The sequence below is a fragment of the Tauraco erythrolophus genome, chromosome 15 (genome assembly GCF_009769465.1).
Source record: "Tauraco erythrolophus isolate bTauEry1 chromosome 15, bTauEry1.pri, whole genome shotgun sequence".
Lineage (NCBI taxonomy): Eukaryota > Metazoa > Chordata > Aves > Musophagiformes > Musophagidae > Tauraco > Tauraco erythrolophus.
In genome coordinates this window covers 9542064-9684803 of record NC_141479.1, presented here as the reverse complement: position 1 = coordinate 9684803, position 142740 = coordinate 9542064, and the positions used below count along the sequence as shown (strand labels likewise).

General features: G+C 44.1%; 5 protein-coding genes across 6 annotated transcripts; 3 read left to right on the top strand and 2 right to left on the bottom strand.

Moving 5' to 3' along the window:
• Positions 1-30753: 30753 nt before the first annotated feature.
• CCNE1 (cyclin E1) lies at positions 30754-41956 on the bottom strand. Its single transcript, XM_086620882.1, has 11 exons — positions 41943-41956; positions 41735-41825; positions 41430-41498; positions 34839-34981; positions 34623-34758; positions 33674-33820; positions 32744-32839; positions 32237-32371; positions 32035-32146; positions 31792-31949; positions 30754-30959 (listed from the first exon to the last, which is right to left on the bottom strand). The coding sequence occupies exons 1-11, from the start codon at positions 41954-41956 to the stop codon at positions 30837-30839; spliced, it is 1224 nt and encodes a 407-aa protein (XP_086477008.1). The 3' UTR covers positions 30754-30836.
• An 872-nt stretch (positions 41957-42828) lies between these two features.
• LOC104378808 (uncharacterized protein F13E9.13, mitochondrial) lies at positions 42829-71949 on the top strand. Of its 2 annotated transcripts, XM_086621121.1 has the most exons (7): positions 42829-42901; positions 44092-44174; positions 51875-52055; positions 58508-58658; positions 60854-60981; positions 69160-69381; positions 69881-71949. In XM_086621121.1, the coding sequence occupies exons 1-6, from the start codon at positions 42829-42831 to the stop codon at positions 69348-69350; spliced, it is 807 nt and encodes a 268-aa protein (XP_086477247.1). In that variant the 3' UTR covers positions 69351-69381; positions 69881-71949. The 2 variants fall into 2 exon arrangements, with proteins under 2 accessions (XP_086477247.1, XP_086477246.1); XM_086621120.1 differs by having other exon boundaries at positions 69160-71949.
• LOC104380638 (protein C19orf12-like) lies at positions 69965-89027 on the top strand. Its single transcript, XM_009988167.2, has 3 exons — positions 69965-69997; positions 86909-87124; positions 88634-89027. Exons 2-3 carry the CDS (start codon positions 86926-86928, stop codon positions 88900-88902), a joined length of 468 nt encoding a protein of 155 aa, XP_009986469.2. The 5' UTR covers positions 69965-69997; positions 86909-86925; the 3' UTR covers positions 88903-89027.
• A 19368-nt stretch (positions 89028-108395) lies between these two features.
• LOC104379992 (protein C19orf12-like) lies at positions 108396-112088 on the top strand. The gene is made up of 2 exons (XM_009987396.2): positions 108396-108555; positions 111676-112088. Exons 1-2 carry the CDS (start codon positions 108396-108398, stop codon positions 111939-111941), a joined length of 426 nt encoding a protein of 141 aa, XP_009985698.2. The 3' UTR covers positions 111942-112088.
• Positions 112089-128172: 16084 nt separating this feature from the next.
• Positions 128173-128994, bottom strand: PLEKHF1 (pleckstrin homology and FYVE domain containing 1). Its single transcript, XM_009978616.1, has one exon. The coding sequence runs from the start codon at positions 128992-128994 to the stop codon at positions 128173-128175; it is 822 nt and encodes a 273-aa protein (XP_009976918.1).
• Between the last annotated feature and the right edge of the window lie 13746 nt (positions 128995-142740).

The window sequence follows — 142740 nt, the reverse complement described above, 5'->3', positions numbered from 1 at the left end:
TTTCATAGGGGTCAAATGCTGGCTGGGTGCTTACAGGTGCTTCCAGTTGGAGAAGAGGCAGCTCCTGGGCATGCCACGCCAGGGAGGGTACCAATGCAGCACCCAGCTCTACTTGCCCAGGGGAACCACCTCGACAATCCCTTTCCATCCCCATCGTGGGGTTGGAGACACAAAACATTCCATTGCCCAAGCCTCTGCAGGTAAGGGGGGGTCTCCGGGGCTGGATGTCCAGAGACTCGCTCCCCTCCCACCCACGAGCCTGTCACACCGTGCATTTTGAAGCCACCGCTGTTCCTCAGTGGTAAGGTAGAAATAAAAGACTTGAGACAAATCTGACATTTTATAACTGCATTTGCACTAACAAATGTAGATGACACATTTATTGACATTGTAACAACTCCTCCAGGACAACAACATTTTTAAAAAAATAGAAGAGTAAAGATAAATCTCCCATAGATATTGCAATGAATCTTACACTGACATCCTAACAGCTCTGATTCAATCCTTGAATAGGGAAGAGCTCGTTAAAAATATCTTCCCCAGTTGCTGCATGGGGCCAATGGCTCCTCCAGCCCAGCCCCAGCGACTCCCGCGTGCAGCTGGTGATGCCAGACAGGAACAATTTATGGTTTCATGAATTTGATGAAGTGACATATACACTCAGATTAGTATGTTCCTAAGAATTGTAAAGGTTTCAGGCCCAGATTTTGTGAACTACAAGTTTAATTGGCCCGCGATTACTATGACTGCATATGCAAATTAGATCAGAGCAATTTCTCATGTAAATGGCCATAAATCGGGCACGCCAAGCCTGCTGCAAGCTCACTGCCGCTCTGCCCGTGTGGCACACGAGCCAGCCCCCGAACCCTCCACACCTGCACCTGGCTGGTGCTGCCCTCGGGATCCCATCTACGCAACTGCTTCACGTCGCGATCGATAGCACAGACCATTGTAAAAGCTTCTGCAATGGGCTGGGGAAAGCTCAGAGTGACATACGGCCAAGAAAGGGGAGGCGAGAGGAAAGGGTTGCAATCCAAAGGGTGAGCCAGCACCTCTCCTTTCCGGAGGCTGCTTCTCTCACTGCCTGAAATCCTAACACAGGCCCCTGCCAAGGGCTCGCCTGTGCTGGTAACTCACCAGCAACCAGAAGTGAACTTTATCCTAAAGTTTTTCATACAGACTTGGCTGCTCTTCAGAATTTTCACAAGTTTTCCAGACTTGAGCTCCTTTCCCCCAGGACGGTCTCTGCCTCCTGGGTCTTTCTTGGAGGCAAGAAGTTCCCACAGTTAATGGGAACCCCAAGCCATAGGAATGGAAGTTCAGACTAAGCCCTCAGGACAAAATGATTCAGTAGATTTTAACCTAGACTGGTGCCTTTCCATTCAGGGCCTAGAGGAGATGAGAGAGGAGTTTAGGTCTTGGCACATGCATTCCTGTCCAGGCAGGAGGCACCCACCAAGCTCTGCTTACACCATTAGCACAGGCTTTTTCTTGTGTATAGGACAAAACTACCCAAGGAAGAACGCCATCGATCACTATTGCGCATCCAACCATGTAATTCAGACAAAAACCCCTTTTCTGTGGATTCGAACTGTAGGTGTGGTGGCAGAGGAGAGCAGCTGGGACAGGGATGCGCTGCAGGGCAGCACCGCACCGCGGAGCCGAACGCCTGCCCGGGAGTGCCCAGCCTCAGGGCCGAGGGGGAGATGCTGCTCCAGCAGCAGTGCCTGGGGACTGCAGAAGAGCCACCCCGGAGCTGCTGCCTCCAGACACAGCAGCTCCTGCTCCATTTCCCTAAATACCTCATTTGCACACTGTATTTGTTGTGCTTCTTTTTAATGAAGAAAGACTTCAGATCTTCAGCTGTGGACTTGGAGCTCTTCAAAAAAAAAAATGGAAAGGATAAAAGCCTAATATTAATGAAGAAAAACAGAGCTATGCAAGCCTGAGACAACTAATAACCTATGCAGAGCTATACACTGATAAAGATTTGCTGGTCTCTAGCAGAAGTGAAGCACTAAGAGTTTTTATATAATACACTCTTATGGAAGACTTCAGCATTCAGTCTATCCGAACAACATGCTTTAGGCTTAGTTTCCTGAAGACTTTTGTGCCATTTATGGACCATTTCTGCATGTAAAACAGGAAATTAGTGCACTAAAAATGGCTTATACACCAAATTAGTCTGTTTTCATACCCACAAAATCCCAAAGCAGCTGTATTTAACTCTGACCCAAGTATTCACCTCAGGGGTGAATTACCTAGAGAAGCTGGAGTCAGATGGAAAAGCATTTGCAGCTTTAGGAAGCTTATTTTACGTATTCACCAATAACTTAAGTTCATGGAACAAGTGCAGATTCGGTGCACGTTGTGGCATGACCCAGAACGGCAGAAGCCATTCCCAGAGCACCAGACTCCCACAGTGCTGCTCTGCCTGACCATTTCTGTTATTCTCTTGTTTTTCCATTTTAGGTGCATCCTAAAAATGTATTGCAACTTAAAAAATAAATCCAGGGTACCCAACCTCAATAAGCCACACATGTAACAGCACCATGCTTCCCATGCTCTGCTGCTGCTGGAGTGCAAATCTCACCCAGGAATGGGCACATGGGTCTGAGATCCCACACGAGTCTCCTTCAACATCATCTCATGCCTGACAGTAGGGGCTGAAGGGCACTTGGGAAGCAAAACTAAACCTGGACCATGTTGTACAGCAGCCTCACAGACTGTGGAACCTTTTCCCACCCATTTTCTGGGCATTTTCCAGAAACATAGAGGTCCTCTCAGTTTCAGCAGGAGGCACCGCTCAAAACTTTTCTATAACTGTTGCTCAGCCTCTGGGCATGTGTTTGCCTTGGGGAGGTCAGAAGCGAGAGCTGGAATAGGAATTTGCTTCTTTTGCTCCCTTTAACTCAATGCAATCTCCTCTGTTTACTTCTACAAGCTAGACTCAGCAAAAACACCCTGCACAGATGAACTCTACAAGTACATAATAAATAAATAATAACAATAACAGTTTGTGTTAATATAGCACCTCTAATCCAATTATCTGAAAGCTCTTTGTAAATACTAATTAATTAAGTCTTGCAACACCCCTGTGACGTAGGTTATTATTATCCCTGTTTTACACATGATAAACGGGAGTCACCAGGATGCTGCTTCCCTCGGGCGCACAGTTAGCGGCACGGCCGAAGCAAGCCTCGGCTGGGCAGAGCCCACAGCCTGTGCTCCAGCACCCGCTCCGCTTTGCGTATACGTAGCATCACTTCGAAAAAAAATCTTTTGGGGAAAGACTGTCACACCACGACAGCAGAAGGGTGGGTAACTTCCCAGCCCTGGCAATGTACCACCAGACCCAGCCCTCACACACAGTGAGCACCAGGCTCCCACTTGCTGCTTTCCTGCCCCAGAGGACCCCCACTAGACCACAGATCCACATGGAAGAAAGATGAGGTCATGCCTTACCTCTCCAGCTGCCAGCACAGCATGAAGCAATAATTGTTTGCCTTGGGTCTATTCCAAGGCAGGGTTTGGAAAACAAATAGGTGTGGGGCAAGAGCTCAAGCCCCAAAAGCACTCACGAGAGGACAGGACTCTTTTATGGGCAGCTTTGTTTCCTCCAGGTGCCATGAATTTAAGCAACCCCAGAAAAATTTGTAGTTGATGACAGGTGGAGCCATTTCTGTTTAGCCGGGAAATGGCCCATTCCGAAAGGGCAGGTGGATGGAGGCTGGAAGGGAGCGAGTGTCTCCAAAGAGCTCCTGCACTGCCCACAGCAGCCAGGGAGGATCAGATTCAGCACCAGCACCCACACAAATAATCTGTGCCAATGTCTCTTATGTGTCGCGGCAATTTCAATATTCACTTTATTCATCAATCCTTTAAAAGAGATTCTAACAACATCAAGAAAGCAAATCATTTTTTAACTTGCATTTTATGAAAAATTCGTTGTGAAAAACACAGGCAGTTGCTGCTCACTTTCTGCTGAAAGCAGGTTGGGTTACTTCCCAGGTCGGGAAAGTCAAGGCAAAATACCTCTGAAAATGACCCTTTTCTGCTCTCTCCTGACAGGGAAACACATTTGAAGGGCTTTGCATTTGTTACAATCATTTAACACCCACACTGTTTTTAATTAACTGCTGCTGGCTAGAAGAGCTGCCACAGCTCCCTGGACCAGCCATCCAAGTCAGGGATGCTTTGGGCAGGAGCATGGGTGGGGCCATCCCTTACCTCATTTCAACTTACCCCAATGCCAAAGAAATTATGCAAAAAAGGAAATATTTTACCTTCCTGTTGTACCTTTTCAGGAATACTCTGGTTTTCACCCCAGAAGAGCATTGCTGTCAAACCCATCCCCACTGCACTGAGCATGGGCTGCTCGGTAGTGATGGGGGAAAATACCCTTTTGTCTGCAATGAAATCCATCCTCCCCGTTTTTAACATCCAAGTAATAAAATTCGCACAGCTAAATGAAAGATGTTGTTAATTATTTTACGGACTCGTTGCCAATTCATTCTCTCCCATGTTATACTGAGGTCAGTTAAGTGCTGCAGCTAGTCCCATGCTTCTCCAGCAGCATCGTGTGTGCAACGCACAGAAAAACGGGTGAGACGGTGTATTGCTTTAAGTCAAACAAGATAAGGCGTGTTTGCCAGTTGATTACTAAACCTAGGAAAGATCAAACGGCTCCAGTGGAGGAGAACTGGGTACAGCAGCTTGTAGCAAGTGCTGTGGCTAATTCCAGACCAAAGGGGACGCAGGATAAGAGGAAATTTATGAGTAAGCTCTTGAAGTAATGAAACGAAAGTAATGCTGATTGGCCTCATTTGCAGCAGTTCAAAAGCTGATCGGCATCGCTGAAGTAGTGAAGGATCAACTGACAATCATTTCCACGGTGAGGAGCGGAGCTGACCCACAGGACACAGCGTGGGAGGTGCAGGCACAGGGGGCCACAGCCACCAGCCTTCATGTCCCCTCCCAGCATCGCCCGGAGGTCCTGCTGGCCCTGCTGGGGCACCAGACCAGCTTCCTTGGGAAATGGGATACGCAGTGCTGAGCGATGACCAGAGCGGCTCACTGGCTCGAGTTTTTGCCTCTGTAAAATGGGGGGCAAGGCCAGAGAGTGAGTGAATGCCCCAAAGACACCTGCCACGAGATGAGCATCGTGCATGGAAAATGCTGCTCTGGTTGCAAAGAGGAGCCCATGGCTGGCCGGGCTTCACAGAAGCAGGACATTGGCTGAGGTCCCACCAAGAGCTCACCCTGTCCATGGAGCTCACAGGGCTGCCCAGGGCTGCTGCGGGTCCTCCCTGCTCGCCCGGCGTGGTCGGGGCTGTGCTCAATCACAGCAGATGGTAATGGACACATCAAAATAAAAGCCAGTGGATCTTCCATTATTCTGGAGCCTGTTTTTAGAATTCAGGAGGTTTCTCTCCAACAGTTTGTAGTGTGCTTACCCAGAAATGGGGCAGGGAGAAAGAGCGGCACATTTGTTACTAATATACCTCCGCTTCAAGACTGAGATTGACCCGTGTCTGGGTCAGAGTTGTATGGGAATACATTATTTGTGAACATGGAGCCATCTGGAAAACATGCGATTCCGCTGAATTTGGACAAAACCATCTGCCCATAGGTTGCACTGACGTGCTGATGGAACATGCAGTTTATGGAAACGTTTGTCTCTTTCTGGCTGATGTACTGTGTTATGACTAATTTTTGTAGGCCACATTGCATTAAGTCAGGATGTGCAGTGAAAACAACACGCCTGATAAAATCTTATGTGAGACAATGAAATGTAACATATACATTTTGAAACCGTGGAGAGAAAAGTGGCCTTTTCCACCTACGCACTGATTCAAGTCCGTATGTAAGCACAAAATACCTGTCCATAATCCTATATGGCTGAACCCAGTGTTTCCAGTAGCATTTCACATACCTGGAGGAAAAAAAAAAAAAAACAAGGAAAAAAAAAACCACCACGAAAACATGAACCCCAAACGACTGAAGTGTTTCTAAGCTTTGTATTTGGATACTATACGCAGCGAGCTGGTTTAGTTTAGCCTCTGTAATGTGGAGAATCCTAACCCACAGCTGCACCAGCTGTTTTACAGGACACAGTGGTTGTGCCTCTCTGAGTCGCTCCCGTTCCGTGGGGATCGAAACCCAAACTTTACTCGCGTGGAAAACAGAATCCCATGAGATGACCAGGAGTTTCCCGGTGTCCATCCGTCGCCCAGCGGCACTGGGTGGCTTGGTGAGAGGAGGAGAGACCGCTCAGCCAGGAGTCACCTGCAAGGGAAGGAAACGTGTCGTTTCCGGGCTGGCGGGGATGCAGCGCCGCGGCTGCAGCCGTGGGGGTGCCGGGGCGGCGCGGAAGGTGCGGGAGCGGTGGCGGCGCGGGCGGGGCGGTCCCCCCGCGGCGGGGCTCGGCGGGGCCGGGCGCGGCGCGGCCCACGAGGTGGCAGCAGACCCTCGGCAATGCGGCGGCCGGGCCGGGCCGGGGGCCGTGCCGGGACAGCCCGGCCCCGCGCTGCGCCCTTCCCGCCGGCGGAGGGATGAAGCGCCTTCGGATGGGTTTTCCGCCGCCGCAGGACCGGCCCGCCGCGGAAAGGGCTCCTGGCAGGGCCGGGGCGATGGGGGAGTGTTCCCAGGCGGCAGCTCGGGGCCCGCCGAGGTGCGGGGTGCTCAGCCGGAGAAAGCGCTGCCCTGTCCCGAGGCGACCCCCGCCATCCCCCCGTACCGCGCTCTCAGCTGCCGTGCTGCTGGTGCGGTGGGAAACTTGGCGTCGGTTGAGGTCTTTTAAGCTTAACAACAGGAGGAAATTGTATCTCGAGTATCGCAGATTCCCAGGAGCGGATCCTCCGAGGGAGGCAGGGCGAGTAGGAGCCACCCGCGAAGGCGAAGCGCTGCTGGGGCAGTGACACTGCTGGAGCACGGCAGGTCCCTCGCCCATCTCCCGTGCCACGGGCAGAAAGAGGTTCTTCACCTGCTAAGGGAATATTAAGGCATTTCCCATGAGGTGTGTATGGGGACCAAGGATGAGTCCTGCATTGGCCACCCTTCTCCAGGAACCGCAGCCACAGGCACCGCAGCGTTGGAGCAATGTGGGGCCGTGGCCGGAGCGGGCAGGAGGCCCTGGAGCAGGGTGGGACAGGTGGGGCAGGTTTTAGCTACAGCTACAAGGTCCAATTGGCAATGCAGACCCAGACAGGACACCGTCAAAATTTAGCAGCTGGTAACCGTATCTGGGGACCTGCGGGGTGGTGGCAGATGGACTTTTGCTTTATAAACTGAAAAGGCAAACGCGGAATCGCTTGCCACACGGATTTTTCCCCCCAAAGAGCTCACACGCTAATGGAGACTGCTACACATCTCCTCAATTAAGCAGTCAAGATGTGCTGAATAATAAATGAGCACAGAAAGGCCTCGGCTGCAGCTGGGACCGAGTCTCAGGGTAACTGTGACGAGGGCAGCGGTTGTGCACACCGTGCCAGCAAAGCGCTCCCAGCCCCCGACTTTGCCAGGGAAACTCCGCTCTGAAGACTCCAGCTTTCTCAATGAAGCCAGTGCCTTCTCTCTGACCTGTCTCACCCAGCCTCTGGGAGACTACGGGCACAGGCAGCAAAAACGAAGCCTAAAGACTCGAGCATCCCATCATCCTCATACTTCACCTCTCTGCTCCTGGCTGACGGTTCCCTGCCACCTTTGCATCTCCAATACATAGACCATTGCCTGCTTTAAATATTATGGGGGTTTATGTGTATGAGAATAAAGTAACAGTTAGTTAAAAGATATGCCCTACATCAAGCAAGATCATCAAGGGTCTGTTACAAGAAATGAGGCAGATGAGTCCTCCATCCTGCTCCATTTTAGCATTTATTTTTGGGCAAAGCGTGGGCACAATGGCATTTTACTCCCACCTTGGGTGGCAATATACCTTTGTTTAAAAAACTGTAAGGAGCAGAGAAGTGAAAGGAATTAATATAGTTTGAGGTTATTGCTTGGGTGGGCAGGAGAACATGAAAATTCAAAACATCCCAGCAGCCTATAGATGTAGGCAAACTCCCAGCCGTTCAGGCAACTGATTGTTCAATAAATGCGAATGGACAAAGCAAAGCATCACTGAACTTGAGAGATAAAGGTCCTAACAATAGAGGCTTTTAACAGTGTGAGTCCAATTTTTTTTTGCCTGTTTGTATAAGTAAAACCCAATTTGAGCAACTGGAGCATCAGCTTTTTACCGTGAAAGATAATTGGCTGGAGCAGCCGATAAGATCATGTAAGATCCTCTAAAGAAAGTCCAAAATATGTATCCTCATTTCATTAATAAATGGCTTGAATCCAAGCATAAAATGATGTGACTTTAATGGTTTCTTCAACTGGTAGCCACATTCCTTGTTAGCGAGAGATCCCATGTGGGAAGGTTAAAATAAGACATCCCCACACAGACGGGGAGTGATGAAACATGACCTAGCAGCTTCAGCACACATCAGAGGACGGAGTTTGGTAATAAAATATTCAAATAAGCAATTCAGCCCTAAATGTTTCTGTACCTGCTGGGTGTCCAGATTTTGAAACTGGGATTTAAAGATCTTTATATTTCTGAGTGCCAAGTTTCCATAAGTAAATAAGAAACCAAATGTCAAAAGCTGATAATTATGACCCAGGTTGTAGCTGGAAGTCTAACTGGATAATTTAAACCCTCTTTTTGACTTAGTCCAGGAAAACCAGCAAAATCTAGCATCTCTTTGTGAATAAATCTTCGTGAAGTCGGCATGCCACAGGTAGGAGAGGGACCACGTGACATGGTAGGTTCTCATTTTTTGCTTCAGTAGACTCATTTTTTATTGAATAGCAGAGTAAATATTTAAGCAAAACTAGTGTAAACTGCTGGCAGGTATGCCATGCTAAGTAGCAGTCATTTACTTTTAAATAATTAAAAGTCAATATACAAGCATAGCATTCTTGTTGCAGTGCGGCATATGGTACCACTGCTCTGCCTACGTGTCACTTCAAAGCCTGAGTTACTAACAAAACGTTTGGCTCAGCTCATTTTGAAAAAAACCCCAAACATTTCTTAAAACCCAGCCGTCTTCATTGTGTATGAATGCAGGTATTTTGGCTACACAGAACCCAGCTATTTCTGGGTAAGTCTACATCTGCATTACTTGTGGGGCTGATAAAGAAAGCCCTGATTTCCCTTGCATTATGCATAGTGGAAGTGTCAGGATGACTCTGATGGCGTTTAATTAAATATTTGGCAGTGTTTAATTAATTAAATATTTAAACATTAAATACTAAATAGGATGTGATATCTGCTTAGTGGACATTATGTCTCAATAGCCATTAGTCATTAAATAGGACTCAAATTGGCCCTAGAAGACTCCCCTTAGCTAAGCAAGGTCTTAAGTACATGCACTTTTGGATCTTCATTAATAAGTAATAGAGGCCAATTCAGATTATGTAGCAACACAGAGATCCCTATTAACGGAAATGTTAATGTCTCTGTTTGAGACCAAGCTCTCCAGTCCAGACAGCAGATGAGGTGCTCAGAGCGGAGGGGTGGGACGCAGCCCCTCGGGTGACGTATGGGGCAGCGACCAGGGCAAGCCCCACCACAGCCACAGGATGCCTGCCGGCACCTTTGCAGGGAAGGACAAAGGCACAGCGCGTAGATGCCTGTGGTCTACCAGACCCACCATGTCTATATGGGACTATTTTGGGTTAACTTCAGGGGATTTTAAATTAATTACATGGCTTAGCGTTCACACACACTTATGCTCGCTGCAAGAGCCCTGCTCACCCAGGGAGCCATGTACAGCCACCTCAGCGTAAATGAGAATCAGGCTCTGCACACCCACCCTCTGCCAGATTCCCACAAGCCAAACATTACCACATGCCAGCACTCTAAACCCGTGCTCTTCCCATAGCATCCGCAGAACGGCCCACACGCTGAAAACTAAGCACAGGCATAAATGCTCGGATGAGGCGAGGTCTATAAAAAAGAGGGGGACTGATGCTTTAAAGATTTTTCCGTAAGATATTTTTAGCAGGGAAACAACGTTTTACAGGCCCTTGTGGTTTTGAATTTGCCATTTCATTATTCTCTATTCCCTAGACGACTACTAGTGGCAAACACGTCATACTTTTCATCTCAGTGATCTTTTTGGTAAGATTTATCATTTTTACCATTAAATCTGAATACCGCACTCAAGTACGCGTTGGCAGCTCCTTTCAGCGCCGCGTTGCTCAGCAGCAGTTTTGCAGTCAGCACGTGTGGTGCCCAAGGGTCTCTGGCTGCCCAGGGAGGGCGAGTGATCCCAGCACCCACCCTGCCAGCGACTCGGAGCTTCTCAGAGGGTGATAAACTGGTAACTTAAAGCAACTCTGAGATCGTTTTAAATTATGCTAAAGCCAAATTAAAACCCAGCAAGGGGATCCCTAATCAACTCAAGATTCCTTTTCTTTGGGGATCTGGTGTAGCATGCCAAGTGCCATCAGCAGGAATTGTGGAGGGACAGGGGTGGCCAGCCAGCAGGACCACTGCATGGAGCTCAATATGCTCCTGCCCCGCACTTCTCCCCGGCTTCAGCGTTCATAGATCTTCCGCGCCTCCCAGGCTGCATACACGCCGATAATCAGATTGCGCTTCTCCCTAGTAGTTTTTACTTGAAATATCATTGAGTTAGCTCTTGAGGGATTTGTGTCTGGTGACATATATATTGGTATTGAAGTCAGAGGTCGCCTATTGCAAAGATCATCTTGATAGGATGATTATGAAAAAAGCCATGCTGATTAGAAGACCCTCTAACTAGATTTGGTCTTCTTCCTTCAGCCTCACATTAGCGACTCCTGGTTTCTCTCTCGGTTTTAGTGATCCAATCTTTCTTCTTCTGAACTTCTCCCTTGGGAGCTTTCTACACAGACATTTTAATATATCACCCTATTCTCTGCAGAAATCATTTGCTCAATAAAGAGACTGGATTTTTTTTAATTGTAACATTAGCAGTGTTCAGTAGCAGCCGTGACGCCCGCACTTACGCCTGCCAGAGGCTGGGCAGGGCTGGTCCTGGATCAAAGCCACCTTAGGAGTGAGACAGTCCCTCCACCTTCACGTTTCCACCACGCGCAGCTCCCGGGGCACCTGGGACCAGCTTTGGAGGGGACGCTGCGGCTGCTGGGAGCAGAGCTCTGCAGAAGCTCCTCCACCGTTTTGCTCCATGCAAACTCCAGCTGCTCCTTCTGTATGTTTTAAGAAATTGCCAGGGCTGGGATAGGCACTGTAAAGCACGTGCCTGATCAAACATTAGGCAGCAGAGTCAGTCACTGAATTACCAGCTAACTGCCAAACGCAGGCTTCTTTTTCAGTTTTAGTGCTTCTTGTTGCACAACATCAAGTTGTCAGAAGACACCATCTGCAGAACACAAAACAAGTATCAGTGCCACATCCCCTAATAACTCCGACAACCTGCTCAGCATCCTCTGCCCACCCCACCTTCCCGGGCAAAGCGAGGAGAGCCCACCCGGGCTGCTCTGTTCCCCGCGCTTGCTGCTCTCCCGGTTATTTCTCCTGGTAGCTTTGCATGCTTGTTGCGTGTTGTTAAAAGGCTTTTCATTTCCTGACAATTTATAAATATGTATTGGGCTTGAAGGATGAGGGTAAAGCAACTGCTGTTTCTTTTTTTAAAGAAAATTAAACATGACAAACTTAGTTATTCATGCAAACCATCCGCCTGTTATCTCTGATTATGCAGGATCCAAACGGTGAAGCTGAGTGAATGAGTGCATTCATCAAAGTAAACTGTCAGAGGCAGGAACACCAGTGTTAACCTACCCCTACCTATTCTCTTTTGTACTTACGTTTCATCATCTTCAGCAGGCAGTGCAGTTGCTTGGTACCAAGAGAACCTATTTCACTGCGTGCTCTCTCTATTTTAGGGGGATTAATTAGCCTCTAGAGAACAGAGAAGAAACCCTGCGCGTAGCACTCTCATCCTTTAAAACATCACTTCACTGAGATGTTTTAGGCTCGCAAGAACATACAGGTTTCAGGAGCAGAACCTGGAAGCACAGCACACATGTGGAAGAGGTGAAGTGTTCTGTTAAGCCTCAGTGAGCGCACATACATACGTATGCGTGGGAGAAATTAGCAGAAATAAACTTCACACACCAAAAAGTGACAGATTTCTTTTCACCTGTCCACCAACCTGCCCCATAGCAACAGTGAAGACCTGGGATATGTAAACTTGAGAAAACAAGCAAGATTGTATCATACTGCCTGAAATTTGTGGCAAGCACCACAGCTCACTTGTCTGTCCTAACCCAGAGGAGCTGCCTCGGATTTCAGTTCCTACATGCAGGAATAGCTTTGGCATATCTTCCGAGGAAGGTCCCTTTCACCTGGCCCAGGGAGGAGGCTCCCACGCTGGGACCGGGTCCCCTCCCAAGGTGGCGTTGACCTCCGCACTGGGGCTGCCTGCAGCACTGCCACGGTCATGGGCAGCACAGAGAGGGCTCTTCCCTCCAACAGCCACCACAGGGGACACGGAGAACCACCCCGCTGTCCCTCCAGGCATGGTGTCCTCCTTCGAACAGGCTGGTGTCATATCAGAACACTCCCCTCTTTCTTACCCATGTTAATCTGACTGTTCTGCAGCTGGCTGGCTGCTTTCACAGAAGGAGACTCAGGTGAAGATGAGTAAGTATTTAAAAGTAGCTGGCAGGTAAAGACAGCATTTAGGCAGCACATTGTAATGCTGCCTACAAGTGTGTGCCCTGTCGTCTCTGCCTGAACTGTAACAGCTCGCCACAGAAACCAGACCCCAGCACATGCTCTCCTTGAGATGCTCACACACAGCACCCCAGTGTGCACATGTAACTCTCAGTAATATTTTTTATACCTTTTTATTTATCTCAGAGCACACATACAGACTGGGAAGGGCCAATTACTGTTTAATGTGGTACGCTTGGATCACCTGTGTGAAATTTGCAGGTTAATTAATCAGTTACAAGTCATGTTTTCTTCTTGCCCCAAAACTGTTGACATAGTGTTGAAGGGTACCTCCTGCCTGGATGATGCTCAGGAGTCCATGGACCACTGATCCCACTCATGTTGGTACAAGCCAAGGACCAGAATTTTAAGCTTTTGGTGGCCCTGACAGCAACCACCAGCCCTGCGGTGCTGTGCCGTGCCAGGGGGGTCGAACAGGCTAGGGATTTTTAGGGTGGGCTGGAGGGCAAGGAGGACTTCTTGCAACTTGCAGTCAGACCTTTGGTGGTACACAATACAATGCTTTAGCACCAGCAAAAAGCCACAGCACTCTCCACTGTGATTTACACGCTCGTTGAGTCAGTGTGACAGCAAGACTACTTAACGCTACCCTCCGCCCCCACTGTTACAGAGTTATGACTTTAAACGTCAAATATGAATCAAGAATTTCCTTTCCATTCAAATCCTCCTTCTGCCCTTCTCAGCTGACTCATTTCCAAGCTGCCCACTGACCTTCATGCTAATTGATCATTACTAATAGATAAGGGTAATGCAGCTTTAGAATTGTACTTACTGCAAGCTCTATGCTTCTTGATTGGCACAGACTGCATTTTTTTGCCTGGACTAAGATCATCTGAAATTAAATCAGAAGGCAGTGGACAATACTTTGAGAATACCACTGCATGCTGGAATGAGCTGCCATGCTGCTACATGCATTACCTGAAACAACTGGAGAAGCCCAATTCCATCAGAGATGGGGATCTGCGGGAGGGTGGGAGAGGGGGGCTCTCCTCTAACACTCCCACGTAGCATCCTGGGTGTCACTGAGCTCTCTTCCTCACACCACCACCGCATCTCCCAGGAAAGTGCCTGGACTCACTGTTTAGAGCTTAAGCGCTTACCAGTTACGTTTCCCCAAAGGCTGAGGTGCTTCACAGGTGCTGGTGCGGGAAGCCATGCAGCACCCCATGCACCCGGCAAGCTGAGCAAGGTCCGCCTTTCGATACAGTGAACTGCAAAAAATTTAAGTGACTTGTCAGGAGTTATCAGGAGAGCCTGAGGCACAGCTCAGACACAGTTGCTGCCCATCGCCTCCACTGCAGCTATCAGATAATGCCAGCCCTCTGTGATGCACTAATACTGAAGAGCACATTTCATACACAAATGGATTATTACTGGAATCTTATAGATAAAGCCATTCATCTTCTGAGGCCCTTGGGAGTCTGAGTAGTTAATACGTATCACAGCGGAAAGCTATATAAAGCATGCAATACAAAGACACAGTGAGAAGCACGTAAAGAAGTGTTGAAAGGGAGAGAAGAACTGGAGCAGAAAAGCAAATCTGCATGAGATGCGCAGTTCAGCAGATGCGCATGCAAGTTGACCAGATAAACCGGATCTTTAGGCTCTTTCAGATGAGGTCTTCAAAAGTATCAACATGAGCTAAAAACTTCAAACTCCAATTGTTTGGCCATCAATTTTCTTAGCAACGCTGTCGAGGATACAGCAATGATCAGATTTGCACATGCATGGGTGCAGTCCCAGGTGGAAGTAGGTGCTGGTGACTCAGGACACCCAGCCTGCCTCGCCCAGGAGTTTGTACATCTGCCCCTTTATCCAACCACAGTGACACAAATGAGAGCAGAAGTCCTGATGCCCCATTTTCCCCAGCGCTTGTACTCTGGTGATGAGCACTCTAAGAACCCATTTCAGCCAGAATAGAAAATTAATGAGGGAATAAAAGAGGTTGAGTCACACATCTTACATCTCAAATATGCCTTGCACAAATCGGCCGTGATGAATTGTTGTATCAAGTCTGGGTAGCTCCTTGCTGGCCAGAATACAGATAAAGCACGTGTGAGCTTCTCACATATTAAACAGAGCTCGTTAAGGGAAAGACGCTGTTTATCCTTTTAATTCTGACCACATCATTCACTCGTCATCTTATTTAGACCCTATTTTTCCCCAGACTGGCAGGTGATATGATTGCATTGGCCTCGGTACAATCACAGCTCACGCTCTGCTCGACAATCCAGCAGCAGCGACTGGAGCTTTTGTGCCGGTGCAGCTGGGAGAGCCGAGTGCCTGTGCACGGAGATCCCATCCCGTCAATGCCGTGCGGCCGGCATAAAAACAAAACCAGGCAACTTTCAGTCCATGAATATACATCTCATTGAAAGCAAAAAGGAGGCTCTCCAGCAGCAATGCCAAACACACAGATTAATGACAATGCTCTGCCTGTGAAAATGGCCTTGCTGAGTCCAAACACGTTCTCCCGAGATGCCAGATTTTGTAAGTTAGCAAAACGTTGAGCTGTCTGTTTGCCTTAAACAATTATGTCAGCTCTGCACGTAAAATATGTTCCCTCGCCTGACCTCCCCATGCTGCTAGGTAGGGCAGCGTTTGGCTGTCTCTTGCTTTAACACAGACATCAGGGGACAGCTGGAGAGTTTCCTTGAGAAAAGCAGGGCACAGACAGCGAGGGGGGGAGGCGGCAGCAATGTGCATTGTCACCTGCAGCACCACTGCGAAGCCCTAATACTCCCAACTTAGGTCCAAGCCATGGTCAGGTGTGGGTTTAAGTCTTAAGTGCCAAGTAAAAACCGACCTGTTTTGGGAAAGTAGCCCTTTAAATAGAAGACATCTGGTGTCAACGCTTTATTAAAAACATAGCCCTAAAGCAGACAAGATGAAGGCGGCTATTATTGTTGCTCCCACTGCTCGCCCCTAAAGGGGAGCTGCTGCAGAAAGAGAGATTAAATGATTTATCCCAGGTCACAGTGGAAGTTTGTGGCTGAACTGGGAATTGCAGAGGCTCCCCTGGGTGCCTGCCCAGTACATTAAGCACAAACTGAACTTCCTTCTCCACAGCACCAGGTCAGAGGCCGAGTCAGGCAGCCTCCGCGCTGGAACAGCCTGTCAGAGCCTGGCACTGGGCTGCGGACCAGAAAAGTGTTCACTGTCAATTGTGAGGGCAGAGCAGCAATATTTATATCAGAGCTAATGGAGGCAAAAACCGATCACTTTCTTATGATTTACACTGAACACGCCATCGCCAAGCTCAGCCGGAGGAGCCAGACCCTCCGTCACCTCTCCAAAGGATGCTCGGCTGTGTCCAGCATCCTGTGCTGATGGGACTGGGCTAGAGACAGCCTGCCAGGATATTTTCTCATGTGAGCAAGTGCTTACTTGAATTTTTCCCCCATTCTGTAAAATGAATCACACAAACGTAGTTTACCATTGGGCTGATACTCAATGCGAGAGCACACGAGGCTGCCAGCCTGGAAGACACACAGGAGCATTGCTGGGACAAACCTGGGCTAGATGGTAACGGCCTGGAGTGAACTGCAGCGGAAGTAAAACTAGAGGGCATCCTAGTGCCAGTGCTAGCACGTACACGTATCCCAAATATTTCGTTGCCGCTATCTGCAGAGCCCATCTAGGCAGACTTCTGGCATGCAGAAGATCAGGTTTGGGAAAGCCAGAAGTGTACTGGGGGTTGTGCTGAAACAGCTGAGTACAGCACAAGTCGATTTTCAACAAAAAGGGGAAAAAAAGAAAAGAAAAGAAAAAAAAAGTAAGTTCTTCAGTTTTGCTGCTGCATTGGAGGGACTGTGGGATGGTCCATTTGGGAATCTCCAGGCCACGTGGCTCCTGGACACCCCAGTATCTCACAGCAGGAATGCTCAGCCGGCTCTGCAGGTCTCAGTTCACACAGAGCTGTCTGTCCCTGCACCTTTCAACTGCTAACCCATAAAAGCAGCTTCTCGGGACGCAACTGCAGATAAAGCCAAAAGCCATCTTGGCTCAAACACAGTGAAAAATCGTGTGCATGAGAATACACAGTGGTTATAGAAGGTATTTCCCATGCTCTAATTATGTGAAGAGAGAACATAGCTGTAACAAATTCAAAAGCTGTGACACTTGTCTCTGATGTTTCCACTTCCAAGCTAGCAGCAGGTGAAAGGACAGCACAGCTTGCTCTTTCCAATGTTCAGATACAGTTTAGCATAAAAAAATCTTTCAGAGTGATTACAATCCAGGACAATACATCTAATTTGCTCTAAAATAATTTGGAGCTTCACTGGGTAGAAAATTGCTATTTCTGCTCTAATGCCAGAGAATTCCATTTTTAATTATAGAAATTTCTGTTATGCACAATTATAATATTCTTTCATATTCTCTCTCACTCTTAGTTCAAACATACTCTTAGCTTTTTAAACTACTGCTATGCATGAGGCAGACACAGGTCACTCCTGCTGCAGAGGAATGCCAATGTTCATGCCTCTCGAATCAACTTAGACCAAGAAACAGAGGATGAAGCGTCTTTTTCGTATGTTCCAGGACAAATTATCCTATCAATGACTTTTTCAGTCTGAAGAAATTAGAACAGAAAAATGTTAAATACCTTCACCATAGCACGGATATATGGGCTGATAATGCCTTGTGGAGACACCGTGAGCTAAGGACCACATTCAGTGAGCAGGCTGAGAGAAAAGCCACCTGAGAATCCACAGCATAAGTCAGTGAAAAACAATAACCCTTTGCTACGGTCTGTGTTTGCAGGATCAGGAAATAAAGGGATAAATTCTCATGTCTCAAAACAACAAACGCAAATTATCTTCACACAATGATGAAGCAACCTGTAGAAATAATCAGCTGAACAAAAAAATCAACCTGTTTCTGAGGAGATAGATTACTATTCAAGGGCAACATTTGGGGATACACAGCTCAAATCTGTCCCAGTCGGACAAAATGAGAAGACTCCAAACACCCAGGAGTTGGTCCAGACCCACATCCTGAGGATTAGTGTTTGTAAAGGTACAAAGATGATAAATCAGTAGCTTTAATCCACGGCTGCATTAAACAGATTGTCTCCGTAAGTTTAGTACCTGCTTTTTCAGTTCCGACTGGAATTTAGTACCTCTGATGATCAGAATCGATAACTTTAATTGGTAGTTTAGAGTTAGGCACAAGATGCTCTGACACTAATGAAAATGAGTCGCTTAATTCGCCAGCCACGCAGGAGAGCGTGCCAGGGACGGCGGTGGGAAAGCAGAGGGAGGCTGCTGCTCTCTGCACCCCAGCCCTGGGCATGGAGGGACGGGACGGGGGCTGGTGCAGACGGGCAGCAGCAGGAGGGTGTGTGGGCAGCTGGCTGTGCATGACCAGAAGCGCAGGCAATGGCCACGTCCTGCAGGAGCAGGCACAAGGGCACAGAGAACCACCTGGAACAGGTCGCCCAGAGAAGTTGTGGATGCCCCACCCCTGGAGGTGTTCAAGGCCAGGTTGGATGAGGCTTTGAGCAACCTGGTGTAGTGGAAGGTGTCCCTGCCTATGGCAGGGGGTTTGGAACTAGATGATCTTTAAGATCCTTTCCAACCCAAACCATTCTATGATTCTATGGCTCTAAGTTACCTGTGTGCAAGTGCAGGGGCGAGATGTGTCCCTGCCTGTGGCCCGGGAAAGCCAGAACACATGGCACAGCCAGGCTGCTCTGTAACCATCCAGGCTGTAAATGCACCAAGCAGGTCTTCTGCTCCTCGAGAAGGAAAATTCCTCAGTAGGGATCAAACAGAAGCCACAGCTGTGGGCAGGAGAGGCTGCGGGGCTGCCCCTGCCTGCACCGGGGCAGCCTGGCAGCAAGCTTCCTGCTCCAGGACAGCTGCCCCGTCACACCAGAGACTACCTTTGGCCCCTGCTCTAAGGGCAGCCTCGGCTCGCCGAATTGAAGAGGCTGTATGCATCAAAACCCTCAGTATCTTCCAATTAAGCTCTTTGGTATGGATCAAAACTAAAACACAGTCACCAGGCAGGCACGTTTGAAGCCCTCGCTAGCCAGCAACTAAAGGGTCCAGGCTGGCCCTGTTTCCTTTGAAACATGCCTGCTGGCTGTAGGTTTCTATAGTGCACACTCGCAATTACAGATCTTTTCAACTTCTCTCTCTGTGTTTTTTTTTTTTTTTTTAATTTAAAGAGATTGAGAGGAATTAAAAAACCCTCATCAGTCAGATTTATCAAATAAAACTGTAGAGGTAGGGCCAGCTGCAGCTACACATGTCAAACTCAGCTGCAGATATGAAAGGAAAGGCTGTAATTCATAGTTAGGGTGCTCAGCTTTTTGAGGGTTTAGCAGTGAAGATAAACCCGCTGCTACATTCCTAAACCTACAGAGATGCCTGACCCTGAGCTAGGTGAGGGCACTCCAGAATCGGCCCCTGCGCATGTGGGTCGCTGTGTACACCCTGTGAAAGGGGGTATCTGTGCTGCGCTTGCCCCCTGGGCATGCGCCTTGGCACACTGCCACCATGTCCCTGTTCTCAGGGCTTACGAAGTATTTGGGAGTCATCTGGTTTCTTTCCTTCTCATCGTACAAGATGTGTCTGGGCAGCACAGATACATAATTTATCTAAGACAGCACGCACAGGTTACTCTGGTCATAAGAGTTCAAATGAAAGAAGATAATAATGGCAAAACTTCTCATTGATTTACACGGGCCAGTATTTTACCAGCCTTGTCAAGTTCTGGCTCACCAAGGTCTACTGCTGCTGAACGCCATTAGCTGAGTGACAACGCAGCCAAAAAAAAATTCAAAAGCCAGTAACATTTCCAGGTGCTCGCAGAAGGATCTTCAGGTGTGGACCAGAGGTGCCTCGCGGGCACAGGAGCTGAAAACGGTGATGAAGAATAGATGTCATGGGAACGGACAGTCAGAGGTGGAGCAGTCTTTCCTCTTCTGCCTATGATTGCCATTATTACGATGTAACCCCCCTCAAGGACCACAGTTCTGGGACAGAAGTGATGCCCGTGGTTCTCCTGCAGGCCCTGCTCGCTGCTGCCTCTTGCAAAGTCCCTGATCACGACCCTCCTTCGGCTCCAGCAAAGTGTCAGGGGAGGTCTCACACACCACAGGTATCCTCTCCCCTCCCTCTGCTTTGCCACGCTGCCATCCAAATGGCCAGCTCTGTGTGAAGAACATCCCAGTGATTGCTGACTCTTGCAGATATCAATCCTCTTCCTCTTAAAAACCCCAGGATATCTGAGGACAAAGACTTGTGTTTGCACAGAATGAGAGACCCTCAGGGATGCAAAAGTGTGGAGGTGCTTCACGATTTTCTTCATAATTATTTCAACAAAAAACTTGTAAAAACTAAGCAGAACAGGGCTAAGGGACTTTCCCACCCTCCGCTGTCCTCACAAGCCTCACCAGCTCTGCCCTGGCCTCTTCTGCACCCAAGCTTCCACAGGGATGCTCTCCGACATGAAACGTCACAGCCTGCCTTTAGACAGACATTATAGCACCGAGCAGAATCTTGTGTGCAAAGATAAGAGTACAACATCCGTTTTCCCTCAGCCTGCCCCAGCAGCTGTGCCATGCCGTGCGGCTGTGCTGCAGGTCTGCTCCCAGAGCCCTCCCGCACCCCACAGCCCCCTCTGCGCCCCAGCAGCCCAGTGGCACTTGCCCCAGGGCTGCGGCTTCCGCGGGGCTCTGCACGGCAGCCGTCGGAGCGCACCCACCGGCTCCCCGCTGGCCAGCCTCGCTCCTGTGCTCCCGTGCCGTTGGGTGCAAAGCTGCTGAGAAGCGCCGGGCAACTGCACTGAAACCGAAGCCCGCTGGTTTTTCTGCCATCCGGCAGAAAGCGGCAGTGAAGGTACGAGCCGTCTTTGACCGCTCCTGGCCAAATCCCTTCTACCAGGGGCACTGGATCCCGTAACCGACTCACCCAGGTTCCTGGCAAAGCTGCTTTCCACAACTGCGGATGGTTTTGCGTCAACCGACTTCTTTAGCAGAGTTTTCCAGACTGCATCTCTCACACAGTAGAGGTTCTCAGTCATCAGTCCCTTGCAGAATCGAGCTGGTTTCTTCGGCTACTGCTGGACCCTCGTGCCCGCCAACAGACTCCATCTGCTGGTTTTTTAGACAAGCGACTCCTGCAAGGACGAAACATATCGAGTTAAATAATATATACTTCATTTTTTGTTTCTCTCAGCAAAACTGTGCAATTTTGGAGATATTTTGTAAATTCAGATTTATGATGATTATTTTTCATGCTATGGCTACCGCAGTGACCATAGAGAATTTATTGAGGTAATAATGTATTTAAATAGCCAATTTTAAAAAAATGGAACCATTGCAATGGATTAACATTTGAAGCATTAATATTCAAACATATTAAGTCACTTAAAGGATTTTTGTGTGTGTACGCACATTTTGGGGTATATTCTCCTCATAATACGTGAAGAGAAGATATGCTTTACTGTTGACGTTTAGCACATTTTCTTTATTGGTTTTCATTTCATTATGAGTAAAAGTGTTATTTGTCCACCCAGCCTTCCCTAGGACGAATGCCATTATTTCTGTTTGCAGAGGCAACCAAAAATTAAAGGAAATATTTTAGATGTCAACATTAAATGTCAAAAACCAATTTTACGTAATTACTAATACCCTGGCACGTACGCATTTTATTCAGAAAATCTCTGTTAAAAATATTCATCTGGGGATATTCAAATTTATTATGTAGAACAACACAGCGTTAACGCGCTGGCTTCTATTTAATGCTTTGGTTCATAGCAACAAAGATACCAATGGGAAATCATTAAACAAATATGTGATTTTTGTAGCATAATAGGTCTATGTTTGGTATCATTTGCAAAAAAACTCACCGAGCTCAATCCAACAGAAAAAACCCGCAACGATCAGGCAAAGTACGGCAACATTATAAATGTTAACAGATTTCAGAAAGTGATTTTATGTTAATTCAAATGTTAATGCTGTCCAAGGCTGCTGAAAGGAGCACAGGGCTGTGGCAGGAGATAGAGGTTGCCAGCGGGGGAAAGCACAGGGAACACAAAGGGCCGCCTCTTGGTGTGGGTGGGGGAGTTTTATTAATTATATTTCCTTTAGAGCCCTAACAATAACATGTCAGTAATCTACACAGTCTGTACTTAATTGACGTTAATGATTCGGCCGGTTCCTGGCCATCACCAGCAAGCCTTCCCATGCCGTGAGAATCCTGGCTGCCCTGCCTTCCTCCCGCCCCACAACGCAGCCCCAATTAAGTCAATGAGCGCGGGGGCTGCTGAACTGCTCCCGCTATCTGCACGGCCCCTCTCCCAGTCACGTCCCCCGGACATCTTCCAGCTCACTCTCCACATCCCCAAAGGAGTACATGACCCCGGGTGCAGCCCAACACAAAGGGATGCGTTCATGCTCCCGCCGCACCCCGGGAAGATGAACACCCAGCACGCGTGGCTCCCCGGCCACAGCGGGCAGGGATGGAGGTGGAAGAGGTCCGTCTGGTTCCCCTGACACCAACAGCGGGTTGAGCATTGGGGATTCCTCTCCTGCACGTGAGCAGCAGGTGCCAGAACACACACAGCCACCCCAAAGCCAGCACCCGCCGTGCCCGCAGCTGCCCTCCAGGTGATGGCCTGTCCATGAGCATGCAGCAAAGTCAGATGCACAATTACAAGTGGTGAATCGATGCCTCTCAAAACTACCCACCTCCTGTGTTGCTCTGGTATCTGCCCTTGGTGCTGGCCAGCAACATGTCCCAGACCTCCATGATTTACCTTCTCCAGAGTCCAACCTTTCCGTTACGTCAGTGCCAGGAAGGGGGGTTCTGTTCAGGCAGGCTGCTGGGGAGCAAAGTCCACTTGGCAGCTGGAGGATCCAAAGGCACTGCAGCTGCCAGCACACCCCGGCCCTGTCGCCAGCAGCAGGCAGCCCTTGGAAGCCTGTGGTCTTACCCGAGTTCAAGAGCACGTGCAAGTTACAGCAATGACAAAACCGGGTTGTTCTGGGCAGACATACTATAGGTTCTTGGTACTTACAAGCAATGCATTTCTCATATCATCCCAGTGCGATGCTACAAACAGAAATGAAGCAAATTTCTCCGTAAGCACCAGACTAACAGACCTGCTCTTGTGCGTGGTGTTTCTTCCCTCCTTGGAGCTGCTCTCAGCCTCTACTCAGTCCCACTTCGGTGCCAGATGTACATCACAGCTGCCAATGCTACATCCCCCCGATTCCTTCTTCTCCTCTTCCCTCTTGGTTCCCACTTTTTGTCCTGCCAGCACAGAGTCCCCACTGTTGCTCTTCCAGAGCTCCAGCCAAGCACAGGGCACAATGGCCAAGCCTGTGCCTCTCCCTCACATGGAGGATCAGCAGCCCGTCTGACTCCTTTTTCTTCCTATCTATATTAACAGAAGTCAGATCTGCTTGAAATTGTCCAATGGAGGAAGCCAACAGGAAAACAGGAAAGAGCAGAGGGAAACCCATGAGTCCAGTTTTGATCAGAAATCAGGCTAAAAAATAAAAAATTAGCACACCATCACTGGAAGAAGATACAATCCTCTATTAGGTTTCAGGACCAGCCATCCCACAGGAGCACCTCTCCCACTCCCAACAGAACAAGGCGGCCCAGGCAGTGAAACATTCAAATTGTTTCGTTGCCACTTCTCAGGGGAAAACGTTTGCTTAAAAACAGTCAGACAAATTTGGAGTGATCTACAGGGCACTTTGTTATGTTAATGACTGTTACCAACTGTCTCTTCTTTATATTAAAGTGTTGACTCATTGTCAGCTGGGGCGAGACAAGACAGCTTGCTTGTGCCTTGCAGTCCTTTCGCACTCACCCAAACTACTCATGTGAAGACACTTTAATATGAAGAGACACTGTCTGTGGCCATTATTAATCTGCTGACTGAAGCCCGGAATACTAATAAACCCACGCAGGACCAGCTAACCTCTCGTCAGTGCATTCTTCATTCTGCAAGATTTCGGCCAAAATTAAAACATTTTTCTTTGATCTTGCGAGCCCCTAGCTGACAACCAGACTTCCCAAACCAAGATGTAAAAAGATTTTCACTTGTCCTCCACTGTGCCCAGATAACATCATCATTCTGGCACAGGTAAGAGGGGATGCCTTCTGTGAGCCCAGAGACATCAGCTTTACGAACACCAGAGAGCAATGTTTTGCAGATCTGGGCGAGACAAGAGCACAAGTTGTTTATACTCATACTGACCTTAAACTGAAGCGTAACAACCAAACCTCACTGTGAGCTGTATGGTCCAAATATTACATTGATGTCTGGTAAGAACTCGGAAGATGAATGTTGAGGTTGGGGGGCGGGGGGGAAGGTTTTCTTTCAATTCTTGTCATTGTCGATAATTCTTTAACATACAGAACAAATGGTCTGAGGGGCTGAGCTGCCGAGGCTGGCGTCTTGGTAGAGAACTCCTCTCAAAAATCGAAACACCTTACACGGAACTGTAAAATTAAGCACCGTATTACTCTTTTCTGTCTGATGTTGTTACTCTGGGATTCAATCCAAGAACACTGCAACCATTTATCCTAGTTACACGCAGGGCACGCAATAGGTAAAATCATGTAACTGGAGGCTGAACACGAAAACCTGGCAAGTCACAGCTGTCCCTACTTCTTCTTTTGCCTTGTGGTGGGGGGGAAACCTCAACTCTTTCCTACACAGCTTCATTACGCCCTCTCTGTCATTGCAGTGAGTGCCTAATTTCCAGCCAAGCCACTTATTTTTAGTTCTACATGAGGACTTTTCCACCTATATTTAAGAAAAAAAGCAACAATCTGAGATGCAGAGGGTAGCGGTGCGTTGCCAGCTCATGCTAACCCAGCAGCAGCCTCACCCTCTCAACTTCAGTGGATTTTGCATCCTTACACCATCAATGTCTGTGGTGGTTTCTTTCTGAAAGCTTTTCTCTGTACACAAGTTACTTTAGGCCTCTGACCCTAATGAAAAGACAAGAATCTGCCTCCAATGGAAGAAAATATGACACACCAAGATGAGCTTTTAGTACCAGGAAAATCATGTCTGTGGCATGGCCTTTAGCTGCATGATTTTCCAGAAAATGTTTAGGCTTGCTGCTTTTCTCTGTCAGGAAAATTGTTTAGCTCATGATTAAAACTAGTATCATTTCAGTTTCAAGGAACTTTGTTGCATATCATTTCTAAAATAACCAAACATTTGATCATTTGGTTTTGCCTTTATAGCTGAAGAGTCCTTTAACACCTGTGACTGAATGTTTGGTTTTGGTTTGGTTTGGTGTTTTTTGTTTTGTTTTGTTTTTTTTTTTTTAAAAAAAACACAACCCTGAAATATTGCCAGAAAGACACTAAGTGCATTTAGATTTACTCAACCATTTCCCCACTGCAGCCACTGTCCATAAACACACTAGCTCCTCTTCATCTTTCCAATGCTCATGGAAATTTAAGAAAGCAACTAAAGCTGATTTCTCTAGTCAAGCTCAAGTCAGAAATGTTACATTTGAGATTCATAATACATCACAGAAAACATGCTGATAGAGGAAGCACTCGCCTCTCAAACCAAGAGAGGGTCCTGTTGGACAACTGCAGGCTCTTCTCTATCCCAGGTGCAGGGGCTGGTACATGTGGCTTGGGGCACAGGCACCAGTCAGTAGAAGCAAGGCCTCAGTCTCATGCCAAGGATTAGGGGATTTTCACACCCCTTACGTGTCGGTGGCAGTCTTTTCCAAGATACTTCAATAAAATTCCTAGGAAGAAGATGAACAGGTCTACCCAGCCAGAGTTCACCAGCCAAAGGTTAGGGTGAGGCTCTGCGCATCATTTTTTCCTTGTATTCCAGGTGATCACATATCCTAAGCCAAACAGAAATAGATCTTCCATATTTTTCCTCCTTGAATATTATTGCAGCCTTGCTGAAACATCAGAAATCAGTACATTATAAAATATATTTACTTTCTTACTACACTTATTACACAGGAACATATTTAGCTCGATAAAACAAAACCAGTTTGCAAATAGATATGCACTTCCAACAGACCGTTTGCTCCTCTGAATTGCCAGCAGCTGTAGGACCAAAGCCCCTTCCTTGATAGCCATTTGATCTAGTTTGCCTTCAAACATGCATATCTGCAGAGTTTTGAAAATCTTGGGTTTATTCAGTCTGCAAAGAATACTTTGTTTCTTTTTATAATCTAAAATTCACCATAAACTGAAACAAAAAGCTTTGAATACAAATTAACCCTTTTGGGCTTAGCTTGAAAGGAGATCGGTTACATAGTATTACAATACTCTGCAGTTGCAATTAACTGTTTGATTAAGCATAAATTGTGTCAGTAGTGGACAATTCAAAACTTGAGAGAAACAGGTTTTGTACTTTGTAGGTAAGACATAACATGACTTGTTTGCAGGTAGCACAGCTGAAAAAGCCCATCACCAAAATCCTTAGTGTTCAATAACCCAAGCCAAGTGACTTTTTTTCACAGAACGCATAGAAGTTTCACAAATTGGTGAGAAGTCAAGTGCCATAACGGCAAGAAATGGACATTAAAGTCTTCTCCCTTTTTATACATTAGTCATCACCTCCTGCCATCTCACAGTCACAAGAAAAAAAAAAATTAAAAAAACCCCAACCCTCTCAGTTACTCCACCTTGGCTGCCCACCCCACCCCTGGCAGGTTTGCACCCTGCAGAACAGGCGATGCTGGCCAGGAGAGAGCAGGAGGAGAAGAGGAAGGAAAAGCCATGCTGCCTCCTACCACAGGCATCACACCACGGGGCTGCACCTCCTATTTACCTGCCAAGTATGAGCAGATCTCCAGAGAGATTACAAAAGCCCAGGTCAAACTGATCTCAACCTCGACAGCAAGGAGCTGTGCTTAATCCCCCACAAATCCAAAGCTGGACAAAGCCTGGGTTAACCCATGTTATTTCACAGTATATACACTAGCATCTCCCTTTTTTTGAGTGGAAAGGGTAGCAGGGGAGGATGGTTTTGAAGATGAGGGTATGAGTAATCTGACGCCTTAAATGTATGTTACCAAATATCTAGAGGAAGCACATTACCAAAATAAGAGAAGATTTACGCCAACAAACAAGATAAAGTGGGTCCATCCAATGCCAACCTGTGCATTTGCCAATTTCCCCGCCGCAGCACACATCGGCCCCCTGACCGTTTCCTTACGCACTTAACCTCACAGTGCCCTGTCTGGGTGTTACTCCCATTAAAGTCTAGAGGAAAGCCAGTCATGGCCTTTGGCAATTCCCAAGCTAGAGCTGGGGTGCCCCGATGGCAGTCCCCGAGGAGATGCTGCAGTAAGCCTCCTACGCTTGCACTGAGCTCCGACTCCACAGCCCAGTCGAAGGAAGAGCATTGTACCCAGCTGCCTGAATTCCGGCTGCCACTGCCGTGAGACAAGCCAGCTGCACTGTACGTGACAGAAACAGCACCCAGGAATTTGGAGAAGCTTGAGCCAGGCTACAAGAGCTCACAGGGCCCACAGCTCCCACGGGCTGAGCAGTGGTGAAGCACTCTGCTGAACTTGCACCAGCTGCCCCTCCCCGGCCTCATGCAAGCAGGGATGCAATGGAAGCCCTCGTGCCATAAGTCCTGAGAACCAAGGTGAGATGCTGACCTGAGCCCTGGAAACTGGTAGCTGTGGGCAGAGCATCCTGCCGCTTTATGAGAGACAAGTTATACAGAACTATTTCTATCAACTACTGTTGGGTAATTACAGTGTTTTTAACAGCATGCAGACTCACCGCGCAGACCTCCGCATCTTCATCCGTTCTGCTCACTTGCGTTCCTCCTTTCCAACCCCCACTCACAATTACAGCCTCAACTCACTCATTTGGGCCCATTTCCTTCAATATTGTCACAGCTACCATTAACTTTTGATTTTATAGTAGCAGCAATAGAAAATTAGAACTGGATTCATTTCTCTTCTTCAAAGTTTCTCCGATGCCCCCAGCTTTCAGATCAAGGTGAGGTTTTGATACATAGTTATGACAAACCTTTCAGGAGGAGGAAGATAATCATACGGCACCTGGGTTACTGCAGAATTCAATTTACTTTGCAGCATGCTTTATGCTGGTCTGTAGCCATTAAAGAGAGAGACAGTTTCCAGTGGAGGAGTGCGCAGCAACACACAGCTAAATTGCTTTTCCCAGCGCCTGCGAGCCCCCTGCACTGGGAACAGCAGCCATATGTGTTGCCCTGGGGCTGTCCTCCCCTGGAGCCCCCCTCCCTACCTCTCTAGGTAACACTTAAAGACAGAGAGAGCTTGCAGAAACATATTATTTGATTTTAGCTCATCATTGTTGCACAAACTTCAGTCCATTTGTAGACACACTAAATCTTTTTCTCTTAACTAGCCAGGCAGAGCTGCCCACTTGTTTCCCCTCTCCTGCAGTGAATTTTCCTCCAGATTGGTCCAGGACCAGAGAGAATTTAGGAGAACAGGATCTTCAGGTAAAGAAATATGGAAAGAACTCCTTCTTGGTTTTCTTTTTTTTTTGTTTGCTTGTTTGGTGTTTTTTTGTTTTGTTTTTGGTTGGTAGGTTGTGTTTGGATTTTTTTTTTCAATAGGGACAACTGTCTTCCTAAAATTAGCTGTACCATTCCTTCCTAAAATGGTTTTCAGCTTGTGGCAACCAGTGCATACATTTCCAAGCTATCCTAGAAAGACAGCACACTCAGACATAAGTATCCACACATGTTGCAAGATGACCAGAAACAAAGATTCTTAAAGCATGAGATAAAGATGACAAAGTAGGAAAACAGCTCTTAAGGTAAGTCACCTCTGCTGAAAAGTACCACATCTCTGGCCCGTGATTGCATTCCTACCTGGAAAGCTGCAAAGCCGTCGTCTCCGCCCTCTGAACAGACTGCTTCCCAGTGAAATAAAGCAGGTTGACCTTTCAGAAAGTGGGGGGAGGAAGCTATAAAATTAGCAGGATTATCATCTGAAGCAGAGATCCAATTTAGAAAGATGCCTGTTATCTGAACAGTTTCATTCATAGAAAAAAAAAATATATCTCAGGCAGAGGTTTCCCACATAGGCCAGGAAACACATGGAACATCTGCGTTCACTCTCAAATAGGTATTAACCAGAAAGTTATATTTAGCTTAAACTGAAAGTTAGAGCTCATCATATCTGTAATGTTATTACAGAATATTTACTTGAAGAGTTAAAAGTCATAAATGAGGATTACATTTTCTTTATAAGAAGCCAGTTACAATTTAAATATGATTTTAAAATTATTTTTAATATTTTTTGTTTAGAAACAGATGAAATGCATACTAAACACTAAAAAGTAAAAGCAAAAGGACTAGTACCAAAGCTTGGCTGGTGATTTAGGAATCAAGCCTAGAGACCACTTTTCAAGGGAGTTATTGTTTCCCACCTCCCTGGTTTTGTGTGCTGAATTTAAGGACAAAGTACCAAAATGTGTCTTGACAATTCCTCCAATGTTACAAACTTTTTCAATAATGGGCAAATATAACATTACTTTGTCTAGGATATACAGTTCGAGAAATTAAAGCCTCTCTGAACTGGCTCCAGCAAACTTGTTCAGCTAACATTTACACGTGTTTCGTTAGCATTGAACTTATAACCACTCATTGCAAGGGGGGGGAGGGAAAAAAAAAAAAGCCAGCAGCACCAAGCAATTTGCTTACTGTTAGTTACTGTAGGCATTTTTATTATATTAAAGCTTCAACATTTATCAGAATACTGGGTCAGGGAACAGCAAAAAGGAGAATAACTTAAAAAATAAAATAAAAGCAGCCTTGCTGGGAACTAATATTTAGAAAAAATGACCAACAGCAGAGTAGGAGCTTCCTGAAATATAAGTGTCGTAGCATTAAAGTTATTTACAGGAGGACACGATGAATCCTGGTAGTCTCACAGAAGTTTTCAGTGTTGTTGAACAGTCCTTCAAAGTGAACATCATGGAATAAACAAGCAACAATTTTTATATTTTTTCTCTATTTCCTTTTTCTCCAAAACCACAACTTTCCAGAAAACATCTTACTATGACTTCTCAGACCTTGCAAAGGTCAAGAACAACTCTTCCTGTAAAAAGGCACACACCATTCCAGAATTCAGTTTTGTACAATCAGTTGTCAAAGACTATGTCAAAAGCCCAACATTTAAATGATTAAGAAAAGGTAGGCTTTTCTTACTAATCACTTCTTACTGTTAAACATAACAATCCAGACAATCTGATGCAAGAATTTCCAATAGACTGATCATTAGAAAGTGTGTTGCGGAAGGATTCCCCATATACTTGTCACGTTTAGTATCCCCTCCCTAGCCACCTGCATCTGGCTAAGGGAAATCCAAGTAGCCCAACATGACAATTTTATCTTAGTATCCAAAAAGGAAGTTCTAATTGATAAGCCAGTAGTGGTAAATAAATAAAGCAATAGTTGCTACATTATTCATCCCCAGCTCCCACACTACTAGTGGTCACAGTCTGAAAAACCTTAGCTGACCATAATTAAAAGAAAAATAGGAATATACATAAAACCAGCTGTCTTAGACAGCATTTTTATTAAAAATGGATACACAGACATAGCAGCATTTACAATAAAGAGTTTTAAAAAAGGCATCAAGTTGTAAGCCAACCATTTGAAAAAGAGGCTTTGAAATGTTGTCTTCCACAGCACTTTTTGCCCATTTGTCACCAGTGGATAGTATGACTGCAGATTATCCAAAGGACGAACAGACACACTAACTAATCTAAACTTCAAGCCCTTTTTCTGAACAGTTGGTCACATCAAGCATCACCCTCTGTAGCAGCATTTGGAGCACTCTTCGGTGTTCTTTTAAGTGGCTGGTGTACTCGATCCATTTCTTTAAAATATTTTAATGTTCAATAAAAATATTTCAAATAGAAAAAATCTGTGACGAAAAAAGTAAGGTTTCCTTTTCAGATTCCATAAAAGCTTATGAACTTCACTGGCAGCATTTCCATAATGGAGCAGGAGTTAGAACCAGCAGAACAGGCACTTCAGCAAAATTGTCTGTCAACAGTTTCTACAGTCATATTGGCTTCAGTCCAGAAGGCTGTTTCTTACTACTTTGTGGTGGTGTAAGGACACCAGTGGGGAAAGGTGAAGTCCTATTTTGCTCAGCCAATGTGGCTTGTTTTGCTTGAGCTTTGTCCTGACAGAATAGGAAAAAGAGGGGGAAAAAAAAAAATCTTTACTTTGGTATATCTATGCAACAGATTAATATAATTCAGCGGTTTATAACTTGACAGGATTGTTAATCTGGAAATGCGTATCTGTAGCTAACTCCCCCTAACAGTAGCTGATAAAGCATGCAGTACACAATGGTTTATGAATACAAGCCCCAAGAGGTCAGTATTAGCTTTTGGAAATCTGATGATCAGCATTATGGTACTTCAAGAAATCAAAACTCAGAAGCAACTAACAGGAAGAGCTTTACCTTCTACTATAACTAAATCTCAGTAGAAAAAAAAACCACAAAAATAAAAAGCCAATGACAGCTTAGATTAACTACAATTTGTTAGATAAGATTGATCCTCTGCAAGCTTCTCATGCTAAAAACCACTCTTGCTCAACTTGTCAGCTATCACTGTCACATAACAGTCCCATAAGATCAGTCTCAAGTGAACAGTCTTTATCTTTTTCATCAGACAAGGTTGTATTACCTGTATTTCCTAGAGAGAGAGGTCTAACATACAATATTTGAAGCATCCCAAAGGGTAGAAATACATTTCTGATTTCTAAGTTAATTATTTGCCATTTGAGATGAGAAGCTTAAGTCACAATCACCTTTTTAAACTAAATACTGAACAAGTCAGGTCTCTGTCCCAAGAATTTTGCAACTGGAGTACAACCTTACACCTTTTATCATCTGCATACGCTCAATCTGATAATGCTTCACTTCAGTTTACTGTATGTTCTAATCAAAGAAGAAACAAGAGGTAGATTTTACAGGCAGCTTTTGTCTTCCTTATGCATATACATACCAGCAAATCCAAGCTGTTTATGTGCGTCTGTATATTGTGCAAGTCTTCAGGAGCTATACCTCTAAAGTGTTTAAGTTTGGAGCTTCCTACTTCCCTTATAGCCATCGCAAACGGAACCATCCATTTTACACATTCCTCTATCTCGCACCATTCATAACCTGGAAGACAAGACATATGGTTACCTGCTTGAATGAAGACTTAATGTTTGTAAACACATCAAACTTAGTGTATAAATGCCAGTACCTGAAACTTTCTGCATCAACTCAGATGAAGAGAAGTGATACAAAGCAGAAGCTGCAAGTACTCCATATGTATATTCCAAGCAGCCGATATCCAGCACACAGAGATCCAACAGCTACAAGACAACAGATGTTTAATAAGTCTATCACAAGAACACTTTTTTCCCCCAGGTGAAATAGCATTTGAAGGAAGAAATCAGTCTTACCTCTGCTATTTGTACAAATATTTGCTGTGGATATTGTGGCAGCAATACCTCATAAAGCTCATTTAAATACGCAACTTGCATGTAAATGTTTAGCCATGATACAACTGTCAGTGGATTTAAGTTCCAGTTAAGAGCCTGAAAGAACAGACACACACAAGACTCCTGTATTAATAAGAAGTTCCTAACTTGCTAACCATGCAACTTTACTCCAGATCAGAAGCTGGAGTAATTCCAGTTCACCAAGGCATCTTTGAAACACACAAATCTAATCCTCTCCTGTACCTCCTCCTGCTAATAGGGTGGGGGAAAAATTCATTTTGCTAATACACACATACTGGTGGATGCTTTAAATCGCTTGTTACCTAGAGAAGACTGTTTTCTAATTAGAAAGAGAAACTGTGCCTCTCAGCAGCATATAAGATTATCTGAGGCTCTCTGCTTTTAGTCTGATTATGCTATACGTTTGTAAAAACTAAAGTAGAACTAAATTCCACTTTGAAATATCACCTTCATAATGATCAATTCCATACTGAGGATTTCATCTTCTGTACAAGCTCCATCTGTAACATAGGCAAACTGATGCAACTTTGGTGGATAAATTTCCTGAAAGACAGATCAAGTATTAATTTGTGGAATAGGTTGTAACTAGTCTCATGTACTAAAAAAAAAAGAAAAGGAAAAAAACACAGAAAAAAACAAACAAAAAAAACAACCCACCACTGCTTCAGCGTTTCAAAATAGGGGTAAAAAACCCCAATTCCCCATCCTAACTCATGGTGTTCTACTCTGCCTTTAACATACACAGATTTCTTGTTCAACCTTCCTGCTCATAGCCTTCACCTTTCACTTTCCATTGATCAGTACAACATGTATTATGTTCTACTACAGCACCACTGAGACAGTATCATAATTGACATAAGATTTTTTTTTATACATTCTAAAGAAAAGGCCTTTTATTCCTTTCTTGAGAAAAACCGATTGAAGAATAATAGCCCTCTTAAAAGACAAACAGTAAGAACTTAAAAAGCATTATGTATTTTAATAGTTCAATTTGTTTCAGTAAATAAAGAACAGCTCAGACTATCACCAGGTACTCCACTGACAACAGAATTGCAACAAGTGGTCTCTATACAGCAGCCAGACAAAAACTCATTTAGCAACTGCAATTAAAAACTTTAGATTTATTCTAACGCTGAAAAGACTATCCTTTTAAGATTAAAAGGATACACTGTGATGTTAATGAGTCTTAATTTTAGCCAATTCTAAAAAAAATAGGAGGAATTTTGAAAAGAAAAAAAGAACCTTTTCTTTCTGTCTCCAAGCTGAAGAGTCACAGCAACAAACTCCACAAAGCCTGCCAAAATGCATCTACTGTACAATAAATGTGTTGTCTGTCCATTCACGTTTTTATGTTTAAGTAAAGCTGGAGATACTTACCTCAAGCTTTGCTGCTATGAATAAAGAAGAGATACCAATAAGCTGCAGTAGTGTTTTTACAACATTGTGTTGTGTTGCCATAAACCGATCAAAGAAATCTTGTGCTAAATAAAAAGTTTCTCTATGAAGCTTGTAGACTTCACAAACCTGGAGAGACATCAGAGATTACAAAGGTCAAGAACAGCGTTAGAAAGTCAAAAACAGATGCTACAGATGTATTAAAAAAAACACACAAAAGCAAGACATAAAACTCTTATTAAGCTTTCTGCTTCACTGCTATTGTGAAGTAGCATGTTAACTAAGAGCATGAGTTAAATAGTTTCCTTTGACATAAGATAACTGCCACTACAGTAACTCCCCCCCCAAAAAAAGAGATCAGAGTGAAAACCTTTTTAGGAAATGCAAGCACATGTTCTAACAACGTCAGAGCATCAGTTCCTTGTTTTTGCAAAGATGCATCACTCCAAGACCTCAAAAGAGAAAATTCTCACAAACACTTTAGCATCAAGAACAGAGACTATGCCACCAAGTCATCCAAACAGCAAAAGACTCACATACAGACAGAAGAGTTGTAGTACATGCTACATGCCAATAACAGATAGAGAGGTTGTGAGATGCATCGGGTCTCTAAGCCACCACACATTCCTTCTTACAGCGATTTTCATAATCAGTTGTGCAGCTTTGATCTGCAGCGTGACCTTAAAAGCTTACATCAAGGAGCTTTAGGTATAAATTTATTATTATCCACTATCAATCTAAAAGAATATCAGAGTATATGGTCAGTTTTTACACCATCAACTCAATCTATTATATACTGGTTTTGTAAGTTTGATGCTATTGAAAAACTTAAGATGAAGACAAGTGCCAAATGGGTTATGCAAAGATCACGAAATGTACTCATGACAGTTATTAGTACACTCGAAATACTCACAAGCACAGAAAAGCTTACCTCCATTAGCCAGTCTAGAAGGATTGTTCTCATTTTAGGTTGCAGGAGAGGGTGCCTTTGCATATAAAGTTTATCCCTCACATACATCTCTTCTTTGTTTATCATGTTTTTCCATACATCCTCTCTGTTTGCCCAGCTAAGACAGATCAATGTGTTTAGTCTCACATCATAAGACAAAAGGAAGGCAGACAAGCAGCAGCAAAAGGGCACACTTACCCTAGAACTGGTAATGGTGAAGCTCTAGTTGGAACAACACGTAGATGTATAAAGTGAGAGTAATCAACACCAACTGGATCATCATCCTTATCTGGAGTAGGAATCAGCATATGGGCATTTTTGTGAACATTATTCCAGGATGGCTGTTAAATGAAATACAAGACTTTATACTGCGTGTTTTTAAATAATCATTTTAGCTGTAAATAGAAGACAAGATATTGGCAAGAAACTATGACAGTAACTATGATTATCTCTTTAAACTGCACAGAATCATAGAATGGTCGAGATGGGAAAAGATCTCTGTGGGTCGTTTGGTCCAACCCTCCTGCTCGAGCAAGGCCACCTATAGCCAATGGCCCAGGACCATGTCCAGATGGCTTTGGAGCATCTCTTAAGGGTGGAGGCTCCACAACCTCTCTGGGCAACACATGCAAGTGCCTGGTCACTCTCAACACTAAAAAAAAGCATTCCTGATGTTCATAGGGAACCTCATGTGCTTCAGTTTGTGTATATATCCTCTTGTCCCACCACTGGGCATCACTGAAAAGAGCCTGGCTCCATCTTCTTTACGTCCTCCCTTCAAGTATTTATACACATTGATATGATCTCCTTGAGCCTTCTTTTCTCCAGCCTAAACAGTCCCAGCTCCCTCATCCTTTCCTTACAGGAGAGATGCTCTGGTCCCTTAACTATCTTAGTGGCCCTTTGCTGGACTCTTCTGCAGCGTGGTTAAGGCTCTCTTGTACTGGGGAGTCCAGAATGGGACACAGTACTCCAGGTGTGGCCTCACCAGTGCTGCGTAGAGGGGTGTTACTTATTTTCACAGTAGAGAAAGTTTGCAACTAAAGCTGAAGGATATTTACCCTGATCTCCTGTCGAAGGACCACAAATGTTGCATGAAAAAACATCCAAGTCAGTCTCTTATTGACATATTGCATTTTGTTTTCACCAAAAATCTTTTGCACAAAAGCAAGATGCTTGCCTTCAGGTAAACAATAAGGAGATGGAACTTTAAAACCCAAATTTGTGATTACAATTATACAAATACAAGGTCAGGATTTCTGGTAAGGAATACGTAGATAGAACGCCTGAAGTTGTAGTTCCATGCAAAGCAATCTTGACAATCAACACAACAAAATAGTAGTTTATAGAATTTTTCTTACTCATTCATCTCGCAGTGCTAAGATGAAAAAACAAAGCACTTATGATCCAAACATTTTCAGAATAAAGCAAGTACACATTAAGCAATTGCCACTAAAGTATCAAGTTCACGATTTCATATACAGAATCTTGCCAAGGCCTGCGAACATAAGACATCTGACCCTTCGCCTGTCATACACTTTTATTTGGACCAGACCTTAAGTTAGGTTTACTTTTCTCCTCTCTAACTCTGTTAAACAAGATCTTGGTATATGCTTCACACAGTTTCCCAGGAAAATGCTAATTTTATTTTGCAGTAGAATACAAACCCAGTCCCGTGTCATCAGGCCTAAACAAATTAAAATTTGGCATTTCTGTCTAACAGTGAATTCAACCATCTTGCTGCAAATTGATCTGTTCTGCAGCACTGAAAGAACAGAAGTCCCTAACATGACTCCTAACGTGCTTCGAGAAAAATCAAACCTTTTTAAAAAAAAAAACAGAAGAATCATTAGGTGCTAACGAATAAAATGCTCAACATTAAATTTTGCCTTTAGCAAAGAAGCTTCCACACCTGATTTTTTCCCTGTCCTTGCTACAAATGACATCACTTTCCAGTAAAATGGCTACCCTCTAGCACCAGCTTCAGAAACAGAAACCACTGACTTGATAAAACAAAAACCACATTTCACAGTTCACTCACAGCTAAGACTGCTTTGTACTTTGAGTTACTGCCACACAGATGGGTTGTTTCTCTTCTTGGAGCTCTACATGCAAATCTAGCACAGCTACATACTCAGCCATGCCACAATTTAATTTGGGTGGAGGAAAGCAAAACCAGAGAACAGTATCTTTATCTTAAAAATGACAGATTCCTTACAAACTGAAAGTTTGAAAAAAGCGTCACATCAGCATTGCTTTAAGCTAATTTTTGTCTTCCCTCAAAATTAGACTTTAGTCATGTTTTGTCCTCCAAACTGCACGGCAAGCCCAGCTGCCAACAGCCTTTGGAGAAGTGCTGCCTTATCAGTTAATCAGCAAACCAACAGAAAAGCAGTAGGTTATATAATATCTATTTAAAGGTGTTTATACACCAGCAGCTTCTGAAGGACAAGGGATTTGCTTGTTCTCAGCCCAAGTAGATACCTCACATACTACACCGCAACAACAATGACAACTGATTTAAGAGATTTTACCACTGCCAACACAAGGAAATACAAATCAAGGGTCAAGAGCCTCTTAGGTGTTTAGAGAAGATAAAACGTTTTTGACTATGTAATGTTGCTCATCAAGACAACTAGGGAAAAGATGCAAGCAACAGGAAAGGCATACAGCTTCACTAGAGACAAGAAGGGAACAAACACATAAGGCCCTGAAAAGCAGGAAGCTACCAGGAAGGGAGACAGGAGTATGAGTTGATCTAAGCGAAGGGAACACCATAGGTCTGGCATGGATTTTGGTTGAGAGAAGCAGCATATTCATCAAACTCTTGAGTCTTTAAAGCAGATTTGGCAATACATTCAACCAAAACTAAGAAACAATATCAAGAAACTGCATTACATCGCACTGTAAGGAAACAGGAGCCACCACTGAAAAAAGAAACAGTTTAAGGCGGGGAGGGTGTGATGAAACCATGAAGAGCTTCCTTTGGGCTTGCAAAGAGTCAATCCAAAAGCAAGAAGCTGCCAAGAAGTGACAGATGTTACAGAGAATCTGTGCAGCCTAATGGAGGAAATCCTACAGTCTTGGGTGTACTTCTGAAGCAAATGGGAGCTGAAGTAGGATGCAAGGCAAAAAGTGGTAGAGAAAACTGCCCCTTAAAATCTATATGGAGCCCAGCAAGAAAGCCTGGTGACATCCACAGTAATATTCCAGATACAGGAATAGGAACAACTGATCAGAGATACAGATCTGTATCTCAGATCTGAGAACTAGACACAGATTGGAGAAATTTAACTGAGGACACGAGAAGGTTTGTTAGGAGGAGCACCACCAAGAAGGGCAGAAAGTAGGTGACAGAAGAAGTCCATTAGAGCAGTCAAGCCCATACATCTCCAAAGAAAATCCAGGAGTTCAGAGCTGGCGTTTTGGTTTTTTTTTTTAAGCTCAGACATTCCCATGTCTCAGTTTTCTGCAGCATGGTTGAGGCTTTGAGCAACCTGATCTAGTGGAAAGTGTTCCCTGCCCACGGCAGGTAGGTTGGAACTAGATGATCTTTGAGATCCCTTCCAACCCAAATCATTCTATGATTCCATGATTCACTAATATATCAAACATTCATTTAAATGGATCTTTTGGACATCCTTCAGGCATATAGGCCAAACAAAAAGGAGCAGGTAGCAACCATTGGGGTTACTGGTTACAGGCAGAACCTTCAGCCACACCTAAGAACAAACTGCTGGCTCGCTTGTGCACCTTGACATGAGCTGGGAGCCACCAGAATAAGCTTCCACAGACCTAAAACAAGGAGGGGTGCAGGAAAGCAGAGGAAGAAGGTGACCTAGAACCGCATTCAAACAGCAAGGTCAGAGGATTTTCAGCCTTAGTTTGCCCATCAGAAATAGTAATACCTGTAATTCTAGCAATTTTTCACTCACAGGATGCATTAGTTTGAATTACAGGGGTTTTTCTTTGCCATCAGAAAGAGATTCCAGAATTAATAAATACAAGAAAAGCAACTCATGTTATTAAGTTGTTCCATCTCTTTCTGAATAGCATAGGAGCTTCTACTATTAGTTTTCTCAAGACCCTGAATATTGTCCTGCCACGTCAAGCTCTCAACCTAGATGTAGTCTACATTCTTTATCTGTTTGTTTGAAGACTTGTAAGTTGTGAGAACTGAGACTAGTCAAAGGAACTTAGTGGAGGATATTTTCAAACCAGTGAGGTGGAATATTTTCACAACAGTAATACCGGATTCTGGAAAAACGTCTAGTGAGAAATTGATCAAAATTGTTTCCTGAAAGTTTACTACATCTTTTCACCTGAAAACATTAGTTAGTTTCATCTAAAGAAACTAACTTCTAGATTCAATTCTCCACTCTAGGTGGAGGTGGCCATGTAATTTGTATCACAATTGCATGGCTGATTCTAATCTAGTTAGATTAATTTTGTTTTACACGGAGCCTTGGAAGTGTATCCGTCCATAGAAAGCAGCCAGAATTAATATGAGAATTGCTAGCAGAATAACAGCAGTGCCAGTTCTCTAAAATCAAACACAGAATTTATGCAATATTCTGCTGTCACAAACCTGATGATATAGCCACCCTTTCATCACATAAAGGGTAACGGCATCCTAATTAAGAACTCAAGCCTTATGTTCAACAGAAGCAAACTAATGAATTGACTATGAAGATGCCGTAAACTGGGATGTGACTATGGTATTTTGCCTTGTGTATAAACTTGTGTCAGTAAACAATTTATTTAATGCAGAAGTCATGTGGTACAGGCTGCAGTGGATTTATAGCTACTTGCATTTGAGAATTGTTGTGCCTCAACAGAATAACTATCTCACTGGCTATTATACAAGCCTGCTATACTGCTGCTGGAACCGTAAACATATTCTCATTAGTGGCCCATGGCAATTTATATCAGAGAATAGCTTGTGTCACACCATAGACTGAAGAGCTGCTGCTGTGCAGCCAAATGTTAGCTTTTTTAAACAGATCTGTAACAATCTGGCTACTTTGTCACAACGAAAAATCTTCTCTATGTAGAGACAGACACACAGGTATCTGTTTTATTTATGGTTTACAGAATCAAAGGGTCAAATCCCAGCAGTATCCTAAGCTTAACTTGACAAATTCTAAGTAAATATTTTGGATGCCTGCACCTAAATTATCTAAACTTCAATTTACCTATCATTCCTGAAGTAACATTGAATGGCTACCAGGTCAGGAACACAAACAAGAACAAAAAATTGGAAGTCTTTATCTGCTTCCAAAGTTGAAGGTCAATGTACGGAACACGTATTTCAAGTTCCTTTCCACTGTCCTTCTGGAAGAAGGTAAAACTGGGTCCCTGTTGAGGGTTTTTTAACAATACCTTACTATTATGCAATAAACATACCCAAGAAGCCCATGCTCAGCTCAAACGGAATGAATTTTTTGGTGAAGGAGAGCACCGTGGTGAAGGACAGGCAGCTCTTCCTTGTCAGAAGTGAGAAATTAGTTTAATATACTGCACAAAAGAAAGACAGAAGGGAAGGAGAGATGCCCTCATTAAATGCTCACCATTTGAGCCCTGCTTAATATGTTGACTGATAACTAGTATACGCAGTTGCAACAAGCAGAGGCCATTCCAAACAATGATGCCCATCTGTTATGGTAGCACTTTAGTCTTAGAACTTCCAGCTGCCACTTCTGGTTAGATGTACCACATTATGCATATCCTTGCGAACCAAATGAGTACGGTCTGTAGTCCCTGATCATGACTTTTGCAGCTTAAGTATCACCCTGCATGTGCATTAACAGGCTGAAGTCCTAGTGACAGTGACTGAGCAAGCATGTGTGTGTGCATGCAGGGGGGAAAAAAAAAGGAGAGGAATAAACCTATTTCAGAAGACAGGCTACTCTTATTTAGCGTGGGAATCTCGATGTAAAAAAGCATCATGCTTTCAATACCATATAGCAACATAGCATCCAATACAGATATCAACAGCATCTCAGGTTTAAAGATTGTAGGAGGGGCACTAAGGGAGCAGAAGTTAGTTCTGACTTCATAACTCAGATCATTCTGAATGCCTTACTGAGAAAACTAGCAAAGGTCACTACTAACCTCCACTGCAGGCCTGATTTCCACAGCTAAATGACTTTATAGAAATTATCCCTTTGTTCTGCACAGAAATGAAGCCTACTTTACTACTGCATTAGCATCTAGTATAAACTTCAAAGTTCTAATCGGGAACCTTGTTCTCCCTGTCAGTCTGATAATGACATTTGTCAATAGGAATGGAGCTGATGGTAGAAGTCGGATCTTTCCTCTCTCCCAAGTGATAGGTAAGTAGAGACATGACTGCAGAGAGAATCATCTTTTGAGATGATTCTATTCATATGTTTAAGTGTCTTGTGCTTTGACCTTAACAGAACAGCACGTAAGCACGACTGTACTCTTGGAACTCTCCAGAGAGGTCAATCCAGAGTCCATTCCGTGTAGGCCTAAATGCATATTAAGGCTTTGTAAGGTGCACCTTTGCAATCCCAGGACAAGTGGATATACTGAAGTATTAACGTTTTAGACCAACACAGGCCTTGTCTCTTGCAATTGCCAAAGCAATCTATATGACCTGAAGTGTTTTGCACTTTTCATCAGCCAGGGTTGAGAGTTCCCCTTGCCCACTGGTATGCAGCATGTGGTAGCTGTGTATCTGTTGCACCATGTTCGTAATAACGAGTTACTGCAAAATAATAATGGGGTTAAGTAAGCAGTATGTGCTAAAACGAAATCGGTTACCTGGTTTTCAAACTGCTTTTTTCTAGTCATCTCCATTTTGGCAATTTCTTCGTCAGGATCCTGCAGGAACTACAAAAAGGAATACATGACTTCAGGAGTACAAACCACAAGGACAAGCAGACGCACACCCGGTCCCTCAGGAGCCCAGTCCCACCGCAGACCACCGCCTGTCCAATGCCCAGACAGCCGCATGGCCCCCAGCCGCCCAACAAAAGGGGGCGAGGGCCCGGAGGCCGAGCCCGGCGGCGGGGCAGGCACCGGCCTGCGGACACCGGGGCGGGCCGCCGGGCCGGGCCCGCACTCACCGTGGCCACATCAGCTTTCCTCTTGCGGACTCGCATGGCGCACTCCGCACCCCCGTCCGCCTTGGCGGGAGCCTTCTCCTCCGCGCAGTCACTGCCAAGAGAGAAGAAGCTGAGGGAGCCCCGGCCGCGGGAGCCTCCTCGGGGGTGCCCAACGGAGGCCTCGGCCTACACGGCCCCGCGCGCGGCGGGGCGGGGCGGGCGGACTCACCTCTCCCGGCGCATAGTGCCCGCCTGGGCCGGCTCGGGGCGAGCGGAACACCGTGCGGGGAGCGACCGAGCAGGCCTGGGCCGCGGCCCCCACAAAGGGCCGCGGAGGCGCGGGCGCACGGCGCGGAAAGGGCGGCCGCAGCCCCGGGCCGGCCCCGCCGGCTCCCCCCGCCCCGCAGCCGGGCACCCCGGGAGGCTGCAGGGGCGCCCGCCGCCCCCTGCCCGCACACTCGCTCGCTCACTCACCGCCGGGCACGGCCGCCCCGGACCTCCCGGCCGAGAACGGTGGGTCGGTCGGTGGGTGCCCGCCCGGCGGCGGCGTTGGCGGGGCGCGGGGGCAGGGCGGGAGCGCGGCGCGGGCGGGCTCCGCTGGGCGCCTCCTGCCTCACGGCGCGGCCGCTCCCGTCCCTGCGCACAGCGCGGCCCGCGCCGAGCGGGACATTTAAACGCGCGGCGCGGGGCCGCCTCCCCGCCCGCCCGCCCGCCCGCACACGTGGCCCCGCGCGCAGCGCCGGGGGCCGGCGGCGCCCGGCCGGGGCGGGGTCTGCGGGGGGCGCGGCGGGGCGCCGCCGGCCGCCGGCGGGCCCGGGGGGAGCGGCGCGGGGCGCCGCGGGGCGCCGGATCCCGCGCCGGGGCCGGCGGGGCGGGGCCGGGGGCGGGGCCGGGGGCGGGGCCGGGGGCGCCGACGCGGAAGTGGCGGCGGTAGCAGCGCGCGCGGCCGCCGCAGGTGGACACCGCCGAGCTGGCGGCGGCGGGGGGAGGGGAGGGGAGCGAGCGGGAACGAACCCTCCTGCCCGCGGCGGGAGGCGGACGGCTGCCGGGGCCTGCCCGCCCGCCCGCCCCGCTGTCCGGCCCTGATCTCGTCCCTCCCGCCCTCCCCGCAGGGCATGCGGCCGCCCGGGCTCTTCGGGCGGCTGAAGGCGGCGGTCGTCGGGGTGGTGCACGCGGGAGCGCTGCCAGGTAAGCGGCGGCCGGGCGGCCCGCGGGCGCTGCGCCTGCCAGGCCCGGCCGGCCGGCGGGACCGTGCCCTGCCCCCTCCTCCTCGGCGTCGCCGCTAGCCCGGCTGCGGCCCGCGGGCAGAGCCCGCTCCCCCGGGAGCCCGTCGCTTCAGCCGCCGCGGCGGCTCTCGCGAGGCGCCACAGGTTTGAGCGTCTCTTTGCGGAGGCAAAAGAGGCAGGAGGCACTGCCAGGTCGGGAGCGAGACTGAGAAAGCAAGGGTTTGGGCTCGGTGAGCTCTCTGCTGCCGTGCTTTAGGAGGCGATGCTGGGGAAATTACACAAATGAGTGTCGGGACAGGATAGGTGTCGAATAAAGCTCTCGTGGGTCTCCGAAGGCAGCAGGAAGCTCAGACAACAGGCAGGGTTTGCTCCTCCTTGGCCTCACCCGCCTTTCCATGTGCTCAGGGTAAGCAGAGCTGATTACAGCAGCTGACCTGCCCCTTGGCAGGCTGGTGCCTGGAGCTCAGCGTGCTCCACGCTTTCCCAGAAGCAGCCTCCAGGCACTATAGCCGGCTTTCCCTGTGCTGTGAAATCAGGCCACGTAACAAAGTTGTCAGAGGGCTCTTCACAGTCGCTGTTTCAGACTCTCAGTGCCTGGCTTTAGGAACCCAAGTATCAGAAAAGACTTTGGAGTTGATCTTAAGGGAAATTCATTGAACTCCAACGAAATCCATGCATGTTCATTTCTGCCATGAAGCATGTGTCTGGACTTCAGCATACAATCAACCTTGCAGATTAGGGTTTAAGACAGCTTTAACTAAGTTTAAATTGACTAACGTTTAGCATAGGTGTTCTGCACACCTAGAGGTCAGTTTTGCCAAAGGTTGTATTGTGTGGAGCATCACTAATGAAGGATAAGCTATAATAAGTACAGGAATAACAAGCTAAGAGCAGACTTGGCGCAATAACAGATTCCTCAAGTTCATGAAACAGATTTAGGAGCTGAATGGTTATAGCAGATCTGTCAAGTTCAGCCAAGGACAGAAATGCCACTAAGGCATGCCTCTAGGAGATACAGCAGCCTTTTAACAAGTTTACTCTGTTTCTCCCTATTTCTGTATGCCAGTCTTTGTAGTTATCCTACCTGAAAGCTGTTACTGTATGTTGTTTTGGTTTGTGTGTGCCCTAGGCTAAACAGCATTATTTTTGCAGGGACACCAAGAAGTTCTCTCCCATTGACCCAGATCATTGATCAAGCTTGTCAAGAGGCAGAAGCTTATAAGGATGCTGGAGTCGTAAGTTTTGGTTTCCTTCGTTCCATGGCAGCATTGACACAAAGCTGCTTCTGTATAGCCAATATTTTAAATTGAGTCTGAGTGTACCTATAATCCATCAAAAGTATCTTAAACCACATGGTTTACGATGATGTTTAAATCCACATCTCTTATTTCAACAGAGTAAGTAGGCCTTCTAGATTACAAAACCTAAAGTAAGCATCACATGCACCCAAAACGGTTGAAAAAGCTTAGATTCAAACTGTACAATTCACGTTGCTTAAGTTGGATTACCATCAATTTCTAAGAATCAAGTCAATTAAAGAGGGAAAAAAAAGAACACGGATGGAAAGTTGACACGGATGGTTGCAGGCATTCTAGGTATCTGGCTGTAGGATGGTTCATCCTGTCTGACAAGCCACCGTATTTTTAGCTCTGTACAACACTTTGGTTTCATGAAGCCGTGGATGAATGCCATGTGCCCAGCATACCTCAGTCACTTGCCAACTGCAGGATCACCCCACGTTTGTGTTTGTACCAAAACAGTACAGATTATTCAGGGACTACAAAAACCTTAGGTCCCTTTGTGCCTTTTTTAATCCTTCTGTCTTAGCCCTCTGGCAGCAAGTATGCCTGCTGTGCTGTCATGGTTTAACCCCAGCCAGGAATTAACCACCACCCAGCCTCTCTTTCACTCCCCCGGTGGGATGGGAAAGAGAATCAGAAGGGTAAAAGTGAAAAAACTCACAGGTCGAGATGGAGACAGTTTAATAAGTAAAGCAAAAGCCACCCACACAAGCAAAGAGAAACAAGGAATTCATTCACTAATTCCGTTGGGCAGGCAGGTGTTCCGCCATCTCCAGGAAAGCAGGGCTTTGTCACACATAACGGTTACTTGAGAAGACAAATGCCACCACTCTGAACGTATGTCACCTCATCCACCTTCCTTCTTCCCCCAGCTTTATATGCTGAGTATGATGTCATATGGCATGGAATATCCCTTTGGTCAGTTGGGGTCAGCTGTTCCAGCTGTGTTCCCTCCTAACTTCTCGTGCACTCCCAACCTCCTTGCTGGTGGGGTGGGGGTGAGAAGCACAAAAGGCCTTGACTCTATGTAAGCGCTGCTCAACAATGACTAAAACATCCCTGTATTATCAGCACAAATCCAAAACATAGCCCTATAGTAGCGACTAGGAAGAATATAACTCCATCGCAGCCAGAACCAGCACATTTCCACATCTAGAAGAAAAGGCCCAAAAGGCCAGTCTCAGCCAGAGGCAAGAAGAGGCAGGTACTACTGACTGAATTGCTGTTGCACCTAAAGTGGTGTGGTAATCTTCATAGGTCAGTAGATTTTAACAGGGTGTATGTCCTTTTGAAAGGTCAGATATGTTTTAAACATTTCATTGCACCTTGTCTTCAGGTGTTGATGTGCTTTTCCTTTGACCTGCCAGAGTATTATGTACATTTACTGGCATGGTATGGCGGTGTCCTACTGTCCAAGGTTTGAAAATGTCTTAAGTGAACAAGCAGTCACTGCTCTGAGCTGCTGTTTTCTGCAAAACTTGAACAACAAGCCAGCTGAAACAATTTTAGTGGCATAAATTAGAATGATACTTTACAGACTGGACAAAATTGAGTATGAGAGCTTGGTCTAAGTTATAGAAGACCAAGGTCAAAATGCAAGACAAGCCACACAAAGTAGGTTATGGCCAGAGCACTAATAAGGCTAAATTAGGAAAGAGTCCTGAGAACTGGATTGTTGAAAGGATAAGCAGCAGTGCAGAAGAATGACGTTTACATAGGCAGGCCTATGAACCAGGTGGACATGGGCAAGATGTCCACCCACTTAGAATAATCTCTAACTGAAAGTTGTACAAAATGAGTAAGTTTTCTTCCTTTTCATGCCTATTGAAAGAACAGGTGTGCCGTAGCTCTGCATTCTATACTGTGACTTTATATTTTGTCTTCACAGTTACAGTATCAACATGAGGTATAATGTGATTCGATCTACATCAGAAGAGTGACAAATACTAGCCTCTGTCTTCCTGTGTTAGAGGAAGTGGTTACACAAGTGATCTGTAACAAAGCCATTGCCCCACATTACAGTGCTTGTTTACCCATTTCCTTTACACACCTATTACACACTGAAACATTTAGCAGCAGGGAAAAAACACCAAGTATACCTAAAGGTGAGGGAGGGTACAGAAGCAGTTACTTCATTTCCACTGCTGACATGCAGAAAGCTGGAACAGTTTTAAGACAAGCTTTAAAATCAATGCTAACAAAACTTTAATTTAGATTTTATATTTTATTGTCTTTTCAACAGTTGTAAAAATTCTGCTATTCCAGGTCTAACTGCAATGCAGTAGGAGAAAAGGTAAACCAGTCTCTGACCTTGAATATATTTTTAAACCTACCTCTCAGGTAGACAGATGAGGTGAATGCAGTCATTTCTCTACACATTTGGACAAATTCAGGGCTTAAAGTTACGTTTGGTCTATTTCCTGTAGAAGTCACAAGAATGTCAGTATACACTCCACACCAATCTTCATTCTAAAGGTCCATACGCAATAGTGTTACAGTAATATGACAAACAAATCCTCTATTAATGCCATAAAGGTCAGAGATAATCAGGAGAGCTTCCATAAGTATCAATATGGTTGCCTAACACTTTCTGCAATTCACTGGTTTAGTTTTTCCTGCTGCTTTGAGAAGTGCAAGTTTTCATGATAGATACTTCAGGAGCTTCCTGGCTTTTATGCAAAGATCACCACTCTTCCAAACTAGCTATCCTCCTTCTGTAATATTAATATATTTAAGTTTTTCCATCAATACTTTGAGTGATCTGTTAAGCTATCAGTTTTTCTTGTGGAAAAAGAGCTAGAAACTTCAAGGTTTTTTTCCATGGATGTTTCTGCTGGCAGTATTTTCAAATACTGCCTACAGTAGCCTTTAAGAAGATATGTAACCATCTTGCTGCTACTAGGTGTTTACATATTGTCTCAAGTCACTTGAATTGGTGTTAGCATTTAAAAATCAAGTATATGGTCTTGCTCACTCAATATGCATTGCACTTGGAAGTAAATCCTAGTGTACTCAGAAAAAGGTGACTTGTCTGGCACATTAGCAGCTTAACATAATAAATATGAAAGATTTGTGATATTAGAGCATAGTAATGAAAACAAGTGAATGTTCAGTTAGGAAGCCATCTGTGCTCAAAATGTATATGCTTTGTACTTGTGTGTTGCTAAACAATGAAGTTCCCTAGACAAGATTTTGTAAGCAGCAAGCTAAAAGGCATTATCATCCCTCCAATTTATACCTGCTTTTGTTTAAGAAAAATGTAAAATATATATTCAAGTTAACTTTTATTCATTCTGTTCAGCCTAGATGAAGCTTTATTTGTAGCCAGAGTAGAGCATGAGTTCCCTCCAGCTTCATTGATCACTTTACTACTAGTGTTATTTAACTGTAGCTACTTGAGTAGTTGATATTAAAGACAGTCAGAGATACATAAGTAAAACTATTTCTTTAAAAAAAAAAAATCCCAAAAGCATAAAGCTACATTGAGTTGCAAATATTATGATGCTTCTTACCACACAGAATTTTAGGTTTGCTTCTTTTACCAATGCTGTCTCTGGAGATGCGTTTATTGCTTTTCTCTGATTCTCCTAACCCTTCTTTTATCTCTGTACCTGGAAACGTAGTTGTTAGTACATGTTTTACATTGATGTTCTTAAAAAATGAAAAGTTTCAAGCCTATTACTCTAATAATTACAATGATAGTTGGAATTCAAATTACTTAGAGTTTAATAACAGTTGAGACAGAATAAAGTAGTATTTCTGTATAGAAACATAGGTAGTTATCATTTGAATTACAGAGGTTAATGTTTCAAATCTTAGCTATGTTACAGTAGAATAAAGTAGCAGACAAACCTCCCCACAACTACCTCCTATGGTATATGCAGGAGAACATAAGACATCTACTTACCTATACTAAGGTAGTAATCTCATACTCTGGATGTCGAGTTTTTAAAGGAATTGCTAGGAAGCTGTGCCTAGGCACAGCAAATAGATGGTCTACAAAGGCACCTGATTTCCTTTATAAGGGGCACATGACTGTGGTGGTAGGAAAGGCTGTTATTGTCTTGGTACACATCTGAGCCTATATAATAATGGGTATGGTGTAAAAGCCCTTTCTTTTCCTGTAGGAAGTTGTTTTAAGCCTGCAAAGGTTTGTATTAGTATGTCAGTGTTTGTAGGTAAAGCTTTTCTGTTAGGGGAAACCCTAGGTAAAAGTTACATTAGGTAGATACTGAGTTAAAGCTTGTATGATTGTTGCAGCTGTTGTGGTTTATAATGTTGTGACTATTTTTTGAGGCTTTTCTGTGGTGATACGTGTGCATGCAGCTGAGGTGTTTTAAGAGTTTGTTTCTATAAGTGGAATAAGGCTAAGGAAACTATTTTTCTATATAATCAGAGAGCAATTTAAATAACCTGTTTTCCAGTAGCTAACTGTGATACAAGAGGCACTTAGCATGTATGTGGCACTTCAGAAGTCATTCAAAGTAAAAAGGAAATACATTGTTTGAAAATTACTAAAAATAAAGCTGTTTTATATAAGGAACACTTAAATCATTTTAATATTCAATGGAAAAGAAATACAAAAGATATTTGCTAGAGTTTTATCTCGTACTATCCAAATAAATTCCACTTTGGAGCGTGTAATACAGTAGCTGTTCCCATAGACTTCTAAACTATAAGCTTAAGTTCCAAGAACTTTAATTCAGCATAACTGTTTTCTTTCCACCATTTTAATTAGCTGTTTGATAGTACTGAAGTCTGTTTTATATACATATCAATTCAGTAAACACAGAAATCTGTGGTGTTATATTTTTATATAAAAATATGAAAGAAGCTTCGAGTTAATGCATCTGTAATTCAGCTCTCTGTATTGCAGAACATATGTTGTTCTTTTTTAATTAAACAAAACATAATATGCAAAAGAACATAATCTATCTGATGGTACCAAAAGGATAACGCATTATTAAAGTAATACCAAAAATATTCACTGTAACTGTGGACCTTGAGGCCATAGGAAGAGACAACTGCTGAAATGTGAATATAGTAAGTTTAAGGCAGAAGAGAGAAATGCTGAAATCCTCCCATATGCCTGCATTTTGAACTAGAGTTCAATCAGATACTTTTTATGCACAGTAGTATGGCTAGGGTTTTTAATTAATTTTTAAATGAATTAATGTATTTAATGGAATAATTTGCTTCATGCAAATCCTGAGCTGTCAAAGTAGTAGCAACTCACGGAAAGCTTAGTTTCAGTGCAGTGCTCCTGTAGAATTCTGCCGGTCTGTTCTCCTGCTTTTTCAGCTACTAGCATGGCTCTTCAGGAGCTGAGCATCTGAAGCCCCATTCCTAGACACCTTTTTTCCTGTGTGTCCTATCGAGGCTGGTTCTTGACTGCCTGAAAACCTGGGGCTTCTGGTTTGCAGATCCTAGCTCCTTGCTCTTTTGGTAAGAGTTTCTTATGGTATGGAGTTTCCGAGATACCAAGTTTTGGTGAAGCCTGTCAAGTAGAGCATTCTTGAGCCAAGGACCAAGGGCTTCCAGGCGTTGTGGTCTCAAGGAATTACCTGGCTTTCAGGGCTCATCGTATTATTTGAGTTTGGTTTGTTTTGTTAAAATGTTGTAGTCCTATGTTAATCCTTTTGCCACATACTGCTGCTGACCATGTTTGCAGTCTCACATAGACTGCCCCAATATAGTTACGTGTACAGAAGGCAAAAGGCTAAGGGATTTCTCTTTCTGTTGGTACCACAAAGGATTCAGTAATTGTGCCTGAGGTAGAGGACCATTTGGTCAGTTCAGGTTTGTTGGAGCAGTCCTGACCTCATTTCAGAGAAACCAGCTAAAAGTTTGTGACTTTTTTGATTTCTGAAAATTCTATGGGTTTTCTGAGGATTGGTTGTCATCTTTGTCATATGGCTACCACCCATCACAGCTAGAGAAGTGTGGATGTAAAATTATACATTGGATTGGATGTAGAAACAAAATCAAGGACAGATGTTTTTGTTAGTTGTCATATCTGATTTTCTTTTGCTTAGTTGAGGTTTTCTTGGACTGGAATTCTGTAATTAAATATGCTGAAGAATGGCACCAAACAGTGTGTAGGTCTAATGTTGGGTGCTCATAATATTAGATCACTTTTTCTTTTAATAGGTTGTGTCCTTTTAGTTTTAAGCTGGCATGTATTTTGTGTATTTAAATGCCAGCTGCAAGTCATTTGGTAAAGGCAGCTGTACCCTGGTGCACTGATTGTGTGCGGGTCGTGTGCTTGGACTGACCATGTTGTTCCACTGAATTATTTCCATTCTCAGTTTTCCCCATCCTTCATGTTAGGTGTTCATTTATGATGTCTGTGGCTTAGCCTGTAATTCAGCCATTAAATGCTGACTGCATTTTATATACTGTCTTACCTTTTACTGCCAAAAGGGCTTCTACACTACAACAAAGATTAAAGAAGCGTTACGTATGAAAGTTTTTTCAAAAAGGATACCTTTTTTTCCCCTTCCTGATTCTCTACGTTATTATTAACCAAACTTCTTTGCTTAATCTCTAGTTGTATTTTTTTTTCTCCCAAGTGTTCTTCTTTCTATTCTGGTTCAATTAGAGTATCTTTGAAATGTAAAGCTCTCATTTTAAAGGGTGAAAATATGTGATAAAACTCCAGAGAGAGCAGAATGTATTTTCTATATACACAATTAATTTGTCTGTTAAACTTTTTGTATTTTTGGATTGAAGCAGGTGAGAAATTCTAGCTTCTTTTAACATTCTCACTGGAAATGCAAAACATCAGACTTGAATTGTGTTTCAAGTCTGAAAACTTTTACTTTCTTTTACTCTTGTTATTAGTCCTTGACAAAATTATATATGATCTGCAGTTGTTGAAAACTTTCTGGTGTCTACTATGCAATGACTGGAAAAGTGCAAGATACTAGACAATATACAAAGATTTTTCAATAGATCACATAAATTATATCAGCAGAGTATTTTATCATCACTCTGTTGTTTGCTGAAAGTATGTCTGTGTGGAGTGAAAGATATAGTAGATAATAAATAGCAATATCTTCTGTCAAGTGATTCTGAATCTGGAATGGGAGAATATCAATAAATAGTTAATACTACGGTATTAGGCACACTGCAAATAGGCACAATAATGGTCAAACAAAATATTCCCGTATTTATCCAATATAACACTTATTTTCTGACATTAATTGAACTGAAAATTGCCTTGATTATCTCTAAATCCTCCGTTATCCAAACATACTCAATATCCTATATTCCACTTGGATAGTTGAAGTTTGACTCTACATTATTTTTAATGAGGTATAAGGTTTAACACATTCACCTATAGTTCACGTTTTAGGATGGATCAAAGGAAACCTAATTGATGAATGTGTAATTAAAATCACATTTATTTCTCTTCATGGTTTCCCTGCAAATACCATGCTGTTGAGGAAAGCACTTTTATAAGTGGTTGTATGCATCAACACGATTTACTGTAGATAATCCTTCCTTCGAAGGAAAGCTTTTAAACTTGTGTGTCTTTTAATACAAAACAGCCTAATGGTAAACTAGCCATGTTTTTTAAGTTCCTTTTTTTTCCCCAGTTTAATCATATTTCTTTATAATAATCTCCACAGGACGGCTTGATAGTAGAAAACATGCATGATGTTCCTTACACGGTGTGTCCGGGGCCCGAAGTGACTGCAGCGATGACAGCCGTTAGCGCCGCGGTGAGACGAACCTGTCCCAGTCTCGCGCTGGGTGTCCAGATCCTGTGTGCTGCAAATCGACAGGCCATAGCGGTGGCTCTTGCTGCAGGTGACAGAAATGACTCATCAGTTATTAGTGTTGTTTGCCATGGCGTTTGCTCTCTGCAAATTGTGCATTGTACTAACATAGATACCATGAAAAATGAGACATGAAAAGCTCACTGTACCCTGAAAAAGCAGAAATTAGATTTTGAGAAAGATGCCTACTTGATTATAATAGATGATACTTGTACACTGCTTCAGTAGGAGGCAGCTAAAAATCCCAAGGCTGCTGCTGCAGCTTTCTTGGTGAAACCTGTCTAAATATAATGATTAGTTTAAACCTACTCATGTCTAAAAGCCACCTTTGGTGTAACTCTATTTACTTCTGTTAAATTATATTTGAGGATCAATTTAACCCACTGTGGTTAAGCATCCTGTTTCAGCATCTAATTATATGTTGTTGCTACTACTGTTATCCATTAAAACTAAGTTTTCATTGCCTCTTTTAATGAATGGAATGAAGCTTTTTATATAATAACAAAAAATTGAGTGTATAGCTAGCCAAACTACTTGAAATTAAATTGCGTTTGGGGAAATTAAATATAAATTAATCTATCTTTATTGCATGAATCCTAGACTTGCTAACCTTTCTGCTCCTACTGCTTGCTGAAGCAATTTTAGCTCTTCATATGTAGCATTCCATGATTTAAAGATGGAGGCTGGTTTAATGTGGAAGGCTTGTACTTCCTAAATACTTCATAAATTGAGGGTTAATACCTGTTTTTGCCCAAATTGTGTATGCAATTACAGTAAGATTGCACATTTTAGAATGTACAAATTTTATAAACAGGCAGAATTTTGTAAGAATGCAAAACTAAAAGATGCTGGGGTTAATTGGAAGCCATACTTCAGGTAAAATAATGTAGGCTAACTTATCTGCAGCGGCAGTTTTAATTATGTTGAATATGTTGTAAAAGTCTTAATCCTTTTTTCTTGGGGTAATTCTTGTTAGTAGGTGTGTTTTGAACTCAGATTTGTTTTAAGTGCTTTAAAATCAGAAGTTGGCACTTTCAAGGCATCTAGCTACTTGAGAAACTGACGAAAACCAACTTTTAATGCTGCAGTAGAACATATATGAAAACCTAAAATAAAAATGCAAGTAGAATCCAGTTTTAATTTAGGTTTCCAGTTTTAGGAACTGTATGCATGTAGGATACCTGAGTTACGCAAGCATTTCCAAAAATATTTGCACATATTCAAAAGCAATAGTCAAGTTAGTGAGCTATGCATTCTTTTCGGAGCAAAATTGATCTCTAAATAAGGGATATAGTGTGGGAACAATGTATTTCTCTTACTTCTCAGCAATTATTAATGAGGGAGAGAATTCCTGGAGTGGTTTGGGTTTTGCTTAGCTCTACTACCGTTTCTGCACTATTTGCTCTGTAACTGGAGAACAGCAGCTAGGAAAGGCCTGTGTTTAATGCATTTCATTGCACTTCCCTAAAAATAATTGCCTCAAGTTCACTGAACAGGAAAGCAAAAAGAAAAGAAAATCACTTTAAGCAAAGCCATAGTAAAGTGAGTGCTGCTCTGTAGGTAGCAAATCTTTGAGTAGTTTTTCTGTAGCAACTTAGTAGTGACTTTAATGTCAGTACAATTTTAGTAGGTGGCTATTAATAAAGCCAGCCCTGTATGCTTCCACTGCAAAAAATACCTGCTGAAGGCATTTAGCTAAAACTCATATGTAGCATCTCCTGCTACTATAAAGTCATTTCACTTTCCCTATGGACGCTCCTATCTTTGGTAGAAATAACCAGTTCTGAAGAGAACTGCATAGGGAAATCGTAAGTGGCCTCTAGGTGAAAGTAACAGTTTTGTTTTGTAAAGGGGGGAAGAAAGTCAGCAGGTTTACAGTGTGCCTAGGAAGAGCTCAACATCAGCAACGTGTGGTTATGCTAATAAACATGTTGTGGGTAGCCAAATAGTAACAGATGAAATTACTGAGTTTTCCTAGCGTATTGACAAGCTATTGGATAAATATGAAAATAACAGTAATAAATCAGGGGATGAGGCATCTGAGAAGGTTGAGAAATTTTTCTTCTATTATTTATTTTAGTTCTTTAGGAAACATTTCTTTAGGTGCCTAATTCAATAAATAAAGGAATGCCAGCAAAAACTTGTTCATGCTGGGTGCTTCAGCAAAGATATGGGGCAGTGGTAGGAAAATAGTGGAGGGTCATGAGGAAAAAGGGAACTGCTGTGTCTCCACTCTTCTGACAGAAACAAGCAGTTCCTCATGTTATCAGAAAACAACTGTTGAGCCAAAATAGTGGGTGCCAATGGCCTCCCAGCTCCAAAAGGTTATTGCAGACTGTTGCACCGGTGCTGAATGCTCTTGGTTCAGTGCATGGAGAGGTCCGCCTCAGGGGCTTGAGGAAGGCAGTTGCCCAAGAGCATCCATCCAGCAAGCCATGGCATCCTGCCCTCGGCCTTGCTGCAGGGCCTGTGTTCCCCCTGTCTGCCCTGCAAACCAGCCTCACTCCTCTGATCTTTTGCTTTCGCTTTTGACTTCAAGGGGTTCCACTGAAAGCTGCCAGATTTCCCGCTCTTCCTAAGGGCAGATATGGCAATGTTGGCCCACTCAAAAATTAGTGTCATTAAATACACGAATAGCGAGGGAGATTCATGTCACACCTTTTTTAATGTTAAAGTCCTCTGCTGCTCAATTTTCATACTCTTCTAATGTAGACATTTTAGTTTAAAATACAGTAATGTCCCCAAGGAACCGTAGACTGCAAAACACAGAGACAATACAGAATAGTACAGTTTTGTATTTATGTTTTTGACTGGAAGCCATCTTAATCTCAAATATTTATTCTCAGAAAAACACCCCTTCTTAATAGTTCATTTTAATGACATCCTCCAAAAACTGTATTATCTTCATCCTCCTTCTTTTCTAAAATGCTCTTTGTGGAGAAGCAAATCAGAATTTGTTTGCTAGGGTTACTTTTCAATTGGTTCATTATTAACAGGTGTACCATGTGTTTTCTAGAGGTGTGTAATTTCCTGTTTGTAGTTTCTGATTTAATTAACTACATCTGCTTGCGGTTGAAACAGAGTGATGTATATAAGCAGATTCTATGAGCATTTGTAGAGGAGATAAAAATACAAATGCTCCCTTACTTATCGTTGTTTAGCGAATATTACTGGTTATCATTTCTCAATGCTCAGGAATGTCCACAGTATGTTCACTAGGTCTGGGTCAGGAATTCTCTTGCTACAGCCCATGATGCTGTTTAAGGTGGGATAGAATCGGGCAGAACTGTGTACTGCTTTTTGTTTTTCTTGACTGCCACCATACTAATGTTGTGGCAGGGGAGAAGCAGCTGAGAACTGCATGCCTTGGGAGCATCTGCAGGTGCTGTGAGCTCTGCTGGAGATGCTTCTCCCAGGCCTGCAGGTCCTGCTGAGCGTGAAAGGGCCTGCTGCAAGACAACGTCCTGAGTAATAAAGGGTCTTCGCAGCACAGAGACTGTATGCCTCTAGCATCAACAGCAGGCAAAGTTGATACTCCTCTGAGTTTTTGTTTTCAGTACAAAATCAGTCTTTCAGATTCTTTTTGAATTAGGAAGGCAAGAAGAGCTGGGAGCCAGGATTTTCTGCGCATATAAAACAAGATAGCACCAGTAAAGTTACCTGCAGCATCTTGGCTTTGTGTAAAGGCAAAGATGTTTGCCTGAAGTCCAAAACTCAGCAACAACCAGGAGGTGCTGCCTTGAAAAGGCCAGATCCCACTTCTGTGAAAGCAGTAAAGCCTTGTTCCCAGCCTCTTTTGACTTTATAACTCAAGGAAGGAATATACCTGCAAAAGGGCTTGTCAATAGAGGCGTCTAGTTCCCTGCTTTGTGGTTTTAAAATGCAGTGATATGCACATTTGCAGCTTTTAAGGTAGATAAAGTAAAAGTACTATTTCCTCCATCAACTCAGTCTTGCAATATTTTCTCATTCAGCAAAAGAAGTGTCTGTCATTTTTTTCCTTTTGATCATAAATTTTCATGGGAAGGAAGGAAGAAAATAAAGCTTTTCTCTACAATTGGTAGACCTCCACAGATGTTTAAGTAAAGCTGTTTAAGTAGAATTAAAGTAAATGGAGTAACACTAATTTTTGAGAGACAAGTTCTAGTTCCTTGAACTGGCCCTGAAGCAGCTGATTACTTGTTTCGTGTTCTTAATATAATCTTGAAGTTCTGTTTATTAGGTTTCATTGAAGATTTCCTGTTCTTGTTTTCCAATGAGATTACAAAATTTTTTGTTCCCATATAAGTCAGACATGGGACTGCCTATTAGCTGTTCAATGGCTACTACTTTTCAACTTGCCAAATGTGAAAGTAAGCAGTAGTATCATTCTCACAGTTAGATGATCATAAAAATGAATTTATTACCAGAATCTGATTATGGCTTCATAAAACAGAAAGGTAATGATTTGATGCCTGCACCTATTACAGTTGGTTAAAATTTGTATTTTCATAGCCCCCCAAAACTCAGATAGAGAGTGCAGCCTTGTTAAACTAAGTACAATCCTAACGTTTAACAGAAAGTCTTAAAATAGTAAGTTAAGGAAACATAAACCAAGTATCAACAAACAACATGTAAGCAGTGACTTCAGTAAATGAAATTGCTCAATGAATAGCCTCAGTCCTGAGTTAGACAGCATGATTGCTGTGCAAATATAACATGTCTCTGGAGTCGTTGATAATCTTATGATTAGAGGAGAAGTAATTTCTCTTGTTGAACTCTGAATTGTACTTTAAACTTGGGTGATTCCAGTAGAACCTATAGCTTTTGTTCCTAGATGCAGAAATCTCAATGTAGCTATTTGCATTGTGTTTATTACCCAATGTCTACTAATGCCTGTAACTGTACTTGTGGCACACTCTTGTCTTTGGATCCTGAGAATACTCCATGCTTTTCACTCGCTAATCTCAAGGCACAGGACAGCTCGTATTTGATTTGGCATCCATCTGTGCTGTTTCTTGTTAGCTGGAGTCTGTGTTGCTAAGCAATACAGGCTCTTTTCTATCAGGCATAAGCTTCTGTTTCTGCAACTTCAGGGCTTTTGGAATGAAACTGAAATTTTAAAATAAACAGGCACCTTGTCATTTGGTAAATACATTTTAAAGATCGTTTATGTTTGTAGTGTATTAAGGTGAGGCCTCTGTTGCCTAAGCAGTTCTCTGGTGGGTGGGATTGCATCCTTGATGGCTGCTTTCATGTGCATTGGTTTCCTTGGTGTGATGTCAACTGGGATAAAATATGCAGCTGACTCAGAGGAGTTGCAGCAGAGCTTCAGAAGGGCCTAGAAGAGACCTCTAAAGCAAACTGGAAGAACAGCAAAAGCTGCACAAGATGAGTGCAGAGCTTATACATGTATGTTAAGTGACAGGTGAAATGAACTTTAAGGCTATGAAAGACTGGAAAGGAGAGGGGAATACAATAAAAGAGTCAGAATTCAAACCTGTGCCTCATGGCTGTGGAATTATTACACCATGGCCCAAGGCATCAGTATTTCAACACAGATATTTCAAGGCTGTGTTAGGGGGTCCCTGAGAGCAGATGAATGACCTGTGTGCAGCCATTGCTATTTGTAACCTTCCTCTTAAGTATCCATCCCACAAAACCTTCCTAGTGCAAAAAATGAATGAATATGGTGGAAACTGTTGCTAAGACATGGTAAAGTTGATGGTCCGAGTAAGTTCAGAGTAGAGTGGAAAATATTTCACTCTTCCCAAACTTTATCTTTTTCTACCTTTGGCACAGCTCTAGAAGTAATTTGTTGATATGGTGCTGTGTAGAAAACACAAGCTATGTTCAGATGAAGAGTCAAACAGGTTGTATATAATGTGTTGCAGGCTGTGTTTTCTTGCCTTATTTCTTAAAGAAAGAAGACTTAATGCTATTCCTCTTTCTGGCCATGTCCTTGATGCTTTTTGACCTGATGGCCAACTTCAGGCATGTTTGACAGGAGAATAGATGTTGGGAAAGAAGTAATACAATGAAAGAGTATCTGGAAAGAGGGGAGGGACGCAACTTAATGACCCTTTTTGGAGAGAAGACACATCATTAGGACAGAGGAGCTGTGTTTTGACCTACCTGCTCCTCTGGCACATGACCACTGGCGAGTTGTGGCAAGAGACAGGACAGGATGTGCAGCCACCTGCTCTGAGCCACAGAGGAACAAACTGATAGGGGCTGAGAAGAAGGGAACCATGGGGATAGGGAGAGAAGGGAGTTGAAGGTTGCAAGATAGAAAGAAGTTGTCAGAGAGAATATGGGTGAAAATAAAGAATGTAAAACTTAAATATGTGGAAAAGCAAGGTTGTCTGGTCCTAGACCATGTGAAACAACTTGTGTTGAAATCAAATAAGAGGGGCAGTAAAGTGGGGGTTTGTTTTGGTTTATTATTTCTGTTTTTCAGTCTTCAGTTTTAGCTAAGATATTGCTTTTTTTTTTTTTTTTCAGGTCTTGATTTTATCCGGGCTGAAGGGTTTGTGTTCTCTCATGTTGCTGATGAAGGGATTATAAATGCCTGTGCAGGTAACCTGCTACGATACAGAAAACAAGTTGGAGCAGAGAACATTCAGATTTTCGCTGATATTAAAAAGAAACATAGGTAAATATAAGCAATATTTTATGTAAATATGAATGAAATAATGATCTTACATTTTTGTCTGTTGTCTGATTTTTTTTTTTAATGCTTATGTAGTATCAGGAAAGTTAATGATATAGGGAGAAATTTATTGTTCAAGCAAGGTCTTGCAATGCTATTAGGGGATATGTTTAAAAATAAATTTGCACCTGTAAGCTGCAGGTTGCTGCACCTGTGAAGTTTGCAGTTGTTTAATCTTCAGTATTTATAAATGCAGACTGTAAAAGTTTTACATCTGGTATCAAGTGAGATTTTGATGCTTGTGCATATGCCTGTGATGTTTAAAGAAATTTTGTTTCTGGAGGCTAGGCATCCAATGTTATTTTTAGTTATGCAAGCGATTGCCATATAAAAGCATCCAAATCATAATATTTTGGCGTTTTAAAAAACTATTCTCTTTTTTTCTCTTTCCTGCCAATAATACTGGTTTCTTCTACTTAAATCAGTGCTGTCTATGTACGGATTATGTTCTGTGATTATCAAACAGAAGGGACTTATGACAGATGAATGCAGTTTCTTTTCTGCTGATACTTTATCATAACTGTCACATGATACTTTCAGCTATTTAGATATCACTCTTTGGTTTTTTTTCCACCTAGAAGAACTGCTGAAGTGTTATGTATTATACATGCTAAATAACCTAATTAAAATATTTGTGTGTAGTATGTGGGTAATCATGAGAATAACTAAGTCTGGAAGATTTTAAATACCTAAAAAACAGGTAATAAATTTCAAAATAGAAAGGAAACAGTGCAATGTGGTCAATTTAAGCTTTTAAGATCCTTTCAGAGTAATTTTTTTCTAATGATTTCTTTTTATATATGCATATACATATATGTATGCATATATAAATAAACAGAATACATTGCATTAGACTTTTTTGTAGAAAATTGCATCATGGGATCTTATTTTTTTTGTCTTGACAATTGATTAATTGATATTTGAATGACAGTTGGTGAGTTGGTACTTGATCAACAATTGCTGTTGTTCAAAGAGTTTGCTTTTTAAGAAAGAAGTTGTTTTTGTTTCAGGCAGATTCGTAAGCTCATAAGGAAATGTTAAAGGACTTGTTGGTTGAGTTTTTTAATGCAGAAAAATATACCTGCCACTGAGAGCTGCTAGCCTCCTGTTCTTCAAATGGAGAGAAACTATTTTGGTAGTCCACTTGCTGTGTTATGGCTACCCTCCACGTGCTGGTTTTAGTGCCTACTACTCTTAAGCCCTATTTCAACCTCATTGAATGTATTGGGTACTTAGACCTGCCTTCCTCCAGCTGCAGAAAGGAAGTTAGTGTACTTCTGTCTGCATCCATCGCCTTGAGTGGAATGCACTGCACACACATGCTGCCTCTGAGTATGTCCAGAGCATGCCCCCCACAAGAGTTGTCCATCCAGGCTGATCCAGGAAAGAGGCTGGCTCCATCACCACTCATCAGTGCAGCATGTTGGCCGTAGTCAATGTTTTCTACTTAAATGGAAACACAGAAAGAACAAAGTCAGGTGTTGAACCAGCAATGGCTGGAATTCTTTCAAAGTTCAGAACTGTTTAAGTTAAAAGCTGCTGTTGCTATAGGTTTCAGACAAAGCGCATCACCCTTATATCAAAGACTGCTGTTGAAAAGCTAGGTTGCAGGTAATTGATGTTTGTAACTGCTGTGTAAGATGATTCCTGTGATTATATCATAGGTAATAACTATACTTTCTGTTAGTTGGACTTTGTGAAATGAAGTGGAGGGTGTTAATTCTGTTCTAGGCAACAGCATCTGATTTATGAATGAGTGCACATTCACAACTCCCACTTGAAGTCAGAGAGCTATGTGTGCTCAACACTTCTGAAATACAGGTGCTCGACATGCAAGCAGCTGTCTCAATTGACACTTGGTAGCTCACACTTAGCAATCACTCTTTAGAAACAGGAGACCCAGAGCACTAGACCAGTAGGTTGTGCTTCCCTGATGGAAAAGGTTGGGTTATTCCTCTTGTTAGTGTTGCAATTTTACTTCCCGTTTTAAAACAGGGCACTTACCCTCTCTCACAAAGCCTGCCTCTGGTTTTTCTGATGGCAGGGAAGATGAAGAAATGCAGTCTAAACATTCAACAAGATGGATAACAAATGTATGTGCTGACAGTAACCACAGGGTACGTTCCTGCTGTTTCCAGTGCTCACGCTCTGACGGCAGATGTCAGCGTGGCCGAGACCGCGTCAGCTGCCGAGCTCTTCCTGGCTGATGGGGTTGTACTGACTGGCACGGCTACCGGATTGCCCGCGGATCCTCAGGAGCTGAAAGGTGAGAGCTGTCATAGGAAGGTCGGACAACAGGCAGTGAATCAGCTTCTGGATTAATGTAGAAAGAAATCTATGTATCTGCTGCTCCTTAAGGAAAAAAAAGAGGGAAGAAGATGAAACTCTCACTGTAGGGTTTGTTTTGATACTGCAGAACTAGTGTGATTGAGGTGCTATTCTGGTTGGCTGTTGTATGTTTCTAAACAATAATTTGGTGGGACAAAAATTAAAATTATTTCAGGCTGAATGGTGAATAACGTTGAATGATGCTGAGGCTTAAATGAAAAAAAGTGTAAAAATGTATGAAAAAATGTATGTAAAATATGGAAAAAAAATGACTGTTTCTAAAAAGTCTTAATATAAGAAAAAGCTGCTTTATAGCTTTATTAGAAAACTAACTAACTATAAATCTTTCCATTGAAGAGTTAAGCATTTTTATCTTTCACAAAGAAAAATGGAAGTCCTGCAAGCAAAGAGGTGTTTTGATAAGGCAACATTCCAAACAGGAATATCAGGGAAAATACTGCTTAGAAAATTTTCAGGAAAAATACAAGTTCATTGGTAGATAGAAAGATATTACATCAAAATAATTTTAAATGATGTAGACTTTTTGTCAAGGGAAAGTCATTTGACCTATGAGCTTTGACCTTTACAATAGTTTTATGATTCTTCATATTTTTATATTGGCATAAGTTTGGGCAGTCTTCATGAAAATGATTGCTCCCATGCTAGAATTAAAGTTCTATCATGGGGGCATTTGATTTTCGTCACTAATTTTAATTTATATTAATGGCTTGAATTTCATAGATTTCATAGATTTCTAGGTTGGAAAAGACCTTAGAGATCATCCAGTCCAACCGTCCCTAATCTCCCATTAAACCGTATCCTTAAGTAGTTCATCCACCCTTTTCTTAAACACATCCAGGGATGGGGACTCAACCACCTCCATGGGCAGCCTATTCCAGTGGCTGACAACCCTTTCAGAGAAGAAATACTTCCTAACATCCAACCCGAATCTGCCCTGACTAAGCTTATACCCATTTCCTGTTGTTCTATCACCCATGACTAATGTAAAGAGCCCTTCCCCCACCTCCCCACCATCTTTTCTCAAGTATTTATAGGCCGTAATCAGGTCTCCCCTCAGCCTCCTCTTCTCCAAGGCTAAACAGCCCCAACTCCCTCAGCCGCTCCCCATAAATTTTATTTTCCAGCCCCTTGACCAGTTTAGTCGCCCTTCTTTGGACTCGCTCCAGGAGCTCAATATCTCTCTTAAAGCGAGGGGCCCAAAACTGGACACAATATTCCAGGTGCGGCCTCACCAGTGCCAAGTACAGGGGCAGGATCACTTCCCTGCTCCTGCTGGTCACACTATTCTTGATACACGCCAGTATCCCATTGGCCTTCTTGGCCACCTGGGCACACTGCTGGCTCATATCAAGCTGGTAGTCAACCAACACCCCCAGGTCCTCCTCCGCCAGGCAGCTCTCCAGCCACTCCTCCCCGAGCCTATAGCGATGCTTGGGGTTTTTATACCCCAAGTGAAGGACCCTGCACTTGGCCTTATTAATGCTCATGCCATTGGCCTCAGCCCAACGATCCAGTCTGTTCAAATCCCTCTGAAGGGCCTCCCTACCCTCAAGCAGGTCGACACAGGAGGGTCTAACTACATAAAATAGACGTATATATAAAAATGTGTATTTTGTTAGGTTTTATTTTGGCTGGCATGCTTAAACTTAGCATGTTTTGAAGTTCCAGTGCAGAGTGAATTGTATTCAACTTATGTTAGCTGATGAGGGTGAAAACTATACTCTACTTGCCATACATATCTGGACCTCAAACATCTTTTGAAATAATATGAAATCATTCAGTGTTTTCAGGGTTTTGCCTGTATTGTACATGCTTAACAACATTCAAAATGAATATTGAACTTGTCAAAATGGGGTTTTATTTCTTACATACTCAACAAACTTTTTGCCAAATAGGTTATAAATTACTATGCTTCAATCACCAATGTTAAAAAGAAGATGATGGTTTGGTGTGAATATTCAACTCTTGAATTAGTTGGGTCTTTTGGTACAGTAAACTGGAAATTTTACAGGGAACAGGTGACCCTGAAAGTTGGGCATATTTTCAAGACTACAAAATTTTGTTTTAGGAGTCTAGAGCTCCATCTCTGCCTGCAATTAATGTCTCCACCACCCTTAATGCAGATTAAATAATAATAATAAAAAAAGATTTGCTAAGTCTTAGGGCAAAATCCTAGGTTAAATTCTGCTTTCACATGTACACATGCAACCTCCATTGATTTCCTGCATCAGAGAGCAAAACCTGACCTCTACACCCACAGGTTTATCACAGGACTCCAACCAGACAGCATCATGGCTTCTGCTTTTCTTTCATGGGAACAAACATGTCAGTCTCCGTCTTGTTCTCTTTCTGAGTCCAAAGAACAAAATGAATCAGAGTTGGCAGCTGTAATGATGTACACACATTAATTTTGTGTTTGGATTTTGCTATGAAAGCAAGAATCTGCAGATCATGGATTTATTTTACTTAAGTCACAGGATTTTGGATCTTAGCAGGCCCTCTTATAAGAAGGATGTTGGCTTAAGACAGTTAAGAGAAGAACTTAAAAATCAATATTTCACAGTATAAGGAAATGACAAATTAGGCATATCTATGTCAGCATATTCTTAAAAGGAATCAGATATACGGTCTACGAAGTTGGTGTTGATATGAGTGAAATTTTGCATTTCACGAATTTATGCAGCCTTGGCAGTGCTGTATTATGATGATACACACAATTGGGCACCTTTCATCACACTGCGAAGCATCTCTTGAAAGCAGAACCAAGAGACAGATGAGATTTTTTTGTCATGTCTTTTTTTCAGCTTTGTTGTGCAGTAATACAGAAGTGTTTTTGCCTTTGTGTCTCTGTGCTGAATTGACTGATTTGTGATGGGCTCTGGGAAATGAGTGTTTCCCTGTCAAGCCAGAGAACTGTGTTCAGTAGGGTTTTGTTTGTAGTTGGTGTCACAGCCTCCTCATAGGCAACCATCAGCCTTGCTCCCCGCAGCGCCTGGCAGGCTTTGCGCTGGGGCTCTCTGGGCGTTCCGGGCACCAGTGGTCAACTAAAAATCGGACTTCAGGTTATTAAGGAGCAGAAATTATAGCTCAGCATTTTGAATTACAATTCATTTTCTTAATAAGCCATGTTTTCATGTAAGAGGTTAGAAGTTTGTTTCAGTTTGCTACATTGTGAAACGTTCTGTGGTTGGAGAGTGGATCTATCAGGTTTCCTCTTTGGGTGTAGCTGCTGAAATACCCGATTCACATCCAGGCTGTGTTTTTAGTGATCAAAGCTTTGTATAATGACTGCTTAGTTATCTGTGTGAATAAAGCAAGTGGCCTCAGCTGTGACTAACCAGTGGAAGATTGAGTACATCATGAAACTCAATAGCTGGCTGTGACTGTCACCTCCTTAGTTATTGTTTATAAAAGGGGCATCAAGACTGATTCACCTTCTCACCTTTTGATGGTACATTTAGGTCAAAATAGAGGCTGCTGCCTTTGCAGTACCCTCTCAGAGATAAACTGGAGGTGTGAGTCTCTGATCTGTACTTTTTGTAAGCCCTAGATTTAATGACAGAGAAAAAGTCCTTTGAATTAAAAAACCTAAAATGTGTTACAGTGGAGCGTTCCCATAAACATAGTGTTGTGTACGGTACTGCACACTGCAGTGTGTCGTGGTTTTTTTTTTTTGGACTGAGGGTCGAGACAAGAACCGAAAAAAGGGAGCACCCACCAACATGGTCTCGGGCAAAACATGACTCGGGCTTTCTTCATAAAACAAAACAATTTATTAACAGTTACTTAACAGGAGACAAGGGAACGAAACCGGTTACTTGAGAGGAGAAAGAGAAAACAAGGCCCGATCTTAAAACAACACCTCCCCACCCCCTATTTTCCTTTCGTTCCTGGCTCTGCCTTCCCCCCAGCGGCGCAGGGAGACAGGGAATGGGGGAGTACAGGTCAGTTCATCCATGTTGTTCACTGCCGCTCCTTTCTTAAAGGAGGAGGAGTCTTTACACCATTTTTCCCTTGCTTCGGTGGATCCCCTACTCACAAAGAAAAAGTCCCCAAACTTTTCCAAAGTAAGTCCTGCCCGCAGGATTGCAATCCTCCCCATGGATCGCACCAGTTCGGGCTTTACCAGTCTCGGCCTCTTAGGGAGCTGCTGCCACTCGCGTCGGCGTGGGTCGTCCCACGGTCTCCAGATGCCTCCACGACCTCGTCGTGCATTCCATGCCCCATTATCAACAGTACCTGGTCGCGCATCCCCTGCTCCACGACCTCTCCTGGGCTCAGGCATCTCCTTCCCGACGTGGGTTTCTCCACAGGCCACGAGTGGGTCGCTGCTCCGCCGAGTACACCCTGGCTGCAGGGGGGCCGCCTGCCACCTCACACCGATTGCAAGGGAAGCCTCAGCTCCAGTACACCTCCTCCCGCTCCATCTTTGCTGACCCGGTCGTTGTGGTTGTCTTCTCTTAGATATTAATCCTCTCTGGGGGAGCTCGGCCCGGTGGGCACCCCGGAAGTGGGGCGCTTACCGAGTCCCCCATGCGGCTCCCCCGGCGCCATCTTGAGCACATGGCGCCGGCCCGGGCCCGAGCGGCCGCTCGGCCGGGAGCCGGGAGCGAGGGCAGCGCCCTCCTGCTCTCTCCTCGCTCCTGAGCAAAAAGCCCTTTCCCGCCCCTTTGTTCCAACTTAAATAGGGCAATTCGCAGAGGCGCCGCCTTGGCTCAACCTCCCCCGGGGGGGATGGGACTCAGATCTGGTGGCACAGGGAGCAAATCCCCTCCCCTGCCACCAGAACACCCCCCCCACACATCAAACTATCACACAGTGATTACTGCATATGAAAACTGTTAAAGAAGAGTAGTTGAGCAAGTTATTGGCACAGTGGTACTTATTTTTATGCTGCGCTTCACCATTGTTTTCAAGCTATGAGCATTTGGCCTTTATTTCACGTAACTTGTGCATACGATAGTTCAAATGCTTTCATTGTGCTTTGCAACCAAGTGCTATTTCGTTTGATTTTGTTAAAGACATGTCTGCAGATGTACTGTCACAAGAAAGAGCACAGTGCCCTCTAGTTACAGTTTATTGAAACAGAGAAATGTGCAAGTTGTGTAAACTTTAACATCTTGTTACTGTAACGTCACAAAATTGTCTGCTTTTCTCTTTGTGTCAAAACCCCATATAATCAGAAGAAGAAAGCTGAGAGGGATTTAAAGCAAAGCTCTGCATTTAGAGACATCTTGACAGTGACTGAACATTGCCATGCAAAAGCATATCTTGCTGCTCTTGCTTTATTTTCCTTTGCAAGTTAGAATGTGTATTAACACAGCCAATAGACAAATTACCTTCTACTAATCAACTTTAGGCCTTGGTGTGCTTGGAAATTACTTGAAAGTAGCATCTGTAGCATACTTACTTAGGTAACCCGGTCTCATTGCAGATCGAGCACCGCCATTGCCATTCTTCACGTCGTCAAATTAATAAATCTTCAGCACAGGAGATGTGGATTCCATGTGTCATGTACAGATCACAGCAGGAGTTGGATACCTTGCTACTTTGGAAAGCTTTGGGGTTTTTTATAGTTTCACAGCAGTCTCAAGTTTCACTGTTTTTTATGCTTTGCCTAGTAGGGCTAAGCTATTGTCTCACACCCAGATCATGCTCTGTTTAATTATTTGGCTCTTCATTTTTCCTGCTGGTGTGAAATAATTGTAAAACAACTACCTGCTAATGTGCCTTACTCACTTGTCATAAAAACAAATATTGACTTGGAATGCAGTTCCTCTGGGAATACAGCAAAGAGTCATTGCACAAATCTCTGGTCAGTTGTAGCACCTTAGTTATGCATTGGTATCTGTGTAAAGTGGATCTATTTCTAAGCATGTAGATACTATATAAATAAAATCCTGATTTTTCTAGAACATTATTTCAGTAATAACGCTATAAATAACTAAAAATTAATTATTTTGTTGCTGTAAGCAGGATGGACTATAAGAACACAAAATATGCCTAGAAATAACTATAGTTTTAAACATATATGCATGATCCATCTGATTTGTTCAAAATTTTCGGTAAGGACTGTGTGGAATGATTTTATTTTTGTGTTAAAATGTTTATAAGAAGGAGTTATTGTTCCTAGATGGAAAAATGGTAGGGCATGTGACCTAAAAAGAGATTTGAGAACGTTTTAATTGATCCCCTTTCTTCAGTGAAGTAGGAAGGTGATAAATAATTAGTCTTCCCTGAAACATAGTAAGTTGGGCTTCTGATGAAACTTCATTTAAACAGTGTTTTGAATCAGACTTTTGTTATGTATATACTTTCCCTAGTTCCCTCAAGCTCTAACCATCTTACATCAGCTTATCAACAATTAAAGCAATTTATATGTTTTTAAAGGTTAGAAATAATGCCTCACAACATTTCCCTATGTAAAGGATGGAGCTTCCAGTCCTGTGAGTAACTCTTAGGATGGTTGGTTTGAAATGAAAGCACGAGAAAGATGCTTAGTAATTCTTGAACTGAGATTTTTTAAATATTTTTTTCCCAGAGCTAGTACTGAGTCAAGTTCTGCAGAAAATGCTCTAATAACCTTTTTATCTGTGGGGAACCTTTCCATGGTCACAACAACCCTCTGCTTTGCTTTTGCTCTTAAAAATGCGAACTACGGTAACTGAGCCATAGACCAGTTTCTGCAGTGAAGTCTGGCAGAATTGAGTGCATTTCACAGTGAATGTGATCACCTGAACCATGGACTGAAATCCACCCCTGTGCCTGAGGGATTAAATGGATCTAGCATTTTGAGCCCTGTTTTGATATTTTCTGTATTTCTCCTTTTGGAACCAGGTAAAGGGTCAGATAATTAAGTAACATGTACTGTATAGAGAAAAAATAATTGGCTTTTTTGTTCCATTGACATTCATAGAAAGAGAAGAAGTAGTCTTTATCAGTACTATCTTTTGCTTTCTGGTAAACTAGCTGGAGCTATCAATGTAGTCTATGACCACTGCTTGCTTTCCTACTTCTGAGTCCCTGAAATTTATTATGAAGGAGAGAGCATATTCCTTTTCCATTCCCTGTGAATAAGGCCCTTCTCATTTCTTCACTGAAGATCTTCTACTAGTTGTCAACATAGCATAAATTCAGCAAGGAGACGTGGCAGAAATACACACCGCTCCAAGTACCATTATTGTGATTTAAACTGATGACTGAAGAATTGTAATGAGCACAGCTCTGCTGAATTGTTCTGCCACTGTAATGGTCTTACCAGACTTGCAAAAAAGAATCTGAGCTGATACAATGAATGGAACCAGGAATGGCATCTTATTCTTGTAGCTGTATTTTGATTACTTTGTGGAAAGATTGGGGGAGATGATTATTCACGTCTTGGGGTGAGGGAAATCGAGAATACAGTTAAGACTCCACATGGGGCATGGGAGCCCACATGGTCGCTCCAGCATCAGTAAATCCATTGTCAAGTCATTGGACCTGGTTTGTCTGGAATCTGTACTGCGTGCTACTGCAACACAGTAGTAAACAATAGCTTCTTTCCATGTATTTGTAGTACCTCAAGCACAACGGATCCTCTAAGCACGACAGTTAGAGTCACAGTAAGTGAAAGGCTCTGGTCCTGCTGTGCAAAAACTTCCTGCATCCAGCATCTCGTCTTACCAGAGATGTAAACTTATGACAGAATATAGTAAAATGCGGTACATTCTCTGCTAGTCAATTCAACTTAATCTTGCTTAAATCTTGTTGTTTGAGAATAAAGAGGGGTACAGGTAAAATATGAAGACCCAACTTTCATATCTTCCATAGCACTGAAACCTTCATCTTATATGTGGCCAGGAATGTTATTCTGCGATGCTTCATACAACAACAGAATACAAAATAAAATAAAAGTGAGATTTTTCTTAACAACTGTCTAGAACTAAAGGTGTGCTTTTTCTAGAGAAGTTGTTTCATTCTATAGTAGAAGTAAGAAATACTGTGATGATGAGTTTCTTGATGCTCCCCTTTATTGTTGAAAAACTAAGCAAATTAGAATCTTGATGGAGTTTCAAAGATGGGACTTAACCCTAATGTTTATTTTTCTTCTCTTCAGAGGTTCAACATGCTGTGAAGATTCCTGTGTTGATTGGGTCTGGAGTGACTTTGGAGAATGTGAGGAATTACTTGAATGCAAACGCCCTAATAATTGGTTCATATTTCAAGAAAGGAGGTTATTGGGCAAATGGTGTTGATCCTGACCGAGTAAAGAAGTTTATGGAACACATAAGTAAACTGAGAGAATGAGTTTGTCAGCAAACATTTATTTTTTGTGTGTGTAAGTGCAGTATGATACATCGTACAGAATTAATGCATGAATTTGTGCTTGAATTTGTAGTGAATATTCATCACAGGTGAGATGAGTTTTGTTTTGCTTGTGAGTACAACAAGATGCCCTAAGTTTACAGCTAAAAGTATTGTAAATTAGACAAGTTAATTAGCCTTTCAGTTTCCCCATCTGTAAAATTATGATAATAGTACCTACATCACACAGGGGTTGTAAGACGTAATAAACGAATGAATGTACAGCACTTTCATCTCATCAAACTTTTTTAAAGTTCAGGATCATTTGTTTTTTCATTGGAATTGTGCATTTATTACAAAAATGTCGTATTGTATACCATACAAAAATTTAAGATAATTGGGAAATTGATCTACCTACAATACTTATTAGAGAAAAAACGTAAATATTTGATTTCATTTTAAGTAGAGTTGGAATTTAGTCAAAATGTTTTTGCAAAAATTGGAAATTTTAAAAGTTTATTGTTATTTTTCAGCAAGCTCCTTCAATGTTGTACCTCTCCAGACTAGTATTAACGATGTTAAAAACTGCCAGGTTCCTCCCAATACTCAAGGTGTAATTGTGATGGAAACCTTTCTACCAAAACTGAGAGGTAAACAGATTTTCATTTTTCCTGTAAAATGTAGAGTTTCCTCTACGTATGACAGTCTTTCTGTGTATGTTGTAGGAGATTCCCCTTGAATTTGATCTTTTAGCTCTAAGGAAGTTTAAAATAACCCAAAGAATACCTGTTATGTCATGGCTGTAAAAAATGTGGGCATATGTTTTCATTCCTTGGGAGTGGGAGCTAAGTTTGTCCTCTGGGATCGATCTCTCTCTTTCCTTGATACCTATGTATCAGGCTTCTGCTTGATGCTAATCAAAGTCATTTTGTAGATATCAAAGCAAGTATACAAACACATTTTTTTGTGTCAGCTGGCAGAGTGCCCGTGCTTCTCTAAACAAAAGATACATCCTCTTTCTAAAGGCAAAGATTTTCAAGAAATGCATTTTCATTGACATAATGGTGATTGCAGATGATCACAATATGAGATTAAGTTTTCTTTTCAAGTTTCTTTTTCTAGACTAGTCTGTCTTCCATATGACTCCCAGCAAAACCAGTGAAATGTCTTTGGTGTGCTGACCTCCTGGAAAAGACATTCTTGAGACCCTATGACAACCTTGGCATTCTCCTGCCTTTTTCCCTTTTCTTCCTGAATACACTGACAAAGTTTCCTTCCATAGAAATCATTCCAGGTGCCTGTTTATTGTGGCCAGCACTACTTTGTCAAAGTCCACATTTACACAGGTGTTTTAACCTGCTGTGGATTTGGATTTGCATGAAAATCAACAGGTCCCTCCCGTCCCACCCACTTGTCCCCACTGTTTTTCTTGTGCCCACAGGGGCATTTATGTGGCCTCATAGGGATCAGAAAACTGATTATAGCAGAAAGCTAACCCAGTCTTGTACCAGCCCCACTTGGGGGGTGGGAAATGTAGGTCGTTCCTTGCATCTGCAGCTCTAACCAGCTTCTGGTATTGGCAGTGCAAAAATTATTTGAGGATCATGAAGATGCTTTCCAAATCTGTCTTCCACACAGGTTTATGGTTGGACTTGATGATCTTAAAGATCTATTCCAACCTAAACGATTCTATGATCTGGTTTAGTCTTTAATTTCTTAGCCTGAGTAATGAGTTCCGTCTTACATCCTCTTTATTGTGAAAAACACCACATTAAATAAAAAAAGAATTAATTTAGCTTTCAGTAATGTCAGTGTACTTAAACCAGTACATATTTTCCACCTTTGTGTCTTTAGGACTGTTTTTAGGTCTTTCACAAGTTGCATATATTTCCATACATTGTATCACAGAAGATTAATGATGATTGTCCCAACAGATATTTTCTGATACAATTGTTACCAACTTTGAAAGTTATTTTTCAGCAAACCTGTGAGCTAGAAAGGCTGACGTGTAAGCAAAGAGCACTAGCCAGTGCTCTAGTGCCATAAGAGTGTAGTAAACATCCTTAAGTAGTCAGTTGAAAACTACAACAGATACAATGATAAGGGTTGTTCAATGTTGACAATTATTTTTAAAGAAACTGATTACAGTTGCCAAATGTCACATTCATCACTGTGTGAAAATATAATGTGTTACCAGCATGTTTCTTGAATTGGTTTCTATTCTTTCACATTCCGAAAACACAGAAGTGACCGGAACTCAAATGGGCTTTCATCTGAATAAAAGAGGTGATAAGTGAGAACTACTTCAATGCTGTATGCGAGGTCTAAATGAAGTAATATCATACGCAGTAGTCTTTGTAAGACAAAAACACTAATGAGTTGGTGTAATACTCATAACATGCAACGAATACTGTAGACAACACTTTCACTGTCAGAATTTCATTTAACACACCACTGTAACACTTGTGGAAGGAACAGGCCATAATTTGGGTCTGTATTGTTACATATGAATGGTAAGTGCAGAATTTAGGGAACAGGAGTAAAGGAAAGCTGATTTTAAAGCTTAGAAATGTGACTGGTAGCCAAATCTTTATCATTCTTTGTGCTGAAAATATTTGTCTAGCAGCATTAAGCATCTGCTTGCCTGTTTCACACAGATGCCGCAAGTAGAATTTGACCTTTTGTTCAGAAAGTGTTTGAATATTTAATGTAAAAATATTAAGTTATCAGAAAGGCTGTCTCTTTTGGGAAGGCTGTTCAATTTTTATACAGCCCAAGTTGTTAAAGTACTTTGGAGCATGAACAACTTCAGAGCAGAACAAAGCAGGCAGTGCTAATGTGTAGAAACTCCAGAAGTAAATAACAGCTGTTCAAGAAGACTTCTATTAAATATGTATTAATTAAATTGAAGTGCATCACTTAAATATGTGAAGAGATTATCTTGTGTTAATTTACATTAAAACACACAGCACTTGTTAGCCTCATTACAGTATCCTAAGTATATCCTAAGCTATCACCTCATCCTACATTGAGCGTTTTGTTGGGTGTTGATTGCTTTCGATTTGCCCTTTTAAAATGTCAGATAGTGGCCTCCCTTTCTTGTTGGATCTCTTCTTTCTCTCAGATTTGCTCTTGCATAGTTACTGTACTTACTCGTGTCCGTCCTATGCTGAGCAGAAAAAAACTGAAAATAGATTGTGAAAGTATAACAGTAATTGCCCACCTGAACTTCACGTATGGTTCTCGCTGTTAACTTATGAACCACCAGAGAGAATGGAAGTGTCCATTTGTCTAGCAAAATTACTTCACATGAAGATTCAGTATCACTTTTAGTACAGGAAAGATACCTAGTAAAAAGGGGGTCTCTTTAAATAAAACTCACTAGTAATGATAGACTTTGTGGTCTAAATCCATGTATAAATCTTAATAAATGCTCATTCCATTTACAAAGCTTAAATATTTTTATCTGAACCTAATAAGACAATTTTTTTTACCTATCTCAATACTGAAAATATGTAATCTTGTAAGATTTACAGATAATTTTCAGAGATTTTCTTCCCTGTGTCATTTTGGCAGCTGATCCAGCTGCTAGGCTGTTCTTTCATCTCATTATTTTGACTCTGCAGCTTCCCTGATTACAAGCTGGTGTCCAGTTCTCCTTTCCTGCACCTATTCCAACAACCTCCTCACGGCAGGAAAACTGTGGAATATAAAGGACTTGGCAGGTCCTGACAGAGAAGAAAGGGGGAAGGAAGCCAAAATATTTGGCTTTAGCAAAATCTTGAGGTCCATGACGAATTGCTACATTGTGTGGTTCTCTTGAGAGAAGTGAATGGGGATGTTTGCTGTAGTTTCAGGTTGTTTGCAGCCTCTTCAGTTAAGACTTTGTGAGTTCACACCCAAGTTATGTTTCCAAGATCATCTCTGCTGTGCTTAGGGAGACATTTTTTCCTAAATGAAAGCTGAAGTTTTGCAGGATAATTATGGCAATAAGGGGTGATATCTGTAGCAAAATGCAGGCTTGGAATTCACAGCTCCTTGGTTTAAGAGCAGATTTAGATGTACGTATCTTGAAAAAAAAAATTAAAAAATTAAAGATTTGTGTTACAAAAGCTTCACTTGCTTCCTGCACCTGTGGCCTAACATCCAGTCAGTGTTTGCTGTGCTGAGGAATTTACAAGTTGAGTTTAAGGACAGAACTGTCTGTGGCTTTTTTCATGCACATTTGCAGCACTTACCCGTGCAACCTAAATGATATATTGTTTAAAAAGGGTGGAGAATTGGGCTGAGATACTCTTTTTGTGGGCTAACATGCCATGGTGCGTAGTAGAATTGACCCTCCCCTCTGCAGTCCCCACTGCAGAAATACCATCAGAGAGAGAGCGCTCGATTCCTGCCTTAGAGGTGTCAGGGAAACCTGCCCAATTGGCTCCTTGCTTTCATAAGAACCAGTGCTTGTACTGGGGCTTGCAAGAAATTGTTCATGTTGAGGCATTATGAAGCTTTTCTCAGTTTTTTTTCCCTACTCTTAACGATTGTTTCACTCTTAGTGGCAAGGATTATTTGATCCTTTGAACACTTGTTTTAGGGACAAAAAGCCCATTTCCCTTAGGATGTCTGTTAAAGACCTGTGTTAGGACTAATAACTTCAGTCACATTGTTCTCATGGAGACTGGTTAGGAATCCTCTATTGAAAAGTCCATATTTGGTCAATATTAAGTGGAAAATGTTGCATAGTTTCCTGACTGCATTCATATTCCTGACTTCATCTGTCAAAAAGACTTTGACACTCACTCACTCAGGTTACTACTTGCCTGTGCACTATCTCAGCCTGGTGCCTTTGGGGCACTGAAGAATTCCAGCCTTCATAGATGAGTTTCTTCGTCGCCTGCGCTTTGCTCAGACAGCGAACCATGGCGCCTTCCCGCCTGTCTCTGTAGGTCTGCAGCAAAGAGAGGAAGCAGAGGCAGCAGCCAAACTAAAAGTAAGGCCAGATGGTTTCTAGTGAATTATTGAGAGTTATAGATGCTTTTTCACCCTAATCTTTAAAAGCACAAATAATTTTAGGGGGAAAAAAGTCTTTCTGCAATGCAAATAGGAAAGCCTTTCACATGAGGCAAAAGGGTTGCAATTCACAACATAGGCTATTTCTTTGCTTACAGTTTGAAGCTTTAGAAGTACTAAAGGTAAGGAAAGCCTAAGATGTTTCTTGTTAAACACTTAAGGATAAGAAAAGATATGTGAGGGTAATTATCTTGATTAAAAATCTATTGATCTTATTAACAGGTAGTTTTTTTCCAAGATGTGAAAAAGAGATTTTGCTGATTTGGGCTGAAACTACTATGCTCTGTCTATGTTTAACTTCACTCTTTCCTGTCACTGTCAAATTTTCATTGTTTCACAAAGTAAATTCAGTGTCAGACATCAAGCGTTAGTGTTTCATAATTTCTTTTTCCAGAGGACATCACTCTCCTTGAAATAAATGGGACAGAGATGCTGTATGGTTGCGTGGAACGCCGAGTTACTGGGTGTTCCGCTGCTAATAGACCCATTCTGCTGTAGACATTTAATTGTTCTTGAAAACAACATCAATCCTTGTAGAAGCAGAATGAAGAACAGGTGAAAATTTTTTAAAAAGTTGTCAATGTCAAAGGAGCACATGGTCCATGTTCATTAAAACAAACAAGTTAGAATTCATGCTAGGTTAAGCAGAGGCAACACCTATTTTGCTTATTAATCTTAGTTCTTGAATGCTTGTCCATCTTTGATTTCCCTTTTGTATATTAAAATGCAATTTCGACATCATTCCTACTACCTGTGCGAAGGCAGATGGAATATCCACTGTAGAGTGTAGGAGCTGATGAATCAGTGGATATTTAGAACCTTTTTACTACTTAGAGAACAACATTAAGTGTAACAGTGTAAGCTAAGTGTACAGGGTATTTGAAATATATAAATTTGCCAAATCTGATATGAAATGAAGTATTCAAGATAGTAGTTAAACTCAGAATTGTTTGACTTTGTGCCGCAGTCACTGTATTAGCTGCGCCATGTCATACTGTTATCAGAATGAGGTCACAAAGCAGAGGACATTGAAATCACATTTCATACAAATGTAAGAGGAATCCCAAATGCAACAGTAAAGAAGGATGAAAAAGAAGGCAGTGCAGTAAAAGCAAGAAAAGATGCTCAAGTTTCCTGCAGTTCCTGCCTCATTGTTTATTTCAGCTTCCTGCTTTTTCAGTTTGCCTCTCAAGCCTTTCTTGTGCATATACATAGATTATAGTATGCAGAAGACTAAGAATAAGCTGAAGGCAGAAACCGACTTAATGAAGACATTCTTGTGATAGAGAAAAGATTTTGTTGTCCACAGATGCGCAAAGAAAAATAGAAAAGCAGCTGCCCTTAGAAATGGAGTAAAAGTAGAGATGAGCGCCACGTCATGATGCTTTAGTCAAAATCTGATGTGTTGAAATTCTTTGAGAGGATCTGTACTGTTGTATAGGGATATAACCAGGAGGAGAAACAATAAGCTTCTGCTGGAAAAATACTGCAAGTCTCATGTCTTAGATACTATCTGAATAGTGTTGACTTTTTGTCAACTTTCAGCTGGAGAATAAGGATAAAAGGAAATAGCTTTCAACTATTCTGTTATGGATGACAATATTAATAATTGGTTTTGTATCAAAACCTTTTGTTTCTTTAAGACCAAGCTGTAGAGGTATAGTCGTGTGCTGTAGTCTTCCAAAGGAAGATTCTGAAGGCCAGAGGTCCTCATCTCATTAGTTTCCATCTCTCCTATGTGCGTAGTTAGTTTGTCTTTTCTGAAAGCCTTTATAGGCAGAGACAGCATAAAAGTGATGGAAGAAATTTATGTGGCAAGTGGGCGAGTAAGTGAGATGAAGTGGAGCTGAGATACAGCAATCAAATTAAGGCTTCCTGGGTCACCTGGCCTGCAGAATTAAGGAACTAGGGATGTAGTTGGTCAGTAATGAGTTACTAAATTTACGGAGTATCTGTACTACACTCATGAGGTGGTGAGCACTGCAGTTTGAGTGAACTGGGATGGCTTATTTGACTCTTTGCACTCTCTGTTTAAAGTACCAGCTGAAGCATTCATGAGAGCAAATGCAGCTGGTGGCATTTGGGCTGTAGAAATTATAGTTTGTAATACTTTTCTAATAGTAATTTGAGAGGTTAAAGAATTATATGACTTATAAAGATACTTATATAAAGAATATAAATTCTTATATAAAGAATTCTATAACAATCGGGCACTGAAAACCTTCAAGTTTCAGGAAAGATTTTTTTTTTTACACCACCTTGATCAAAGAACCAAAAATATTATAGGATTCCTCTGAAGCACTAGCCATGGCTGCAGCAACATAACCAGTGAAATAGATCAGTGGTCCAATCTGCTTTGACAACTCCTATGTAACTAAAAATAGGAGAAATAGAAGAGAAAATTTGTAGGGCTGGTAGGGGCTTGTATTTTTCAATAATTTATCAAGATTCAAGAGCACAGATTTCCTTTGGGAAATATTAGTTCTTAGGTTTACAAAGTGCCTCAGTTGTAAATACCCATAAAAATGACAATTTGGTAGGTCGTATTTATTCTTAAGCGGGTCAAAGGACATTAGCGTATTCCTACTATATAAATCTGTCAAGTACAGAATTTCTTTATGCTCCCAAATCACAAAAACGCCTCTTACACTCAAGGAGAAAATGTCGCATTATTGCCAATCAAGGACAACAAGCAAGCATATCGATCTCTACCCAATAACTTTTGCCCTGCTCACTAAGTTTTTATCACTGAAACTGGACACATCAAGGGATTGGATTTAATATATACATATAGTGCTGATTTATTGCAGGAGGAGAAATACAGTCTGGCCTTACTTCTAGCTCCGTATTTCAATGCTTATTTTATTCCTTGCTTGGAAGCTTGCAATGACTTTTTCTGCAGACAAAAGTGTATAACTTTCAGATATCCCTGGATGTGCAAAAATCTTCAGCTTGCATAGGTGCATTGACTGTTATAGGTGTACATGCATCCTGCATTTGGTGGTCTTACAGTCTTGAGTCTTGATTTTAAGAGTTCTATATGTGGAAGTCTGTAGCAGGGTTGCTGTTTCAGAGAGGCATAACTAAAGATAAGCCTGAGGAGAAGGGATGGGAGATCGGAGGACGTATAGGCACAAAAGGTCTGGGTGCTGCTTGCTGAGCCTGAAGATGCTTTGGCTTTCATCTCATCTGTGGAACTGTGTATGTAAAGCTTTATGTATAAGGGCTGCTTACCAGTCAGAGATATTGGAGTGCAGCAGAGGGCTAGCATTTTCCTTCTTGGTCTCTTGTTGGCAAAACTTCATATTTTTTGTTGATAGTTTCAGATCACTGCAGAGGATTGGGTCCGCTCCACAAATGCGGCATCTTTGAACTCTGTATACAGTGATAACCGTGGCTTAGGGTAGAGATTTGATCAATTAATTACTTCTTGGAAGGCAAGTGCATCTACAAAGCTGAAGGGAAAGATATTCACCACAGAATTACAGAACAGTGGAGGTTGGAAGGAGCATAATCTAGTCCAACCCTCCAGCTCAAAGCACAGTCAACTAGAACAGGTTGCTCAGGATGTTGTCCAGAGAGATTTTGAATACCTGCACGGATGGAGTCTCCACAACCCTCTGGGTAACCTGTTCCAGTATTTCAGTGGTCAAGAATAAGCTACTGAGTTAAAAATACAGGCCATGTAAGTCAGCAGGAGCAGGTATCTGCTAACTTTGTTACAATAAATGTATTAAATGAGTATCCCAGAGAGCAGCCAGCTCTCTTTATTGTGGAATTATAAATCCTGCTGGCTTTTTTACCTATCTGGGCAAAAGACATGAGTTTTGATTGGCCTTTGGCCTCTTAAGAGCTGGGCAACCCTTCCATAGAAAAAAGGGTGCAGAAGTAGCTGATGGCTTTGCTGCTTATGTTCATAATGACATGGAGAGAGCTGGAGAGGCCATACTCTACTCTGCATTGTTTCCTGATAGAGATGGCACATGCGGAAGTTCTCCAGATGTGTCCTTTCTCAGACAAACGTTTTGTCAAGAGGTTATATTCAAGGATTATATATGTTTGTAAAGATTTCCAGATGTCTAGTAATCCCAGCCTTTTCTCGGCACGTGAGCAAACGCTTTCTACTGTGCACGTATAGCAAATCTGACACTCAGTGGAAGTGCCCACTGCACAAGGTGTCACGCTCGCAATAAATCTGATGTGGCTGGGGCTCTTGTGAATGTGCCCTCCTGTGGGTTTTCACAAGCACAACAAATTGGATGTGTCCCAAACATTTTGGATTAACTGTGCGTGTTCAGACCATCTGTGCAACACATGTACCACAGGTCTAGTGATGCTTTAAGGGTTGGACACAATGCCTACACTACACAGCTCCTGGTGATGCATTTCAGTATAGGAGGAGTTCAGAACAGGATCATGACACATTCAGAAATCATGCTTTTCACTGAGAACTTCTAGGAAGATTTCTGTCATAGGAAGAAGCTGATTTTTGGTTCTTCAGTCTCCTGACTTGTCACAGATAATTGTCCAGTAAGCCTTACCCTACCTTCAGTGTGCTTTCCTATTGCATAGATTTTGAAAGGATCTGAGAAGGAAGTGGTTTTGATTTTGGTGGGATGTGTGCCTTGACTGGAACATATTTTCTTCACCAATGTGAATTCAAGCCAGAAGAGGAGAGAAAAAGAGTCAACAACTTGGTGTTGAGAAGAAAATATGACCCAGGGTACGTATTATCCATTTCCAGTGTCAGGTGAAAATGTTGAGCTTTGCCAGCTGCCTTCAAATCCCTCCCAGAATCAAGCCCAGAACGATAAGGTTACAACTCCTTCCATGCCATTCTTACCTTTCCAGGTAAATACAGAAAGCTGTAGTTGCCAGAGCAGTGATGAATCATGACTTCCTCCCATCCAAGGAGCCTTGGGCTTTTTCTCCCTCCAAACATTTAACTTACTTGCAGGGCTGACAGAAAAGCGGTAGATTTTTTTTCCAAACATCCATTTGCCTTTCCATTTATCTACTTTGATCTAAAATATAGAACCTGATGGATGCCCTAGGTAAATCAAACATTTTCCATCTGCCAAAATGGTTTTGCAAATGCTTATTTCATGCCATTACCATTTTTCTGTTTCTAGCAGTAAATCAAAAAGTATCAGCTATTCATCCACTTTAAAAGTAATGCCTTTCCTTTGCATAATTACACATACCCAGTGGAGATCTGTATGCACAGTAAATCTATTCCTTTAAAAGGTTTCGCCTTAAGTACCGCAGTGACATAAATTGGTGTAGCACAAATTTATTTATTTAAAAGGTTTATTCTTTTAACTGGTTGGGTAACTCTTATACTTCCATTGTTTGATTTGGGTGGAGAGGGCTTTTATTCATGTATCAGATTTAATTCTGCAGCAGATGTTTATGTAGAAAGGTCTCACTCCTTACAGGACTTGTAGCAATTGATATGTGTGTGTAATTTATTCTCATTACAGGTTTATTCTTAACTGGTGTTCAGGGGGTCTTCACTGTATCTCCAGTAGATCCTTGAGAATTAAATAGTGTAACGAATGTAATGAGCAAACCTGAAAGAAGTACCCATAGAGGAGCACATGTATTTGGACATTACTTCTCTAAATTTGCCAATAACAAATACAGCATTAAAAGTGAGTGAGAAATTGCCAAAAATAAATGTTTTCCAGTAATAAGTGCCCCGGACAGTATTTTGGCAAAGTAAGATTAAAAAAATTGATCTCTTCATCATTCTCATGTAAACTTGCTCATCTTTGTAAGTTGTGCTTGTAGCTCTCGGGGTGTCAAACCTAAAGCAGACAAGTCCAGCTGGTGGAAATCTGGGAGTGAAATGACGAATTTCTTAGCAGATCCAAGTTTATTTTTAGGCTTTATAGAATTATCTTTCATTCCCACGTGAGTGAAATTGTAGGAAGTATCTTAAAAAAGCCTAAGTTAAGAAATATTACTTGAATGGCAAAAAGTAGCGAAACACTGGAACCTAACTACAGTTGAGCACGTAAACGTATCCCAATTGCGTTGGAAATTGTGGCTACAGTATAATCCTGCAAATATTTATATACATGTTCAGTTTAATACATATGAGAATTCTTGAGGCACACATGAAGTCTGAAGATTCAGCAGATGCATGTTAGGTTATGACATGAGCTGTGTCATGGAGAACTGAACAAAATTTCTAGTGTGAATGTGTTTTCTGTGGATATATTTTCCATGGTACTGGATGTGAAAGTGAAACTGAAGATGGCTGTATTTCATTAGGTTATGCAATAAAAAAAGTGCAGAAACATTTTAAGAAGAGGATGGTTCATAGGAAAGTATCGAGTCTTGAATCTCATTTGGTTAATGAAGTTAATTTCATTAACGCAATCAAAATATTCATCCCTATCATTTCACACTATCCATTTCAAAATGTTATCTTTTTTTGCTGGCATTACATAGCTGTCGACAATCACCTCTACAGCTGGAAACGAAAAACTGCTTTAGTATCCAAGGCAAACTTGGGAAAATGCCATGGGCCTGGGATGAGAAGATGAATATGATAATTACAGATCTAACAAGGGCTGTATATTGGAGGGAGGAAGTTTATTGCATCCTGTGTCCGTTGTTTAAAGTGGATCTGACTTTTTTGGGTTTTTTGTAATACATTAAGTAGATCAGAGGTTGCCAGCTGTCCTTTTTGATCAGAATTGATGGTGGTGGTGGCAATCGTACAGCTTCACAACAGTATTGAAGAGTAACAAATGCTGGGCAGAGGGGCTTGAGGAAGCAGGGGAAATACTCCATTGAGACATTAGGGAGCAGGTTTGGTACTGGTGTTGTGACTTCAGTTGATTTACATACTCTGAAAGTGACTTTGATTCTTGTTTTACATCAATTCTAGCTGTTCCATATCAGACTAATACTAATCTGTAGCAGTAAATAGCAGTCTTTCTTGAGTATTTAGTTTGATGCATAAAGATATACAGTATAATCCAACTGTTTGAGCCAATTTGAGTAACATTTCCAGAGATGTATGCCCTGAGTAGAAAGAAAAAGCACTTTTAACTGGTTTGTAGTGGTTCTTGGTAATTTTACAGGCAGGACTGTGTGATGTGGTTGCCTGTGATAGAGACTGCATTAGTAAGTGGCAAAGATGCCTCTTTGAATTCCATGTCCTAGAATGTGCTCATGGGAGCTGTTAGCTGGGAGCACTGGAGACTGCAGCCTTCCCTGCTGGAACAGCCTCCCCTCTGTTCTGCAGTTGGGAACCAGAGGAGCCACCTTAAAGGGTGAGAGAGTACCTCAGCTCCCAAACTGGCTCAATCTTTGTCTTCCCATGCTGTTTGCATCGATGCTAATCAATGTTAATTATGGCAGTGGGGCTTGTGATGTACTCATTATAAATGCCATCCTATTTTTCTGTGCTGGTACAGTCTGTAACACAATAGAGCCCTGATTGGGGTTCCCTAGATGCTACAAATAGTAATACAAATTGTTACAATAATGAATACGTGGTTCATGGTGTAAGACTACCAAACTCAGTTCATACAGCCTGCATAAGCATCACTTCATAATTCCATTTGCTGTTGCCACTTAACTATGGCATGTTGGATATGTCTTCAGCACAGTAAACCATTTAAGCTTTTGTTCCTGTTTAAATAGGTGCTTCTTTTTAAATTTGCATTTGAGACTGTGGTTGTTAGTGTGAATATATGCTTAAAGTTAAGCACAAAAACTCTTCTGATTCAGCATCCTTACTGTGCTGGGTTTGTTATTCCACCACGACTCCATGACTATACTGGGAGTTGATGGGCACTGAAGGACAGGCTGCCAAGATACATGTTTCTTTCCTAGGCTGAAGGTTATAGGTGCAAGAGTGCCAAGATGCTTCCTCCCAAGTGCTGGGCAGCTGGTTGGGTGTAGGTTGTAGCAAGGGTTCCCACCTCCTACAGGGGCTGGAAGTGGGCAGAAGCCCAGAGCTGGGAGCTGACGCTTTCCTTCCTCCAGACGCTGTGGTCCCCTCCCCGGTGTCACTCTGTGCTGGGCACCCTTGTGCTAAGAGCTGATATCTGACAGGTGCAGTCTCCTGTGATGAATTTGGTTCAGTTCTACTGATATCCTCACCGGGAATTTCAGCACCATTGTTTATATGCATTAATTGGTGTGAACAATTACTATTCAGCCCCTGACTCTGCATCCCCAGGCCTTACCCTTGTGAATTCCAGTGACTTAAATAGTGTTATAATTTTTTTTCAAAGAAAGTTTTCCATAAAGGGTCCCTTATTGCTTGTTACCTGGTTAGTTATGGATATTGGTTCTAGCCCCATTTTTTCAATTACCACCAGGCTGCATGCCTGAATTTTAGTTATCTATGTGCAGTTTAGGTATGTGATTATCTGCCCAACTCTAGTTAGTTTTCTGTTTTCTCTACCACACTGTGTTTACCAAGCCTGTGTAACAAAAATGTTTTATATTGTTTAGAGATTGTGTTACCTCTCTTGAGTATGTTGTTCTAAAAGGAATTTGAGTCAGTGTTGAGTTGCTTCTATGTTTGTAATTAATTTAAGATGTTTAGTATAGCAGCTAGATTTTTCCCTGTTAACTGTGCTTTACTGAAATTTCATGATCTACAGCACACCCTAGTGATATCTGGAAATCATGAAGTTAGACCCAGTCAATTTTACTTTCTTTGCGGTGAAGCAAAACTCAGGACTCCACTAAGCAAAGTCTAGGAAAGTAAATGCCTTTGTATCCAAGATAGGAAGCGAGTTGAATCCCTTAGTTTATAAAACAAAAATTAGCCTTAGAAATTGAGAATACAGGATATTCTTCTGTGAAAAGAACATCTGTATAATGAGTTCATCTGGTTTGCAATCTGTAATGTTGGACGTAGTTTACAACAGACCATGGGGAAAAGCAGACCAGGGTTGTGTGAGAAGAGAGGAGGGTATTTGTTGGGTTCCTTTTTAGACTGGAGAAAGCATGGAGAGAGCAACCAACCAACAAGCCTTGTGGAGGAAACCTGCAGGCAGTCTTTATAGGGTAAGAAGCCTGAATGGTCATTTAGTGTCTTACAGTCAGAATATCAAAATTTATGCTAGATACTCAATTCTTCCTTTTGCAGATTGTTAAGTCACTTGTTTTTTCAGGTGATGGTACCTATATTTAGTATTCAGTGGCCAACAGGCCCCATATGATCCTGCAGAGGGATGTGCACCTTCCCAACTTTTTAGGCTACCTTGCACTCACCTTTTTCTGGATTTCTGTATTTCAGTCATTTGATATCTTTATAATCATCTGAATGTACAGAATGTCAAGGGTTTCGAATTGGGTGCTGTTGACTCTCTGATGGGTTGAGAGGAGAAAGCAGATTTGAGAAGGACTCTGAGAAAGAAGTGGAATTAAATAGTCAATAAGGAAGGCAAATATTTATCAGAGGTGAAATCAAACTAGTGACGTTTTGGTAACACTGAATGGAAGTGCAAACAATATGAGCATCAGAGAAGAGTGTAGCTCTTGTAGTTACGGTTGTTGAAGTTAACCCTCACATGAGTTCTTCCGGAGAAACAAAGAATCTATCAGAGAAATGCGAGTTCCCAGTGGCCTAACCTCCCAGTGTGTGACAGCTGTACAGAGTACACTCGGGTGTCTTGTGCAAGTTCAGTATGCCTGTAGAGTTGTTGCTGTTTGCTGTGTGTGCTTAAGCTGCAACAACTAAGCTATCCCAGAAAAATAGGTTTGGCCACTAGACAAGCAGACCTGAGACTATTATTTTCTTGAAGGGTCATGAAACCCTGAAAAGTGCAAGGCAGCCTATACCAGTACCCTTGACCAGCTTGCAGCTCCAGCTTGGCTCAAATGGAAGAGCTGATCCTGTATCTCTGTTACATGTACAGAGCATTAACTGTCCATGCAAGGCAAAGCTAAAGGTGGGGTCCTGCTTTTTGGCTCACTTACGCATGAGAAATCTATGATATTTTGGGGAAAGACAAGTTTCCTCTCACACCTCTGCATTTCACTCTTGTCAGGTAATCCAAACAATAATGGAAATGAGCGTTTTGGTTTATGTAAATAAAAACAAAAAGTTTGCAATAATTTATGGTATTTATTTAAATGACATGCAAATTACTTTGTGAAACTTGGGGGGAAAGCAGCACAACAGAAACAGCACAATTGTTTCCAAGAACATTCATTTCAAATCCACATACAATATTTCATTCATGCTTAATTATTTCCCCAATGCTAGTCTAAGCATTACTAGTTTCCTTTGTCTTTTTGCTTTTGCATGCAGTGTGATTAGCAAAACTGCTTGTGCTCTACCAACTCCTGCACATATGGGGTTTAGCCTCATTGTTCAAGAGGTGGAGCAACATGCAATATGAACACTCATGCTGCCAACTTTGGCACACGTGAGCCCTCCAAAGTATACCGATATCTCCCGTTTCATTTAAATCCCTGTCCATATTTTGCATTGCTACCATAATGGCAACTTCATTGTCTGGGTGTATTATTTGAAGCAGCTTTTCTCCCATTGTTTGTGCACTGTAATCCTTGAGGTTTCTGTAGTCATCGTGAGCAGCTTACTGGAAAGAAATCACTTAGCTCTCACAGATCACTCTCTCTGAACCTGCTGGCAAACGAACAGGCCATGACTAAAGCATGAGACCTGTGATCTTTCTGAAGAAAATATCTTCAGTAGAGTTTATAATTTGTTGTTTTCATGGGGCTCTGTTCTCAGAGTTTGGGCTCAGTGTTATCTTTCGTCCCCCATGGATTTTTCTACAAGGCATGATGGGAATATAGGCTGGAGAAAAGAGTAACAGTGCTGGCTGTGGATGTGTACCCTGACAAAGTGTTACACGCGTTTCAAACACTGGCAAAGGGGGACATCTACTGTTTGACAGAAATTAAAGACAGTTGTTTATTTTAATTGCAGCAGAATCTTAGTCTTTTATTCTTCTGTGGTATAGAGATTGGCACATCCTGCTGTGAGTCTTTTTGGCAGACAGTTGGGAACTTAATGCTTATCTACTTAGGACAGAATGAAAGATCCCCTGGAACTTGTCACAGAGAAGGGGCTGCCTAGTTCTATCTCGTTCTAGCATTCGGTCATCTGCTTGGTCAGTGCCCTCTACTCCAGTTGCACTTGTCTCTCATGGCTGTGTATACACACACTGTTAACAGGTATTTAAAGCTATTTGGTATTAGCTGTTCTTTATAAATTATGCACGTTACCAATTTTGAATGCACATCATTTAATTCTTAATTTTACTGAGACAGTAATTTATGACATTTTCAAGGCAGTGGTTCCCAAATCAAAGTCTGTACAAAGCCAGCAAAGGGCCTCTTTGTGTAGTTTACAAAGAGTTTCCAGTTCTTTTTGTTTCCAAAGTCTAGATCATGTTGTCGGACAAATATAAATATGGTATAAACACTGCCCTGCTCTTCATTTAGTTTAACAATAGCTCTTTAGACAGTCCTGTTGCAGCCACATAGGCATCATGTGATCCCAAATGGTGACACCCTTCTGATTGCAAGTGAAGCAGAGGGGTGGCCTGGGAGGCAATATTACTTACTAACATCTTGCTAGCTATTTAATATTATCACTGGTCAGTTCTAGTTTTATATTATTCCGAGTCAAATCTGTTTTCGCAGTCAGTCTCTGTCACCGGCTATCTTCGAATCTGTATCCTGTCACGAGTATATGTAATAAAACTTGTTATATGTAAATATAAGTTTCCAGAAACTTCATGATTGCTACAAGGGATTTGGCTCATTGTGCTGCTGGCAGGGTCCCTGAACGGGTTAGGCAAACATCCTCCGACTTTGTGGGCTGCCCAGGGCGGGCAGGTGGGTCAGGTACAAGGGTCTCATCTTTTCTTGGGAAGCTGGTAGACTGGTCAAATTGCTCCCTGACCTCTATTGGTCTGACCTTGTGTCATAATATGACAGCAAGAATTAGGGCAAGGAGAAAACACCTGTCAAATTTATCAATTATAATCTGCTAGTTACGATAGAGTGAGGCTCTGCTTTGTCTTTTTCCCAGAGCTGTGCACGACGCTGAATGCACATGGCGAACGCTCGAGGCAAAGGCAATGAATTAGATAGAAAGTTTCTTAAGTCTTTCATTGCTGGTACTTGTCCTTGTTTGGACAAGTTTGAATTTGTCATAAAACCAGATTTTTTTTGGTCTACTGTGCCATTTCATTTGCGATGTCAGTAACCTTTAGCTGTTTGCAAATAGGTATTGTTTTTCCAGAAGTGAAAGAGAAAGCAAATTTGTTTTTTTTATTTACAATATTGCCTGTGCCTCTAAGTTTTTTTTTTCCAGAAGTGAAAGAGAAAGCAAATTTATTGTTTTATTTAGGGCATTGTCTGCTCCTCTGTCCTTTTAGTCTCTCAGACTCCTGAACTCCATTTTTTCCTAAAACTCGTTTAGGAGCAAAATTTATTCCCTGTTGCAGAAATCAAAAGATAACTTAAAACATCTTTTCCAGGATCTTAGCTCACCAAGATGCCCATCAGTGTTGATGATGTCATGCAACTGTTCTGCCACCTCTCTCAGAAGAAGAGGATGAAAGCTGCTGTCAAACACTCTGGTCAGGAGAAGGGGATGACAACTGCTATCAAACGCGCTGCTCTAGGAGCAGTGCTAGTAAGTGCAGGAGCAATTTGTGGAGGTCTGGTGGGAGGTCCGTCTGGAATTGCTTTAGGTAAGTGTGTTTTGCTTTAGGAACAAGAAGTGTGGTTAACTCCTTGAGTGAAGAAACTAGCAAGTCTGTGTAGTAGGTGTGGGTTGAAGGAAAGCGGCACACAGCACTGAGATTTCATGTTAACTGGGCTTTCACAAGATGCCATTTTGTATGTTGGCTTTTTGGAAACAAGATGTGCACCAGGAAGGCATGTGTCAGTGTTTCCTTCTAGGGTGATAGCGACCATGCTGACTTTGGCTCCTGTGCAGCAAACGGGAAGCCGTGCAGAGGGCTGAGGCTGAGAGAGTGGCACCTCTGAAACCTTTGGAACAAGCTGTTCAAAAGAAAGCAAACTGCCAGGCTCTGAGCTTGTTAGTGCGGGCTCTGCTCCAGCCCTGCGGTGGGGAATGAAGAGGAGAGGGGTGAGGTGGGGGAAAAGGAGCACGAGAGGCCATGGTAGCAGCGAGGGGGGATGTTGGTACCTGGTGGCACAGAGGAAAGGAAATTGGGGTGTAAAGCTAGGGTGGTCAAGTGTTCTTGGTCAGCCTTAGCAAGAGACAGGATCATCTTCCTAATGATCTTGTTTAAAATAATGTTCATTTCACTATTTTAAAAGTACCTGCTAGCCACTTCTTGATGAGCTTGGTTTTTGCCTCTGGAATTCGTAATTCCCTGTCACTTTGCCTTTTTTCCTTGTATGGAAAATTACAGAAAGGCCAGAGTCTAATATTAAAGAGTTGTCTCTCCTCTGTATCTCTTGGATTAAGAGTTGTCTAGTTTGAAAGCTTGTTTAAGTGTTTGTTTAAGCTTTCATAATGTTCTGTGTCTTACAGTCAAGCTCAGTGTTCTTCAGCCACTGATGAGAGAGGCACAAGTATACCTGGTACTGTGCACCAGAAGTATACAATAAGAAGTGTAATAAGTATATATGGTAAGAATAGTAAGTACTAAGTATACCAAAAGCTGTGTCCTGATTGCAGTGCAACTAAATCAGAAGACCCTAATTTAACTTTTAAAATTGCAAAGGTAATTGACCCTGGGTTGATGGGTTAGGCTGATGGGCTTGGTCTCTGAGCACCTTCTGAGGGGTGGACTTCATGAGGGTAGGAGGTTGCAGCATGTGGAAAGCTTGGATCCTTCTAGGAATCTCTAGTAAGAGATAATGTGTTAATGGCACTGGCAAGGCAGTTGTTGGTCTGGTGTTTTCCTTGGGCGTGGTTTTATTTACTGGTAGAGCTTATCCTAAAGAGACCAGTGCCATGAGGAGTGTTATTTTGTTTCTTATTTCTAGCTTGAAACTATTAGCTTTGATTGTCTAGATTTCCTTTGTGATTGCTGTGGATGTAAAAAGCTTTAAAAATCTGTATTGGTGCTTTGAACTCATGTATAAACCTAGTTAAAGTAGACATATAAGCAACTCTGCATTGATTTCTAATGAAAGTGGGAACATTGTTGATGAAGGCTGTGTATAGAATTTCAGGTGTTAACATTAACTGGCAAAGAGTAACAACATCTCTGTCTCTTTTCTAGGAGGAGCATTCGGTGGATTGCTTGGTGCCTGGGTGACTACTGCACCAAGTTTCAGGCCAGTCCCTCAGATTTTGTTGGAATTGCCTCCTGCCGAGCAGCAGAAACTCTATGATGAAGCCGTTGTTATTCTCAGAGGCTTAGACTGGACTGATATTGCTCAGTTGACTGCTCTTGTAATGGGAAATGCTAGTCTCCAGCAGAAGTTGGTAGGAGTGCTGATAAATTACCTCTCCAAAGAGCTAAGGGCAGAGATACAGTATGGAGAATAAACCTTTCCAGAGCAGGCTTTTTACAGTGTAATGAATTTTACTCTGACAATTGTGATGCTTCAACAGAGCAATTTTTAGTTATCAGTACTAATTATGAATATAGGCAGATCTAAGTATTATTTGGGGTTTGGGAGAGTGTTTTTTCATTTGTTTGTTTCTTTTGTAAGGATAGTATTGGATTACTGCATTATCCTGACACTGACTTGCAATGTAATTTTGAATTACTCTGCGCTAGGACTGAATTCAAAATCACTGAAGGGAATTACGCTTCTCTTGCACTAATGTATTGCTAGTTAAAATTTTCAAAGTCATCATGTTTTATTAGGAGATGTAATCCTGTTTGTGTAAGTGCTTTAACTTTTTTCTGTGAATGACATATAGGTGCCAAAGTATCTAGGGTACTTTGAAGAATTTTAGCTCCTGTCTGTTTTGGTCCTGCAAGAGAAAGTTATAGGAAAGTATGTTATTGTACTGTGAACTCAAAGATGACAATCCTTACTTTATTCTTTGTCGCATTTTTATTGTAATTCTTGAGTTAGTTATTCCTTTCTGTAAGAAGTAAAGCCAATGCCTGAACAAGATCTAAAATTGCAGGTAAACAAACTGCACAATTCATAGTTCCTGGTGTCCTAGAATGGGAAGGCATGGCAAGAATGCACTTCTAAAAATTAAAAAATGGGGAGCTGAATCTGCCAGTTTTTGTACTATCCCTAGGATTAGGGTTGTCATTTCAGCATTGGTTTCTTGACTGAATCTGAACAGCTGGTCCTCTGTTTTCATTAAAATATTCATAAGAAGCATCATAGTGGCCTGTGTTTTGTTTAAAAGTAAAGGAACTCCTTAAGAACTGGATATTGAAATTTGAGGGAGAAGGCAGCCTTGTACTGGTCAGCCAGCATTTGGCAGCAGCAGTGGTGGCAATATGAAAATGAAACATGCTAAACTGTGTAAGTCTGACAATCTCATTGTAACACATTTGAGAATTTGCAGTGACTTCTGGAAGTTTTGAATCTGGTCCATCATTGCAGAGAGTGATTCAAATTCACCTTCCCATCGTCTTGCCTCCAACCTGTGGGAGACTGAATTCCCCTGAGACTGTGGGACACAATAGAGATTCCCATGAGGTCATGGAAGACAAAAAATAGAAGTGCATGAGAACTGCAAGCAACAGTTAACAAGAACAGATGTGCTGGACACGTGTCATGGTTTGATGTCGGGAGGGGAGGTTCTGGTGGCAGGAGCTGGCTACCAGATCGGACTCCCATCCCCCTCGGGGTTTGAGCCAATCAGCGCATCTACGAATTGCCCTATTTAAGTTGGGACAAAGGAACCGGAAAGGTGTGCCTTTGCCCAGGAGCGAGGAGAGGGGAGGGGGGCGCTGCCCCCGCTCCCTGGCTCGTGGCCGGGTGGCGGCCCGGGCCAGGCCGGTGCCCCCTGCTGAGGATGGCGGTGGCGGAGCCGCCAGGGGAACTCGGGGAGTGCCCTGCTTCCAGGGTGCCCACCGGGCCAAGTTCACCCGGAGAGGACTGAGATCTGAGAGAAACAGCCACACAGACATCAGGTCAGTGAAGATGGAACAGTACGAGGTGTGCCGGAGCTGAGTTTTCACCTTGCAACCGGTGGTGAGACGGCAGGTGGCCCCCCTGTAGCCAGGACGGTCTTTGGTGGAGCAGAGACCCACTCGCAGCCCATGGAGAACCCACGTTGGAGAAAAGATGCCTGGGCCTGAGGACAGTACGCATCCAGAGTCTGTGGGACGACCCCTCGTCGGTGGGGAGGTGTTTTGTTTAGAGGAGATGCCTGAGCCTGAGGACAGTTGTGAAGCATGGGCACAGGTAGAGACACATTTAGAGTCGTCTGTGTGACGACCCAGGACCCACACTGGAGTGAGTGGCAACAACTCCCTAAGAATACGAGACTGTGGTAAAGCCCGCACCGGAGCAATCCTATGGGGAAGAATTGTATTCTGCGGGTAGGACTCATGCTGGAGAAGTTTGTGGATTTTCCTCGTGAGTAGGGGATCCACTGGAGCAAGGGAAAATGGTGTAAGGACTCCTTCTTCTCCTTTGAGAGAGCGGCAGTAACAACATGGGATGAACTGACTTGCACTCCCCCATTCCCTGTCCCCCTGCGCCGCTGGGGGGAGGAGGTAGAGCTGGGAAGAAAAGGAAAGGGGGGTGGAGAGGTGTTGTTTTAAGATCTGGCCTTGTTTTCTTTTTATCCTCTTAAGTAACTGGTTTTGCTTGTCTTTATTCTTTTAAGTAACTGTTAATAAATTGTTTTGCTTTAAGAAAGCTGAGTCTGTTTTGCCCAGGACCATGGTTGGTGGGTGCTCCCTCTGTTTTTGTCTCGACCCTCAGTTCTTTTATTCTTTTTTTTCTCCTCCTCTCCACTTTACTGGAGAAGGAGTGAGAGAGTGGCTGTGTGGAGTTTAGTTGCCGGATCAGCCTAAACCACAACAACACGGAAATGAGAACAGTGACCTTGGGAAGAAGAACACAAAGATGTTCTTACAGTAAATAAGGATTGGGACCAAATGCAGCAGGGGGGCTTGCTGCATGTATATAAGATTGCCAGCTTGGCTCCATAGACGATTTCACCTGTGCTTTCACCTGGAGCACTCAGCGGGATCCGTGCCTTACTCCTCCACAAATGGCACCCGAACAGGGACCTGGTATTCAAGTCACGGAAGAGAGAAGGCCGGTGGAGGAGCTCAACTGAACTAGGAACGGAAAAGACTGCACAGTGATTTCTTCAGCAAAAGAAGGCTTTGACAAAAGAAGGGACAGCTACCTCAACAGGAGGAGGTAAGCGGGAATTTCCTCTATGGGAGGAGGCAAAGCAGCTAGGAACGATGGGAAGCACGGTTTCAACGGAACACAAGGGTGTTGACAAAAGTGCTAGAGAAACAGAACGGCGCTGTCAACAGCACTGACTTGGTAAAACTCCTGGCTTGGGTATCGGCCCATGTATTGGAGGCAAACTCTTTACTTATATGACGGGGACTTGGGACACTACAGGCGTTCAACTTTGGGACGCAGCCACCCGTGGGGATCCCAGCGCGCTGTGTTCGAGGCGTTGAAGGGCGCGGCGGGAGAGATTGGGGGCGAGGGGGCGTCGGCGTCCGCCTCCCCCCGCAGTCCCGGCGGCACCGGCAGCCCCGGCCTCGCCTCTCCCGCGGCCCCACCGGCAGAGGAGCTGCGTAGATCTGCCGGCGTGGAAAAGCCATCATCGAATCTTTTTGATCCAGGACCCCGAATGAGAGCCAGACTTACTTCTTTCTTCCCCCCCCCCCCCCCCCCCCCCCCCCCGATGCCGGTACACCGGCACTCCCGCCAGCCGCGCCGCCCATCGCGCCCGGCGCCGCCCCGCGAACGCCGCTGCCGCCGGCCGGGGTCGCGGGCGGCGTCTGCCCCGGCGCTGCCGCCCGTGTGCGGAGCGAGCCGCGGCCGGAGGGACGGAGACCCGCTGCGGGCCCCGCCGTGCCGGTTCTGTTGCGGCCGACGGCCCTCCTCGGAGGGAGGGTTTCAGATCAGGACTCGCTTCGCCGCGTACGAAAGGGTTGCTACAGTCGCTATTTGCCGCAAAACATTTTTGCCTAATGACTCGCGGATGTTGCGCATGAGCGGTGGCGGCGGATGTGTTGGCGGCGGCTACGGAGCGCGGGCGGCCGGAGCCGCGGCAATAACAATAACAACAAGACGGGGGCGACCGTCACAGGGCGGCTGGGTCCCCGTTCCCCCCGCCGCACTGGGGCCGGCTGAGGGGAAGGGGTGCTGACACCCCCCCCTCTCGCCGCCGCCGCCTCCGCCCCTCATCACCGCCGCAGCCGCGCCTGGAGAGCGGCGGCTTTGCCATGCACCCGTGGCCCAGGTTTTACCAAGAGACAGCACATCCAACACTGAACTTGGACATCAGTGTTGTAAAACCACAAACGTGCATTTCATTGCACATCTGCGAGCGCACACCACACTTCCAGGGCCTATAGCAGTAGGGAACAGGCAAGCTGACCCTCTCACAAGTTCAGCTCTTGTGCCAAATTCATTAATGCAGGCACAAATCTCGCACGACTTCTACCATCAGAATGCTGATGCCATTAGGCGACAAATTGGCTTAACACGAGAGCAAGACCTGAGGCCCTGAGCAACCTGATCTAGTTGGAGATATCCCTGTTCCTTGCAGGGGGGTTGGACTAGATGACCTTTGAAGGTCCCTTCCAGCCCTAACGATTCTATGATTCTATGATTCTAAGACCGCTGAACGGTGCAATCGTCGAGTAGCTGTCAAAATATGATCATGCCACCAATGTGTGGCGTTAATCCTCGTGGTTTACACTCGCAGGAACTTTGGCATACACTTCTCATTGGACACATGTATCTTTGTCATCATGGGGTATTGAGCATGTTACTGGTATACCTTACAATCCTACTGGGCAAGTGATCATAGAACATGCATATGGTACTTTGAAAAAAATGCTTTTAAAACAAGAAGGGGGAATGATAGGGAAATCCCCCAACGAAAGAATAGCTAAAGCATTACAGGTATTAAATTTCTTAAATTGGTAGAAAGATGATCTAGCTCCCATGGCTAAACATTTTGGGATGGATAAAATATCACATATCAGTCAAAATCAGGCACAGGTCATGGTTAGAGATTTGAGAACAGGAGAGTGGGAAGGACCATATAAGCTAATAACCCGGGGAAGAGGGTATGCTTGCCAAGAAAGTCGATGGGTACCTGCAAGGTGCATAAAGCCTTATCTACAACGAGAGCATCCGCCGACACATAGAACACCAACAGCCGCACAACACGAATGTCAGTAGGCCCGTGGTAAAAAGCCATTTGGTACCTCAATTGTGGGAGGCCCCCGAGAGAGACTGGGAAAGAACCAAGAAACAGTGTCAGAGGAGACTTCAAAAAGACTTGACTAATATCAAATAAATGACAAAGAATTACAAACTAGACTTAGTTGTGAGTACGTAATTTCGAAAAAAGAAGCTGGGAGGGTTGTTGTTGAACAACATGTTGCGATCCGCAAAAGCCGCGGTCAGCCAGCAGGGCACGTACCTGGCAGCCTTATGGCACGCACTGGCCACGCGTGCAGCAACGCCGTGTCAGTATCTTCTTCATAGACTCTGTTGAGGGTACAAAACAGATGGCTCAGAACAGAGCGGAGGGAGGCTACAGAGCACACTTTGTGGATAAACAGGGGACAACCTGAAGGTGCCGTGCCTGCCTCCCTTCTCCGCGATGACCCTGCTGATTGACACCCTCCTGCTCAGCGAAATCTTGGACATAATCGAGATGGTACTGATGTCGATTCTATTAGACCCTTAGTGAAAGCAGGATTAATGGTATTGATAATTTTATTAATATTGGCTTGTGTAGTGCTTTGTTTATTGCAGTGCTTACAGAATGCTTTTATGAAGGCCCTGAACCGAAACACATTTGCCGTCATGCTAAAAGAAGCGGGAGATGTGGGAGACTGAATTCCCCTGAGACTGTGGGACACAAAAGACCTTCCCGTGAGGTCATGGAACACAAAAAACGGAAGTGCATGAGAAGTGCAAGCAACAGATAACAAGAACAGATGTGCTGGACATGGAACTGAGAACAGCGACCTTGGGAAGAACACAAAGATGTTCTTACAGTAAATAAGGACTGGGACCAAATGCAGGAGGGGGGCTTGCTGCATGTATATAAGATTGCCAGCTTGGCTCCATTGACGATTTCGCCTGTGCTTTCACCTGGAGCACTCAGTGGGATCCGTGCCTTACTCCTCCACACCAACTTATCACGTGAAAAAAGAAAATCAGGCGATGCAATCTGTACAAGCTGGCCTCTTCCCTTCCACCCTACTACCTAGCTGACTGCAAGCTCTCCTCTTGCCTGCCACATTATCAGAGCTGAGACCCAAGAGAATTGTTCCGTGTTCCCAGAAGAACAGGAAACTTAGTCTAACAGCTTTGTAAAATTCAGGCTCTCATTCAGCACCCATGAAGTCAGCGTAAGGTTGGAAGCGAAGTCAGCCAAGGACTCTTGACTCTGATGGGACTTCTGTGTCAGCTTCTGTGTGCTTACTCTTTGCGTCTCCTGAGTACTGTATGTTTGGGGCTGGAATTAGATGTAGCTGAACATTTACTATTCTGAGAGCCCACAAGTACCAAGTTATGGTACAGATTTCTCATACCACTGAATAGTATCACTGCTGTTATTCCAGACACCTTCAGATGTCATCCTTCCATCCTTGATACTAGAATGCTTTGTCCTTAACTGAATTTACAATACACGTTTTAGAGCTGACTCTGAACTTTGTCTGCTTTATGTATACCCTTTAATTGGAGATCTGAAGAAAGCTCAGATGCGCTTTTCTTAGATACGTTCTGCAAAAGGTAGATGAGAGGAGGAAGTGGTTGTAGGAGACTGTCTCTTTTTTCGCTGCTCTCTGGAAACCTTGAAGAAATTTTGTGTAGCTACTTTTTAACTAAGATTTTATTTCCACTTCAGTGTTCATACATGCTATAACACGTATGAATGCTGTCACCCTCAGCAAGTTCGCCGATGACACCAAGCTGTGTGGTGCCGTCGACACGCTGGAAGGGAGGGATGCCATCCAGAGGGACCTCGACAGGCTGGAGAGGTGGGCCCGTGCCAACCTCATGGAGTTCAACCAGGCCAAGTGCAAGGTCCTACATCTGGGTCGTGGCAATCCCAGGCACAAATACAGACTGGGCGGAGAATGGATCGTGAGCAGCCCTGAGGAGAAGGACTTGGGAGTACTGGTGGATGAGAAGCTCAATATGAGCCGGCAATGTGCTCTTGAGGCCCAGAAGGCCAACCGCATCCTAGGCTGCATCAAGAGGAGCGTGGCCAGCAGGTCGAGAGAGGTGATTCTCTCCCTCTACTCTGCCCTCGTGAGACCTCACTTGGAGTATTGCGTCCAGTTCTGGAGCCCCCAACATAAGAAGGACATGGACCAGTTGGAGAGGGTCCAGAGGAGGGCCACGAAGATGATAAGAGGGCTGGAGCACCTTTCCTATGAGGACAGGCTGAAAGAGTTGGGGCTGTTCAGCCTGGAGAAGAGGAGGCTCCGGGGTGACCTTATAGCGGTCTTCCAGTACCTCAAGGGGGCCTACAAGAAAGATGGGGAGAGGCTGTTCAGGAGGGCCTGTTGTGATAGGACAAGGGGTAATGGTTTTAAAATAGAGGGAGGTAGATTCAGGTTGGATATTAGGAAAAAATTTTTTTACCATGAGAGTTGTAGAACACTGGAACAGGTTGCCCAGAGAGGTGGTGGATGCTCCATCCCTGGAGATGTTCAAGGCCAGGCTGGACGAGGCCCTGAGCAACCTGATCTAGTTGGAGATATCCCTGTTCCTTGCAGGGGGTTGGACTAGATGACCTTTGAAGGTCTCTTCCAGCCCTAACCATTCTATGATTCTATGAAAACTAATTTCAGGGCACTGACTTTTACATTCAGATTTGCTGTAGCTTTTTCTGAAAATGTCCCAAAATGGCTACGCTGTACCAGTAAACACAATTACTGAATTAGGCTGCTGAGGAAGTAAAAAAACAGCATACATGACTACTATAATAAGAGCCTAAAGAAGCAGAAGATAGGTATACCATTTGCAGTTAAGGATATGCCTTAAATAACAGCTCGCTTGGATAGTGCTAGCTAGCAATGTGTGCTTTATTCCAAAGTGTCAGCCTATATTTTTGGTTCATCTTTCAACACTGAGATGATATAAGGCAATTAATAGTGTTTTGTGACCTTCTGCACCAGTAGTCCATCTTTTTGGCATTGAGACTGATTTTGCCCAACTTGGCATTTTATCACCTAAGAATGTGCAGGGAGATCAAAGAAGCACCTTTTACAGCAGCAGTGGAATGATTTAGTTCAGTCACACTATTCTTCAAATTCACCATTTCCTACAAGCTGATGAGACAAACCTCTTCTTTGCTTAATGTTACATAAGGTACATTGAAAGGCTGTGAAGAGACAGATGTTCTATATCTTCACTTCATATGCAAAAACCTGTTATATCCTTTATTTGCATTCAATTAGAAGTCAGACCCTGATGAATATCTAGTGTAGGAAATGGGGAAAAGATTTGCCATCAAGCATATGCTTTGCTTGTAGTGGATCTCTGTAGCCTGCTATTGGGTCTTCCTGTAGCAATTCGGTCATTTTTACTGTATTACTTACACCTGCATGCACAGAAGTGAAGAGAGTTAATAGATGAAAATTGGAGTTAGGTTCCTGGTTTTAGAAATGTTACCTTTTCTTATCGCACAGAGTTCTGGAGAAAGCGCCATTCCTTTTAAACAGCCGTTCTGCAGTTGCAAAATTTCCCTTACTAAGTGGCTCTGTTTAAGGACTTAAGTGCTATAGCGTTACTTTTATATTCATTTTCTCTTTCGATACAGGTTGCACCTTGTTTGATCTTGTGAAGCTCTCCATTTTGTTGGTAATCCAGAGTACAATGGCAGGAACTCAGAAGTTATAATACTGTATTGTTGTCAAGAAGGGAAGGTTCAAATTATAGATATAATATGAAGCAGAAGTGGTGGAGTCTTTCAGAACAGATGCTGTTACTCCTGTGACCCTATAAGAGTGTGTATACTGGGGCTTTATAGTGTCTAGGGAGAGATTTAAGTTGTCTAGAGCCCCAGATGTTAGACAGGGGTAAGCAAAGCAGCTTTTCTCCACTGCAGCATAGGGTTTCCCAGACTTCTAGGGGAACTGACAGAAATCTCTTACCCTCCTAAACTTGGATATGTTTAGAAACCTGTTTCATTACATTTTCCATCCTCTTTCTTCTCTGTGGACCATCCCATCACACGTTCTGGGGAACACATGACATTCCTTCCTTTTTCCGCTTTGATGTAACATTGTAAATTAAATCATCCTCACCCATATCCAAGTTAACACATTGACGTGAAGGGGGAATCTCAGGAGTATTCTTAGGTGCTTTGCAGACTTAGGCAAATGGATCTATGTTACTTGCACGTGCCTCAAGTTTTGAATGTTATTTTTCCCACCATTGTGACAGTAAGAAATTCAAAGATTAAAAAAAAAAAAAAAAAAAAAAAGTTAAACCAGATGAAATGAAGAAACTAAGTCTTTCACATACAGTTGTGTAATCCTCGTGTTTTCTCTGGGAATCTCTGGCACAGAAGAAAATTTAGAGAAACAGCTTTTTTTCTGTCCAACAAGATTAAATGCTTCGTCTTAAAAAAAATCTGTCGTAGTTTCCTGTGGAGGTAGTAGGTATTTCAGATAATTGCATCAGGTATATTTCTGGACAGTTCCTACAAACTGAGCCTGCTTCGGATGGACATTTTCTCAGGACCCTGTAAGGGGCAGGCTGAAAGCCAGAGTGAATCATTCTGTGGGTAGCAACAGCCCATCTCCAGCTGAAATCGTTCCTGGTGCCCCTTGGCCTATCTCCTAGTATGTCAAAAGCTGTGAAAACACACAGTGAACCCAGCACACTGAGGACATGCTGAACTGGCTTGTGGTTATTTTGGGTTCTGATGTATCTTAGGGAAGGACTTGACAAAAATCTGCCAAGTGGCTCATCAAACCAGAATGCCAGCACACCATTGCTGGAGTTGATGTCTGCTGCTTGCTTTTGACAGGTCACTTGAGGATATTCAGGGGTGAAAGGGATTTTTTTTTTCTCTTGATATTTAAGAGTATAGAGATCGTAGTAACATGAAGAGGAAAAAGACATAAAACCTCCTGATAAAGGAAATTAAATAGTGAATCAATGCTGATAAAGGAGACAAACAGAACTATGATGTAGGAATAGTAATAGCATCTAGTACTTACAAGAGCCCAGCATACTGCAGTGAATACAGTTAGATTATTGGCAGGATCCAGTTTGCAGCAGGACCACCTTGAACTGCTCTCACTCCACCAGCTCCTAGAATTTAAAAAGCACGTGAACATTTATCTTGGGTACTAATTATTTGTTAAGAGTGGATGTTGAAATGCATAAATACACGCTAGGATTGCAGTGACAGATCCCACCAGAATATACAGTCCTGTACAACAGAATACAGCCAGCAGAGCTTCCCCTTCTTGCATCGAGGATGACTTTTTCTTGACCAGTGAGCATGTAGCCGAACCCCTGAGATGGCCAGGTGTGGGTAGCCACCAGATGGAGCCTGCCGGGTAGAAAACGTGCTTGGGAGAAAACCTATCGTGAGTCTTGCTGCTTCAGTAAGATCAAAAATACGACTTCTGCGCTGTTATTTAGCCCAAACTCACAGAATGTTTGGTGGAATGTGTGGTGTGCCGATTCATGCGTATTCATTAATGTTCACCAAGAGTAACAGACACGCCATCAGATGCTGGCTGCTACATACAGAACCAATTCTTAATCCAGCTGATTGCAATAACCAGATTCCCATTGATTTCAACAGAGTCGAATTTCTCTGAGTGTAGTATGATTTACAGAAGCGTGTACATCCTTGAAGGATACACTCTGCACTGTTATCTCACATTTTCATTTTCGTAACTTCTACCCCCCCCCCCCCCCCAAAAAAAAAGGACCTAATAATAGACCTGCTGATATAGCCCTAATAACCTGTGTTTAACTGGAGTAGTGAAGTAATGATTCAGTTTGTGGTAGAATGATAAAAATTGCCCCTTCAATGGTTCGCAGACTTCATTGCTTTTAATTTTGCTCTTTGGAAAGCTGCTTACAGCTGGAATTTGGGGTGTTACTTTTTAAAATGTACATGGCATTTTGCTTCTGTGCTCATTTTAGGAATTACATTTGCTTTTTACATCCAAATCATAAAAATCAGGAGTACCAGTAGACCTGTAACATTTTCAGTTGTTACACAGAGAGTTATTTTATGTGATCATATAAAGCATGAGGAGGTTAAGAAGTCCCCAGTGCAGCCACAGTAAAGGGGCAAAAATTGTGAGCTATATTCCTCCTCCTTTTCCTCATCCTGCTTTTTTTTTTCCTCCATCTTCTCAACAAGGAACTGAGGGGAGATGGTTTACCTTAAGTCAGAAATGAAATCATTATAAAGGCTTAGCTGACAAAACCAAAAACCTGTTAATAATCTGTTCTTGGGAAACGGCAGCATTTTTAACATTAGGCAGTAACTTTTTGAAGATCGTACTGGTGTTAAGAAACTGGTATTTCAGGAGCCATACGTGACACAGCTGTTTTACTCTGCTTCAGTGCACAGCGTGTTTGATTACATACGGTGCTGTGTCAGCCCAGCGCGCTGCACTTTACTGAGCTGACGACTGAAATAAACCTGGATGCAAACCACGCAAAAACATTCTCAGATTACATTCTCAGGTTAGGGCCAGGGATGTTGTAACAACGTTCTGTGGCAGGCAGTCTCTTCCTTCCTCCTCCTGTAACAGCTCGGCTGGGATCGGGAGGTGCTCCTCCAGAACAGCGTACCAAAAACACCGTGACATTTAGTAACACGCTCCACAAAGGCCGTGTCCGCGCGCAGGAGCAGCAGCTGCTCCCCGGGGCGGGTTGTGCCTTGGGCGGCCTGGGCCGGGTTCGCTCCCGGTGCCGCCGCGGGGGCAGGCGGGAGGCGGCGGCTCGCCAGCTCCTGTTGCCTAACGCCTCTCCGGGCTACGCGCTTTCCCTATGGAGCAAGCGCGGGAGCCGCCGTCGGGCTGGCTCCAGCGGAGGAAGCCGCGCCCGCTCCCCGAGCGCTGCGGCGGCGCGCAGGTGAGAGCGGGCTGCCGCGGGCTCCGCGCTCCGGCGGCCGCCGGTGCCGGAGGGGCGGCCGGGCAGGGCCGGGCCGGGCGGGAGGCCGGACCGCCGGGCCGCGCTCCTCCCCCGGCGCCAGCGGCGCCGCAGCCGTTTCCTGCCCGGCCCTCTGTGCGCCGCGCGCCGCCGGCGGAGGTAGGCGGGAGAAGGGATGGAGGGCGGGGAGGGCCGCGGCAGCGCTCGGCGCCGGCTGTGCCCGAGGGGGCCGCGGCAGCGGCGGTGCGCGTAGCCCGGCCGGGCGCGCCCCGCTGTGCGCTCCGTTTCCCGGGAAGCTGCCGTCCGCCCCGGCCCGGTGTCAGCGGGGTTTGCGTTTGCGGCGGCCGGGAAGATTCCAGAAGAGACCGGCTGCGGGGCCGGGGGGCCGGCGCTGCCCCGGCGGGGCTGGCGAGGGGACGGGCTCGGCGGAGGGAGCCGCGAGGGTCCCTGCGGAGCGCCGTGCCCTGGCGCGGCCTCCCCCCGGCCGGCCGCCGCCCTCCGGCCTCGGGGGCCGCACCTGGATTTGAGCGCCGTTGTTCGGGTACGGCGAGAAGAGCCTTAAAAATCTTCAGATGGGGTTGAACTCCGGTTTAACTTCTGATTTCTCTTTTCCCGCAAGTTACAGTTGCGGCCGTGTCATCGTTTCAGCGATAGTAAACGTGAAATTAGCGTTGTAGGAAAATAAATAAAAATTACCCGAAGTGTAATTAAATTTCGACTGTTTGAAAGAGTTTATAATTGCATTTTATGCTCAGCCTATTTTAGTCATAAAGCTTTTAATAAATTTTAAAACATTCAGAACATGTTGATTAATTCTAATGAGCTGAAGTTTATGTTTTTGTAGTAAGTCAGGGAAAGCATCTTTAATTTTCAGGCTTGGTTCAGATTTTGAAGATTCCAGTGCAGTGTGTTGCCCCAAGTATCTCTACAGGAGAACAGCCTCTACTCTTTGTGTTTTCCAAGTCTCAGCTTTTTTTTCTTTCTTAACAGAAATTCTGATCTTTTTGGCTTCAATATCAGCTGGCTGATGCATGTGACCTGTAACTTTTTTGAATACTGCCTTCCAAATAGAGAAGCTGGCTAGGAAATAAAAAAAAAAATTCCCACTGTTAATTTATAAATTAGAAAGACATTGAGTAGGTCTAAAAAAATTTTAAGGGCTGAAGGAGTTACAGCCAGTTTTTCACAGATATTTTGTAATTTAGTAGTCCAGGTAAGCAGAATATCTTCAGTGCCTAGACAGGTTAGGTGCCATGTTTCCTTTGATCTCAGTGGAAGGAGATAATTCCCACTAAATATTTACCTGCATTTTTAGGCATCCAAGAGCCTTGTAAAGTCAGCTCCCATGTTCCTAGAAAGAGTTTGTTCACATAATGAGTAATTTTTTTGCTTCTTTTGTTAAATAAAGCAATTAAATGCTTCGGTTTGGTAAGTACACAAACGAAGAAAGTAAGCAACACTCTTAAGGTCGCAGTTCTTAGAAAACAATAAATGCTCTTTTATGCATTTCAGTTGAATTCATGTTGTCTGGCAAATAGACGAGTTTTTTACTATCTTCTAATATAGCCGAAACTCCAGGAAAAAGCATTTCATTAAATGTATAGTCAGCAACATGATTATATTATTGTAATAAATATTTGTAGATGTAGTGAATCTTTGTAGTTTGAAGAAAAAGAGTACCAGATACAGGGATAATGAGTGACAATCAGCATGGCTTAATCTTTACACCAATAAGTAAGAATAAACACTGCCTTAGGAAAGTAACTGAAAATTACAAATGCAGAGCAGGGTTAAAACTGGTGTGTTTAAACTGAGTTTTTCTGGCTGCTGATGCTAGTCATGATTTAAATCAAGCCACCTGCTTTGCAGATTTTAAATACTAGGCTGAGCTTTAAAGGTAGGATTTTCAGAAAGTGGTGATTTAGGAGCAGAAATGCTACTCAAGCCAACAGCGTGCGTATGGACCAGTGATGAGACTGTCCTCCTTTGCAGATAGGAATATCTTGATTCCCTGCCCGCCCACCAGCTGTTACTGAAATAGTTGATCAAACAGGCCAGAATTCTGTTAAGTCATATCTTCGTGCATGCTGTTGTTTTGAATTTGTGTTCTTTAGTCTGCCTCAGTTGCCGAGTGCTTTTCGTTTGGTTGTGCACTGGTGCTCATTTCCTATTTGTTGTACAACATTGCAGAACAGAAAGAGCTACTGTCCTACAGGTGAAACAGAAGAAACTGTCCAGGGTTATCTCCTGGGCATCTCTGCTTGCATAAGTGTTTGTTATTGTCTTGAAGTTTCAGTTCGAAGATCTACACAGTTCACATGTCTGCTTTCTAGCAGTTGTTTGGAGATCATCACCCCGCGTTCCTGCTTATGGTGTCCACCAAGGTAAAAGTTAGCGCCTGGTAAGAAGACTTAGATGACCTACATCTTCATTGCTTGGTAGATTTGAAGTTTGCCCTGTAGGCGTTTGTTGTTCTATGTACATACATATTGTAGAGATGTTTACTGAGTAGCATACTCAGTTAGCTCAGTAGGAGGCTGTAAGGAACCATGAGGACAGCTCAGCGGTGGGCTGGCTGTGTCCTGGTTAGAATGTATTCTGTGGACGTTTGAGGGTGTGTTCGTTTTTCTTTAGGTGGGACCCCGAGCCCAGGGCATAGAAGGGCTTTTAGCTGTCTAAAGTCATCATTCTGTGAAGGGGGAAGGAGGGTAATGAGATGGGAATGTGAAATAATGAAGAGCTAAAACGTTCACACCATGGATTAATCTGGGGACCTTCTTTTGTTGTTTGCATTAATAGGACTTTCAGCAAGGTGGGTGCAATGTGATCCTTTTGTTGTTTTAATTCTTTCTATGGCATTTTTCTTCTGAAGAAGTAGTAAACTAGTTCTGAGGAATGTACTTTTTAGTAAAACTCATTGGTTGTAGGTTCAAAGGTGAGATACAAACACATGATATTATCATTCTCTTTGGATGGATAGGTAGAGGACCATTGCTCACTTTGCTCCCCAGTCTCTGGGTGAAGCAGAGAGCATCATCTAATGTAGCTAGAGAGAAGTACAGAGTCTAACATATGAGATGAGTATTTGGGGAGACCACAAAGAGAAGAGGAATGCAGCCAATGAACTGTGGTAGAACAAAAAAGGAAGGTCTTGGTTTCTCAGTGACGTCATTTTCCAAAAGTCATGTTTGTTTGTTTGTTTTTTTATTGAAGTGCTGAATATTCTCAATGACATGTGAAGTCAGTAGGAGCTGTGGGAGCTCAGCACTGCTGAAAGCTAGACCCAGTTTTATGGACATCATTGATGTTTTTATCCCTCCATTAGTGCAAATCCAGTATTTTTATGTTCCTAGTCATCCTTAATGTCTGGGTGGATTCTGTAGAAAATATTTTGGTGCTAGAATCAAATTGCACTTTTGTTTATTTGTTCAGTTACGCAATCAAAGTTTATAAGTATTTTTGACTGTCCTCTGATTCTGCCTCTGACACACAAATTTTACAGCTCCTTTTAATCTGGGATAGGATTCTTGTTCCCTTGTAGTTCACTGGCATTTCCAAATATGCTTATCTTCCTATTTGGCTCGCCCAGTGATTCTGATCATTAGGTTGTTGTCAACCACAGCTTTGTGGTCCGCATCTTGCAGTTGGCTTCTTACAGACCTTACCAGTCTGTGAGATGTTAGAGGTTTGCAGCTGCAGAGCTTTATAAACATTTTTTTTGATTTCCTCAGCCTAAAGCTAGCTGTCTGTCTGCTGATTTTATTTTTTTAATTTATATCTTTTTTTCATGGCTCCTTGTCTTAGTAGCACGTTAAACTCTTTTATGGAGTCTCCGTGCTGCAACTTGTTAATGTATTGTCAAAATATCCTGCTTTCATGACCTGTAATGTATGGTTAAAAAAACCCAACATGTTCACTGAAAATTATCTGATTAAACACCTTGATTCTTCATGAGAACCTGGCATTTTCAAAGAAATTCATACCGGTGTGACTTTGTAAAAGATCTCTGCAATGTTGGTCTGCTCATTTGTGTCTTTGTGCTGAATGTTGGAATCTCTGGGATTACTTTGTGCGTGTGTTGTAATACGTGGTTTGTGTTTTAGTGGCTTCTGCTCGTGCTCTATATGTATAGTTTAAAAAATCCACCAAACTTGTATGTGCTGTACGTCAGCTACTATATTCACTAAAGTTCACTGCAAGACTTAAAATATAGTGATCATAGAAATCAGCGATGATAGAAATATTTGTAAGAATTGAGAGAAAATGACTGCTCCTTGTAATGTCTTCGAGGTTTTAAGTGTGATGTTCGCATTCAGAATTAAGCAGGAACAGCTCTGCTGTGCCAGGAACCTTCTTCAGTCAAGCCAAAAAAAAACCCAAATAAACGTTAATTTTGGGAGTGGAAATTCCCTTGGGGAAGCTGTGAGGGGAGTTAAAGCAGTAAAATAATTTACCATGGGAAAAAAATACTTAAAATTGTTTGAGTTCCAGTATGTTTCTGCTTTACCTTGAGACTAATATGTTATTATAAGTGCGTGTGTTCACCATACTTTGTATGCTACCAGATAGCAGTGTGATTCCTATTTTCGTTATGGTCTGTTTTTTTTTTTCCACTTTTGACCAATTGCACTTTGAATCTAGTTGTGAAAGAGTTTTTTATTTATTCAGAGAAACTCCTGAGTAGCTGATTACCTTTGCACTGCTTGAGATGCCACATCACTGTTAGGAAACTTTGGCGTATTGGCAGTGTGGTGGGTGGCGTGATGTGGGTGACTTTCAGTGGACAGCAGCTTCTGTTCACTGCAGGAACCTGATGCTTCGGGTTTCTTTGCTCACAAATGTCATTTCACGTATATTACAGTTAAAATGGTTTAGGAAATTGTGGAAGTCAGTGGGTTTGATTGGGGGGAAAGCAGATTATATTACTCTCAGCAAGAGCCATGTTGTCAACTTTCCTACTTGTGTTGTCTTGTCAGTGCCACAGAGCCTTCATACTGAAGAGCTTTGTGTGAGACGTTCACTGGATTTATCCCAAAGAGAAAAAGCAAATTCATTTCAGCACTCAGGCGGTTGGGTTAGTCCGAGGTCATGCTAAGGACGTGCAAGACAAGTACAAATTGGTTCCCATCTGACTGAGGGGAGGAACTGAATCCTACAGCACTTAAGGCTCCACGGTGCTGGGGTGAATGTTACTCGGAGTGGCAGTCTGCTCACCTTTTGTTAATAAGGTAAAAACAAATACTTAATCTTCTCATTTTTCAACATTACCAGACTTGGCAGTGTGAACTGTACCAGTTGTATATTTGATGCTGGTTTTTTTTTTTTCTTACTGCTCTAGGACAAACGGAGCAGCCGTTTGTTTATTACTTTGAGCTTGAATCATTTTCAATGGGATAATATATAACTCTGGAAGCAGAGTGTGTCACTCAACTGTTACTAACCAGCACGCACTGCCATTCTGATACACTGCTGTGTCATAAGCCTGCCAAAAAACCAAAAAGCAATGGCAGTAAAATGAAGAACTTTGATGTTTTCCTTAGACTGGCATGAAAATGTATGAAGTAGTGAGAGAAACGCAACTATTTGATGAATTTCCTACTGTGCCTCTCTGCAGCTATGGAGCATAGGTGGGCCCTTCCCAAAATCCAGACTCTTGCTTAGTGTCAGTGGTGCTTGGATACTGCAGTGACACAGATGATTTGGAGTCAGCCATTTTAGTGCAAAAGAAAGCTTTCACTTTCACAGTAGTTAATTTTTAACATGAAAAACTGTGTGATGAGCTGAAGTTCACTTTGCACTGGGGAGATCTGTTGGAGAAAGACATGAAGACAAGCTGGCTTGGGCTGAGAAAGTATTGTACATGCTCCTGGATAAAACGTGTTCTAGAGGCTGGAAAACAAAAAGCTCATCTGTTTGATAGTGCTAACGTTACATGCACGACAATAGATCTGCCTTCTGTGTATATGTGATATTTTTAATCGTATTGAATACTTTTATTTTTTTTCCCCTGCAAACCCTTTCATCAACTGGTAAGCAGAATGGTATTTGCTTAATGAGCAAACTTTTTCTTACTGTCAGGCCTTATTTTCTGAACACTCCTCCAGGTCCGCTATGGGGATGGAGTTTCTTAATTTCCCTCTGAGGGTTTTCCTCTGATCTCATTGGCCTGAATCAGTGTCTTTCATTAGTATCAAACCTATTTTTGCAACATGAGGTGAGGGTATTTTTAGTATCTCTCTCTTTTCTGCTATCATTAAAATAGTTGTTAAAGTCAAAAGTATCCACTTGCTTTGCCAAACTGGAAGCCAAAGATGCATTTTTCAGTGCTTGGCATTCTGTAACACTACTGAAGCAGAGCTGCATTTGAATTCAGTTGTTAATTTGAGGGGTCAGCATTTTTGCAAATATGTCTCTGAGATTGCAGGATGGGTGCCTGGAAAAGTTAGAAAATCTAAAAAGTTTGATTCAAGTGACTGGCTTAATACAAGTAAGCATTAGGTGCAAAATAAGGGGTAAAAATCTTTTTCTCCAGGTAGAATCTTTTCTTTTTTAAAGCAGAGAAGCCATACTGTTTCTTCACGCAGCCTTTTTCCTTGCTCCCTAAACTTGCCAACACCTGCAACTCTGAGGCATGTTTGCTTCTGTTAGCAAATCCTGCACTTTATGCTGTGACAAGGCAAGCAACCTGGGGAAAAGAATATTTAATATACAGATATGCCCAAAAGTTGCCATTTATTCATACTTTTTGTTTTTAACTGGGTCATGCTCACGTGCCTTTTCTCAGGGCTGTGTTCAGTGCAGTAGCGTGGCTTCCTGTGCCTGCAGGGCTTGGGGCTGGAGCCTTCCCCCAGGCATGCCCTGCTGCCCTCTTTGCCAGGTGGCCACCCAGGGGCAATGGGTAGCCACGCTCTCGCTCTCAGTGGGCCTCTGTGGAAGTGAGTGGTCTTAGATAGCCAGCAGCAGAAAGTGAACTTGGTGGGACAAGTTTGGTGCCAGAGGAAGTGTTCTCAGGAGCAGGTATCTGTCCCGTGCTAGAGACTTGGCACTGCCTGTGAGGGTGCTGAGGTCCCAACTCTGCCTCCTCGTGCAAATGAGAGTCGTCTTGCACATCTGCTTTGAGTCCCCACCGCCGTGCGTGTACGCCCCTACGATTCAGATGCCCTGTCTCCAGAGCCCGCCATTTATTCCCAGTCCCAGGTCTCTCTTCCAACTCCTGAAATCTGTTCCCTCCCTCAGGATCTCGCTTGCTATGGATAGCCTCCTGCCTCAGAAATCGGTGTGGAAGTGTTTAAGCATGTAACAAACTGGGGAGAACTGATACGTGATAACAAACAACTGTTTCGTGGCAAGAATTAGGACGAGGAGAAAATACCTGTCAGATTTATCAATTATAATCTGCTAGTTACGATAGAGTGAGGCTCTGCTTTCTTAAGTCTTTCATTGCTGGTACTTGTCCTTGTTTGGACAAGTTTGAATTTGTCATAAAACCAGATTTTTTTTGTCTACTGTGCCATTTCACTTGCAGTGTCAATAACCTTTAGCTGTTTGCAAATAAGTTCCATTTTTCCAGAAATGAAAGAGAAAGCAAATTTATTTTTTATTTACTGTATTGTCTGTGCCTCTGTCCTTTTAGTCTCGCAAAATCCTGAACTCCATTTTTTCCTAAAATTCATTTAGGAGCAAAATTTATTCCCTGTTGCAGCGATCAAAAGATAACTTAAAACATCTTTTCCAGGATTTTAGCTCACCAAGATGCCCATCAATGTTGACGATGTCATGAAACTGTTCTGCCACCTCTCTCAGGAGAAGGGGATGAAAGCTGCTGTCAAACACTCTGGTCGAGGAGCACTGCTAGCAGGTGCAACAGCATTTATTGGAGGTCTGGTGGGAGGTCCACCTGGAATTGCTGTAGGTAAGTGTGTTTTGCTTTAGGAACAAGAAGTGTGGTTAACTCCTTGAGTGAAGAAACTAGCAAGTCTGTGTAGTAGGTGTGGGTTGAAGGAAAGCGGCACACAGCACTGAGATTTCATGTTAACTGGGCTTTCACAAGATGCCATTTTGTATGTTGGTTTTTTGGAAACAAGATGTGCACCAGGAAGGCATGTGTCAGTGTTTCCTTCTAGGGTGATAGCGACCATGCTGACTTTGGCTCCTGTGCAGCAAACGGGAAGCCGTGCAGAGGGCTGAGGCTGAGAGAGTGGCACCTCTGAAACCTTTGGAACAAGCTGTTCAAAAGAAAGCAAACTGCCAGGCTCTGAGCTTGTTAGTGCGGGCTCTGCTCCAGCCCTGCGGTGGGGAACGGAGAGGAGAGGGGTGAAGTGGGGGCAGAGGAGCACGAGAGGCCATGGTAGCAGCGAGGGGGGATGTTGGTACCTGGTGGCACAGAGGAAAGGAAATTGGGGTGTAAAGCTAGGGTGGTCAAGTGTTCTTGGTCAGCCTAATGATCTTATTCTAATAATAGAATGGTTAGGGTTGGAAGGGACCTCAAAGATCATCTAGTTCCAACCCCCCTGCCATGGGCAGGGAAACCCTCCGCTACACCAGGTTGCCCAAAGCCTCGTCCAACCTGGCCTTGAACACTTCCAGGGATGGAGCATCCACAACTTCTCTGGGCAACCTGTTCCAGTGCCTCATCACCCTCTGAGTGAAAAATTTCTTCCTTTTATCTAATCTAAATCTGCCCTCTTTCAGTTTAAATCCATTACTCCTTGTCCTATCACTACACACCCTTGGAAAAAGTCCCTCTCCAGCTTTCCTGTAGGTCCCCTTTAAGTACTGGAAGGCTGCGATAAGATCACTCTGGAGCCTTCAAAAAAATAATGTTCATTTCTGTATTTTAAAAGTACCTGCTATCCACTTCTTGATGAACTTGTTTTTTGCCTCTGAAATTCATTATTCCCTCTGGCTTTGGGTTTTTTCCTTGTATGGAAAATTACAGAAAGGTCAGAGACTAATACTAAAGAGTTCTCTCCTCTGTATCTCTTGGATTAAGAGTTGTCTAGTTTGAAAGCTGCCTTGTCACTGAAGTCATGTGGGCCTTGATCCTTCAATGCTCCTTACTCCTGCAAGCAGTTCCAGCAATTTCACGGATTTATTAGTGTTGGAGTAAATTGGAGTATGCCTACGTGAGGGTTAACAAAAAATAACCAAATAATATGTGAGGAATGATAACAGAAAATGCAAAATGAAGCTGTGTTTATTCCTGTTACAAGCACAGAGCTTAATTCATAGCCAGAAATAGTTTGACAAATGTATGACTGAAGTTATTGGGAACAAAGAAGTGAAATTAAGCTTCTGTAAGAAATTCATAAGCTCTAAATCAGAAGTAAAAATAAAACATAAGTGGCCTTAGTCTTGAGCGAGATTATTAGAAACACCGAAGTTATTATTGGATGTGTTTTCTCATTTTGTTTAAGTGTTTGTTTAAGCTTTCATAATGTTCTGTGTCTTCCAGTCAAGCTCAGTGTTCTTCAGCCACTGATGAGAGAGGCACAAGTATACCTGGTACTGTATACTAGAAGTATACAATAATAAGTGTAATAAGTATATATATTAAGAATAATAAGTACTAAGCATACATACCAAAAGCTGTGTCCTGATTGCAGTGCAACTAAATCAGAAGACCCCAATTTAATTGCAAAGGTGAATGACCCTGAGTCTTTAGTGGGTTTTGGGACAATCACAGGGACATTTGCAATCAAGTGCACTTTCACTTACACAAACAGCCTTGGTAGGTATGTGACTGGATAGCAGGGACCATCCTTGTTGCTGCCTTACACCAAGAATTAGAGGATGAATTACCTTCCATCTGCAATGGTCACCGAATCAACTTGCAGCGTGTCATGCTTTCTAAGGACTGCCAGCTCTGAGAAGAATGGATTGTGGACGTGTTGGTCGGGGAGGGAAAATATGATCATGTAACAAATCTTGTCTCAATAGATGAGGAACTTCGACGTCAGTACTTCTAGTGGTTCTGCGTTAAGTGCCCCTAAATCAGATATTGATGTTCTCGTAAAAGTTCCTTGAAGATTAATTCAGCCATCATAGGCTTTCAAGTATTTCTGTGGTATCGTGGGAAAAATTGCCAACGGAGTAAAATGTGCAAATTACAAAATTTTTGTCTAATGACAAACTGCATGCCTGTTAGTGCATAAATGACTTTTTAGGAGCAGTCACTGGAGGTGGGAATTTTGGAAGCAGGGTCGGTTTGGATGCCCCTTGGTTGTGGGAGGTCTCCTTCCTTCCACCAGGATGTCTGTGCCTCTGGGCAGGGGTGCCAGGCATGTGAATTGCTGTCGGAGAGCAGTGTGTTGCACGTTAGACTGGAAACTCTTTGAAAGAGAACAGCTGTGTATGTCTACAAGGCTGGTTTCTCAGCAGCAACCTCAATCATGTCATCTGTAGAGGATCCGTCTGCAGTTATCTTGATGACCTGGAACCACTCTACTTACCAGAGCACTTCTTGGCCCACTGGGATAGGCAGTGCAGCTGGAGTGTTGATTTGGTAGATGAAAGCAGGAATGTGTTTAACCCCACGTATCTGATGGGCTTGGTCTCTGAGCACCTTCTGAGGGGTGGACTTCATGGGGGTAGGAGGTTGCAGCGTGCAGTTCTACAGAAGCGGAAAGCTTGGATCCTCGTGGGAATCTCTAGTAAGAGATAATGTGTTAATGGCACTGGCAAGGCAGTTGTTGGTCTGGTGTTTTCCTTGGGCGTGGTTTTATTTACTGGTAGAGCTTATCCTAAAGAGACCAGTGCCATGAGGAGTGTTATTTTGTTTCTGATTTCTAGCTTAAAACTATTAGCTTTGATGGCGTAAAGAGTTCCTTTGTGATTGCTGTGGATGTAAAAAGCTTTAAAAATCTGTATTGGTGCTTTGAGCTCATGTGTAAACCTAGTTAAAGTAGACATATAAGCAACTCTGCATTGATTTCTAATAAAGGTGGGAACATTGTTGATGAAAGCTGTGTATAGAATTTCAGGTGTTAACATTAATTGGCAAAGAGTAACGACATCTCTGTCTCTTTTCTAGGAGGAGCATTCGGTGGATTGCTTGGTGCCTGGATGACTACTGGGCAGTTCAGGCCAGTCCCTCAGATTTTGTTGGAATTGCCTCCTGCCGAGCAGCAGAAACTCTATGATGAAGCCGTTGTTATTCTCAGAGGCTTAGACTGGACTGATATTGCTCAGTTGACTGCTCTTGTAATGGGAAATGCTAGTCTCCAGCAGAAGTTGGTAGGAGTGCTGATAAATTACCTCTCCAAAGAGCTAAGGGCAGAGATACAGTATGGAGAATAAACCTTTCCAGAGCAGGCTTTTTACAGTGTAATGAATTTTACTCTGACAATTGTGATGCTTCAACAGAGCAATTTTTAGTTATCAGTACTAATTATGAATATAGGCAGATCTAAGTATTATTTGGGGTTTGGGAGATTGTTTTTTCATTTGTTTGTTTCTTTTGTAAGGATAGTATTGGATTACTGCATTATCCTGACACTGACTTGCAATGTAATTTTGAATTACTCCGCACTAGGACTGAATTCAAAAATCACTGAAGGGAATTACGCTTCTCTTGCACTAATGTATTGCTAGTTAAAATTTTCAAAGTCATCATGTTTTATTAGGAGATGTAATCCTGTTTGTGTAAGTGCTTTAACTTTTTTCTGTGAATGACATATAGGTGCCAAAGTATCTAGGGCACTTTGAAGAATTTTAGCTCCTGTCTGTTTTGGTCCTGCAAGAGAAAGTTATAGGAAAGTATGTTATTGTACTGTGAACTCAAAGATGACAATCCTTACTTTATTCTTTGTCGCATTTTTATTGTAATTCTTGAGTTAGTTATTCCTTTCTGTAAGAAGTAAAGCCAATGCCTGAACAAGATCTAAAATTGCAGGTAAACAAACTGCACAATTCATAGTTCCTGGTGTCCTAGAATGGGAAGGCATGGCAAAAATACACTTTTAAAAATTCAAAAATGGGGAGCTGAATCTGCCATTTTGGTACTATCCCTAGGATTAGGGTTGTCGTTTCAGCATTGGTTTCTTGACTGAATCTGAACAGCTGGTCCTCTGTTTTCATTAAAATATTCATAAGAAGCATCATAGTGGCCTGTGTTTTGTTTAAAAGTAAAGGAACTCCTTAAGAACTGGGTACTGAAATTTGAGGGAGAAGGCAGCCTTGTACTGGTCAGCCAGCATTTGGCCGCAGGGGCGGTGGTGGTGTGGGATGACATGCTGGCTGCATTTAACGCTGTAAGCTCCAAATGCAATGTTGTCAATAATCTCAGCCAGTTGTTCAAGATTTGTTTCAAGGCACTTGTAAGGCAAGTTCCTAAGTAGAAAAATGTGCAGGTGTGCCTTTTTTTGTATGTAAAAACAAGTGAAACTGCTCTGATAATTTCAATTTTCCCCTAAAATAAAGATTTACCAGTGTGTGTGTGGTGAGATTTCTAGAAGTTGAGCTTGAAATGGTGATGCTTTAAACTCAGAAGTTGCTATTCTGTACGTTTGATTAATTTACTTGTGCAGGCACAGTTTGCCATTAATGAATTCAGTGTACTTTCCTGCCTGGAGTGCAGGGCAGTAATTGTTCTTCTCATCATTTGAAAACGCTTTCTCAGTGATGTGAAAGACAAATGGAAGTGAACGGCAAGTGGGTGCTCCTTACCCTGTCATAGTTTCATAATGCCAGGTCTGAAATCAGTGTTTGTTCAGTTTCATTGACAGATAACACACTGCAACTGCTTCTTAAGACTTTACATACTCTCTATATGCATTTTAAAATCCTATTTATATGAAAGCAGTGACTTTTATTTGCAATTTTCTGGTTATTTCGTTAATTAAATTCACACTTTCTGCAATAACACACTGCTAACAGCAGCAGGTGATTGAATGATACAGTAGGATGGAGCCTGCCATCTTATAGACAGGTATTTGAACCCAGACATGAAAGAACTTGACATCTGATTGTAAAGAAGGCCATAGGAAAGATGCTGGTTTCCATTAATTTTAATAGTATCCGGTATTTAAACAGATCATTAGCAGATTTCAGAGTGGTTTCAGACAGCTACCATGACGCCCATTTTACAGGTATTCATAATTGGAGCCCAAATGTAGGTAGTGAATTGATTTTTATTACTTGTTTCATTGTCATAGCCGTGAATGGGGTTTAAACTGTGGGTCAGTCCTACTCCTGGACTTTATGTTACTCTACTTCTGAGGGTATTCTTTCAGATGTTTTTTATCATACACTTAGAAATGATAAACTGGTTTTAATTACGATCTTTCAGCCTTCACTGTCGTATGAAGGGGTCTTATGTCATATGGGTACCAATAGAAGTTTGGTCCAAGTAGTTCAGGGTTCTGCATGGGCCAGTCTAGCTTATGTTAAACCCTGCTGCCCCTGAGCTCCTGAGAAGCTTTACACTCTGCCACAGAGTAGTACACTCTTAGTTATTACAATAAATTTAACTTCCATAGGTTTTTAGATGACTGAAAAGAAAGAAGTGAATTTAATTGTTTGTTCTCTGTAAAATTATTTAACAGATTTGATGATTGTGGAACTTCTTGGAAAATGGCAGGTACCTATTTTCAAAGTGATAGCAATATGTTCACAGTTTGGTCTGAAACACCTGTCACTGCTGGTAGTAGAACAAGAACAGAACCCAGCTCAAGTGTTCTTCTCAAGTGAGTCTGAACATACAAGAATCAGGAAATAACCACTTCTGATTGAGGAGACCCTGATACATAACTACTGAGGGAGAATGAACATGACACCCCACAATAGTTTTGTTGTTTGTACTTTAGTTGTTTCTATCAGTTCATACTGTTAAATGCTGCAGGAGGATCAAATTCCACCTTTATTACTCTGACTACAGCCCTACGCTACCCGGTCGAGATCACCATGATGTTTGGTATGTAGCCTTATGTGGGGATTTGGGCAAGTCAAAGAATCCTTTAGCAGATTTGATCATCTGAGGAAAAGACCAGCTGCACGAAAATGTATTAATATCCATCTGTTGCTGTTCTTTGGTAGAGACATGGCTGTGCACCGCTGCATCCCTTGTTGGTATTGGAAACAGCCACAGGCAGGGGATGGCATCTTCTGAAATCCCTTCCAGCTGCATAACGTCCAGGCTGAGTGTAAGGCACAGCTATTGCCTAGGAAACGGGGTAATGCCGTGCCAGCAATTTTGGGAAGCAGCTGAAGAGTCACTATGGGGAGATGTACATATTTATATAAAGAAACCATCTGTGATTTTGGTTATTAACCTGGTTTGGTTGTAGATGTGACAGAATCAAGCTAGATTTTCACTGGCAGATGGTATATTTTTAGTAAAAGATATTTTTTTTTCTGATGAATGCTTTTTTTTTTAAGCTGTCTGATTTAAAAATAGAAAGCAAGCATGATTATAAAGTGTTACGATAGCAAAGAGAGTGAATATTTTTTTAAAAAAAAAGCAATCCTGAATTCAGATTAGTAATTGAGATATGCCATCTAGTGGCAATCAGATTATTTCTTAAATTCACTTTATTGTATATTCAGTATATGGATAATAGTTATCTTTTTCTGTTAAAAATAGAGGTAGCTTCTGTTTTTGCTAGTGAGCTGTTAAATTCCCAGCTATAATGAATTTGTAGTAGTTTACAAATATCAGCCTAGCTACAGACTAGACTAGAATTCATATACATTCCCTGATGAAATTGGTTTTGGTGATTATCATATATGAGCTATGACTGCACAAATATTTACTGCAGCTACTTGTCACGTTTAATTACAGTGAGAAAACACACAATCAGGCAGAGGAGGGCAGTTTCACCCTTGTGATTACTGAAGGACAAGTGGATTTTGAGAGCTGAGCAGCAGCCAGTTTGCAAAGACTGACTGACCACAGGTGAATTGGCAAGCCAGTAAAGAATAATTGCTTGTTTTTTGGGAGGCTGCATTTCTTTGTTCAGTTTTATCACCTTCGTATCTGCACCTGTAGCAGCTCTGCCTGCACAGCCTTCAGGGAGGTGCTCCCCTCTGGCGTGCGACTGGCCCATGTGTAACTGCTGGTGACATGGACCCTGCAGGACCGAGAAGTATTTAGCTGTGGAAAGTCTGTCTTTTGGAAATCACTGTTGCAGCGCAGACTTCCTACAGGTCCCATTCCCAGTGGCATCGCAGAGGCTCTCGGGCTTGGTCTGCTGGAAGAGCACGAGAACTGCAGCAAAGACCTTGAGGTAGGGGCAGGGCACAGGGTGGTGCTCCACAGCTGACACCATGGTGCCTGTGACACTGGCTGATCCATTGCCACAGTTCTCACTAACCAGAGGTTTTGCAGGGTTTTGGGAAGCCCGTGGCCGGGCTGGCTCTGCAGGCAGCGGCTCCCCTGCCCGCGCCTGCAGGCTGTGAAGAGCGGGGGGGTTCGGTGAGGTGCTTTGCTGCCTGACCAAGGGCGGTTTGTCTGAGGAAGCCAACTGAGCTCCTGCAGCGATAGTTTGCTGGATGACTTTGGGCAGTCACCCAGGTTCCCCGTTCGGCTGCTTTTGTGTGAGGTGGGGATGAAGACCCCTGGCTACTGATGGAGGGTGTGAGGTGATGACTGCTGACTGACGGTAAAGTGGGCTGTGATGCCACCAGCAGTTTTTTATTATTGTTTGATTATTTCTCACCATACCGTTTGAGATGATTCCAGTGATGTAGTGTGTTCCCTGCCCACTGTAGCCTGATCGTAGGCCACTGTGCCCTGGCAGAACAGTAGTGCTGAGATATGGGTAGACTCAACGGTTTAATCCTGCGTAGCTGCAGCAGTAGGACCTGCTGAGCTCAGTCTCCACCAGTAGTTGAGCAGCACTGGTGCAGCCAGAGAATGTAAAAGCAATGCATTTTTTTCCCCAGACTACAAGCTCTTATGGAGAAAGCACTAGCTGCTTAGGCTGTCATTGCTTGACCAGCTGATGTATAACTCCAAACTAATTGAATAGCAGACTTTCAGCTGGGTTGGAAAGCTTTTAAAAAACCAAAGGCCTTTGCATTGCAGTGAACTAAAGCTATTAGCCCCTAATTAAAACATGAGGTTTCATCTTTACCTTTGTAGAGATCACAGAAATCTATGTATTTTTCAGGCTATAAGCCAGAAATCAAACATTCATCATGTAATTGCAGTAAGTGCGTGCTAATACTTCTCATTAAGTGTGATTTATGAATTCCAGAAGAGCCTAAGAGGTAAATATATAAAATTATTCTGAAGTCTGCAAAAATGAAGGCATTCATTTCTTTGGATGACTGTTCAGCGGGAAGGATTTAGGCAAACATGAACATTACAGCTTTCAACATTCAGTAAAGACACTGCGTTTGAACATCTGTACCTTTGCAATTCCCTCAAAACGCTGTGGTTTCATCTAGTGTCTCTGCTGATCTTCCAACAAAGACAACGCTTCAGCTGTCAGCAGGTACAGCAGCGTGGCTTGGTGGAAAGCCCATTTTGCTGGGCCTTGGAAAAGGTATCACCTTCACTGGCTCTTCTGCTTGTTTGCTGGGTGACCTTGAGTAACTTCCCATCTCATTCCTGAATGCGTTTTTTTGTTAAACGCTTTGTAATCTATCCATAGGAAATGGTGTGTTACAAAAAGGTAATAGCACTATTATGCAGCTAAACACCCTCCGATCCTGCAGTCAGGACATGAGCATTGAAGAAGGAGGAATGTGATAAATCTTAGTAGAGGTTCACAGCAATCGGGATGAAGAGGAAACTGCTAGGTTGTAGAAGGTAGCTCCTCTCTTTGTTGCAGGGGAATGAAAGATTTACACTGCTGTTTGACCATAACTAATTAGACCCCACACAGGAGTGTCTAACAGGATGCAAATATTTTGTATTCCTTATTTTCTGCTCAGCCTCAGTGGGCAGGAGTGGTTTAGGGTGAAATTAAATCTTTCCTGCACTCTGACGTGTGGCTTCGGAGTAGACCACTTTGAGATATTCCCTTGTATGTGTAATCTGAAGACAGCATGAAGGGTTTGTTATTTCTGTATCAGTAAATAAGATATGATGAATAGTCTTTGTAATTTGGGGTCAAAACTGATGCAATAAAACAAAAGCTTTGAAGGCCTTATTTTTACCTTGCCCTGTTGCAGCTCTCTGAGCAGCTCCTCATGTTGAGATGCAATGACGAAATAATTGGGAATCACCCAGCTGAGTCAGAATCAGCTCCTGAATGCTTACAGAGGTAGGAGGGTTCCTGGTGAGAGAGCTCATGGAGCCAGGCGGGTATGTGTGTAGCCCTGACCGTCCATCCTAGCTGGAGGAGACCCACACCTCCTGCTGAAGCATGTGACCCAGTGGGTAAACCTGTCGTGGGTGCAGAACTGTAGGTAAGCTCGTTCTTCTGATATCTGTATGCATTTCAAACATGATTTTTTGTTCTCACCCAGCTAACTGTGCCAATGGATAGTTCCTCTACATTTCTGCCCTCTCCTCAGCAGGCGATTCTGCTTGATCCTAATGGAAGTTTTCCGCAAGAAGAAAGGAGGCTGGAGCAGCTCTGACCTTTGATTGCCATCTGCATTTACTCAAACCTCTCTGGCTCCAAGAATCTTACTCTTTCAGGCCAAAACAAGGGGCTGTCTAACTTTTCTACCTTGCCCTTCCAGGCTAATTTTAAGCCCTACATAATTTTCAAAATACTAAATTAAAGACTTGCTCCCTTTTAGAGCAGCCAAGGATACAAAAGATGCAGCAGCCGAATGTAATGTTTGAGCTTGGGAGAGATGCAGTGCAAGAGCAAATGCTCCAAGTCACTCCAGAAAGCAGGGGACAGGGCAGGACAGTTCAGCAAGTGCTGTGTTAAAGCGGGAGACTTGTGGGAGTATCTGTAGGAGTCAGCTGTCTGCTCTGTGCCTGTCCGTGAGCTGAAGTTCACACAGCAGACTTTTGACCAAAATGCAGTTTATTAATTGCATGTGCAGGAACAAAGTCAGTATTAAAAAGCTAAATAGGGTGCTGGTGCGGCAGGCTCTTGGATCTGATTTTGTTGGTTTCCATAAAAGGGGCTTGCTTGCTTTTTCCCAGCCGTTCTCTCCAGGAATCTGTGTATAAAAATATTTGTTCCATAACCACAGCGAACAGCCTCCTATCGTCTGGCAGCCGCCTGCATACTTGAGGCTTTCTGCTGTGTCTGAAGTTTAACTCTGCAGGAGCCTCTGCTGCTGCTGAGTCTAATCCTAATTTCGGGCTTTCATGCCCCCAGCCCGGCCTGGTGGGACTGGGGCTGCTGACAATGGTGGCAGCACATTCCCCTGAGGATAGGACAAAGATTAGCCTTCGCATTGTGCCACTAATGATAAGTAGCAATGAGGAGCACTCTCATAGCACTTTAAGTGTTCAAAGTACTCTGCTGATACTAACTAATCAAGCTGCCACACAGCCTTGCGACAAAGGTGTGTATTTCTACTGTGCATAATTTAACTGTGCTGTGTTGTTATGCAATAAACCAAAATTGGATGGTGTCTTCAGATAGCAATCAGGAAATCAATTAACCGACTACTGGCTGCTCACACCCCAACAACTGAGCCAGCTTCAAAGCTGCCCCATCTTTTTTGGTTAGCCTTGGCGCATCTTTGAGAACCTCAAATATTCATGCAAAGCAGCTCGATGGCAAGCGTTTAACAACGTGGCTCCAGTGTTCTGCAGCAGCTGTTTCCATCCGTGCATACAGCCTCTGTTGAGGATGTGGTCCCCGTGCCACTGGGTTAAACCCAGGCACTGCTGTGCTTAACCCACGCTGCTGGTGCTGTGTTGCACTTACTGTGTCATACTGGTGTGTGCTGGTGGCAAAGGAAAACGAGGTCATGCTGGGTGTGTGTGTGCTGTGTGGAGGAAGACAGTAAATGCTCTACTTTAACTGCAAGGTTTGAAAGCCTTTCTGGGCAGCGAAACCGCCTGCCCTCGGCACTCCGGCACCTGCTCTCAGCTGCCAGCGTCAGTGTGAGCCCGTGGGTCAGCGGGACGGTAGATATTGGTTCGTATTGGTCACTGCCACCAGAAGAAATATAACCCTGAATATACGGTCACAGTGCTGGGCTCCGAGTGACCTATTTTCTCTCAGGAAAGAGCTTGAGGTCTCTGTGAACAGGTTTCTGGCAACACGAGCGCAGTGCTCAGTAGCAGGTCAGAAGGCAACAAGAAGGTTAGGACAGATGGGGAAGGAAGCAGAGTAAATGTTGTTAGGTCACTGAATGAATCCAGGGAGTAGCTATATCTTGACTACTCTGTGCAGCCTGCTCAATTCACTCTGGTTAGCCCTTTTGGAGCCAAAAAGGGCATTGTAGAGCTACAAAGAGTACAGGGAAGGATAACAGGTCATGGGAGGGCACCTGTGTAAAGAGAGAGAGGCCGGTTTAAAACCGTTCAACCTGGAAAAGACACTGATGGGGGAGAGCTTTGGTGGCGGCTGTGAATGGCACAGAGATGAACAGGAGGAACCATACGGTGGCATACAGGGCAGGGTGCACGTGCTGAGCTGCGAAGGTGAAGGGAAGTGCTTGTTCACAGTGTAACAGGGAATTGTGGGGCTAATTGGCAGAGGATGCTCTAGGTGCCAAAACAAAAATGTGTTTAGAAAATGATAGGGCAGGTTGATGGCAGCGAGGACTATTAAACACACTGGTCCTGGATCAGCCACTGCCTTGAAGTTTCTCGCCACGGGCTGACAAGAGACTAACGCAGCGGGAGTATCGCTCTGTAGGTGCCTCTTATGCACCATCCGTCGTGATTTTGGGGTAGGTGAACTCCAGCTCTGGTTTATTAAGACTACTTTCATATGTTACCCCAAACACAGGCAGCACACAATTTCTGCAGTATTGTGCCAACATATGTGCTACTGCAAGTAAAATACAATGTATGTGCTGCCAAAGCAATCGTGTTTTGAAGAGTGTGGCACGCTTTGTACTGTACAAAAGGGGTTTCCTGTGATAGGGGAAGGACCTGCCTGTTTGCCTTTGTGCCTCTTATCCTGCTCAGGAGTGGAGCCTTCCTCCCTGAGCACTTTCCCATGTACCAACAAGTGACTAAGCAGAGGTAGGAAACCCTAACCTCTCTCAATTCGTCAGTTGCAATCTGTTGTTTCATATTCTCGAAGTGGCAGTATCAGCTTAAAAATTAAACCAAATATCTTTATTGCTTGCACCAAGCAGAAAATGTCTCCATGAGACTGGAATCCAAATCACTACACAGTATTTTTAAAGAAGGAAATTGCCATTATTCACACCCATGTACAGTGGAAGTTGTATTAAGATATGGTTGTGCTATTGCTTTGTTTTGCAGAAGGGAAATTTGTTATACAGAGAGTTGTTATACATGCTGATTGAAAAGTTCTTCACGTTTTCTTTTTGCATGTTTAAATGTTCTTACAGAACTAATTTAAAGTTTATGTAAAAAAACCCTCCTTTTCTTCCCAAACCTGCAGCCAGCACACCCCCAGCTCACAGAGGTACCTGCTGCGTAGGGCTGGCTCAGCTGTGAGGGTCACCCTTCCTGCTGTACCCCATGTCAGGCAGCTCTGGCACGCTCGGGGCCGCAGCGCGTGTCCCATCGGCATCGCTGGGCCAGCCGGCCCCGGGAAAACCCAGCCTTGGAAACACAGGAGATGAGTTCTGGTGGTGGAGGATGGGCAGGGAGGAGAAAGCTCAAATGCTGCTGGGTGGGAGGCTGAGCTATACCGGAGGTGGAGCAGCTTGCCCTGCTCCAAACAGCTGTTAGTGTCACATCTGGCTCTGGAGCTGCCTGTGAAAGTTTGTGTCTGGGGAGCTGCATCGCTCATGCTGGATGAACAACCAGCTCCTCTGCCTGCTCCCAGCGCAGGACCCTTCCCCCATCCCTGGAGAGGAAGAGAAGTTACAATCTTGGGGGCTCCCCACATGCTCCATGGATTGCCCGTATGGTTCTCCTGAGCAGTTTGGGTGCTGAAATGGGGTGGAGGGGAAGCTGTGTGCAGGAGTAACCCTATTTGTACCAGTCTGCCTCTAACCAGTCTGCCTCTAACTTCTAAGGTCTAAACCAACAAACGCGTCCTTTTGAATCCCTTCTGTCACCCTGCCATGTGCTGTGCTTTGGCTCTTGTGTGTCCTTGGGGAGAGGAAGAGAATGTGAGCTGGCATGAGGGATGCCTTCTGAGCGGCTGCTAGGACCCTTGCAGTGCTGCTGCTCAGCAAGGGCTGCCTTTGGGCCCCAGGGGCATGCTGCGAGGGGCTGCCCTTGCTCAGGGGCTGTACCAGCTGCGTTACAGATGCTGTATTTATGAAGGTAACATGCCTCTATCTACTGTATTAGAGGGACAGCAGCCGTGCTGCTGGAGTCTTGAAATAGCAAAGTGTGACAGTCTCCATTTGTCATCCTCTCCTGATTAACACGTAGCTCTTTAGCAGTGGATTTTGCAGAACCTCTTATTGTTAAGGCTGTTTCCTTGAACGTGGTACTGGTAGAACGAAGAAATGTGGCTGCAGCCTGATACCCTGTGGGACAAGTCCTTCCCCTGCCATGGGACAGGTGTGACCTCTGTTGAGGTTTGGGGAGTAAGGTGTCTCCCTGCATGCATTGCAGCAGAAAGCTCTGCTGCAGAGGCCCTTGCAGGGTTAATGCACAGGGTCACTGCTCTCTCTGCTCTGCTGGGATGATTCAGTGAAGCCAGCTGTGTTAGGAGTGTGTCAGGGAGAGCAGCTGGATCCTGCCGAGCCAGTGAAAAACAGCCTGTCCTCGGAGAGCAGACACCTCTCAAGCAGTGCAGGGCTCCCTCCTGCTGCCAGAGCTGCGCAGGGGGAAGGTGCTTGGGCAGCTCAACCGCTGGAATGGCGTGCTTGCCCTGGTACTGGTACTGCTGGGGAGCAGGGCTGGACTGCAAATGGCATGCAAAGTCTTATGGGAATATATGAAAGACCTTTGGACTGAGAAAGCCATGCATGCTGAAACTTTGCTGGGCTGCCTGGCTCTCAGAGGCTGGTCAGTAAACAAGTGTGCTCAAGGCTGTTTTTCAGAAGGAGCTAGAGACTCAGTTTGGTTTGCCTGAAATTCGCTGCTGAGCAAACGCTCATCAGGTCAGAGGCTTTGATGGAAACCAGGTGACCTGCATGCTGGTGGCTCTGGTTTGTGGGTTTGGTTTGCTGTCTTGCAACGTGGTGTCTGAGCTGTTCAAGCCTTTCAAGGATGGCTGTGAGGAGTGCTCCTGCAAGCACTGCTCTGCCTGTGCTCCCAGGGACGGGGCTCGTTCTGCAGCCCCAGCACTGGCAGAGAGGGTCCCCCAGCACACGCTCACCCTCACTGCCTTCTCGCAGCTGGGCTGTGCTCTGCAAGGTTGTCAGTGCAGGCTAATGGCTGCGTGGGGATGTGATGGGTGTTATGGGATGTGACAGCTCCTGCAGGCTTTGACAGGAGGGGGAACAGATCCATGGGGAGGCTTTGGTGTCATACTTTTCCCTCTGGTGTCTCTGGAAGAGCCTTTGTATATGAAACCACTAAGGGTCTGGTTTTACCTTATGTGTAACTCCTCTGATAAAATCCATGTGTGACTTTTTTCTTTCTTCTTGCTATCTGTTAGAAGAGAAGAGGCCTGCCTGGCCTTGAGTTAATGCTTTTCCCTTCTCAAATTGTGGGTTTTTTTTTTTTTCTATAAGGTTCTTACCAAACCACATTGGTTTTAGGACAAAAAAAGGAGAGGCTAAACAAAGCTCAAACAGGGGCACAGAGTTCCCTTGGTGCGTGGGGCATCCCGGGCAGCAGTGGATGCTCTGCCCCAGGGTGGTTTGACCATGCAAGAGAGCACACTGCACGAGTGGTCTGTTAAAGCAAAACCTTGTACCTAGCTCCCTTCCTCCTTTTTCTCTGCCCTTCCTACGACAGCAAACTGGGGAGGTTGTGTAATTCGCTCTTGGCCATGAACCTCTTGATAAGAGGTTTACAGAAAACCTACTTATGGTTTATTTGCATTTGTGGGCCTTGCTGGAGATGAAGTCAAATGCCTTCGTCTCCAAGACTTCAGAGGGAGTCGCTCAGCGTGCGTCAGTACTCCAGGCTGCCTCTCTGCCCGCCTCCTCTGTGCCGGCTGCCACCTCGGGACCGCAGCACTGGCCGCTGTGTCTCTCTGGTGGTTTCATGAACACCAGTGTGTGGGCAGGAGAGGCTCTTTCCCATACACGTGTGTGTGGCGCTGGCGTTTCTCCTGCCTCTGACATGCGACACGAAGCAGACCTGGCTGTGTGTTGCCCTCCCAGTGCTTTACACCGTGGTGTAAGCCTGTGCTTCCCTGGAGCACAGCATTCTTCCCCAGGTGCTCTGGAGCATCTCCAGCGCTTGGGTCTTGGGCAAGGGCTCCTTGAAGCTGTTTTGCTATATTATGTCTTCTGTAGAAGTGACGGTAGCGTAACGTCTTCTTCCTGCCAACACGTTTCTTAAAGATCCATGGCCTGGAGCAGAGTGAGTCAGAAACAGAAGCCTGTATTTCTCATTGGAGACACGTCGCTTTAAAGCTCAGCAGTAGTTGGGACCATCTTTGCTCCTCAGTTCCTCCTGCTAACCAGAAATTCCTGGCTGAGGAACATGAGAAACTGCCCGGCAGCAGTAGTGAGTTGGAAGGGGCTGCGGACTCCTGCCTGGATAAAAACTGTGGTAACTGGGAGCACCAGTCTGACTGAGGAACTGGCTCGCTTCACCCTGTTGCCTCCGAGTGCTTGTGAACTGCTGAGTCACGCTGTGCTCCAGAGCTGCTGGTGTGCCTCGGCTGCGCCTGGGGCAGTGGAGCACAAGTGTTTCGTTGAACCTCTTTGATCTTTTCAGTTTATACAGAGCAAATCTCCCTGTTACCTTTCCTTCTGCTTTTGTGACTGGCTGCTACAGTAGTGCCGTCCTCGGCCTCACCTTCCTGCCAACTTTGGAGAGCAGAAGAGGACTGACTGCCCGATTTCATGGCCCTTAACTCTGTTTTCCTATCTCTCTGCTGGAGAATCCCCAGCAGTTTCAGCAGGTCTGATGCCAACATTCAAGTTCTGCTTTCCATGTTGAGTGCACTAATGTTCTTGCCCCTTGACAGCTACAGGGACTGTCCTGCCGCTCTTGTGTGCCCAGCTGGAAAGAAACCATGTTGCTGAGAGCCAAAAGACCCTTGCATTTTTCTAGAAGTACCTGGGCTCTGGTTTCTGCTCAAGGGAGCAGAAGGAGCAATTTTCATGCAGTCTGATTCCTGAAGCAGCACACCCTGGGCTCAGGTAGTGCTGAGGCTGGTGTGCAGCAGGGATGGTGGCTCGGTGCTGTGCCCTTTGGTTTGTGACACCTTCAGGCGGGGGCTGAGCCAGGAACCCCTTCTGGCAAATGATTCCCACCCATCATGTCTGGGAGCCTTTCAGGAGCAGGATGTGACCCCCACAAGCTCCCCAGCCTGCAGATGTTTTTCCAAAGTGAGTATTCAAGCTACCGCTCTTGCAAACTTTAATGAATCCCTGGTAAGGCTTTCATTTAGCTCAAAAAGGAAAAACCCAAACCATCAGGAAATGCCCCATTAATGCACTGGAGATAAAATCAGGCTGGAAAACTCCAGGCTGGACTATAACAGCACAGTCCGTGATGTAAAACGCATGTGTTCAGCCGGCCAGAAGCCAGGAGCCCCAGGGTCTAATCCCAGCGCTGAGCTCCCCAGCTTGGCTAACAAAACTACAGGAAGCAGGACAGAAGCTTTGTTTGAATGTCCCCGTGTTTTCCTGGGCAGGCTCCTTTTAGCACGTGCATTAAGTGTAAGAGTCACTAGGTTACTTGGGGCTTCCATGTGAAAGGTCTTCTCGAAGCAGTGGCAGCCCCAGCCTTCCCGGTCTCCGCGCTGGGCAGCAGCTGCGGTGCCATGCCCTGGCACTGCCCGCGGGGCGGCGGAGCTGGGAGCAACATTGGGCGCCTGGCCAGCAGCAGGGAGAGCTCTGAGAGGAGGCACAGCAACACACGCAGGGCAGCACGTGCGTAAGAAGCCTCTGGAAGTGCGAGTGCTCACATGCACCTCCTTGACCACCTCCAAAACACCATGTTTCAAGAGAGCCGTGCATGTGTGTGATGCGAGCCACCCTATTCTCAATTATTCACAAGCGCTGCAGCTTTTCCACCCTTGACTCTTCTCCATACCTATCTCCTGTAAGGAGCGAGGACGTACCAGTTGCTGGAAGGGGGGGTGTGTGTCCAGAAAGGCCATCAATTACAGCATGCACAGAAAAAAGGGGCTGGTTGTTTTTGGTGGTTGTTTGTTTGTTTGTTTTTTTGTGGGTTCTTTTCCTGCTGTGATTAAGAAACGCTCTTGCTCAACAAGGCGGCATTTGTTAGAGGCGTGCCTGTCCGTCACGAGTGGATAAAACCAGTTCATGGCTCTTTCGGGGCTGGTAATAGTAAGACCTTTGGACACGTAAGATAAAGAAAAGCTGATCCCTTAAAGAACTACGGAGTAGGTTCAAAACTGGAGGACATTTCTGAAGCCAGTTACTAGGAAGAAACTGGGAGTTTCGCCTCAGGATCAGGGAACTGGAACGCCAACTATGGATGCGGATTCAGTGGCTGGGCTATTTTTGGCTTGTGAACTGCTCACGGCTGTTTATTTTTAAGGTCGTTTTCTGTTTGCATAGCACATACACCCTTCTGGTGGGTGGGAGGCATTATGAAAACAATCACTGCCGCGCAGAGTTACAAACTAAGCTTGCAGAGGGATGGAAAAAACAGAACTTTGTGTACTTACTGCTTTAAAACCCAAAAACATCTGCTTAGGTCATAAGTTTTGTTGACCCACTCTAAGCTGTGCCCCCACCGGAAAAATACTGTTTCAATTAATAGACTACTGCGGGGGATTGCCAAAGACTTGGGAAAACTCGGTCAGATGATAACGTGGTATAAATAGAAAGGAAGCATCAGACTTGGTGATTTTTTTTTCACTCGCACTTACCTTCAAGCAGTAAAGAGAAACCCGAGCATCCACCCCACAGCTGGGGAGTCTGAACTGACGCTGGCCAGCCGGGCCTGGATCCTGGCTCTTGTTTAAGACTCTTCTTAAATAACAACATGCTTTATTGTCATATTTTCCTGGCTTCTTCCTGTTGGCCAGATCTTTATTCACACACAGTCAAGTGATACAAATTCATTGGAACAGTGGCAGTTTACAAAAGACAGTAAGAATGATTACTATGAACTGAAATTTAAAAACCCCTAACTCTGGCCATCTGGCAGGCAACACACTGTTTGGAACAGGTCATGGTAAGGAAACTGTTTATAACATTGGCAGTGTACTCCCAGCCATGTTACTTCTCCAAAGCATTAAGATACACTATACAAAAATATACTAAAAGTAATAACGGAGTTTGTAGAAATGTCTGCTGCAAAACAATTGCTGTTGTCTGATTTTCAGTGTATTTACTCCCACGCTATATTATCATAGAATACTTGAATAAACATGGTTTAGTTCTAACTTAATTTGAACTTTAAAGTTCATCTCTGTAAAAGTCCTGGCCTCCAATCCTGGAAGTACATAAAGAACCTTAACTTTGGACTCGTGTGACTGATAGACACGAGGTAAGCATTCAAAGCCTTGGGCTGTACTTCACAGGATCTTAATTTGGGGCATTTTCCTGGATTTTTCAAGACTTTTAACAAGTCTTCCCTGGGCTATCTTTTTACCTGATAGGCTTGAGTTCATCAGTTTGCTAGTAATCTGGTGGAACTGTCTGGTTTTGAGGCCTGGGGCTCTGCACTTAGTTCAGTCAACTGGAGTAAGTTCCCTCCCTCCTTATCTCACCCCTCTGTATAATTTTACCTGTCCCTTTCCCCTCTCCTTCCTCCCTCCTGGCCTGGTAGCACCAAAACGGCCTCTTTCCATGCGACAGAGCTGGATGCTCCAGCACTTCGCTAAGGCTGCTCACACGGAGGCTTGTACGAACTCCCTGCAACCAGAGCACCATTTCTTTAGTGTTTCCAAAGTTGAGACCTGAGTGTAGAAATGGAAGCCCATGCCGACCTCACCATGCAGGGGTGAGCAGCTGTCCCCTCCGGCTGGCACGCCGGCAGTGAGAATCTCTGATGTAGACGCAATGCTCATGGAAAACGCCATCCAGCGTGCCCCTCGCCACAACGGAGGAACACACCGCTAGCGGGCAAGCGCGTTTACGTCCAGGATTTCTTGCTCCTTTTTTCTCCCAAGAGCTGATCTCGAAGCATTTGGGAAAAGAAGTTAGTAGTGTATTGCTCTGTTTTTGCAGTCGAGAAGACTAAGGCACTGAAGGGTGAGCTCATTTGGCCAAGGCTGATCCGCAGGTCTCTGCCCCAGCCCATGCTCTTCACTGAGGTGCTGCTCTGTGTGCTCGTGTCACGTGAGACACGTTCTCCGAGGGGTAACCCCATCTCCGCTCCCCACATAGACACCACACACAAGGGCCAAGATCCACCTTCCTAGGCATGGCCTCCAGAGAAAGCATCAAGAAGGACATGCATTGGAGGCCAGAAGTTGGCTTCCCAGTGTTTAAATGCCAGTGACTCCCAAGGAGGTCAACTATGGAAAGATGACCAGGATACTTCTGAGGTATAAAATTCAGTGTCTGCTGGCCACTGGTCAGCTTTGTCATCATCAGACTTGTCGCTGTCATCACCACTGGAGGGTTCGTAGCCTGGGATGGCAGAGCGCATTGACTCCGGCTGCCTGCGATCTGCCTCTGCCTCCCTCTTCTTTTCTGCCAGCAGCTGCCTGTAGCACAGGTTGCAGACCCTCAGGGGCTTGGGGGACAGCCGGGGCATAAGGAACCTCTGCCTGGAGCAGTCTGCGCAGACGACAAAGCCACACTTGCGGCAGTGGTGCCTTCGGGTGAGCGTGGAGAACTTGGTCTGCGTGCAGCGCATGCAGATGTCTGTCGCCTTGTCTGGGATCCAGGGAGCCGCGTGCTCGGTGGAGGGCTGCCGGCCCGTCTTCATCAGCAGGTGCCTGATGCACTCCTCCAGATGGCTGATCCACTCCTTCCTCTCCGTGAGGGAGGCAGCCGAAACCACAAAGGACTTCTTGGAGGTTTTAATCATCCAGCGGTTCTTCATCTGCAAGGTGTCCGGCAGTGTCTCCAAAGTGACGTCTTCAAGGGGAATGATGTGCTGGGAATTGTACTTCCTTTTGTTGATGACTATGCTACCGTAGACGAGGATGTCGTTGAAAAGGAAGAATATGCGAGGCTTTGGTTTCTTGCGGCATTCTTTGGTTAAAATCCCTTCTCCTAGAAGGACCCTTCCTGGCACGGCTAAGGGCTGTCCGGAAGCCCCAAAGCAGCTTTCCACCGCAGCAATGCGCTGGCTGTTGATCTCGGTGTTTGCAAGATGGTCCACCATCTCGAGCTTGCTCTGAAGAGAGGAAAACAAAGAGGGAAGTGGTGAAGCTGCAAACATCTGCACCGGGGTGAGGCCGAGCAGTGGATGCATGCACAGGTGAGATGCTCCTGATCTAACTTGAGGTTATGAGTGATCTCCTTACCACTCTTCACTTTAGTTTGTTACCTTTTCAAACTTTCTGACCCCACTTTGCCACAGCCCAGTCTATACTGGAGTGGTTCAGTCTGCAGCAATGGGAGCCCCCTCTTCCATTACAGTGATGCTTTTTACGAATATAACTGCGTGCCCATAGCAAAAGAAGCCAGTTGGTCTGAACCCGCTCTCATGTGGGTACGGTTACTTGCTCAGGAGTTACCATACTGTGACAGCCAAAGGGTACCAGGACCACCCCTTTCTATCTGTCTTGGTGCTGGGAGCTAACTGATGGTAGGCTCAGGGAAGAGATCTGTGGTCTTGGAAGCAAGCCTCCCGTTTCCAGACTGCACACCCATTTTCTCAAGGATTAGTTACAGACACACACTCCCCCCAGAAAGCCATTTTGGGCCAAAGCTGAGGCAGGAACAAAACAGAGTGCAGTATTGTCTGTTCCTGCTGGTCCTCCCTGCATGATAAAAAGAGGGGAAAAAAAGCACCCACTATGTGAATAAACCCACACAAGCCAAGCCCTTCCTCGGGGCTACGCTGGGGCTGCCTGTGCTTCCAGTTACAACACGCGTCATTCTGAAAATAGTCTGATCTCTGCTGAAGGGGAAGTGGGAGGCAGCACACTCATCTCTCCCCACACCTCTGTGGCTGTGGCCGCTGTCTCATATAAGCTGGGGTTTCAATAGTCTATTGTTTGGGGTTTTTTTTAAGAAAAACCTAGATAAGGATAACTCTGAAGCAAATGCAAATATTTTGCTATTGGTAGTTTGCAGTAAGGAAGGTGCTCCATCACACCTAGCCCCTCCTGTGCTGGAGGGTGCTGCCGAGGCCACCGGCCACGGGAACGTGAGTCATTTCCTCCTCCAGTGAGGTAGCTCAGCCATCACGAGGCAGCTCGTAGGTCACAGGGATGTGTGTCGCCCTGGTCCCTGTCAGCGGTTCATCGAGTCACTAATGCAGAGCCGCTCTCCACCATTTTCCCTGTCTTTGTCCAGAGTCCCTGTAGCCATGGAAGTTGGAGGGGAAAGGGAAGAGGACAACACACCTGGTCCTGTGTGTTTGGGACAATGATGACTTACATTCTTCCCTTGCCCTTCACCCCAAATCACCCCTTTGGTGTGCTAGAAGGGAAACCACGGAGCCACTGCTCCAGGCCGCTGCGTGCCGTTCATGTCTCACCCGAGACGTTTGACAAAAACTGGTCAATCCCTCTGAGTCCCCAGAATTTTCTTCTCCGGAGCAGGCCAGGGTGTCCTGCACAAAGCTAAGGTGCTGGTTTGGCCCTGAGGGGGACAAGAATGAAGCGACCTACCCTGCAGAAATAGCTTCCTCTAAGAAGTGTTGTGTGGCCAGTGCTCCTAAACAGCTGGCTTCTTCAGGGTCTACCTCCAACTAGAGGGAGAGTCCCAAGGCCTCCACCTTCCTTCTGGAAGGACGTGTATCTTCAGGGCCTCCAAGCACCATAACGTATTTGATGGAGTTGAACAGCGTCAAGCTATCCACATGTGTGTTTGTGTTCTCCATCGTGGAGGGTAATATACAATTAACTGTGATGCTCCGACAAGGGGCCGTGCTGCAGCCAGATGGGATGTGACACCATGAGCAGTGGCTGAAGCAATGCCCCAACCAACCTGCTGTTTCTGTACGGACACGCACAAGTCATGCAAAGGGATTTAGTACTTGCTGTCAGGGGAGGACAAAGGCTCCGTTCCCCTCCTTGAGCTGTCAGCCCGAGTGGACCTACACACTGAAGGAGCTGCTCTGCTGTGGGACATAAATGCAAATCTATTCTGAATTACAACAATGCAGGCTGTGTTTTTTCTCCCTCTTAAATATACAAATTATGCTGAAGAACAAACAGGCAGGGAAAACTACAGTCCACAACTCAACACCAAACTCCTTGTCTTTGAATACCTGCAGTCTCACCTATCCTGGGATGTGGTCTCTCGGGGTTTCCCCGCAAAGAAATCCTTGGATGAGGAGCTCTTGAGTGAAAGAGCAAGATGAGCACCCAGAATAATAAAGGAAAAGAAAAACTGAAATTACAGCTTGGGAAGTTTGGTGTGGAAAGACTGCAAAGGCAACAAAATACTGTAAAGAATTTTTGGCACCAGCAACACCAAGTGGGATAAACCAAACAGTTAATCCTTCTCCCACCAGTCTCGCTCCCTTGTGTTTCTGGGTTATGGGGCCCCAGCTCTCTGCCTGCAGCTTACTTTTATGTATGTTAGAGGCACAGTTCAATCTCTGTAATGAGTATGGTACTTGAGACAACTCTATTTCTAGGGGTCTCTGTGTACTGGATCCCAATGGAAATGAAAACGTTTTGTTAGATGTAGAGACTGTGCCTGCAAAGAGCCAGGAAACATAGGTGATTTTCAAGGAGCAGTGCAAGCCCTGCCACTGTGAAAGCTTCAGCTGTTGTATTGATTTGGGCCCTTACAGAGTGCCCTTGGACTTGCTGCGTGAAGCAAAGGCAGAAGGGGCTGGACTGGGGCTGGAAACAATCCTGCAATGTGAAAGAAAGAGAGGGCTCATTACACACCATGCTTCAACCTGCAGGTCTGTCCTTCTTCCTCCAGCCTCTGGTTTTGTTACCTACTTAAAATACCACGGGTTGACCAAAGAAAAGTTAACTGTTCTGGGAAAATCTTCCCTGCTAAGACTAAAAGTGTCAGCTGCTGCTCTAACCCAGGGTATTTCCCAAAGGAATTTTCCCAGGGAAGCAAAAGAACGTTTTAATTCCATCTCTTTCCCTTCAGGTGTAAATGACTGGAGAGCAGCATGTACACATACGAAGCAGTAAAAAACAGGAGGGGTGGGATTCACATTGCCTACCTTTAGACTCAGACAACTCTCTCTCTACGCACTCCCTTTTCAGTTGGGGGGAGAAATAGCCATTTGCAGAGGGTGACTCACCTCATCCCACCAGGCACGAGATCAATCCTGCCCCGATTGCAGTGTGAGATAGCGCTCAGCTTGAGTAACCACATACAAGCCGATTTCACATTTATATTGTGACTCACTGCAAATAATACTCAGTTTGGCTTTGGAATGGAAGTACTACGTGAATTTGGTAAATAAAGATAGCTGCTGAGTGTTGTTATGGTCTCCTTTACTGGGAGCCTCTCCCTTTGGAACAACAGCGATGAAATATAAAAATAAGGATGTAAATTCTAATCTATTTGATTCATTTTGGTGATTTTTTTACCCTCATCTTTGTTCAAATTTGTCCTGTCAAGTCAGCAGGGTCACGGTGCTTATTACCAAGTTGATACGTATCCACGTGCACCAGGTACAGCAGAAGCTTACACAGTTGGAGTAAGGGTGGGAAGATGAACTTTACTGGGATGCTACTTTTCACCAGTTTTTGCATGGCAAAGTTTGGGGCTGTTTTTTCCATCAAGATCTGTTGCTTCTGCATGTGATCAAATATGTAACTCAGTGAATATGACTGATATTTAAAGGAAAAAAAAAAAAACTTTTTGGCACTCCACTCCAGAAGTATGCAAGACACGTCTTTTAACGAGTGCATGTTCACTTGTGATTATAAACAGCCATGTTGATGCATGCCAGGCACAGCACTGCAACTTAAGCTCCTGGGTCAGTGAGTCTGAGGTATGTTTTTCAAGCCTGTATGTGTCTAGGGCTTAGGCATAGCAATGCAACGAGCTGTTCTACCTGATTCTTCCGTTCCTGCTGTCAAAGAGAACCCACAGTCTTGGTATCCATTGCATACCTAATGCATACCACATGCAAGGGATGGTCCCTGAGTGGTGCGCTGAGATCTGACTGCTGAGGTCTGCCAGCAGAAAGTGCCCTGAGCCTCGTCCCTCTGCAGCTCTCTCACTCTCTTTTCCTGCTTTGCTCAGCTGAGAAGTCTCTCCTGGAGTTAGGGCTGGCATAAGCTCTCCCTTGCCAAGCCCAGTAGGCAGGATGCAGCCAGCTTTTGGCCAGAACAGGCATTTAGAGTAAGAAAAACAGTTCCTCTCCTTTTCCTGCCAGAGGGGATTTCTGCATGCCTCTCCCTCTTTCCTGGCACACTGTAACTGCTGGCCATTGGGGGCAAGGAGGACGCAGGCTCTGGCAACCCCCTTCCAGCTGTGCTCATGAGGAGTTTGATTCAGCACATGTCTGTTTTGGGACTCACTGCCACATTAGGCCTTTCATCAAGAAATGCCACCAGTTCCAGTGGGATATTGACTAACTGAGGTACTGAGCTGCTTGCCACCGTTGCTCAGAGTATGCCCAGGACTTCTGGCATGTAGGGCCAGAGCAAGGGGACAGCTGAGCAGTGGCTTATTGAGGAGCTCAGACTGATGCTACCAAAACCAGCAGCTGGTAGCCTGAGCTCAGTTGCGACTCTTGCGTGTGCCACCCAGGCTCAGAGGCATCCAAGTAGATTTGTGAGGAGGAAAGGAACACCTGAAACTCAAGGAAGAGCCTCACCCACTCCCTCTCCCCTGCTCTCTGTCCACACACGCATCCTCAGGCAGTGGGTGCAGCAAGGTGGTACTCCCCGTGCACCTCCTGCTCCCCGCTCTGCCACTCAGCAGTGTCAACCTGGTGAGCAGCCATAAGGAAGAGGCCTCCATAAGGAACTCTCAGGCATTGGAGCTGGAGGTGACAGGACTAACATAACAGCATTTGGTCAGGCCACCAACACAGGCTCAGGCTGGACAAGAGCTCATAACAAGTGACATACACAGACTCGCTGGTGAGGGTGGGTAATCACCAACGGAAGAGATGAATTCTCCATCTCTCCCAGTACCTTAAAGTCATGTGCCTTTTAGAAGACTTGTATGGCCAAAGGTGGGGCTTCTGCTTGCCACTGAGCGACAGGATCTATTGCTGTGGTTTTGGTGCATAGTCAAACTTGGTAACTTAAGAGACCGTCTAAAGAAAACCAGTAAATCGTCACTCGAACCAGCACTGAGGCCATGCGCAGATATCAGGGTGCTGTAGAGCAGCAGATGATGATTCGGTGCGGACCGGCTCCCCCGTGAGCAGGGCACCGCACACGACGGGAGACCCGTGGGTCGGCACAGGTCCCAGCCGGGCAGGGCACACCGCGGGCCCCGCAGGGCCGAGCCCTCCGGGCGGCGAGCACAGCCTCCCCCAACCCTCTCTCCTACAGCGGGCGAGGCAGCGCAGCGCAGCCGCCGGACCGCTCCCCTGCCGCCGGCACCTCCCGCCGCCCCGGCCAGCGACGAAAACCCTCGCCGCTTCCAAAACCCAGCCCCTCCGCAGAAACTGCCCTCCCAGCCGCCGCGCCGGGCCCCCCCCCCCGCAGTCCCGCTCGGCCCCGTACCTCCGCGGAAGGGCCTCGGCCGCCTCCGGCAAGCGCTCCCCGGCCGCCCCGCACCAGGCGGCTCCGCTCCGCCGCCAGGCCAGGCTGCGCTCCCGCGGCCCCGCCCACCCCCGCGCCCGGCGGCCAATGGGCGCCGCTGAGGCTCCTCGCGCCGCGGGGGGCCGCGCCCCCTCGTTGGGCGACGGCCAATGGCGGAGCGGGGCAGGCGTCGAGGGGCGGGGCGCGCCGCCGCCAGGGGGCGCCCGAGCGTGGCCTCCGCGCCCTGGAACGCGGCGGGAACCGGCGCGCGCCGCCGCTTCTTCGCGCGCCGCCGGTCGCTACCTGTTCTGTGGGGCTGCCCCGCGGCGCCCGCGGCCTTCAGGCGGCTTTGCCGCCTCTCCGCAGCCGACGCCCTGTCAGCGCTGTGGCTGGAGCCCGGGGATGCTTCAGAGGTGTCTCGAAGTGTGGCTGTGCTTCCCGGCAGGCGTGTGTGCCACCGGCCACCGAGCACTTTTCCGCCTGCCGCTGCCGTGAGGGCGGCGGGACAGGTGAGCGGAGGCCACGAGTTGTCCCTCAGACCCGCCGCAGGCACGCTGGGCCAGAGAGATGGGTGAGCCGAGCTCTGGTCCCGTGAAACAACCCCGAGCTACCCGTGCCTGTGCTGATCTATAATTCAGGTGCTTGCTCACTTTCTGTAATAGCTTTTCTATTTTTAATGGGAACTGATGGACCTGTCAAGGTATTAGAAATGTTTTTTTTCCCCGGGTTTTCATTTTCTTTGGTAATAATAATGTGGGATGGGAAGCTTGTGGTGTGCTTTAGGGCTAAAGTGCTTGGGCAGTCACGAGAGTTCCCACACGACCTTATTTCTTCGTATGTTATGTTTGTGTCAGATGAGCAGATTAATGTGGACACGCACTAAGTTAATTGCAGTACATGGCTACCTGGCAGTGTACGAGGGAGGGTTATAGAGAGAGCCGTCAGGTCATTAACGGGCTTCTGAAAAACTGGAAGAGAGCTCACCACGGATGGCAGGCTGCTGGGCTGAGCAGTGGTGTTCAGGTTATTGCTGGGGCTTTAGCTTGGGGTCTTTTCTGACCTTGTGGGAGAGCAGGAGTGAGTGGTCTGTCAGTGGAAGGAGGGGCAGAGCCTTATGCAGACTAGATCTTGCAACTGGGAGCTGTTTTGTATTGAGCCCAGACACCAGCCGTCTCTGTCCTGGCCGCCTTGTGAGCAGTCTTCTAGGTATAGGGAGATCTGCCCAGCTCAGAAATTCATCCTTGACAAAATACTTTTTTACATAAAGCTACCTGTAAATATACAAAGTGCTGAACTAAATATGTCAGTTTGTCTTAGCTGCCAGAATAATTCAGGTCTAACCAGCCATAGGAGATTACTTTTTAACTTTTTATTGCCTATGTGCTAAAATTATTCTGAATTTGCTCTCATGTTATCCTAATCATAATCTTTATCACTGAGATACAGTACTTTGATTTATTTTTCTTGTTGTTCCTCAGTACGCTCACTTGGGCAGTAATCGTTATATGTTGGCCAAACAGTGTGGGATTTGGAGGTTGTTTCTTCTTTCTCCTTCTTCAGTCAGCAGTGGAGGTGTGTTCAGACAACTGTTGCATGAGGCGTGAGAAGCCTCGAGGTACACGCTGCATGCACAGTCAGTATTAATCAGTTGCACTTGAGGGCTGACTTTCTGCTGGTTGGTTGATTGGTTCTGAAGCTGTTATATCCGTGTCTGAATGCCAGCAATGATTCTGAAGCTGTTACATCCTTGTCTGAATGCCTATTGAGATACAAAGTCAGAGTTTAACTGGTAATCTTAAGAGCTACTTGATAGCTGGCTCAGGAGCTCTTTTTTCCTGCCCGTAAAAGTGAAACATTTGTGGGACCACTTGAAAAAGCTGCAGCCCAAATTACCAGCTTTTAAAGCCTCTTTACCTTGCTCCAGTTGCATTATCTGATCTATTGCCTCTGGCATTTTCTCCAAAACCACTTGTTTCTCAGTAGCAGAAATATCTTGCCCAACTGGGATGCAATAATTTCAAAACAAGTAAAGGAAACTGCAGCTGCTCAGCTGAGTCAGCCAAAGGTAAGCTCTGCAGGGGAGAAAATGGCTTTTTATTATCTTCTGGTGGCAAAATTACTACAACAGCCTGCAGGAAAAGATTAGATTATAATAGTAACAAAAACATCTGTTAAATTCTGAGCTCAGTGTATGTTTAGTGCATGTTTTTTTTAAAAAAACAGGCATTTGATAAAATTATTTTGAGTAAAACTCATATCAAGATTCAGTTTGGGATGTTAGGAACCAACCGTGATCATACGATAGACAGCGGTTTTAACTAGTTGACTGCATGAGGTCAGACATCATGCATCAGTGGACAAGACACCTTCTAACTATGGAGATTTGATTGAATTGAGCTTGGAATACTCCTGTTACTTAATGAGTGAATAAGTCAACATGAGTTCATTATACGGGTTACTTGTGAGCATGAATAACTCTGTCTTATGCTCTGTGAGAGCGTGGTGTGCATGGAGAGATGTTTGTCTGATCTGGCTCCTGGTTGATTCAGCAAACCAGCTCATTTTAGAAATGTGTGAATTGCCATGATTGATTTGTATTTCTGAAGCCTTATCAGCATCATTTGTGTGCTTTAGAAATGAGGTACTTCCAAGTCTGACAGCGCAGAAATCGGAGCCCTGCTTGGCTCCATCAGTATAGGCTCAAACTTCAGAACGTCAGTTTCCAAAATAGCACTAGTCCACCTGTGTTGAAACCTCTGCCAGACAAACCCATTTCAGAGGGTCATTGTATCCTTGGGGCTTCTCTTGGCCCGTGTGCAGGAAGTTACCTGCTTTTTGGGTTGTTCCTGGGAGCCTGGCCGCAAAATGATTGTTAAGAGTGATGAAAGTATTCCTGAAAGCAACTGAGACCTGCTCGCTCCTCTGCCTTTCGCATAAGGAAGTTTCCTGGTTTCAGCTGGGACAGAGTTAGTTTTCTTTTTGGGAGCTAGAATAGTTCTGTGTTTTGGATTTAATATGGGATTTGTTATGAGAAGAATGTTGGTAGTGCACTGATGTTTGTAGTTGGTGCTGAGACATCAAGGACCTTTCAGCTTCCCACGTTTTGCCAGTGTGCAGGAGCACAACAGGCTCGGGGGGAGCATGGCTGGGACAAAGGGCCCACAACTCTTAGGATCTGAACTTTGACTTGGGATTGAGGGCCAAATTGGCCAATGGAATATTCCATATCATGCAACGTCATGCCCAGTATATAGATGAAGATTGGCTGGGAAATTGGGATCTCTCTTCAGGAGGGTGCTCTCAGTCTCTTGTTGAATGGTTGGAGTTCTCTCTCCCTCTCCCCCTCCCTCTCCCTCTCTCTCTTCTGGGGGGCCTCTCTTGGTCTCTTGGAGTTCTACCTCTCTCTCGCTCTCTTGTTGGGTCTCTCGCTTGTCCGGGATTGCGGTGTTGAGACTTAACTGTTTCAAGATCACTTGCCGGGACAGGATGGGCATTTGTCACCAGATGGTGAGTAATTACACTGTGCATCACTTGTTTGTATATATTATTATCATATTATATATTCATATATTACTAATATTTTTATTTTATAATTACTTTTAATTTTATATTATTATTGTTATTATTAAATTATTCTTACCTGAACCCACGAGTCTCCTTCCCTTTTTCCCTTTAATTCTTTTCCCCATTCTCCAGGGGTGGTGGAGGGTGAGTGAGTGGCTGCATGGTGTTTAGTTGCTGGCCAGGTGGAACCATGACAGCTAGCAATAGACAATCAAGGTGCTCTTGTTTTCACAACGGCATTGCTGTGCTTTGCATGTGTGTACGACTTCATTCTAAGGATCTTGAAGTGCAGCATAAATTCTAAAAACCGTATGAGGGTTTGTACCCTCTTCACAGAGAGTAAAACTGAAAATTGGAGAGTTACATATGACCATATGCAGCTTGATCACTGAAATAGGAATAGTGGGTTATTTGCTATTGTTTTCAGCAGCAGAGTGAATCACTTGGGAGACTGAGGAACATCCGCTGGAGCTCTGACTCACAACCCCACATCTTGCCACAGGGTCATGTCCCAGCTCGGAAATCTCAGTAATCATTGCAAAAGCTGTCGTGTGGAAGGAGCAGAAAACCACTCACGTTTGCAGATTCTAAAGTTGCAATTTTGCATCATAAGAACCACTGTGTTTGCTGCGCCTTGCTCTTCCCTGCTCAGACCTTCATCCCTGTTCTCCTGATCACGTGTGCAGTGCTGTGCATGGCCTTTAAGTAGAGTTGGAACTGAAGTCTGGAACAACCAATAATGATCAAGCAGGCAAACAGCAGAGGATGAATTCAAATACTGTTTATAAATACATAATAATTATTTGCTTTTGGTTGGGTTCTAGGGACAAAAAAAAAGGGGGATGTGTTTTCCCAGTCAAAAAGACCTGTGGTTGTCAGAGCTAAGAGAAGGGTTTCAAACCATGTTATCTTTAGGCTGTATGCTGGTGTTTGTGTTCAGCTTTGGCAGTTGTCTGTGGATCTCAATGCTGTGAAGGCATAAGGTATTTTACTTGTTCCTTCTTAATTTTCAGTGATAAATAGCCATGGTGAAACATACAGTGGGAGAGGAATGCTAGGGCTTTCCCTGCTAAGCCAATTTCAGTTTTAATAGCTTGTTCTCTTCACAGTGGTCTGTAACTGTAATCATAGAAGTGGTTAGAAGATCTGATCCAACGCTTGGTAAGAGTTTTAATTTCTGGTTTGGATCAGCATGTAATATGTACTTCTATTTATATCCCTCCTCTTAACTCAGCATATTTTGTCACTGAAATGTTCTTTATATGATGTCATCAGTGTATACCATTCTGCATGGTAGAGTATACTGTGAGCAGGAGACATGATAAAACTGGAAACTTAAAACCATGAGTAAACCAAATACACTGACTTAACGCTCGTAGGGTCAAGCGGAGAGTGTGCAGGAGTGTGGTGGATGTCAGGAGGGCACACTGGACCTCTGGTGCTGGGCGTGTGAAGTGGTGAGCAGGAAGCTGCTGTGCCAGCACAAACACCCCCACCGTCCCACACTGGCAGCCCTTTCCCTGCCTCCCAGAGCAACCGACACCATGTGCCCCATAACAGTTCTGTGGCTTCTGCGGTGTGGCTGTTGGGTTGAAGGTAGCATGGACATTTTGTAGCTGAAAAGTGAGCAGGTCCAAGCAAGGAAGGAGTGGTATTGTATCAGTATCAGTGGAAAAGTTTTTTTTTTTAATCCAGGTTACGTAGTCTCATTTTTTCCAGGTTGTGTCACTAATCCATGCTTCCTTTCATCCTTAACAGCAAGAGCTTCGTGTTCATTTTCTGAGTGGATTGATCAAGGGGGTCAGTCACCGTGAGTCTCCAGGCTGCGCTGAAAAGCTGCCCAGTACAGGGACATGCAACATGGAAAGCTCAGAAATAGTTTGTTCTCTTCAGAGGAGTGGGATGGGTGAGTACGCATTGACAAACAAGCAGTATGTTTGGCATGCTGCCAGAATAGTATTTCTGAGTAGTGTTCCCCAGTAATGGGAGCAGATTCTAGCCTAAATATGAAAGGGGAAGGTGAGAAAGAGGTGAGGTAAAACAGTATGAAGTGCCAGAATTGTGAGAATGTGCAGGTACTCAGTGCAGAGAACGCTGTAATATTAGAGGAAAAATGTATAAAATTAATATGGAAAAAAGACATGCGTCTAAAAAGGCTGCTGAAAGCATTTTGCAGCATGCTGTGAGAGAGTACTGCATCTTTTGGGCTTAGGCTTCCTTCCAGAATAACATCATTCTGTGCGTGTTCTTCATCTGAACTCTTTTCCTGCCATCACTATTCTATTTAAACAGTGATCTTGTATTCAGAGTGTACTTTTATTGCAGAAGATACATCATGGTGAACAATTAGGTATTTCAAACACTAAACTTAGGTAGATTAGGCATTTCAAATATTAAAGTTGGCGAAAAAGCAGAGGGAACAAGAGTGTGATAATCATCAGTTAATTTAAAAAGATGTAAATGCGTTCACCTGTGATTGACTGATTAGTCAAAGACACATGAAAGAGTTTCATTCATAAACCCTGCTTTGCCTGTGGGTTATAGCTTCTATTTATGTGGAGAACATGCTTTGGTCTCTTTCCTTTGGAACTGCTGCCCAGGCTGAGTGTGTGTGTCACTTGGAAAGGAAAAATCATCTCTTTGTAAGGGACCCGTGCCTTGCCCCACGTCAATGCCTTTTGTGCAGGAAGGCATGTACTGCGATTGCCTGGGCAGTTTTATGCACTGAGTGCATATCGCAGAGAGCTCTGTGAAAGGAGAAGGAAAAAAAAAAAAACCAGAAAAAGGAAATCCTTGTTTCCTTTCGCGTTCTTCAAACATAAGGGAAAACAGAAAGGCAGTGTGGGTTTTTTTCAAGGTGTTCTGCTGACATCCTGGAAATGAGGAGAGTGAACCTCAGCTTGACTGGGATCCCCATCTATTGGCATGCTGGATCTTTAAATGGAGAGGTGCTGAGCTGAAGGAGGAACCATGGAGATTTCTTACTAGCTGGAAGAGGTTTACTAGCTTTTAGAGAGTGTGTTGCTGGCTGGGCTGTGCAGGGTATGAGATGTGACATAGGCTAGAGTGCAGAGGATGTATGAAGGATCACACCTTAATTTGTGAAGTGTTAAATTCGTTGCCTGCTTGAGAAACCACAAGGATTTTGTGTAATAGGAGGTGTATGGTGGGCTGTTAAGGGACATCTGAAGGAGGAGTTGAGAATTCTGCTCTGTACTTCAGCTCAAGCTGTGCATATGCTACCATCCTGCCTTTTTGGCAGTGGAAGAAACCTGCAAGAGTTAAAGTTTTCCTGAGATTTCTCTCTTACCAGTATACTGAAAATGCTGGAAGCTTTGTTTTTTGTTTTCTGGTTGTTTTTTTTTTCTTTTTTTTTTTTGGTCTTTTCTCAGAAGGAAATATTTCTTCTCTAACTTCAACCCTGAAGAGCAGTTGGAACGAGGCAGGGGAGGGCACTGCAGTTTGGCTCTGTACCATTTGAGCTGTTTGAATTCATTAGCCTGGGAGCCCCCACAAATGCCTCGGGTCGTGTACGTCCTCATACACCCAACTTGGGAGGATCTCTTACCACTACTGCATGCATTAGCCTTCATTAATACAATTAGCATAATAGCAATTAGGATTCATTATTCCCTACAAAAAGATAAAACCATTAATACATATCTCAGAATCAAATTCTTCAGTGCCTTGTCTTGGAATTGCTTTATTTTGGAGTTGTTTGCTCTGTATATCCTTCCATCTCCTAGAAAAAAAGAAAATGATAGAGTCACAGAACCATAGAATCGTTTAGGTTGGAAAAGACTTAAGATCATCAGCCTAACCGTTAACCTAACACTGCCAAGTCCACCACTAAACCATGTCCCTAAGCACCACATCTACATGTCTTTTAAATACTTCCAGGGATGGTGACTCAGCCACTTCGCTGCGCAGCCTGTTCCAATGCTTGACAACCCTTTCAGTGAAGAAATTTTTCCTAATATCCAATCTAAACCTCCCCTGGCACAACTTGAAGCCATTTCCTTTTGTCCTATTGCTTGTTACTTGAGAAAAGAGACTGACACCCACCTCGCTGCAACCTCCTTTCAGGTAGTTGTGTAGAGCAGTAAGGTCTCCCCTGAGCCTCCTCTTCTCTGGGCTAAACAACTCCAGTTCTCTTAGCTGCTCCTCATAAGACTTGTGCTCCAGACCCTTCACCAGCTTTTTTTCCCTTCTCTGGGCATGCTCCAGCACCTCAATGTCTGTTTTGTAGTGAGGGGCCCAAAACAGAACACAGTATTTATGATGTGGCCTCGCTAGTGCTGAGTACGGGGGCCACTTGACTGTAAAACTGTTTAGGTCAAAGAAATGCACTGAGATAATCTTTCACGCGTGCTAAATAGGTGAATTGATCTATGAGACCCACACAGCTCAGACAGCCACTCCACGGTCGAAACTGCGAACTTCATCTTCTTCAAGCACAAAAGCTACTTAGTTTCCCCATGTTGAAGACTTTTTATAATAGCAATAAGACAACTCTAGAGAGAACCATCTAATATTAACTCCAGGGAGTAATCATCTAATCACAATCTGGGGGTGATTTGAAGCACTCATCTGGACCAAATGCCTCACAACACCCCAGGAGTGGTTTTATTGCATGATAGCAGTACCCCATTGAGCCTTATTGCTTAATTAAAAACAAATTCCCAAGTAATTTTTTTGCCTTTCCATAA

What these genes read in the sequence shown, in the direction of transcription:
- CCNE1 (XM_086620882.1), bottom strand. An exon ending in TCACCATTACCAGTTCTAGG is followed by an intron (nt 34,759 to 34,838) that starts GTAAGTGTGCCC and finishes GATCTGTCTTAG; the next exon opens with CTGGGCAAACAGAGAGGATG. An exon ending in GTTGATGCAGAAAGTTTCAG is followed by an intron (nt 31,950 to 32,034) that starts GTACTGGCATTT and finishes CTTGTCTTCCAG; the next exon opens with GTTATGAATGGTGCGAGATA.
- LOC104378808 (XM_086621121.1), top strand. Translation starts at nt 42,829, where the DNA reads ATGCGGCCGCCCGGGCTCTTCGGGCGGCTGAAGGCGGCGGTCGTCGGG. An exon ending in AGCGGTGGCTCTTGCTGCAG is followed by an intron (nt 52,056 to 58,507) that starts GTGACAGAAATG and finishes TTTTTTTTTCAG; the next exon opens with GTCTTGATTTTATCCGGGCT. An exon ending in GGATCCTCAGGAGCTGAAAG is followed by an intron (nt 60,982 to 69,159) that starts GTGAGAGCTGTC and finishes TCTTCTCTTCAG; the next exon opens with AGGTTCAACATGCTGTGAAG.
- LOC104380638 (XM_009988167.2), top strand. Translation starts at nt 86,926, where the DNA reads ATGCCCATCAGTGTTGATGATGTCATGCAACTGTTCTGCCACCTCTCT. An exon ending in TCCGTCTGGAATTGCTTTAG is followed by an intron (nt 87,125 to 88,633) that starts GTAAGTGTGTTT and finishes TCTCTTTTCTAG; the next exon opens with GAGGAGCATTCGGTGGATTG.
- LOC104379992 (XM_009987396.2), top strand. Translation starts at nt 108,396, where the DNA reads ATGCCCATCAATGTTGACGATGTCATGAAACTGTTCTGCCACCTCTCT. An exon ending in TCCACCTGGAATTGCTGTAG is followed by an intron (nt 108,556 to 111,675) that starts GTAAGTGTGTTT and finishes TCTCTTTTCTAG; the next exon opens with GAGGAGCATTCGGTGGATTG.
- PLEKHF1 (XM_009978616.1), bottom strand. Translation starts at nt 128,994, where the DNA reads ATGGTGGACCATCTTGCAAACACCGAGATCAACAGCCAGCGCATTGCT.